The sequence below is a fragment of the Podarcis liolepis genome (assembly GCF_965112155.1).
Source record: "Podarcis liolepis genome assembly, chromosome: 1".
NCBI classification, from domain to species: Eukaryota; Metazoa; Chordata; class Lepidosauria; order Squamata; family Lacertidae; genus Podarcis; species Podarcis liolepis.
The window spans coordinates 62,171-199,760 of NC_139554.1; the positions used below are offsets into that span (position 1 = coordinate 62,171).

Below are 137,590 nucleotides of genomic sequence, written 5' to 3' on the forward strand. Positions count from 1 at the left end.
GGTTCTCAATTGCTTGTGTATGTTGTGCAACTTGTTCAGTCAGTTTTGTGATAGAGGATGTGGCTAGGTCAATTTTTGCCGTTTGGTCATCCACCTTCTTGTTTAAGATTGCAAATTGTTCCAGCATTTCTTTTAATAATGTATCCGATCCTCCTGCAGCCATATCCTCTGTTGCAGGCTGTTCAACTTCCTTTTCTTGTACTCCCAATACAGCTGGGACAGATGATCTGCGTGGCTGAGCAGTCAAAGTTGTTTGCACAAGTTGAGTTTGCCTTGCTTTCGTTTTTGCAGATCTTGTTTTCGGTGGGCCACTCATTCCACACCTGTCTATGAGTCAAGGTCAAGTTGTATATATCCCATGGGAAAGACAGTTCCCAAATGTAAATAACAAAGCAGCAGAGAGTCAAAATAAAGTTTGTTCCCAAGCACTTGTAAATCCAAAGATCCACTAGGGGGAGTATTATTACAGTTCAAAGAAGAAAGAAAGAAGTTTGTCCACCATTAAAGTCCCTGCAGTCCCAAACAATTTAACAATAGTCCTTCAAACTTTTTTAACTTACAGAGCACTTCCCAAGTTGCCACAAAGTCTCATCTAAAAGATGCCAGTTACAGTTCCTTAATTGTATCCTCCAATAACACTCAACTGTAGCAGTTTCTATTTTAGATACAGTTTCCGCAATGACAGCTCTCTTTTCTCCTGTCAGTCCGATATTTGGTGTCTTAAATTTGTAAAATCCATAGAGGGGAGGAGAGTCCCAATTAAAATCCGATACAATAATAAAAAAAAGAAACTTGCCTTTCCTCTTTTGTATGCCAGTTCCACCAATGCACAATCGTTCCAAATTTATAATCCTTTTACAGGAAGGTGTATTTGAATACCTTTTTCATTTCGTTATAAATCATCTCCCAGAATGTCTTAATCCTTGGGCATGTCCACCAAAGGTGAAAGAATGTACCTTCAGGCTCATTACATTTCCAACATTTATTATCGGGCAAATGGTAAATTTTTGCAAGCTTGACTGGTGTCATGTACCACCTATAAATCATTTTCATTAAATTTTCTCTTAGGGCATTACATGCCGTGAATTTCATACCTGTGGTCCATAACTGTTCCCAGTCAGCCATCATTATGTTATGTCCAACATCTTGTGCCCATTTAATCATAGCTGATTTCACCATTTCATCCTGAGTGTTCCATTTCAACAGCAAGTTATACATTCTTGACAGATTCTTGATTTTTGGCTCTAACAATTCTGTTTCCAATTTTGATTCTTCCACCTGGAAGCCAATTTTTTTGTCCAAGTTATATGCCTCCATTACCTGGTAATAATGAAGCCAATCTCACACTTTATTTTTCTATTTTTCAAAGCTCTGCAATTTTATACTGTCTCCATCTTGTTCCAGAATTTCCCAATATTTCGGCCATTTGGCCTCCATATTGAGTTTTTCCTGTGCCTTTGCTTCCATTGGTGACAACCATCTTGGGGTTTTCTTTTCTAACAAATCCTTATATCTTATCCAAACATTAAACAATGCTTTTCTGTCAGGGAACTGCCATCAGAGGCATGCGAGAAGGAGAGGGTCTCTGATTCTGCAGGAGAAGGTCCCAGCGCTAGGGGGAGACTCAGCTGGGAAAAAGGGGAAGAGAATGAGTGTAACACCAGGGATCCAGGAGAGGAACGGGACAGGGAGGTGCAGGGGCTCCAGGACTCTTCGTTGGAAGTTAGTGAGGAGAGCCCAAGCACCCCGCTGCCCACGCCCACCCTGCACAGGAGACTCCCGTGCAGTGAGAGGCGGAAACGATTGGGCGTCAAACAACTCTTATCTTGGCAACGCTTTAAAAAACGCCCACAGACAGATTCTACGAGTGACTAAGGGCAGCCACGCTGAGATGGACTGTGCAGTCCGGAGGGTTTAACCAGGCAATCTAATGCTCAAACAGAGCAGGATTACGCACGAGTAACTCCCAACCATTATATTTTCTAACAATATGATTTTTAAACGCTTTATGTGCTTTGACCTTATCGTACCACAAATATGCATGCCAGCCAAATGCATTATTAAAACAACTTCTTGAAACAATCCATCTTATCCAAAATTTGCAATGTTTGAAATAAAAACAACATCCTTGGCAATACATTCATTTTTATCACAGCAATTCGGCCTAACAATGATAACTTCAGGTTTGTCCATATTTCTAAATCCTTTTTCACATCAATCCAACATTTTTCATAGTTATCCTTAAATAAATTCACATTTTTGGCAGTCATGTTAACCCCTGAGTATTTCACTTTCTTAACCAATGTTAGTCCTGTCTCCTCCTGAAACTTCTCTCTCTCATTCACAGTTAAATTTTTCTCTAAAACCTTAGTTTTCATCTTGTTCAACTTAAAACCTGCTACCTGTCCGAATTCTTGGATCAGTTCCATTACCCTTTTAGTACTAGATTCTGGCTCCTGTAAAGTCAATACTAAGTCATTGTAAAGTCAATACTAAGTCATCAGCAAATGCTTTCAGTTTGTACTGTTTAGCTCCCACTTGTATACCTTTAACCTCTTTGTCCTTTCTAATCATATTTAACAACACCTCAAGGACCGATATAAAAAGCAATGGAGAAATTGGGCAACCTTGTTGTGTCCCTTTCTCAATCTTAAACTCTTCTGTCACTACATTGTTCACAATTAATTTTGCCTTTTGTTCTGAATAAATTGCATCTATACCGTTTTCAAAACCTTGACCTACCCCCATCCCCTGTAGATTCTTCTTCATAAAACTCCAAGAGATGTTGTCAAAGGCTTTCTCTGCATCCACAAATATCAAAACTGCCTTAGTATTGATATTCACTTGTAGTTTTTCTAGAATATTAAATATATTCCTCATATTGTCAGACAAGTGTCTGCCCGGGAGAAAGCCCGCTTGGTCTTTATGAATTTCTTCTACTAACACCTTTTTTAATCTTTTAGCCAAAATATCTGCAAAAATTTTGTAATCCACATTAAGCAACAATATGGGGCGGTAGTTCTTGAGCTGTGTCTTTTCAGTCTCTGTTTTCGGTATAAGTGTAATGTAAGCTTCCTTCCACGACTCCAGTGCCTTTCTCCCTTCCAATATTTCATTGCAGACTTCCTTCAATGGTTGTATTAACCATTCTTTCAAAGATCTGTAATATCTTGAAGTCAAACCATCTGGTCCTGGAGATTTACCTAATTGCATGTTCTGAATGGCCCCTTCCACCTCCTGATCCGTTATTTTGTAGTTCCACATTAGCTGTTTTTCCTGAGAGATTTTATGTAGTCCATTTATTTTCAAAAATCGATCAACGTCCGTTTCTTTCTGCTTCTCCTGTGTATAAAGTTGTTTAAAATACCTCTGAAAACACTTCCTGATCTCCACTGGGTTCTGTATATTCTTTCCTTCCACTTCCAAATTCGTAATAGTATTGAGTTTTTGTCTTTTTTTCATTTGCCAGGCCAACAATTTTCCACACTTATTTGCCGATTCAAATGTCTTTTGCCTCATCTGTTTAATCTTCCATTCTATTTCCTGATTCATCAGCTTCTTGTATTGTACCTGGTATAACTTTATCTCTTTCAAGATCTCCTGTGACTTTGGTTTTGCTCTCAGTTTCTTCTCTCCTTCCTTTATTTTCCTCAGGATTTTATCCTTTTTTCATTCTGAGTTCTCTTCTTAATTGCATTCTGTTGTATTAAGAATCCTCTCATAACCGCTTTGCTTGCGTCCCAAATCACTCTTTTTTCCACTGTAGTATTCATGTTTATCTCGAAACAGTCTCTTAGAGTTTTTTTGGGCCTTTTTGGTCACCTCTTCATTCCTGAACAAAGTATTGTTCATCCTCCATCTAAAGGAACCAATTGGCGTCAATTTCATTTCCATCTTCACGGCATTATGGTCAGAACAAGTTTTGGGGCAAATCTCCACTTTGCTGATCTTTGGAGCCAATCCCCTGGTTACCCAGATTTGGTCAATTCTTGTCCATGTCATTTTAGCCTCAGAGAAGAAAGTTCCCTCTCTTCCCAGAGGGTTCTTCATTCTCCAAATGTCAACTAAATCCATATTTTCAGTCATGTCGAAAAAGGTTTTTGGTAGTCTGCCATCTTTGGTGACTACCTGTCTCTGTGCCTTGTCCATATTTGTAGACACCACTCCATTCATGTCTCCCATCAAGATCATATTATAGTCCATGTAGTCCATCAGAGTCTCGTGTAGCTTCTTATAGAACTCCGATTTTCCTTCATTTGGTGCATAAATACCTACGATCAGAAATTTCTCTCCTTGTGATTGAATTTCAATTGCAACAAATCTTCCTTGGTCATCTTTGAATATGAATTTCGGTGATAGGCTCTCCTTTGCATAAAGGACCACTCCTCTTTTTTTAACTTTGATGAGATAAATTCTTGGCCCAGTCTTTTATTACTTAATATTTTCCTGTGTAGCCTTATCACATGTGTTTCTTGTAAACAAATCAAGTCCAAATGTTCTTTTTTCAATAAATGAAATACTCTCCGCCTTTTTTCTGGAGAGTTCAGTCCATTCACATTCCAGCTCGAAACCTGCAACGCCATCATGTAATTACTTTGATATTCCTCCAACTGCACCCAATGCTTGCTCTTCTTTTGTTGGTGGTGGTGGTGACACGTTCACTGGGAGATCCAGTCCAAAGGATAATGCTGATATATCCAATATTCCCCTGTTTGGTGATCTTCTATCTGATGCTCCTTGCTCTAGTCCTCTATCTGGTGATCTTCTATCCAATGCTCTTGGCTCTTTTCCAAGTTCCTTCTGCAGATCTTCTTCGTATTTATACAAAAACTTTACTTTCTCTTCTACTGATCTTATTTTTATTTTCCTTCCTTTGAAATTGAACGATAGACCTTGGGGAAACTCCCACCTAAAGATGATTTTATTCCTTCTCAGCAGGGCAACAATATCTCTGTAGTTAGGCCTAAGATCCAAAAGATGTTTCGAGACGTCTTTAAAAATTTCCACTCTTGACTGTTGTACTTCTAAGTTCTTCTGGTAGTGCCAGCTCAAGATTCTATCTCTCTCTTCTTTAGTTCGAAGGGTGATCAAGCAGTCTCTTATTCTATTCTTCTCTTTTTTCCCTCCTCTTCCAAGTCTGAAGGCCCTCACAATTCTAAACTCTTCTTGACCCAAGTCCAAGTCCCAAAGGTCAGCAAATTCCTGTGTGAGAAAGTCTGTCAAACTTTCCTTCTCCAATTCGGGTAGGGCTCTAATCCTCAGATTCATCTGTTTTTCTTTAAGTTCAATCATAGCAAGCGTCAACTTATGTTCATCAAGTTGCCTCTGTAGGGCTGGGACTCTCTCTCTCTCCAGTTGTGTTACTTTACATTCAGCAGCAATGGCTTTCTCGCTAGCTTTCCTCCGCAGTCTGCCGTATCAAAGTAGATTCCTGTATCAGTTTCTGGATGGTTTCTATATTGGTGTTCACCTTTTGTCCCAAGTTATTTATACTTTCTGTATTTAAGTCGATTTTAATAGTTGCAGCATCCACTTTCACATTTGTCGCATCCGCTTTCTTATTAAGCTGTTCCAATGAATCATTTATCTTATTTAATGCAACCGCTAAGGCCTCTTCTGTCGACATTCCTCTTGATTTTGATTGTACTGGTGCAGAAGCAGCAGAAGAAGAAGCAGGGAGGCCTGGTGTTGAGCCTCTCCTGGGTTGCTGCCAAGTTCTCCCAGACCTTAATGTTTTTTTCAGCAGTTAACTGGTCTGTTTTTTCCTTTCCATTTGCCATAACACTTAAAAGATTCAAGGTCAGTCCCAGAGTCTCAGAGTTTTTATCTTGCAGCTGGAAATTCCCCTAGCCCAGCTCTTGTAAAGTCACCAGTTCAAAGGCTTCCACTAGGGGGAAACAGTTTCTATTTATATTAGTCAGTAATGTCCTCTTTTAAACACAGTTCAAACAATCCAAAGTTAGTTTCAGTTTTCAGTTACTTTTACTCCTTTTTTAAAAGCAGCCGGAGACAGTATTTCTCTTGTTTAGCTAGCTGTCAATGAACGTTCTAAACAGTGTCAATGAACATTCCAAAAGACATCAGTCCTGCTAGCAGCCCGTTCCCAGGGTCAGAGCAGCGGTATTTTGGGGTAGAATAGCAATGATCAAGATGAACGTGCTACCCAAGTTACTATTTTTATTTCAGACGATCCCAATATTAAGAGGAGTTAAAATTTTTAAGGAGTGGCAGAGATCGATTTCAAGATATATCTGGCAGGGCAAAAAACCGAGAATTAAATATAAACTGTTAACGGATGCAAAAGAGAGGAGGATTTGCCCTGCCAGACTTGAAGTTGTATTATGAGGCATCATGTCTTTGCTGGGTAAGAGATTGGATAAAGCTCAAAAACACGAAATTATTGGACTTAGAGGGATTCGACAATAGGTTCGGGTGGCACGCTTATTTATGGCAGGAGGGTAAAAAAGGTCATCAATCTTTTGGAAATCATATATTCCGGAAATCGCTAATCGAAGTATGGATCAGATATAAAAATATATTAGAAAGGGGGGTACCACATTGGCTATCCCCTTTAGAGATGATGGGAATTAAGCAACTCAATATGAGAAGTAACTGGGTCACATATGGAGACCTGGTATTCAAAGAAGGGGACAAATGGACAGTTAAACCATATGAACAAGTGAAAGAACATGTACGGGACTGGTTGCACTATTGGCAGATAAGTAATATGTTTAAAAAGGAGGTGAAAGAAAAAGGGTATGAGGAAAAGGATTTGAAGTTCCAAACAGAAATTGTTAATAATGATCGTAAAACCATATCAAAAATGTATAAAATCCTACTAGAATGGCATACGAATGATGAGGAGGTGAAAGAGGTAATGATCCACTGGGCCAGAGATCTAGGGTACAGTATAGAGCTGGAAGAGTGGCAAAAGATATGGAATCAAAATCTGAAATTCACAGCATGCATAACACTAAAAGAAAATGCCATGAAGATGGTATATAGATGGTACTTAACACCGGTTAAATTGGCCAAAATGTATAAGATCTGTAATAAATGCTGGAGGTGTAGAGAGAAAGAGGGCACGTTTATGCCCCCAGAAGGGCTTCTGGGGAAAAATATATGATGAAGTAAGGAAAATGCTACAATTTAGCTTTGTTAAGAAACCAGAGACCTTTCTACTAGGGATAACCAGAAGGGAAATTAAAAGGAAGGATTTCAAACTTTTCCAATATGCAATAACTGCCGCGAGGACGCTGACAGCTCAAAGGTGGAAACAAGAACAAGTACCGACTCTGGACAAATGGAGAAATAAACTAATTGATTATGCGGAATTAGACAAACTAACGGGGAAAATTAGACTTCAAAGAGACCATAAGTTTTTGGAGGATTGGGGAAAATTTAGAGAGTATTTGAAAACTATATGTGAGGAGAATACAACGCTAGTGTGTTTTAAAGAGGCTTTGTGAAAAGTGAGGAATATCGCAAAAATGTAAATAAGGATATAAAGAAATTACTTAAAGGTGATACTATATATTAAGAAATGTGTAAATAGGAGAATTATTATGGATGACTGTCAGAGGAGTGGAGGGAGGTTCAACAAACTAAAATACGTGATGTGGAAAATGGAAAGATGGAAGTTTTTATAGAAAATGTAATAAAAAATATTTGCAAACAGAGCAGAGGTATTTTAGCTCTCTTCACTCTCTCCTGCAGGCATACTCAGTCCACAACTCCCCCCCTTCTCCTGCCTCCAAGGGGGGGCTTAATGTTCTTTACCGATGGAAATTTAGTCTTTTACAAAAGGCTTTCCAAGACTTCAGCTTGCAGCCTCATTGCTTCAGTCTATTTACAAAAGGGGAAGGTGGACTTCCTGTATTGAACCTCCCCGTTACAATACCAAATTAAACGTTTAAAAAATCCAATTCTCCCGCTTCAGCTTTACTCATGGGTAATTACTTTGAAGTCAAATTGTCCACAGGAAAAAGTCAGCGCTCTCCGGCAACAGCTATGCGGTTTCGCTCCGTGGAAGGAGCAGACGATTCGAAGCACCTCGCCACTCACCCCAAGTTGCTCCGGACCCCCGAAACCGGGTTTTCCCCCGAGTAGGGGAGGCGCAAAGGGTGCCCGCAGAATCCCACGTTCACAGAGCTGGGAGTACCTTTGGCTGCAGATAAAATGGAGGGCCAAGCTACAACTATGGTTTACCTAGGCATTGAGCTGGACACAGTCGCCCAAACCTCAAAACTTCCTAGTGAAAAAATGGTTGCGCTTAGGGACCTCATTCAGCAACTTCTCCCTCTAAGAAAAGTTACGCTCAGGCAGTCGTTGTTAGGCCATTTGAACTTTGCTTGCTGAGTGGTTTCCCCAGGCCGCCCATTTTGCAGCCGCCTCGCGAGGTTGTCAGCAGGCTTGTGGTCACCCCATCACAGGGTTCCCCTATCTAAAGAGGTAAAATCTGATCTGGAAGTCTGGCTGAAGTTCTTGGAAAGGTATAATGGTGAAGAAGCAACCGTTGGAACGCAAAGGCAAAGCGGCCAGTACCAAATGCAAAGGGGTAGCGACAAAGACGTGTCCTTTTAAGCCTCCCTCCTTTTGCTCCACCAAGCCCCCCACAAACGTTAAAGGTGCCCCACCACCCTGCAAATGCAGCTAGAAATAAGAACCCCCAGTCTAACCTGATCCGTCAGGCGAGCTGTGCGCTTCCGAGTAAAAGGACTAAACGGCGATGGGCTGGCGCTGAACGTGCAAACCGCGTTCCGCAAAGCTCCGCTGCAGAGAAGCCACCCAGAGAGAAGGGAACACTCGGTCGATGGGGTTTTCCAGCGCGGTTTCAGCCCTGCTGTTCCGGAGCTAGATGGCTCTGGCTGCCGAAGCGGCTGCCTGGAACACGGGTGGGCAATCCAATGGGAGGCACAACACCGATGCGCGGGTAAATCCAAGTGAAAATCGATCACCGAAGGAATTGAGATACACAGCCTAAAGAAAAGGTAAGAGACAAAACAACCTTAATACAAACCAAAGCAGGATGGCTGGCGAGGCGAAAAGAGGGCGAGCCCCAGCCACGCCGGCCCTAAATAGGGCAGGCTACACCCCCCAGCCACCCAACTGGCTGGCTGGGTTGACGACGCGGCCGGGATTCCCTCGGTCTCACGGGGGCTGGATGCAACCATTAAAAGAAGTCTGTAATGAGATTCTAGAGGGAAAAAAGGCACCTGAATCGTGGAAAGAAGCGTATATCTCACTCATACCAAAGACAGAGACTGAAAAGACTCAATTGAAGAACTACCGCCCAATATCATTACTCAATGTGGATTACAAAATTTTTGCAGACATTTTGGCAAAAAGATTTTAAAAAGTGTTGATGGAAAAGATTCATAAGAACCAAGCAGGCTTTCTCCCAAAAAGGCACCTAGCAGACAATGTAAGGAACATAATAGACATTTTGGAAAAGTTAGAGGTGGATATAAACTCTAAAGCAGTGTTGATTTTTGTGGACGCGGAGAAAGCCTTTGACAATATTTCTTGGAGTTTTATGAAAAAGAATCTTCATGGGATGGGGGTAGGCCAAGGTTTTGAGATGGTATGGGTGCAATATATTCTGAACAAAAAGCTAAGCTGATTGTAAATAATGTAATAACTGAGGAACTCAAGATAGAAAAAGGAACACGACAGGGGTGCCCAATTTCCCCATTGCTTTTTATCTCGGTTCTGGAGGTGTTGCTGAATATGATCAGAAATGACCAGCAGGTCAAAGGTGTACAGGTCGGAGCTAAACATTACAAGTTAAGAGCTTTTGCAGATGACTTAGTATTGACCCTGCAAGAGCCAAACACTAGTACGAAAAAGGTGTTAGAAATAATCCAACAGTTTGGCCAGGTAGCCGGATTTAAATTGAATAAACAAAAAACTAAAGTTTTAGGAAAAAATTTAACAGATATGGAGAAGGAGAAATTTCAAGAGGAGACAGGGCTGACGGTGGTTAAGAAGGTGAAATATCTAGGGGTTTATTTGACATCTAAAAATTTGAATTTGTATAAGGATAACTATGAAAAATGTTGGTCAGAAATTAAAAAAGATCTAGAAATATGGTCAAATTTGAAATTGTCAATGTTAGGCCGAATTGCAGTGATTAAGATGAATGTATTGCCTAGAATGTTATTTTTGTTTCAAACCTTGCAGATTCTTGACAAGATGGAATGTTTTAAGAGGTGGCAGAAAGATATCTCGAAATTTGTCTGGCAGGGCAAAAAGCCCAGAATTAAATTTAAAATACTGACAGATGCTAAAGAAAGAGGGGGATTCGCCCTGCCGGACTTAAAATTGTACTATGAAGCAGCAGCATTTTGCTGGCTGAAAGAGTGGATGCTCCTCGAGAACACAGACATATTGGATTTGGAAGGTTTTAATAATGCATTTGGTTGGCACGCATATTTATGGTATGACAAAATTAAGCTGCATAGGGCCTTTAAAAACCATATTGTCAGAAAAGCATTGTTTAATGTTTGGATAAGATATAAAGATCTGTTGGAAAACAAAACCCCTAGATGGGTGTCTCCTGTGGAGGCTAAGGCAGTGAAGAAACTCAATATGGAGGTCGGATGGCCAAAGTATTGGGAAATCTTGGAACAGGAGGGAGATAAACTGAAATTACAAAGTCATGAGAAAATGAAACATAAAGTACAAAATTGGTTTCAATATCATCAAATAATGGAGTTTTTAAAACAGGACAGGAAAATTGGCTTTCAGGTGGAAAAATCAAAATTAGAGACTGAATTGTTAGAACCCAATACTAAGAATTTATCAAGAATGTATAACTTGCTGCTGAAATGGAATACACAAGATGAAACAGTTAAATCGGCTATGATTAAGTGGGCACAGGACATTGGTCATAACATTATGTTTGCTGACTGGGAATGGTTGTGGAACACCGGTATTAAATTCACGGCATGTAATGCCTTAAAGGAAAACATTATGAAAATGATCTACAGGTGGTACATGACCCCAGTCAAGCTAGCAAAAATTTACCATTTGCCTGATAATAAGTGTTGGAAATGTAAAGAGACTGAAGGTACTTTCTATCACCTTTGGTGGACATGCCCGAAGATTAAGGCTTTCTGGGAAATGATTTATAATGAAATGAAAAAGGTACTTAAATGTACTTTCCCTAAAAAACCAGAGGCCTTCCTCTTGGGCATTGTCGGCCAATTGGTGCCAAGAAGGACAGAACTTTCTTTATGTATGCTACAACAGCAGCAAGAATACTCATCGCAAAGTATTGGAAGACACAAGACCTACCCACTCTGGAAGAATGGCAGATGAAAGTGATGGACAATATGACATTGGCTGAGATGACTGGCAGAATCCGTGATCAGGGAAAAGAGACGGCGGAAGAAGAATGGAGAAAATTTAAAAGCTATCTTAAGGACTACTATAAACTTGATGAATGCTAGAATGTCGAGGTTTTCAGGGGGAAAAAGGGATACAGTGATATAAGATCAGATTATAGAAAAGATTAAGATGACAGAGGTTGGAAAGGAATATTTAGAAGTTGCTAAAAAATTATGGACATTGGGATGCAGAAAGGGGGGGTATGGGGGAGTCCCGGAAAAGAGGTTTATGAAAAAATGTTAAGAAACTATACGTGTTTGTATGTCTTTTTAAGTGCTTGTTTTGTCTTTTAAAAATTCTGTAAAACCAATAAAAATTTTATAAAAAAAAAAAAGAATGGTTCTGGCTTTGGAACAAAATTCTGCCTAAAAGGCCCTTCCTGGGTTTTTTTTTATGATGTTAGCCGCTCTGAGCCCGGCCTCAGCCGGGGAGGGCAGGATACAAATAAAAAATTCTTATTTTTATTCAAAGGGAACACAAATTAAAACTAAATATGTCACACTAACTTTGGGGAGAAAAAGAAAACACACTCACTCTTTTTGAAGGTCACTGTGTACCAGCGTTGCTAAGGGCCGCCAAGCCCCTGGAGACATGAGGTCACAGCACTCTGGCAACATGATGGAATGATGATGTCAGTGGAAAGGAGACCTCTTGCTCATCTCTTTTTCTATTTACATTCTATTTGCTGATTTATGATCCGGCAAACCTTCACTGAAGATGAACTAAGAACTTCTTAATGGATTGAATATTTTTAAAACTAATTCTCCATTAGTAACATTCTAATGATAACAAATCAAATCAAATCTTGCCACATCATAATACAAACAATAAAGCCAATTATACATTCCAAACTAAAAATTTTGGGGAGGCCTTTCCATGTTCTGGCTGTCGGGATTTGTAAATATGCTACTTTTGAGCAAATAAAGGGACATTAGGACAGAAGAAACATGTGGGACTTGTTTTACTGCCCTTTCAACACGACCGCTGTGCAGCTTTGCTCATTGCTTTACGACCTGCAGAGGCTCGCAGGGGGAAGCGTGCTGGACGCCGAACAATAAAGCAATAAATCTACCTAACAAGCAGTATTCTGAGGGCATCTTCCATGGGCCATGGGCCATGGGCCTGATCCAGAAGCCTCGTCTTGTGTTCTTAATGTAGAACAGTAGCAGAGGAGGGGAATCAGGGTTTCCAGGTGAAGCTGACCTTCTGATCAGCAAGTCCTAGGCTCTGTGGTTTAACCCACAGCGCCACCCGCGTCCCTTTGTAGCAATATAGCAAGTGGGGAAATGAAGAAGGGAGAATCAACAAAAGATCCATGAAAATGTCAATAAATATCAAGCAATACTCATTGGTTAAAATCATGATGCCTGTTTAAGCAAACCAACAAAGCTTTCCAAAGATCTCTGAAGGAAGGGAGGGCTGCTCCTTGACAATATCCGCCCTCCCTTCCCCACAGGTGGGCAGGGTTTGTGGCACCGAGCGAGGCTCACCTGGGCGGGTGCCACCCACCTGCTTGAGCTGGCCTTTGACCCGCCCTCGGCCAGGGAGGACAATGGACGGCGGGCCTAAGGCCAAAAGAAGCTGACTCCTGGGCTCAAGCCTGTTTTGCTGTTCTTACGCAAAGCCTTATCTGCTTGTGGTGTTAGTCCCCAGGAATATTCCAGGCACTCGTTCAGTATCGGGGCTGCCACTTCAGCGGCAATACAGGGTTGGGACCCTGCACACATCAAAACACTGGGCTGCTGGCGCTCAACAGCCTACAAAAGTCACATTCGTCCCAGCTCCTCCTCCTTATCACTTGCAATTTAATTGTCTTACATGTTTGCCCACCATAGAATCATAGAGTTGGAATAGACCACAAGGGCCATCGAGTCCAACCCCCTGCCAAGCAGGAAACACCATCAGAGCTTTCCTGACATATGGTTGTCAAGCCTCTGCTTAAAGACCTCCAAAGAAGGAGACTCCACCACACTCCTGGGCAGCAAATTCCACTGTCAAACAGCTCTTACTGTCAGGAAGTTCTTCCTAATGTTTAGGTGGAATCTTCTTTCTTGTAGTTTGGATCCATTGCTCTGTGTATGCTTGTCTGGAGCAGCAGAAAACAACCTTTCTCCCTCCTCTATGTGACATCCTTTTATATATTTGAACATGGCTATCATATCACCCCTTAACCTCCTCTTCTCCAGGCTAAACATGCCCAGCTCCCTTAGCCGTTCCTCATAAGGCATCGTTTCCAGGCCTTTGACCATTTTGGTTGCCCTCCTCTGGACACGTTCCAGTTTGTCAGTGTCCTTCTTGAATTGTGGTGCCCAGAACTGGACACAGTACTCCAGGTGAGGTCTGACCAGAGCACAATACAGTGGCACTATTACTTCCCTTGATCTAGATGCTATACTCCTATTGATGCAGCCCAGAATTGCATTGGCTTTTTTAGCTGCCGCGTCACACTGTTGGCTCATGTCAAGTTTGTGGTCAACCAAGACTCCTAGATCCTTTTCACATGTACTGCTCTCAAGCCAGGTGTCACCCATCTTGTATTTGTGCCTCTCATTTTTTTTGCCCAAGTGCAATACTTTACATTTCTCCCTGTTAAAATTCATCTTGTTTGCTTTTGCCCAGTTCTCTAATCTGTCAAGGTCGTTTTGAAGTGTGATCCTGTCCTCTGGGGTGTTAGCCACCCCTCCCAGTTTGGTGTCATCTGCAAATTTGATCAGGATGCCCTTGAGTCCATCATCCAAGTCGTTGATAAAGATGTTGAATAAGACCGGGCCCAAGACAGAACCCTGTGGCACCCCACTAGTCACTCTTCTCCAGGATGAAGAGGAACCATTGATGAGCACCCTTTGGGTTCGGTCAGTCAGCCAGTTACAAATCCACTGAGTGGTAGCATAGTCAAGACCGCATTTTACCAGCTTCTTTACAAGAATATCATGGGGCACCTTGTCGAATGCCTTGCTGAAATCAAGGTAGGCTACATCCACTGCATTCCCTTCATCTACCAGGCTTGTAATTCTGTGAAAAAACGAGATCAGGTTAGTCTGACATGACTTATTTTTCAGAAATCCATGCTGACTGTTGGTGATCACAGCATTCCTTTCTAGGTGCTCACAGACTGTTTGCTTAATGATCTGCTCCAGAATCTTCCCTGGTATTGATGTCAGACTGAGAGGGCGGTAATTATTTGGGTCCTCTCTTTTCCCCTTTTTGAAAATAGGGACAACATTTGCCCTCCTCCAGTCTGCCGGGACTTCGCCTGTTCTCCAGGAATTCTCAAAGATGACTGCCAGTGGTTCTGAGGTCACATCTGCCAGTTCTTTTAATACTCTTGGATGCAGTTCGTCTGGCCCTGGAGACTTGACTAGCCAAGTATTCTTGTACTGTCTCCTTAGTTATTCTGGGCTGTGTTTCCTTTGCTGAATCATTTTCTCCAAATTCTTCAGGTCGGGCATTGTTTTCTTTATCGGAGAAGACTGAGGCAAAGAAGGCACTGAGGAGTTCAGCCCTTTCTGTGTCCCCTGTTTGCATTTCACCATCTCCTCTGAGTGACCCCACTGTTTCTTTGTTCTTCCTTTTGCTACGGACATACCCATAAAAGCCTTTTTTGTTGCTTTTAACCTCTCTAGCAAGCCTGAGTTCATTCTGTGCTTTAGCTTTTCTGACTTTGTGTCTACATGTGCTGGCTATTTGTTTGAATTCCTCTTTGGTGGTTTCCCCCTGTCAGGGAACTGACATCAGAGCAGAGGGGAGAGGCGAGGCTCCCAGATTCTGCAGGAGAGGGAACGAGTAAGGGAAGAGAGAGAACATCATCTGGGGAAGGAAGTCCAGGTGACACCAGGAAGAAGGGAGAGGGAGAGAGCATCTCAGAGTTGAGGCTCCGAGACTCTTCCAGTGAAGTCAGTGAGGAGGGTGGAGGACCACCACTCGGCACGCCCACTCTGCGCAGAAGGCTTCCGCGCAGAGAGGCGAGGCGGAGGTTGTCCGTTAAGGAATTCTTATGCTGGAGGAAATTTAGGAGACGCCCACTCACGGATTCTGCTAGCGACTGAGCAGCAGCGCCAAGGGCTGCTCAGTCAGGGGAAGACACAACCACCCCATAAGCAGTTTGGAACAGCTGGAGGTTTACACACAAGCAACCCCAATTCCCCTTGACACCCCCCTTTTCCATTTTTTGTACACATCCTTTTTAAATCTTAACTCAGTTAAAAGTTCTTTAGATAGCCACCCTGGCTTCTTTAAGCACCTTCCATGTTTCCGTCTCATTGGTATTGCCTGACATTGTGCTTTTACTATCTCCCTCTTAACAAACTCCCAGCCATCATGAACTCCCTTTCCTTTTAGTATTACTGTCCATGGGATCTCACCCAGCACTTCGCTAAGTTTTATGAAGTCGGCTTTCTTAAAGTCAAGAAATTGAGTCCTAGTATGCTTGGCTGCTCCTTTCCGCTGTATAGTAAACTTCAGAAGAGCATGATCACTCGCGCCTAATGATCCTTCCACTTCTACCCCACTAACCAGGTCATCAACATTGGTTAGGACCAGATCTAAAATGGCAGTTCCTCTTGTTGCTTCTCCCACTTTCTGGACAATGAAGTTGTCTGCAAGGCCAGTGAGGAATCTGTTTGACCTTATGCTCTTGGCTGAGTTTGACATCCAACAAATATCCGGGTAATTGAAGTCCCCCATTACTACTACCCTTCCTTTTGCATGCTTGGCCATCTGTTCCAGGAAGGCATCATCTATGTCCTCCGTTTGGCTTGGGGATCTATAGTAAACTCCCACAATGAGGTCTCTGTTATTCTTCTCTCCCTTTATTTTGACCCAAATGCTCTCACTTTGGCTTTGAGGTTCTAAATCTTGGATCTCTTCACAGGTATACACATCCCTGACATATAACGCCACTCTTCCTCCTTTCTTGTCTGGTCTGTTTCTCTGAAATAGATTGTATCCCTCCATTATTACATTCCAATTGTGGGACTTATCCCACCAGGTTTCAGTGATGCCTATTATGTCATATTTAGTTTGCTGTACCAAGAGCTCAAGCTCATCTTGCCATGTCGAATAATTGTTTTGATTGGAAATGATTATTTTAATGACAAGAAGTATTCAGGTTCAATAGTTCTCGGTGATTATGTCAAAAAGGGATCAGTTTGAAGCCATAAAACCTCGAAATCTTCCATAAAATGGTGCGGCAAAGCATAAAGTTGGGGGATCAAAACCCCTGGCTCACTCGAGTACACTGAAGGAGAACTATGAAGGGGTGAAGTATGTGCTGGAGAAAATTGGTTATGATCAGCATGATCAGCCTAGCTTCCTTCTGGGCTTGAGAATCTCCGCAGCCAGTTATTTCCTCCCAGCCTAACCTGCCTCGCACCATACAGTTGTGCTGCGCTTGCCTGTGCTTTTGCTGGTTTTGTAAACTGCTTTGAGGTTTTTTGTTCTACAATCAAGCAACACATACTTTTCAGGAAATAGTGAAATGGAAACATGGCCACCTGCCCAACCTGAGGAGGTGTATGCATATCAGGAAATCTCCAAAAACAGATTGGGTTTTCGTTGGAAAGGGACAACACCTGCTTCTGGTGCTCGTGAGCAACGGTGAGTGAGTGTCAGTTGCAATCAAAGTGTACTTCCTGCATTGCAGGGGGTGGGCTGGATGACCCTTGGGGATCTCTGAAGCCTACAATTCTCTAGAATCTGAGGCAAACTGACAGAGTGTTTAGCTTGGGTGTTGGTTCCAAATGAAGGCCTTTCTGTGGCAAATAGCCGAGATTGGCATAGATTTGGGCCTTTCCCTGAACCCATAAATTTGGGACTTGCTTCCAGAAAAATGTGCAGGACAGACCTGCAGCCATTCCATGTAAAGAGAAAAGACCAAAAAAAAAAGAGAGAGAGTCCTCTATGCTGACTTGCCCGTTTCAGGATAGTTTCACCTAGGTTCCAAAATGTCACATTGATCTCAACAAAATTCATTTCAAGTTAGTGTGCATATAACCATAGCCTTATATTATTGTTAAGTTTGCTTCAGATGATTCAATTGGTTTCACTTCTGCCCTGTGTGTTTGCCAAAGGACTGGCAGTGGACTTTTTTGCCTGTTCTTAAAGACCACAAAGACCACAGAGAGAGCGACCTGCGTAGGGGAAACTTCTGCACCAAATGCATCAGCGAACCCAATGCACCCAGGTATCTCTGCCCTGTGTGAGAAAGAGAGTGGTTGCCAGTCAGTGCAGAGCAGCCTTTCTCCACCTTGGGTCACTCAATGTTGTGGGAGTACAAGGCCCATCATCCCTGACCACTGGTCCTGCTAATGAGGTCCTGACCACTGGTGGCTTGGGCATGCTGCAGGCCCTGTGGGGAGTGCCTCCCAGCATTTTGTCACCCTCCTCAGTGGTGACGCCCAGGGTGGCACACACCCACCGCACCCCCTTCCTCTGCCCTTGCCTGCAGAGACAATGGAATGCATCCCTCCTGTCATAACCCTGTTTTTATCAAGGGGCAGAGTTAAGAGCTTTCAGCAGCACTAGCAACCTCCAAGGATCAGTTGGTCTTTGTTTCAGGCTGCTTTGGGCACCATTCAGTGCAGTGACATAGCGTATGAGCACACTCTACTAAACTTGCCATTTGTGGGCACTCTCAGTTGGCATCTCTGTGGTTGGCAATGATGGGAAAACAGAACTGAGATGTCTGTAAGAAGCTGGTGAGGTGGGCAAGGGGGCTTGGCCTAGCTCAGGCAAGGGACTGTTGGATGGCTTCCTTAAGGACAACTGATAGCCAGTTTTGACGAAGAGCAAAGAACTGAAGAGGTTGTGCCTCAACCTACCAGGCACTTTCTTGGCAGAAACAGTGACGTCACAGAGGGGTGTGTGAAATGGGTACCTTAGGGGGTATGGAAATCAGCAGCTCTGCAACTTACATCCGTTGGAGGGGTCGGGCCTCTGAGCACCCCAAGTGCCTCACTTCACAAACAAGCAGACTTCAGAGCCAGCTCTAGGTGGGTGCTGGTGTGGTAGGTTCTTTCATGGAGCTTTGACTGTGTTAGGCCATGGAAGGCCGTGGAAGGCTGGGATGCTAACGAAACTGCTCCATGGAGTAAATATTGTGAGAGTTTAGAAATCAAATCTAAAAATGCATATTCTTACTAGTAAGCAAGTGTGGAGATTAAAATCACAGAGCAGTATTGCTGTTAGATGGACTCAGATCAATGCAATTGGTAGAGAAGGCTCTGTGTTATTTCATTTCCCCTCCTCTCTTGGTAGGGAAGAAGGAAAAAAGTATTTTCTGTTCCTTCTCTCTCTCTCTCTCTCTCTCCAACCAGCCGATGGGAGAAGACTTGTATCTGCTTGCTCCAGCATCAGGCTCATGCCTGAGGCTGCTTTCACTGTAAATACAAGTATTTTACCTGCATTTATTTTTACTGCTGTTGTTGCTAAGGACAGGTGCTTGACTGTGAGTAAACTATATGTTTTAAGCATACTTTCCAGTCCAGTCGGTGGCCTGTTTCTATAATAAACGGGGTAACAGAAGGGAGAGGTGCGCCAGAATCTGAGTGAGGCAGCAAATCATACGATTCTGCTACCTTGACTCAGCCATGACCCCTCTGGTGGAGGGCACCCTAACCCGGTGCTCTAACCCTAACCCAATCCTAACCCTGCTCTAACCCTAAACCCCCTACCCTAACCCAACCCTTACCCTAACCTAACCTTTAACCTAACCTAACCCTTAACCCTAACTCCTACCCTCACCCTAAACCCTAACCCCCTATCCATAACTCTAACCCTGCCCCTAACCCTAATCTATACCTGTGCCAAAAATCAAATCCAGTGTGTTGCCTGCTTGACATGTGTTGCCAAAACAAACTGGGAGAGCCCTAGTGTAATGGCTTGGCTCTCCCACAGAAGCGAGACACCGGCAGTAATTATCTCAGGTTTATTGCTCAAACACATAAATCACTCCAGAGCTCCTTCACTCTGTGTCTGACTCCAAGTTTGCAGTTGCCGAGTCTAAACTCCGCCCTTCTTCTTCTTCCAACAGGGGGGGAAACCCTTTCGCTTCCGCTCTTTCCCCCTCCTCTCACTGACCTCTTCGCACCTTCGAGTTTTTGGGCTATCTATTCCCAGCCTCTCCCCTTCTGTCTCTGAGCTAAGGTTGGAATTTGGATCTTTGCTATCTGCTGCCTGCTCTCTGCTTTCTGAAGCTACGCCACTGGGCTGCCCCTCCTCCCTCTCACATTCCAGTGTCCTTATCTCTCTTTTCCTGCTTTGATTCCCAGCCTCTGTCAGCTCCTGAACGAAGTGAGGCCGTGGAAGACACCAAGTTCAGAGCCCATGAGCAAGGGGCAGTGTCAGCATGGGCGCTGAAGTCCCCCAAAACCAATAGGTTAGGGAACTCCAAGGCCCAGCCTGCCACCACCTCCAGCAGGCCTGACAGGGTGGCTGTCAGTGGTCTAGGTGGTTGATACACCCGCCAGCCAGCCAGGCTCTCCTTGGTGCCCCACACCAGGCCAACACATTCAATGCCGGAGATCTGTGGCTCTGGCAGAACCCTGAAAGAGCAATTCTCCTGGATTAACGACGACACCCCTCCCCCAACCCACAGTCCGCGATTGAACTACGCTCTATTCTGGTCTTGCTTTCAAATGTGAACTGTTGACAGTGCAAAGATATAATTGCAACTGTTCACTTTGCAAAGGAAACCATCATTTGTAGTTACCATCTTTTTCCATGTGTTAGTCAATGTTTTTTGCTTTAAAAAACTTACTCAAAAATTGAGGTTTGTCTTATACACGGATGGTGAACCCCAAATTAAGAAATCAAAATTTTAAACATCAAACATAACTTTGATATTTTCCTAAATATTCAAAACACTGGTGTCAGGGGTTCAGGAGCAGAGGCAAGGGCAAGGGAGGAAACAGAGAGCGAGGGGGAGGAGGCAGAAGAAAAGATGAGTGATGACGACGACCCGAGATCTCCGAGTCTTTCCAGTGAATCAGAAGATTCACAGAAAGGAGCACCAGTGGCCAGGGCAAGGGGGGAGCCTAGGGGGACACCCCAGGAAGAAAGGGCCAGAGGGGACTCAGAGGGGAGCAGTTGGAAATCGGGACCAGCGTCACCGACAGAGAGCAGGGGAGAGGAAGGGCGCCAGGTATCAAGTGCTGGCAGCTCACAACAGGAGGGAGGGCACGAGTCAGGAGTGGCCACACCTCCATCGGGGAGCGAAGAAACGGTTAAGCGGAAAGTGGAAGGTTGGGCGCGCGCGCCAAGTTCAAATGCACAGGAAGGTGGCGCAGTAAGTAGCCCGGAAAGGGAGCCAGGTCCTAAAGCCCGGCGCAAGGAGACAGGAGGGTCCGGGGGGTCAGCGTCAGAAGAATCCCGGAAGGAAGAGACCCCGGGGGGCAGAGGGACCCAGAGAAGAATGGTCAGGCGGAAAAGGTGGAGTAAGGCTAGGTTAGTAAGCTGGTGCACAGGGGGCGGAGACTCAGACGGAGCTTCGCCGGTCTAACCCTTAACACGTAGAGTTGCGCGCAGCAGCTTGAGAATGGAAACTGTAACTCAATAAAAGACTTTTACAAGTGACCGCTGGCTAGCGTGATCCTCTGTGAGCTAGGATCTGGAAGCAGCTCTGACAACTGGTATTTTTAGTATTGTATATTTAAACATCACCGGCAGTGAGCTTTTTTTAGGTGATTGCAAGCTCGCCTCCACCCCCTCCGTCTGCCACCACTGCGCCAAGCCCACTCGTGCCTGAACCTGAGCCCGAGCCATTATACCTTCTATTTATATATGACTGGGGGGGGGGCATTCATCCAGAAACAGTGAAAAGATTCCAGAACAGTCGTATATAAGTGGGATTGGCACTCTGAGCATGCGCAGCTTCAGCTGGAAGTGCTGATAAAAGCAGAACTTTTGTTTTTTCCTTTTGCAAACAACCGACCAAAAAATGCTGCCTACAAACTGTAGTGTCATGACTGCCTATAGACTGTGTCCACCTGCATCTCGCTGCTAAAAAGAGTGAGACTTAGTATGACGTTACAGCTCTTGCTATAATGATTGTAAATAGTGTTACCGTGAAGCATTTATGACCAGTCAAGCAATAAAACACGTGACTGAGTTTTACGGTGTCTGTGAATGTTTCTTCTCAAAGTGTAGCTTCAACTGCTGACGACTGCTTCCAGAAACTCAGCAGAAAGACTGAAAGCTGCTAACAAGGTGCCTACACATGAGTATACTCATGCAGCAAAAGTGTGATGGACTGTGACCTTTAATACTCCTTGGAGGAAAAGGTGGTATAAAAAGGCAATAAATGAATTTTAATAAGGACAAATGTAAGGTTCTGCACTAACACAGGAATAATCAGCTGAACATATATACAATGGGTAATACTTGGCTTGACACGAGTCAGCAGTGTGACGCTGCAGTCAAAAAGGCTAATGTCTGCATCAACTGAAGTATAGTGTCCAGTTCAAGGTCAGACTAGTCCTTGGACAGGCGACACCTGGAATACGGGGTCCAGTTATGTGTAGAGGAGGGTGGTTAAGATGATCAAGGGTCTGGAAAACAAGCCTTGTGAGGAATGGTTTAGGGAACTGGCTGTGTTTAGCCTCGAAAAGAGGAGGCTGAGATGGTGGAAATAGCTCAAGGAAGAGCTTTCTGGTGGTGGAAGCTGTTAAACAGTGAAATGAACTCCCTCAGAGGGCGGGGGGTGCTCCTTCATTGGAGGATTTTAAGCAGAGGCTGGATGGTCATGTCATGGATGCTTCAGCCGAGATTCTTACATTGCAGGAGGTTGAACTAGATTAACCTTGTTGTTGTTTAGTCGTTTAATCGTGTCCGACTCTTCGTGACCCCATGGAGAGCACGCCAGGCACTCCTGTCTTCCACTGCCTCCTGCAGTTTGGTCAGACTCATGTTTGTAGCTTCGAGAACACTGTCCAACCATCTCATCCTCTGTCGCCCCCTTCTTCTTGCGCCCTCAATCTTTCCCAACATCAGGGTCTTTTCCAGGGAGTCTTCTCTTCTTATGAGGTGGCCAAAGTCTTGGAGCCTCAGCTTCACGATCTGTCCTTCCAGTGAGCACTCAGGGCTGATTTCCTTCAGAATGGAGAGGTTTGATCTTGCAGTCCATGGGACTCTCAAGAGTCTCCTCCAGCACCATAATTCAAAAGCATCAATTCTTCGGCGATCAGCCTTCTTGATGGTCCAGCTCTCACTTCCATACATCACTACTGGGAAAACCATGGCTTTAACTATACGGACCTTTGCTGGCAAGGTGATGTCTCTGCTTTTTAAGATGCTGTCTAGGTTTGCCATCGCCTTTCTCCCAAGGAGCAGGCGTCTTTTAATTTCGTGACTACTGTCACCATCTGCAGTGATCATGGAGCCCAAGAAAGTAAAATCTCTCACTGCCTCCATTTCTTCCCCTTCTATTTGCCAGGAGGTGATGGGACCAGTGGCCATGATCTTTGTTTTTTTGATCTTGAGCTTCAGACCATATTTTGCGCTCTCCTCTTTCACCCTCATTAAAAGGTTTTTTAATTCCTCCTCACTCACTTCATGGATCACTGTCTTGCCGTGGCGAAGGGGCTTGAATAACTCGGAGAAGCTATGAGCTATGCCGTGCAGGGCCACCCAAGATGGACAGGTCATAGTGGAGAGTTTTGACCAAACGTGATCCACTCCAGTATGCCTGCCAGGAAAACTCCATGGACAAAGACAAGAGATTAACCTTAGGGTCCCTTCCAATGCTACAATTCTATGATTCTCCCCACGGTGAATTATTTAATGGGACATGAGCTTGGTGCTCTTACTGAAGTTCTTTCCACATTCCAAGCACTGATATGGTTTCTCCCCTGTATGAATTCTTCGATGGACCACGGGATTCCCCTTGGAATTGAAGTTGTTTCCACATCACAAGCATTTTAATGGTTTCACCCCTGTATGAATTCTTTCATGTGAAGTGAGACTTCCTTTCCAGGTGAATCTCTTTCCACATTCCAAGCACTGATATGGTTTCTCCCTGCTGTGAGTTTTTTGATGGGAAGTGCGATGGGAATTTCGACTGAATCTCTTTCCACATTCCAAACACTGATACGGTTTTTCCCCTGTATGAATTCTTTGATGGGAAGTGAGATTTTCCTTTTGGTTGAATCTCTTTCCACATTCCAAGCACTGATATGGTTTCTCCCCTGTATGAATTCTTTGATGGGAAGTGAGAGTCCCCTTGGAATTGAAGCTGTTTCCACATTCAACACACTGATATGGTTTCTCCCCAGTGTGAATTCTTTGATGGGCCGTGAGATGCGCCCTCTTACTGAAGCTCTTTCCACATTCCAAGCACTGATATGGTTTCTCCCCCGTATGAATTCTTTGATGGGAAATGAGATGAGTGTTCTGATTGAAGCTCTTTTCACATTCCAAACACTGATATGGTTTCTCCCCTGTATGAATTCTTTGATGGGAAGTGACACTTTCTTTCCGACTAAAGCTCTTTCCACATACCAAGCACTGATAGGGTTTCTCTCCGCTGTGAATTCTTTGATGGGAAGTGAGATTATCCTTCCGAATGAAGCTCTTTCCACATTCCAAGCACTGATATGGCTCTTCGCCTCTGTGAATTCTTCCATGTGATGTGAGATGGGAGTTCCGACTGAAGCTCTTTCCACATTCCAAACATTGATATGGTTTTTCCCCTGTATGAATTATTTGATGGGAAGTGAGACTTACTTTCCAGGCGAAGCTCTCGCCACATTCTAAGCACTGATATGGTTTCTTCCCAGTATGAATTCTTTGATGGGAAGTGAGACCTTCCTTCTGGGTGAATCTCTTTCCACATTCCAAACACTGATACGGTTTCTCCCCTGTATGAATTCTTTGATGGGAAGTAAGATTTACCTTCCAAGTGAAGCTCTTTCCACATTCTAAGCATTGATATGGTTTCTCCCCTGTATGAATTCTTTGGTGGGAAATGAGGCTTTCCTTGCAGGTGAAACTCTTTCCACATTCAAAGCACTGATAGGGATTCTCCCCACTGTGAGTTCTTTGATGGGAAGTGAGTGGGCCCTTCTGACTGAAGCTCTTTCCACATTCAATGCACTGATACGGTTTCTCACCACTGTGAGTTCTTTGATGGGAAGTGAGATGGAAGTTCCGACTAAAGCGCTTTCCACATTCCAAGCACTGATATGGTTTCTCCCCTGTATGAATTATTTGATGGGAAGTGAGACTTGCCTTCCAGGTGAAGCTCTTTCCACATTCCAAGCAATGATATGGTCTCTCCCCGCTGTGAGTTCTTTGATGGGAAATGAGATAGGAGCTTTGACTGAAGCTTTTTCCACATTCCAAGCACTGATATGATTTTTTCCTGCTATGAGTTTTTTGATGGGAAGTGAGACTCCTCTTGGAATTGAAGCTCTTTCCACATTTCAAGCACTGACAGAGTTTCTTCTCAATGGGATTTTTTTGATGGGAAGAGGAATAGAAGCTCTGACTGAAGCTTTCTCCACACACCATGTAGTTATATGGCTTCTCCACTGTGTGGATTTTGCAGTGGTCTCTCTTGTTCTTAATTTCCAATTCATCAGCACCTGTGACAATAAGAGAAATGGATTAGAGCCTTAGGAAGAAACTGAGCCCCAGATTATTGAACAATGATAATCAATGCTTGTGAGAGAGAAAAAAGAGAAGGGAGTTAGACAATTATTTATTTATTTATTCATTCATTTATTGATAATAATTAGTATTATTAATAATAATAATACCCTGCCCATCTAGTTGGGTTTCACCAGCCACCCTGGACAGCTTCCAACAAAATATTAAAATACAATAATCTGTCTAACATTAAAAGCTTTCCTAAACAGGGGTGCCTTCAGATGTCTTCTAAAAGTCTGGTACTTGTTTTTCTCTTTGACAACTGGTGGGAGGGCGTTCCACAGGGCAGGTGCCACTACCGAGAAGGCCCTCTGCCTGATTCTCTGTAACTTGGCTTCTCGCAGTGAAGGAACCGCCAGAAGGCCCTCTGCACTGGACCTCAGTGTCCAGGCAGAACGATGGGGGTGGAAACACTCCTTCAGGTATACTGGACCGAGGTTCTGATTTGAAAGAGAGGTAGAGCTGGATATTATATGCATACTGATGAACACCCAGGTCTTACTACAAGGTTCAGTGTCTTTGTATTAACTGACATATTTATAGGAACCTGAGGTCAATAAAGCCTGACTCTTTTCTGGGATGGATTTTGCTTTGCCCAATCATGGATTCTTCTCCATCTCCAATGTTAGTTTTCTCTTGAGTCAACCAAAAACCCTGACAGAAGCTGTTTCAACTTTCCTAACAGCTCTGAAGCCTAACTGGAGGGAGAATATGCACAGACAAAACAGTTGATAGTCCTCCATTGGGGAGTTAGAATCCTTGATGCTGTAGATGGTGCTGTTGAGCTCCATCCAATTACTGGAGGTTTGTCACAATACTCAATATCAAAGCAGAAATTATGAAGCAAGAGGGAGTCTTACTGAGAGAGTCCATGACCTCACGATTCTCCTCCATGACTTCCTTATGCAGAGCTCTCTGGTCAGGATCCAGCAACACCCATTCCTCATCTGTGAAATGAACAGCAACATCTTCAAAGCACACTGGACCCTAAAAGAAAAAGGTTGTCCTCTTAGACAGCATGAAGAATATAAACTGTACACTGCTCTGCTATTTTCTGCCTGTGAATTGCTGTGTTGTTTTAATTGGATGGGTTTGCTGCACATTTCAATTATGTGAGCTTGTTTTAACATTTTAATGGATTTTTTGTTGTCTATTTTAATGATGGGTATTAATTTTGTGTAATAGGGTGGAACTTCAAATCCTTCTCTCTGTGCAAGCATTCCAGCTTGCCAGATGGAAAGATCCCCACTCCACTCCCCAATGCGCTGTTCTTGGCGGCGGGGGGGGGGGGGCTCCCAATGCCCTAAAGCCAACTGCAAGGGGTGCATGGGGGCACAAGGAGTGGGAGGAAAGGGAGCTGAGCCCCATTGTGCAACTGATGTGGCTGGCTAGAGGACTCCTGGCCACTGCTTAGAAGCCTGTCTTAGCATTCAACAATAAATATATAAATAAAAGTGCAACAACATACCGTATTTTTCACTCCATAAGATGCACTTTTTTCCTCTTAAAAACTAAGGGGAAATGTCTGTGCGTCTTATGGAGCGAATGTGTGGTCCCTGGGGCTGGGGGCGGGGAACCCGGGCTTCCCCCACCAGCCCCCAAGCTCTGGGAGCGGAGGCAAGGCTGCGTGCAACCTTGCCGCCGCTCCCCGACCTGTTCTGGGGGCTGGGGTCGGGGGAAGCTCGGGCTTCCCCTGCCCCAGCCCCGTGGCTAAAAACAAAGCCAAGGCAGCACGCAACCTCTCCAGCCAGGAGAGGTTGCGCACGGCTAAAAACGAAGCCAAGACAGCGAACCCGGGCTTCACCTGACAGCTCCAGAAGCCTGTCCGCTGCTCTTTGGGGCTGGGGTGGGGAATAAGATTTTTTTTTCCCCTCCTAAAAACTAGGTGCGCCTTATGGTCCAGTGCACCCTATGGAGTGAAAAATACGGTAAATAATACTAGCAACACTCGGAAACCTAGTTAAGGAGAGGTGGCTGTTGATTATTCACAGCACACAAATCTTCTGGAATGGCATGTTCAGACTTTGTTAAGGGCAGTTTCACAGCAGCAGGAGGAGGGGGAGAGATTCATTTGGGCCCGGAGGCACCCAGGCAGCCCCACCCCTCAGCCTCTTTCCCCACAAGGCTTCTTCCTCCTACTTGATCTGGTTCCACAGCCGCTGCTTCCCCTCCAGCACCATGAAAAGATGGAGGAGCATGTCTTGATGGCATCATTTGGTCACCTGTAAGTAAGAAGGCAAGTAGGAAGACACAGGTGCATGCTTCTCTCAGAGGTCAAGCAGCACGACTCTAACTTCAGGTGGGCCTTACGTAAAGTCTTGCCTGCTGAGTGCATTTGGATGTTTGTACTCATTTCACATTTTCATGCTACAAAAATGGATCTCCACTCCTTGGGGTTCTTGGGACTCAGCTACACAGCCACAAATAAAAGGCTTTAAGTGTGTTTTCAGTGCAATATGCAATGTGACACTAAATGACGGTGGTGAGCCTTATGGAAAAGTCAATGTATTTTTTTAAAAGCATTTTCAGAACAGTTTTTATGTGTGTGTAGACTCCATGTTGGGCCCAAATGTCTTCCTCAAAAGAATTCAAAGAACCCATTATATTCGTTTCAAAATCAATAGCATGTGCCAAAATGTAGAAAGAACTCATCAGTCCTTACCCAACAGCCTCTCTCTGATTTCCCACAGAGTCCTCTCTGAGGAATCCAAGCCCTTGTCTGCAAACAGTTCCTTTCCCTGAAAGAGCAACAAGGATTTAAAACAGGGAAGTTGGAGAAGTACTGGAAAAGGAATGGCAGAGGCATTTCTTGGATGCTTTCCAAAAAAGGATGGGATTTAGGGATGCCCTCCCTCATGTTTGGAGCCCCTTAGGAGCATCCAGAGGAAAGTCTCTCTCACCTGCTGCTCCGCCTGCTTTCTCTCCTCTGCCTGACTCAGGAGAAAACCTTCAGCCAGGGCTACTGCCTGGGAACTGGTCTCTGCTCCACATTCCCTCACCCAGCACTCCATCTCTAGTGGAAGGACAGCCAGGAACTGCTCCATGATCACCAGGTCCAGCATCTGAACTTTTGTATGCCTTTCTGGCTTCAGCCACTGACCATCAAGACGGTAAAATTGGTTGCAAACTTCTCGGGGTCCTTCAGTCTCCAGGGAACAGAGCTGCCTGAACTGCTGGCTCTGCACCTCTGAGCAGAGGGTGTCCTCCTCACCCAGGACCTTCTGCAGCGAGTTTCCCCAGAAACTCCCACTGCTCCCAGTTTTGATAGCATGGCCTCTTCCTGCTTCAGGGTCAGCTGAGTCTTGCTCATCCATTTGTGCTCTCATGAAGCCTCGCAGAGATCCCTTTTTCTTCTGCCAAGTTCTGTCTGTCCCAATTAGAAGCACTAGCAAGTCCTACAAAACAAGCGCATTGTTCTGTTATAAAATTGGTATACTGTCAGGAGAAGAAAAATGTTCCCTGAGTAAGCGTGGATGAGTCTTACTAGGAACCAGGGTTGGACTGCACCACAGCAGACTCTGAGCTTTCTCTAAAAGAAAAAGGAAGACTTTAGCCCTCCTAGAAGTAATGTTGCCATACTAAATGTGCAGACAACTGAGGGCATTTCTGTGAGATGAATACCCCGCTTGTTCCTGCCTTTCAGTCAATGCATGAAGTCAGAACTGCGACTGACGAGTGAGTACCAAATGCATTGTGGACACTAGGCTGTGGTGGGGGTCCTAAACCTGGGGCCCTCAAAAGCTGCTCCCCGTCCTGTCCTCCCCCGCTAAACACACATTTCTTTCCTGTTTCTGTCTCATTTTCTAGCACTTGGAATCTCCAATGTTCTCAAAACATACTACTGGTGTGGGGTCTTCCCTTTTTTGTTCTGAGGGCCAGATACTTACCTGGCCAACCGCCTGAGGATGACGGGGGTAAGTTCAAAGCACGTGGGGGTGGAGCCAAGGGGCAGCGCTAAAAAGCAAGTAAAGAAAGACTCGTCTTATTTCTGAGATCGTAAGTTGTTTTAAACGGTTTTAATGTGGTTTTTAATGTTGTAATCTGCCCTGGGAACTGAAGGTGAAGGGTGGATTAATAATGATGATGATGATGATGATGATGATGATGATGGTGTGACAAAGCTTAACCCACACACAGCCATATATGCCTGGGGGTACTCCTGAATCCAGCAGGGTCACTTGAGGCTCAGGTGGCCTCAGGGACTAGCAGTGCCCATTTCCAGCTCTGGGCTAGTTTGCCATCTCTGTCCCTTTGGGACTGTGACGAGGTGTCCCTTGTAATCCATGCTCTGAATCAGATTGAATTACTGCAATGCCCTCTGTGTGAAACTGTCCTTGAAGAGAAGAAGAGGAGGAGGAGGAGGAGGAGGAGAAAGAAGAAGTTTGGACTTGATATCCCACCTTTCACTCCCCTTAAGGAGTCTCAAAGCGGCTAACATTCTCCTCTCCCTTCCTCCCCCACAACAAACACTCTGTGAGGTGAGTGGGGCTGAGAGACTTCAGAGAAGTGTGACTAGCCCAAGGTCATCCAGCAGCTGCGTGTGGAGGAGCGGAGACGCGAACCCAGTTCACCGGATTATGAATCCACCACTCTTAACCACTACACCACGCTGTAGGAGGACTTGGAAGATGGTCCAAAATGCAGTGACCAGATTATTGGCTAGCTGGTGGGCTCGCTCTCTTTATTAACTGTATTTATATCCCACCTTTTTCTCCAAAAAGCTCTACTTGGCTTACACCCCTCCTCATTTAATCCCCACAATGACCTGAGAACACATTTACTTGCTTTTTTAAAACTGCTGCATTGGTTGTGAGTTCATTTCTGAGCCCCATTCAAGGTGCTCACATTATCTGAAGAACCACCTCCTTCTCTAAAATACCCATTGGATGTTTTTGGATTGGGAGAGGTCTTGGTAGTCTCACCACGCTTAGAGTTTTGGAAGGGGGATGTCCCAAGAGAGGCATTCCTTGGTTGGGGAATTCCCTCCCACAGAGGCACATCTGGCACCTTCCGCTATTCACCAAAGCCTCTGACACCGCAGACATGTGTTTACAGGACCACCCTATTCCTGTGACTGTATTTTGTTGATTTTAAAAATTGCTGTATCCCGCCCTGGATAATAAATGGAGTAGTAGTAAAAATAATGATAACAATAACAACAAGAACAGCAGTAACACACATCCTCAAGAAAGTGGGGAACTTGCCTGCTGGAATTTGCAGAGGTTTTGTTGCCCCTTGAGGTTACAGAAGAAAACACACACATCATCAGTATTTGGCTCAATCTGGTTGATCTAAATTTAAATGTAAACATAAATCATCATCTTCACTTTGAGCCTCCCTCCCACAACTCATCAATAGACCAACATTTCCATTAAGAATCACAGATTTGTAGAGTTGGAAGGGACCATGAGGGCATCTAGCATTCTTCCATTTGCAACATGAAAGGGGGGGGGGGGAGTTAACCTAAGAGCAACCACAAGCTTGCCTCTCTGGGAGTTTGGCTATGCTATGTTGCTTCTGTTTAAACCAATTCAGGAACCAAGGAATCGAACCAAGGAATCCTACGTTAAACACTCATAATGAAACATGTATTGCAGATATTCCTGCAGATGTATTTTGCTATTTTTGTGATATACAAATGACATGAGAAGACTCAGTCTAATTATTGGTATCATTCATTACTTCTATTATCCTTGTTTATAAAGTTCAATAAAAAGTTATTCAAAGAAGAAAGGAAAAAGCACGCCCGGGCCACACCTGCAATGTACCTTCAAAGCAGAATCAGACCCCGTGAAAGAGCCATGGCTTCCAAAGAATCCTGGGGAACGGGGTTAGTGCGGAATGCTGGGAATTTCCATCCTCCTGCTGCAGATGTGTGGGACTGTTATATCGCATGCCCGCATTTACATGAGGGCGGAGAGCTGCCCGGCGAGGTTCCCCGTCCCACCCCCGGGGGCTAACCACCCGTCCTTCTTGCCAGCTCGGAGGCCCTTCCTCCTCCCGCGGGAGGGAGATCCAGACTTCACCGCAGGAAGAAGACGCGCTTCCTTTTCTTCCGACCGCCTTTACGGATTGCAGGGCTCAGGTGTTCATTTTTGGCACAGATATTTATGTCCAAATGCTTCTGCCTGGCTTCCCCGCCTGTGAATAATCAATCTGCTTTGTCTCTCGTCCTTTGCACGCCCGTTTCCCCCGGACCCAGAGCAGCGCCCGGACCCCGAGGAAGAGCCGCGATGCTCAGCTCCCTCCTGCCCTGGGGTCCCCGCGCACCTCGGCTGCGGCCCCGGGACCGGCTCCCCCTCCCCCGGGGGAAGAAAGACTCGCCCTCCGAGGCTCCCGGGAGGAGAGAGGCCCGAGCCGGAAGAGACCAGCGAGGGACCTGCGCCCGCCGTCCTCTCTAGGAATCCGGCGCCAGGCCTTTTCACCCTTCGCTTGGGCGGGCTCGGGATGCCTTCTTTTCCTGTCCTCTCTAGGAATCCGGCCTTTTCACCCTTCGCTTGGGCGGGCTCGGGATGCCTTCTTTTCCTGTCCTCTCTAGGAATCCGGCGCCAGGCCTTTTCGCCCTTGGCAAGCCTAGCGCGCCCAGCTCCGCCGCCCCCTGGCCCAGGAGGGAGTTCCGGCCTTGTTCTCTTTGGGGGTTGGGGGGCTGAGCGGTTCTTGTTTCTTTAAGACCCCGCCAGGGCTTTGCGGAGCTCGGGGTTTCCTGTAGCGGACAAGGAGGGTTCTCCGAGGGACCTTGCCTGTGGACTAGTTGGAGTGGCGGGAAGGAGAGAGAGAGAGAGAAGGAGTCCTTTCTTGGGGACTGCGCCGCCAGTGCTGCTGCCAACAGACAAGGAAGAGAGTCTCTGGGTCAGCCCCTCTCCAGCCCCCAGCCCCGCTCCTCAACTTCCTGCAATATCGGGGGGGACGGGACTCCCGGCCTGCCTTCGAGGGCTGTTGCAAGAAGGACGGGGTTTGTTCTTAAGGAGGCACTTCGGAATATACTTTGCAGAGGTCTGGCTTATCTCCCAATGTTCTGCCACCCCATCTTTCCTTGGCGTGGCTCTGGCGCTGCGCCACCCTCCCCCTATGAGATGGGTCTGGACTGGGTCTGCACCAAACTCCCTCTTATTTCCTGCTGAGAGCTCCTCTTTGAACACTTCTCTCCTAAGGGAGCGGTGAGGGGTGTGGTGGAATACAAAGGATTTATTGAAAAATAAACAAGGGTTTCAAGATAACTGTGTAAAAATGTTCATTTTTGTTACTTTATTACAGCAGGAGCAATGGGGAGTATAATGCTGTTCCTATAGTACTAATCTAACCAACCTGCTTCAGAACTGCCACTGCTCTCTCCCCTCTGTTAAGGAAAAAATCCAGGGTGAGAGACTACTCAACAGCCCAGTTGCCAGGGTGCAAGTCCCCCGCGGTTCTATGTGGTCAGTAAAAGAAAGAAGTTCCAGCCAAGTAATTTGGAGCAAAACAGTGATCAGTAGACCACATTCTTTATTGCTGCACAGCAGGTTCCCACACAGAGTAAGAACCCCAACATAGATTACACGCTCATTTAAGACCTTCCCCCACTTCCCATAAGACCTTTCCAGAAGCATCACTGATACATCACTGATACACCATCAACATGTCATAAAGAGGGAGAGGGATCTTGAGGTTACCCAAGTTCATCAACTTGCTCCGCTTATCAGATTTAGTCCCAGGCACCTTAAGTACCCGCCACCCAAAGAACAATAAAACTATGCCTATCCTTGTCCTCCAGCCTTCCCGATTGGGCTTTGGGAACACCCTGCCTCAGCAAACCCATCAGCTCTTCTACAGGAGAGGGGTGCTGTGTATGGGACTACATGCCTCAGGGATTATGGAGGCAGGGGAAGCCTGGATTCCCTTCTTCCAGAGGAGTCATTAGTCACTACAACCAAGGAAATGGTTGTGTATGTATGGTGCCCTGTGTCAATGGTCGTTGTCTGGCCTTAGAGGCTATGGTGGGGACTTGGAATTTGGGGGAAGTTGTTTAACTGCCCCCCTTCCTGGTTTTAACACCTCCAACTGTCTTACCCAAGAGGCTGCTGAGGCCACCTTGGCTGAGATTCCTGCAAGACCTGCTCCCTGCTTTAAAGGCCTTTTCCCACCTAGCCTGGGAGCCTTGGGCCCTGACTTCTGCTGCAAAAGCTGAAGCTGCTGAACAGAATCTTCGGCTTAGGAGGTTGTTTTTGTGAGTCGGGTCTGTTCCTGCTGGGTTTTTCTTCTTCTTCAGATCTTGTGATTTATGAGGAAATTGTTCAGTTTGGTTGTATATTTTGGTTGTGTATTTTTAAATTATTTATGTATTGCTTATGACTCTGGGAAGGGCTGGGCGATGGGCTCTGCGGGGTGGTGAATGCTTTCCTCTGTGTTTCAGTTCTCCAAAGGACCACAGACCCTGAGTGAGGCCTGGAACCCCTTGGACTCTTGCTGCAGCTCAGCAGAGTGGGGGTGGCACCCAACTTTTGTAACATTATCATCATCATTGATTAAATGTATGCTGCCCTATACCTGTAGACCTCAGGGTGCCTCATCATCACTCTCCTCCCCTCTGGTTGTACCACTTCTTGCAATCTGCTCCTCTGGTTCTCCTTCCTGCTCAGCATCTGTGCTAGGAGGTCTGACAGTAGGCGGTAGATCTGGAATGCTATACATCAATTCAGGGCTTGCATTTTCCCCCTCTGAATCATCAGATAAGTGTATCACAGGTCCTCTCTTGTCAGCTTTCCTGTGTTTGTCAAAATGAACCACTTGTCTTGTGCTGACTTTCCTTGTATTCAAGTCCATCACCCTTCATCCTTTGTTCCCTAGAGCATACCCAATCATCATAGTTTATTCTGCTCTGAAATCTACACTGTTGAGCCTGCTGGAAAGTGTAGTCTGCTCAGCAGGGCCACCCTTGGCAATGGGCAGAAGCACCGACTGCTTCTCCCAGGGGGCACTGTACTTGACTTTCCCTCCTTTTTTACTGTGTAGCAGGAGGACCCCCCCCCCATTACAACGTAATGCACAAGCACCGCACACACCTCCCACCTTCCCCGACCCCGGAGATGCCCCTTTAGAGGGGCATCCCTTAGAAAAGCCTTCCGTAAATAAGGAAGCGCTACTTTGACAGCTCTCCGTATTGGAACCCTTTTCGCTATATCAAACCCTCTTCACCCTATTCTTTGAATGGGTAGACCAATTCCTTGAACTCGAGGTCAATCGGCGGCCGCTTCAGCCAATCAGCGTTACTGAACAGCGCCCCTTGTGGCAGCTACGCAGGTACTGCAGGCTAATGCGCACCCTTCCCAATACTTTGACAGCTCTCAATACAAAGTTTCCGGGTTTAATTGACCATGACTAATCCAATCAAACCTTCATGGATCACTGCCTTGCCGTGGCGAAGGGGCTTGAATAACTCAGAGAAGCTATGAACTATGCCAAGCAGGGCACCCAAGATGGACAGGTCATAGTGGAGAGTTTGGACCAAATGTGAACCACCTGGAGGAGGAACTGGCAAGCCACTCCAGTATCCCTGCCAAGAAAACTCCATGGACAAAGACAACAGGCATATAAAAGTCATGACGCTGGAAGATGAGCCCCTCAGGTCGGAAGGCGTCCAACATGCTACTGAGGAAGAGTGGAGGACAAGTACAAGTAGATTCAGAGCTGATGAAGTGGCTGGGCCAAAGCCAAAAGGACGCTCAGTTGCGGATATGCCTGGAAGTGAAAGGAAAGTCCAATGCTGTAAAGAAAAATATTGCATAGGAACCTGGAATGTAAGAACCATGAACCTGGGTAAGATGGATGTGGTCAAAAATGAGATGGCAAGAATAAATATTGACATCCTGGGCATCAGTGAGCTAAAATGGACGGGAATGGGCGAATTCCGTTCGGATGACCATCATATCTATTACTGTGGGCAAGAATCCCAAAAAGGAAATGGAGTGGCCCTCATAGTCAACAAAAGAGTGGCGAAAGCTGTACTGGGATGCAATCTCAAAAATGATAGAATGATCTCGATACGAATCCAAGGCAGACCTTTTAACATCACAGTAATCCAAGTTTATGCACCAACTACTGGTGCTGAAGAAGCTGAAATAGAGCAATTCTATGAATACTTACAACACCTTATAGAAGTGACACCAAAGAAGGATGTTCTTCTCATTATAGGGGATTGGAATGCTAAAGTAGGGAATCAAGAGATAAAAGGAACAACTGGCAAGTTTGGCCTTGGAGATCAAAATGAAGCAGGGCAAAGGCTAATAGAGTTCTGTCAAGAGAACAAGCTGGTCATCACAAACACGCTTTTCCAACAACACAAGAGACGACTCTACACATGGACATCACCAGATGGGCAGCATCGAAATCAGATTGATTATATTCTCTGCGGCCAAAGATGGAGAAGCTCTATACAGTCAGCAAAACCAAGACCTGGAGCTGACTGTGGCTCAGATCATCAGCTTCTTATAGCAAAATTCAAGCTTAAACTGAAGAAAGTAGGAAAAACCACTGGGCCGGTAAGATACAATCTAAGTCAAATCCCTTATGAATACACAGTGGAAGTGAGGAACAGGTTTAAGGATTTAGATTTGGTGGACAGAGTGCCTGAAAAACTATGGATGGAGGCTCGCAACATTATACAGGAGGCAGTAACGAAAACCATCCCAATGAAAAGGAAATGCAAGAAAGCCAAGTGGCTGTCCAACGAGGCCTTACAAATAGCGGGGGAGAGAAGGCAAGCAAAATGTGAGGGAGATAGTGAAAGATACAGGAAATTGAATGCAGATTTCCAAAAAATAGCAAGGAGAGACAAGAAGGCCTTCTTAAACGAGCAATGCAAAGAAATAGAGGAAAACAACAGAATGGGAAGAACCAGAGATCTGTTCAAGAAAATTGGAGATATGAAAGGAACATTTCGTACAAAGATTACCATAATAAAGGACAAAAGTGGTAAGGACCTAACAGAAGCAGAAGACATCAAGAAGAGGTGGCAAGAATACACAGAGGAATTATACCAGAAAGATATGGATGTCTCGTACAGCCCAGGTAGTGTGGTTGCTGACCTTGAGCCAGACATCCTGGAGAGTGAAGTCAAATGGGCCTTAGAAAGCACTGCTAATAACAAGGCCAGTGAAAGTGATGGTATTCCAGCTGAACTATTTAAAATTTTAAAAGATGATGCTGTTAAGGTGCTACACTCAATATGCCAGCAAATTTGGAAAACTTAGCAGTGGCCAGAGGATTGGAGAAGATCAGTCTACTTCCCAATCCCAAAGAAGGGCAGTGCCAAAGAATGCTCCAACTACCGCACAATTGCACTCATTTCACACGCTAGCAAGGTTATGCTTAAAATTCTACAAGGAAGGCTCAAGCAGTATGTGGACCGAGAACTCCCAGAAGTGCAAGCTGAATTTCAAAGGGGCAGAGGAACCAGAGACCAAACTGCAAACATGCGCTGGATTATGGAGAAAGCTAGAGAGTTCCAGAAAGACATCTATTTCTGCTTCATTGACTTTGCAAAAGCCTTTGACTGTGTCGACCACAGCAAACTATGGCAAGTTCTTAAAGAAATGGGAGTGCCTGATCACCTCATCTATCTCCTGAGAAATCTCTATGTGCGACAATAAGCTACAGTTAGAACTGGATATGGAACAACTGATTGGTTCAAAATTGGGAAAGGAGTACAACAAGGCTGTATATTGTCTCCCTGCTTATTTAACTTATATGCAGAATTCATCATGCGAAAGGCTGGGCTGGATGAATCCCTAGCTGGAATTAAGATTGCCGGAAGAAATATCAACAACCTCAGATATGCAGATGACACAAGCTTGATGGCAGAAAGTGAGGAGGAATTAAATAACCTTTTATTGAGGGTGAAAGAGGAGAGCGCAAAATATGGTCTGAAGCTCAACATCAAAAAAACGAAGATCATGGCCACTGGGCCCATCACCTCCTGGCAAATAGAAGGGGAAGAAATGGAGGCAGTGAGAGATTTTACTTTCTTGGGCTCCATGATCACTGCAGATGGTGACAGCAGTCACGAAATTAAAAGACGCCTGCTCCTTGGGAGAAAGGCGATGGCAAACCTAGACAGCATCTTAAAAAGCAGAGACATCACCTTGCCAACAAAGGTCCGTATAGTAAAAGCTATGGTTTTCCCAGTAGTGATGTATGGAAGTGAGAGCTGGGTATGGAAGTGAGAGCTGGACCATAAAGAAGGCTGATCGCCAAAGAATTGATGCTTTTGAATTATGGTCTGGAGGAGACTCTTGAGAGTCCCATGAACTGCAAGAAGATCAAACCTCTCCATTCTTAAGGAAATCAGCCCTGAGTGCTCACTGGAAGGACAGATCGTGAAGCTGAGGCTCCAAGACTTTGGCCACCTCATGAGAAGAGAAGACTCCCTGGAAAAGACCCTGATGTTGGGAAAGATGGAGGGCACAAGGAGAAGGGGACGACAGAGGACGAGATGGTGGGACAGTGTTCTTGAAGCTACCAGCATGAGTTTGACCAAACTGGGGAAGACAGAAGTGCCTGGCGTGCTCTGGTCCAGGGGGTCACGAAGAGTCGGACATGACTAAACGACTAAAACAACAAAACAATCCAATCAAAATGTAGCAAGTTCTTCCGGAAGTGAACCTGTCTTTGAACTCCTTTTGACAGCTTTCGTTATAAATTCATTAAAAGTCAGCCGTACGTTGGATTTACACCGGACCACTTTTATTTCACTTTATACAACAAGGACTATCAAAGGGGGGTGGCTTGGCACTGGTCAGCCATAATCCCTTAAAAGAGAAGACACGTACTCTGCACCCCTACCCAGTTGGCATGGCAACCTTGATAGTCATCTTGATGGGCTCAGACACAAGACTATCAAGAACACAACGGGCTGCATGCACGAGTGGATTCAACACGGACTATGACAAAAGGACAGTGATCGGATTCCCCCTCAGGGGGCAGGAAACTGTGCCTACCCTTTTGTCTTCTGAAAATGACTCATGGGGAGGGGAAGAAGGGGCACCGGCCAGGTGTCATGATACTCAGGTTACCTGTGCAACCCCTCCCCTGACCCCTCCTGTTTTTAATGTAGTCATGATGTAGTTATGATGTATTTCTAGGGGTGTAACTTAGGGGATTAGAAGCTAATAAAAGTTGGGGTCTTCTTTTGTTCGGGGCTTCCATTTTGCTTCACCTTGTGGGCGGTGGGAGTCCTGTCGCGACAGTCTTCAATAAAGACCAGGCCTACAGGCTGCTGATTTGCTCCAAGTTACTCCGGTTGGTGTCTTTACTTTTATCCAAGGGAGCCCTTGGATTTTTCCGGTAACAACTGGGCTGAGACCCCCAAGAATCAGCAGAAGGGGGGGAGCTATCCCCCCTCCTTCCCCCGTGGGTGCAGGGGGCTGCATGCAACACTGCCCCTGGGAGCTGGTGGCTTCTTCATGGACATTTCCGCAGACTGCCCCCCCCCTCTGTGCAGGAGGTTGAGGGGTGGGGTAGGGTGAGGCGGATCCTGGGGTTGGCTGATGCTCCTCTCCTTCCCCCATGCCTGGCTCCCTCTGCCCCAGCCTCAGCTGCAACCAGATGGGGCCCTGGGACCAGTGGGGGGAAAGAGGTGATGTGGGGCGGCCAGGCAGGTGTCTCTGGGGGAGGGTGGAACATACATGTGGAAGAACCAAGGGGTACACAATTACTACGGTTTATTGAATCTGTTAGTTGCTTTAACTTGCTCAGCCCAAAGTGACCTGCCACCAGCTGCTTCCTGGAAGAGCAGCCGCCTGCAGAGGCCAAAGGGGAACACCCAGCCCCACACCCGCCTCTTCTCTCAGTGGCCCAGCAGAGGTTTTGTTGCCTTCCTGCAGTTTCCCCACATTGCAGCGTCAGTGTCTCAGCTCAGTCTTGGCAAATGTAAAACCTGTGCATAGAACAGCTTTTTGTGCCATGAGTTATAAACCTTAAATTTCCTTCATCCTTTCCACCCACCACCCGTTTTTCTCTTTGCCCTTTGTTGTAATATATTTACCAATCTCCAACAATTCACCCCCCTCCCGGCTTTCGAGAACCCTTCCAGAGGCAGGTTACAATAAAAACAGAACATGCCACTCAGCCATGGCTGTGGCAGCCGTGTGGGGGGCCACCTTCCCACCCTTCAGCGAGGGGCAACGCGGAGCCGGTAGGCTTTGGGGGCCATTGTCAGGAATGCTGGTGCTGGCGAGGCATCGAGGTCCTCAGGAGCCACAAGAGGGACCAGGTCAAAGTGTTGCAGGATGGATGTCAAGGTCACAAAGATGGTCATGTCCACCAGCTTCTTGCCAATACAGGCCCGCTGGCCTGCAAGCAGAAAGGGAGGTGAGCCCTGGCAGTGCCTTCCTGGCTGCATCCTTGGAACAGCAAAGCCACACCGGCTGGGATGGCAGGAAGAGGGACCAAATGAGATGCTAAATTGCCGGGGGGGGGGAGGCAGAGCAGCTCTTCCACGCTGTGGGCACAAAATCTACGGCTGTCTGTGACCCCCCCCCCACCTCCAAGCAGCCAGAGACTCCAGCCACGCATTGGAATTAGGATGAGGCGTAGGAGAACCTGTTTGGCTGCAAGATTCCTTTCAGCTGTAAAATGAGGATTCATCTATTTACCTACGGAAAGTGGGATGAAGAATTTGCTCTCCTTCAGGCCTCCGTTATCATCCAGGAAATGCCCAGGATCAAACTGCAGTGGGTTGGGGAATTCTCTGCTGTCGTGCAGCGAAGGCTTCAGAGCAGGGAAGACTGTGGTGCCCTGGTGGGGGGACAAAGAGAGGAGACCCTCCTGGGCTCAAGAGGTTCTTCTCCAAAAGAGAAGGAAGCAGAGGGTTCTGCCCTGCAGGTGCAATCGCAGACAAGGCCCTTGAGGTCTGGGGTCACCCCCTGCCTGGCTCAGGTGGGGCAGCCCTCAGTAACCTCCCCTGGGGACCAGGTGCCTGATGGAGAAATGGCTTACCGTACTCCCCCCCCCAGCCCTGGCCTCCCTTCTGGGTGCTCCTGTGCACCTCAGGAGTCTCAGGCTTGCACGGAGGGGACTACTTGGCAGGGTGGCCTTGATTCACGTGCAAAGTGCCGGCTGCACATTTCTGGTGCTGTGTGTTTGGAAAGCCCTTGAGTGTGTCCTGCCCAGCTTTCAAATCTGCTCCTCCACTATAACCAACACCCAGAAGGCTCCACAGTGTCTGCTGTGGATGAAAGGAAACTGCACACAGGTTTCTTTGTGGCCATTTTAGAGACCACCTGGGAGGCCAGAAACTGACCTTGGGGATGAAGTATTGCCTGAAGAGAGTGTCCTTTGTGGTTTCATGTGGCAGATTCAGTGGCACAAGCACCAGGGTTCGATGGATCTCATGGATCACAGCATCTGTGTAGGGCATCTTTCCCAGATCCGCCATGCAAGGACTTCGTGATGAGCCAATCACAGTATCAATTTCTTGATGAACTTTCTCTAAGGTAAAAATAGATGAGATGTAGTAAGAGTGAGATTTTTGTGAGTGTGATTTGATTATTATTATTTTTGCTTTGTTTTCTGTTCCTGCCCCTCTTCTCTGCCCCCTTCTTTTCCAAGCTCCTCAGTCTCCCAACTAGAAGCCCCCCACTTCTGTCAGGGTGCTGCCTACCTTTGACCTCTGGGTGCTTCATGAGAGTCAGGAGGGCGTAACTCAGGGTGAGGCTGGTGGATTCTGCTCCTCCAATGAAAAGGTCTAAGATGCTCCTCACCAAACCTTGAAGATCAAACACTGACCCACTGTTCTGCTTCTCCTGTAGGGAGGTTGGAAGAGACGACAGATGCACAAAGCACATTATTTGCCCAAAGTAACTCTGCCATTACAGAATTCCACCACAAACACCTCCCAAGGATCTGGGGCTGGGCCTGTCTGTCATGTCTGCAATGCAGAGATAAGTCCCAGTCCTGGAAAACTCTTCCTCTCATCCTGTGTGAGGGGAGAGGACTTCCCCAACCTGCCACCTTCCAGGATCCCTCTCCTCAGCACACCCACCCACCCACTACCCAAGCCACCCCCCACTCCCTCCTGACCTCCTGCGTAAAGCTGGGGGGAAGGGGGTGCAATGAGAAGCAGAACAAAGCCTTTTGTGCCCCCTCCCTCTGCCCCTGCTGCCATGGCCTAGCATAAGGTGGGAACAGGGGGTGCTTTGACCCTGGATGTGGGCTTCCAGAGCAAAAAATGTGCCCTGCTGCCCCCTTTCATACAGACACGTTTCCCTGCCACCTCCAGTCTGGAAACGTGGCAGAGAGGCTCTGCTGAGCACACAGCCAGGGGTGGCACAGTACCACATGCACCACATGGCGCATGGCACCTGCCCTCGGATGGCCGCCATAGTGAGACCCAGTGAGACAGCGGATCAGCTTCTGAGCAGGGTGGCCCAGGGATCACTGCAGACAGGACAGCCAAGGAGGCAGGTGACACGCCCCCACCTGCTCCATCTGGACGAGAAAGGCATCAATGAAGTCCTGAGGCTGGCTGGGCTTCGTTGTCTCCTGGTGTCTTCTCACCCGCCTTGAGATGAAACGCTTTAACTCCTCTGTATTTTTAAATATCTTCTTGTGAGATCCAGGGAAGTATTCCAGGATTGTCGGGAAAATATTGTACAGCTGTGAAGAGCAGGAGGTAAAACTCACCATGTGATTCCTGCCTTGCAGGGGGTTGGAGTAGATGCCCTTTGGGTCCCTTCCAACCTACAGTTCTGGGATTCTATAGTTGCCTGGCCATAGAAAGGAGCATTTCTTACCATTCAAATGGCATTTCCAGTCTGCCTGCCCTATGTTCAGCTTGACCTGAGTAGCCCAATAACTGCTCACATCAGGCAGCCTTTTCCAAAATCTTAAACTGGAAACCAGCCAGCCAACCTCCCCCCTCACCCTCCAGGGTAGTGCATAGCGTTTACACAGGAGATGGTGCTGCTCTGCCCACCCCACCCCCGCAACCTCTTCCTCCTCCTCTGGATGTTCATAGCTCAGCTCTCTGTTCTTGCAGGCTACCTTGCATGCTGCAGCCCAGGGGTGAGTTGGCAGGTGGGGGGCAGGCACTCTGACCCACTCCTTGGTCAGCCGGGGTCCAGCGTCTGAGCGGCTTAAGGGGAGCAAGCGGGTTGGAGCTGCTCCCCCCTGTTCAGCCCTTGGTTCACGAACTTGGGACCCGTCTCTGTGAAGGGGGAAAGCTGACCTCTCCAGCCCCACACCCACTGCTGGGGACCCGCCCTAGCCAGCCCCATCTGCTCCCCTCACCTGGTGGGCAAGGGGAATTGGAAGGGCCCGGCTGATGGGAGCAGGGGCTGCCTTTTCGGTGAGACGGTGCAGGCATTTTAGGGAGTTTTCCACAAAGGACCCCAACTGTGTGGCTGTGTGCACATTACCTGTTTTTTCTCAATTCTGATCGAAGCTGATTTAGGGGAGAAAGACATCAAAATGCAGCATTTCATAGGGTAGATACAGGATAGATCTGGATTGTGGCTTCCCCAGTCGGCAGTGGGGATGCCCTGGGTGCAGTCTGAAAGGGAGCGTGTCTTCTCTCTGTGCCTCTTGGCAGAGGGAGATGGGAGCGGCAGGAGCAGACACAGAGCAGAGTCAGGAAGTGCTGGCGGGGGGCACCATCACAGAAGGGCCCCCATGCTGCCTCAGGCATAGATTGCGTGATGGGTCACTTCTTGCCCCACAGGAAGAAAGGAACCTTGGCCATCTTCTGCCCTCCCTGCACATCCTATACAGAGCATCGCTCCCCCCCCCCCAGTGGCTGAATGGCTGGAACAGAATCCCCCCCCCCCCGCTTCCTGTGTGCTCACCTTTGTCATTGGGCTGGACTGGAGAAGGGCATTTTCTTGAACCAGGCGGATGAATCCCAGGAACTCCTCGTCTTCATAGTCAAAACGACTGCCAAAGGAAACTGAGCAGAGGATGTTGGCAGTTGCCTGGCTGAGGAAGCGAGATGGGTCGAAGGGCCTTCCTGCCAGGGCACAAACAGGGGCATCATTTCGAGGCCGTGGGGAGATCCCGGCTGCATCCGGTCAGGCTCCCCTCCAAGGCCAGGAAGGGTCAGGGCCCTTCTCCAGACCCAAGGGAGGACTAAGGATGGCTTCTGGCCATGTGGACTCTGCTCTGCTTCCACAGCCAGAGTTAGCAATGATTCTCAAACCCACAAGAGGGACTGTTTTTGCTCTCAGATCCTGCTTGGGGGTTTCCCATGGGGCAGTGGCGGACTTTGGGCTTTCACGACTATGCAACACTACAATCCAGCCCCCCCCCCCCGCTCTGTTCTACAGCCTTGTTTTGGTCCCCCTGCAGGGTGTCTCACGCTACCCTAAAACTGCCTCTGATGGGTATCTGCTTGGCCCCTGTGAGCACAGGAGTCTGGCCTAGATGGGCTCCCCTTGGCCTGATCCAGCAGGCCCTTGAGTTCTTCTGCCCACAAGGCCAGTCCTGATCCGGATCTATCCTGTGGAGCAAAAAATTAAAGAGCAGTCTGGCATCTTGAAGGTGGTTGGACTAGAAGACCTTTGGGTCCCTCCCAACTTCACAGTTCTATGATTCTATGAGCCACCAGCCATTTGCTACTTGGAATAAAAGAAGTCTGTTGAGGAGCCCGTAGCCCTGTGTGGTCTGGAGGTGAGGAAAAGAGGCCTCCTTACCATTTGTGTTTCTGAGTCTCTCCACCAGGAAACTCGCCTCCTCCTGGATCCTCTCCTCAAAGCTCCTTTTCCCCACCTCCAAGCTGCCCAAGGTGGCAACAGCAAACTGCCGCAGCTGCCTCCACGTCTCCCCGTTGCTGAAGCCAATTCCTGAGGACACGCAGAGAGGAAGGCAATGCATGAGGGGCAAAGGGGCCTTGTGGGGCCAGGATGCTTCCCCCCACCGCAGGGCTGCGCTGTCCCTCTGCCGTGAGCTGAGCAGCAGAGGGTGGAATTTGTCTGTCTGTCTCTCACACACCACAGGAGCCAAGGAAGCTCAATAGGGCAATTAGAGAGAAGGCGAATGGGGCATGTACAGGATTCGGCCTCATTGCATAGGGGAAAACAATCTGCCTTTCTGATGCCACAGACTTGGATCTGTATTTCTGCGGGAAAAGAGAGCAGGAACGGGGATGGGGAGGGTCACCCAAAACAGAGAACTACTTGGAACAAGGAGCTCCCCCAATACTTACTTACTTTTCCTCAGTTCCTGGCCTCTGGACCTTAACCAACCCCCCCCCCCCCATGAAGGGGAGCTGTGGACCTTAGTCTGTCAAATGCCCAGCAGAGACCTAAAGGGTGGCGCGGGGAGGGGGGCATTCCTGTGTTGCGTTCACTGCCTTGCATAAGCCACACCTTAGAAAGCAGCCCATAAATACTTTTGACAACCCCCTGTGGGCTCTGCCTAAGGGGCTGGAGGCTGGGCATGTGCTGGCGTGCAGCTCTTCCAGAAACCAACCTGTTCCATTGGCTGTTTTAGCCAGAATGGGGTTGCTTCCTCTGGCCCCAAAGGAGTCTCCCTGGGCCAGCAAGGCCTCCTGCGCCACTTCGTGCCCATAGAGCACCACGACCCGTTGAGAGCCCAGGTGGATGGTGAAGATGGGCCCGTACCTCTGGCTGAGCTGTGAGAAGAGAAGGGAGGGGGGCAGGCTTCCTTTGCGCAAGTCCAGGCTGACCTCTCGGGGGGCCCCTCAGGCTGCACCCCAAGAGCCCCGGCCCAGCCTCCACCGCCGAGGGGTGTGCCCTTCTGGGCTCCTCGCTGGGAGCAGTAGAAGAGGGCCACTTATTGTGGCAAAACAAGCTGATGGACTATGCTGAAATGGCAAAATTAACTGGGAAGTTCAGAAATCAAGAAGACCAGAACTTCACAAAAGAATGGGGAAAGTTCATAATTTATTTACGAGACCATTGTAAGCAGGTTAAAACATTAGGAGGATTTTAAACACATTTGTAAAGTAATGGAAAGTATGGATAATTTGGAAGGATAAAAATTTGGATAAGTATTGATATGCAGTTGTAAATATTATCATTAGGACCCATGGAAGGGATGTGGGGAAGTCAGGAAATTCAGAGTAATCTTGATAGTTGGATCTTGAATTGTTTTTTGTTGTATGTTTAAAATCAAATAAAAATATATTAAAAAAAGAAGAGGGCTGCTTATTTTGAGCCAGGGGCCTTCGGCGCACCTACCTGGGCAGAGTCTCCTTCGCTGGCGGTTTCTGCAGCCATTTGGTGCTGCTGCAAGGAGGAGCTCCTGGGTGGTGCCTCTGGGCAGCTGAGAAGGGCAGGGCTGCCCTTGTTGGGCCCCAGTGTGTCCTGCAGCCTCACCACCACGTGTGTCTCCTTGAGACAGGGCGGCAGAGGCATGCTGCAGGATGCGGTCCCCCCTTGCTCCAAAGCAGCCCTCCTGGGAACCCTCACATTGCAAAGTGCATCTCAGTCTGCAAACATCTGGGGCCTCCTGACTGTGAAGACCAAGAGGGTGAACTACTCAGGCCTCTTGCTGGGCAGGCCTGGGCTGGCACAGGTCCCATCTTGCCGTGGGGCTCCATGCCAGGCTAGCCTGCCAGCCCCCACCGGCCCGTACTGCATCCTGGCTTACCTTCTCCAAAGATCCGGGGAAGTCCTTGGTGTCCAGCTGCAGGATGTTCCCCACCCAGGGCAGGGGCTGGGGGCCTGGAGGGAGCCTCTGGCGGCCAGGCGCCTTCCTCCGGACTGAGAGGAAGAAGAGGCAAGCAGCGCATATCAGGAGAAATATGCCAGGGGCCCCCCAAGTCTCCATGACCAAAAACTGCACCTCACCAGATTGCAGGACGCAGGGAAGCTGTTTATTACAGTCCAAAATATGCAAAACTGCTCAGATGAAGGTGGGGCTGGATTGCTAGCCAATCGCCTTCTGTTGGTCTTCAAGATAACAACTGCAACCTTCTGTGCCCAAAGGTCACCGCTGGAGGTGTGTGGGAGGCCCTTGAAGGAAAGCCAAGGCAGATGCAGGCACACGCAGCCACCCACAGAGCCTCCAAAACGCAGGACTCTCCTGGCACGTCCGGATCCATGAGAAGGTTCCTGCAGGCTCACAGCAAGGGGGGCCCAGCGTGCAGCACCCCCCCAAAGGCCCACCAGGCACCTCCCTGGAACCCACAAGCCCCAGCCCCAGCTCCCTGCTTTGGGGTGTCCCTGCTTCTCTTTCACACTGCTGCAGCGTCTTTTCTGTCTCCTGCAGTCTGTCCCACTCTGAATTTTGGGTTGTTTTAAGGCGGCCAGGAATGAGACACAGCATATTTCATCATACAGCAAATCTGCTTTTCCTTCCAGAACAGCTGGCCATCTGCTTGCCCAGGGAGCCACAGCGACTGACCAACCAGAGGTGGTGGGAGGGGGAGGAGCTGCTTGCTCGCTGTCTGGGGGTGCAGGTCCAAGGGGATTCAATGCACTTCACGGGTTCAGGGCTTTTGCATTGTCCCCATGATGTCACCCTCATCCAAGTGACAACCTGAACTTTCCTCCCAATTAATTGGGGTTTCCCCAGTCTATGAATAATCTGATGCGGGTTGATAGTGGGGGATATCAACATAAAATCACATCCTACCCAAGTGTGGACACTGAAGCAGATAATTCCACATGATGTTCTTGAGAAGAGCCTGCTGGACCAGGCAAATGACCCTTTCTAGTCTAGTGGCCAAGCAGATGCCTGTGGAAAACCGTCAAGCAGGATTTGAGCACAAGAGCAATTCTCCCCTCCAGTAGTTTCCAGCAAATGGGATTCAGAAGTATTGCTGCTTCTGACCAGGAGGCAGAGCATAGACATCCTGGCTAGGAGCCATCCATGGCCTCTCGGCCATTCCTCCTCCTCCATGGATTTGTCTCGTTCTCTTTCAAAGCCATTCAAGCGGGTGGCCATCTCCGCCTCTTCTGGAAATGAGTTCCATAGTTTAACTCTGTCAGCTGACCTGCGTTCAAGATGGAGGTCTACTTCTATTCTGGACACTTCTGACAGACCTTCTTAATAAGCTCCAGCTTAATATCAAATAATGGAAAGGTATTCTGAATGGGCTCACTGAGCTTTGCATTGGAGGCCCCCAGAAAGTGGGTCCCTGAGAGACAGTGTGATTCACTTTAAACTTGTTTTTAGAGCCTTTGAAAATCTGCACAAACGTCAGTACAAGGATTCTGAATTGCAAGCTTAGCATCATTGTGTCTGCCCAGAGACCCAGGCAAAAATGTTCCTATGCAACCAGACCTTTGGCTGATTAGCAGTCAATGTGCTTTTAAATGTGTTTTTTGGACGGGAGCAGGAGAATTACTGTTTTGTTTTTGTTCTTGTTTCTATTATGTACTTTGAGGGTTTTACATTGTTAACTGTCTTGTGGTTTTCAGATGAAGGATGATATACAAATTTAATTAGGAGAAGACAGAGGAGTAATAGAGGTCAATATCACTTGTAACAATACCAGTCTTGTTTTTCTCTTTTGCTTTTGAAGCTGCAAAGCCAAAGTCTGCAACAGGTATAAACCCGGGGTGGGGTGGGGTGGGGTGTGGAGAACATTTTTCAGGTTTCTAAGATATGTCAAAGACTTATAGGTGAGCCATACTGAAAACAGGCGTCTCCTGCTGGAGTCTGAACTGCACTTAGCAGCCCCTTTCGTGATGGCAGCCCCTCATGGATGCGATAGCCCCTCAGCTGCCCTCTTCAGCCTCTGCTCTGAGGCGCTTATGGGGAAGAGGGTTCTGTGGCCTTCGTGCAGCGGCTGGATCCTGCCATGTCGCCCTTCTGGTTTCTCTGGCCTGGTATCAGTGCTGCAATCACGAGAGGAATCCAGAACTGCCCCCAGCTGCAACTGCAAGATCTGTCACTGTTAAGACAGACAAGGCAAGAGCTGGGGGGTGGGGCAGAGTCCTGTTTCCCAGCAGGGGCCATTTCCCACAATGCTTAGGGAAGCAGCAGCTGCAGCCTCTGGAAGGCAGGCCAGGTGAGCCCTAGAAGCCCAACCCCACGGGGGGACGGGGACGAAATCCTGACCAAGGGTGTGCCCTGCACGGTTGCCCTGGAGCCTGAGAGCAGGACTTCTAGTGGATCAGGCCCTGTTTAGAATGCTGACCTCCTGCTTTATCAGCCTGAGTGGCTCTCAAAGGCTCTTTTACGCAAGACAAGCACAGGAGCTGCTGCTTTGGACAAACACAGCGAAGTTGCCTTGCGGCAAAGGGCTCTGCTTCCCCCAGGAAAGCCCCTTGTGTGCCGAGTGCTTGGCTGGAGGGCACCTCAGAACCCCCCAAAGGAGACAAACTGTGCTCTGGTGCCAGAAGTGCAGGTAGATTATTTAAAAATAGGAACGATCCACAGGTGTATGGGTCGCATAAGAGCCAACTCCTAAGGGTCAAGGTACCTTCACCCCCCCATAAAATATTTGAGGGCATTGCATGGCGGGGCTTACCTGTGCCCCTCACTACTTTATTCACGTTGGCCCTCCTGGTGTGCTGGACAGTTGAATGAATACCTCTGCACATGTCCACAACAGACATCAGGTTTCCTAGGTTGGAGGAACACGTGCATGTTTTCCCCATCTTACTATTTTTTACTGCAATTTGGAGCAAATCTGCAATATTGGAAAACGTAAAAAAAGAAAGAAAAAGGGACAGGGAAGTTTAGTTTCCCCAACTGCCTTTAACCAGCTAATGAACCTTCCTGCCATTTTTCTTAGCATTTTGGCTCATCATTTGGTTTACATTTATTTTAGAGCATAGAGGCATTACATGCTTTTAGTGATACCTTATAGTTTTTATAAACTCTCAGTGTGCTTATTGCTTTTAAACATCACAGGCACTAAATAGCAGAAGAATCAATGAGCCCATACATGGATGCATCCAAGCAGGCAGGCAAAGAAGGGGTGGACAGAAAAAGAAAAAAGGAATGGTCCAATTGTAGAGCAAATCACTTGTTTACAGGTTGAAACCTATTTGTTAGCCAAATAAAGTGGACAAGAAGTTGAAAGAATAAGGCACTGAGGTACAGGAAAAGAATATTTAGCATTATAATTTGTCACCATGTTTTGCGTTGGGTTTTTCTACCCACTCCTGAAGCAGAGTAGCCAAGGAGAGAGAAAAATGGATTAATAGCAAGGACCGTTGAGCAAAGTGCATATTTGAAAAAGCAACAGAAGGTGGGGGTAGTGTTGGTAAGCTTTTGCTGCCTGGCGGAAGCCTATGTTAACGGAAAAATCTGAGGGCTCTCTTGGACAAAAACAAAGACACCAACCAGGATAACTTGGAGCAAAACAGCAGCCTGTAGGCTTGGCCTTTATTGAACTGTTGCAACAGGAGTAGATAGGTAGCCGTGTTGGTCTGCCATAGTCAAAATAAAAAAATTCCTTCCAGTAGCACCTTAAAGACCAACTAAGTTAGTTCTTGGTATGAGCTTTCGTGTGCATGCACACTTCTTCAGATACACTGAAACAGAAGTTGCCAGATCCTTCTATATAGTGAGAAGGTGGGGAGGGGTGTTACTCAGAAGGGTGGTGGGAATGGGAGATAGGCAGATAGCTGGGAGAGCCTGTTGACGGCAGATAGCTGGGAGAGCCTGTTGCAACAGGGTATTCCCTTCACTTGCAGGAGAGAGGAAAGACCCAGAACAATGGGCTGCAAGACCTTATAAAAACTTTTGAAATTCCCCTCCTCTAACTCAAGCCCACCCCCAGAAACATCATGCATACATTTCAGAAAGGAGGGGTTGACATCATGCATACGTTACAGAAAGGGTTGACATCATGCATACATTACAGAAAGGAGGGGTTGAGGGAGGAGTTGTGGTGGTAACCTGAGTGTCCTGTCACCCAGCTGGTTCCTCCTTTCCCCCTCCCCATGAGTACTTTCCAGGTGACAATGGGGAGTTTGCAGTTTCCTGCCCCCAGAGGGAAGATCTGATCATTGTCCTTTGTTTCAGCCTGTGGTGAATCCACTGTTCTTTGTGATTTTGATTGTCTTCTGTCTGGGATTATCAGGGTTGACATAGCAACTGGGCAGGGCTCCTGTGGATGTGCTGGGATGGTGAAGGGATTATGGCTGACCAGAAACCAAGCACCCCCCTTTGATAGTCCTTGTCACATGGAGTAAAAAATGGAACAGTGCAAATCCGATGTATGGTTGATTTTCTATGAATTTATAACAGAAATGTGGCGTATGTAGTGTGTGTGAAGTTTGTGCAAACAGAATGATTGGGGTGGGGGGGTTCCTGCTACACCTAACAACTCTGTTGTCAAAGGGAGCTTGCCTCCTTGCTTGAATCTAAAAGGGGGGGGGGGCAGAATTCTGCAGTTAACCTGAACAAACATAAGGGCAGTCGAAATATAAAAAAAATAAAAAGTCCAGTAGCACCAACTAAGTTTGTTCTGGGTATAAGCTTTTGTGTGCATGCACACTTCTTCAGATACACTGAAACAGAAGTCACCAGACCCGTCTATATAGTGGGAGGGTGGGGTGGGGTTTTTCTCAGAAGGGTAGTAGGAGATGGGCGATAGACTCAATGGGTATGGTAAACCTGTTGGCAACTGTTAACAACTGCAATTAGTCCTACAAGAAAAAGCAAGGGGTAGCATGCAGATGATTAGCACAGGCATAGGCAACCTCGGCCCTCCAGATGTTTTGGGACTACAACTGCCATCATCCCTGACCACTGGTCCTGTTAGCTAGGGATGATGGAAGTTGTAGTCCCAAAACATCTGGTGGGCTGAGGTTGCCTATCCCTGGATCAGCATATGTAATGAGACAGAAAAACTCCACCCCACCCTCTCACTATATAGAAGGGTCTGGTGACTTCTGTTTCAGTGTATCTGAAGAAGTATCTATACGAGCGTTGAAGTCTCCACACACAATAGTCAGGGCAGACGGGTAAGTAGATTCGAGAGGCTCTAAAAACGCCTCTAGCTCAGCCCATGTAGCCTTAACAACGGGTTTTTTTTGGCCTGGGGGAATATAGACATTGACCAGCAAGAGAATAGTTCTCTTGAAGCTAAGTAGAGCGGCTGTTGCTAAGGAATTGCAGCTGGGTAGGGCTGTTAGAGAGTGCGCTAGCTCCGTGGAAATGAAGCAAGCTAGGCCACCACTAGATCTGCCGCCCCTTTGAGATGGAGAGGCAGGCAGGTAGTGGCAGTTATACCCATTAAGAAATATAGGGTCATTCTGCCATGTCTCCTGAAAGAAGATGATGTCAAATTGCTTAAGGTAACACAAAAATTGTTGATTATTTTTCTTGGCGTGCCAACCCGCGATATTCCAAGACAGCACTTTTAGGCCCCGGGCCCTTCGGGGAGCTGGATCTATGTCACCACCATGTCCAGCAATTCTTTGGTGTCTAAAAAAACACACCCGTTGGTTCTTTTCGAGGCTGGCTGCTTGGAGAGAGTGTAGTGATCCTCTTTTCTTGGTGATTTGGGGCTAGATTTTGGAGTTGGGGGGGAAGCTAATTCATTCGGAGACAATTTAAGATAGCTGTGCCAGGAGCTTTGAGGTTTCACACCTTGCTTTGGTCTTACTTTATTGTACATCACAGGGGGCTCTGATTGTAATTCCACGTCTACACATTTGAAGGTGCCTCCCACTGTCTTCTTATCCACCAGACATTTGGGAGATATGGGCTGCACATAAGGGTCCTTCATTGTCTCACCTTGATCATCCTTTTTTTCTAGTCTGCTTCGAAGTAAATCAAATCTTTTCAGGATCTCAGTTTGAGCTGGAGAATGCAGTGACCAGAATCGCTTTATCAGCGAGAGTTCTTCCTCCCAAACGGAGTCCTCACTATCCCACATGAGAGGCCCGACGCCAGTTGGATGTGAGGCTTCCTTTTTTTCATTTGGTGCTGTTTGGTGGGGATGATCCTGCTGGAGCTTATGCTTTCTATTTCGATGGTTTTGGTGGTTGGTTTTTTCCCTTTTGTGAACTTCCACTCCTATGCTCTTGGGCCCTATCAGAGAGGTTGCAGGTGCTCTATTTTCAAATATTCTTAACAGGACTATTCTTTCTTTTTTGAATAGGTTTTTAGCTCTAAAAATGAAACTGGCCAGATTATGGTCTAAAAAAGTAATCAATGCTCGTACCGAGCAATCATCTTGATGTAGATACTCTATAGCGGCTATGTCAGTTGCTTTTACTACCCCCGGTAAAATGCCACTTATAATGGACAAAAAGTGGTCTATACGGTCCAACCCTGCATAAAATCTAGGCGGTTTAGGGTAATTAGCAAAGACAAGCTTTTGTGGGATTAGGACTAAACTCCATTCTCTTTTGGGACACAACATCTGTCGAACTTGGGAGGAGTGGTTCCCCTCAATAGTTTGGGTCGCCTGCTCACCTCTGTCTACTGATTCTGTGCTGGCCATGAGAGGACTCTGGGGCGATATGACTGCAGATGGATTAGTTCCTTTGTCCCAGCTCGGTGTTGATTCTTCAGAACTTGATTTAGATTCTTTTATGGGTGTATCTACTTTACGTGTCTCTTTGATGGCACTCGAGTTGGATTTGTTTGTTCCACTTGTGGAAAGGGATGGAAGAAGGTTAAAGAGCTTCTGCCAATATTTTTTACAGGTATGGTGAGTTGTCTTAAGCCGCCTTAGGTTTTTCATGTTTTTGCTTTTCTTCATCTTAGGCTCAGCTTTTTTCCTCCGGGGTTTGCTGGGGAGTGGTGGATCCGGCCTGGCTAGGGGATTTGTATTCTGGTCTGAAGCGCTCACATGTTGTTTGAAGTTATCCACTAGGGTCAGGAGCAGCCCGTTTGTTATCGCTAAAAATTTTTTGACGTTAAGGAGATCCTTAGAGATCTGGTATATCTGCTCCTGAAGATAATCACCCCACATTTCTATTCCACAGTCATTGGCTTTCAACCAATGGGTTGAAAGATTACCTCCAAGTTCCAGCGGTGACAAATGAGGATTGGCATCGGGTGTGTTGGCTGTGTTAGCCTTTGTAGCATTCTCTGCTATGGCAAGTTCTTGGGCCAGATTTGTTGGATGGTTTGTCCTCTTGTTGTTTGTTTGCAAGTCCTTTAGCTGTGTTGACCAATCCAACACTGTGAGTGGCAAAGGCATAGCTACATCTAGGATACTCTCATTCTGAGTTCTCTTGCTCGAGTCTTTTTGAGGAAAGTAGCTGGTAATTTTACTTTGTCTCCTTCGTCGTTCCATCGGCCTCTGTGGTGAATTAGGCAGAATTCCTTGGTCCTTGTAATTTTTCCTGGTGAGGACCATAGTGGGTATATGGGTATATATGGATGTATAGTAGGGGGTGCTTGCTTACCGGCGGCTTATCTTTTGTTCTAGGCTGGAGTAAACAGTAGCAGAGGTGCCGATTTATGGAAGTTTATGGAAGTTGCCTCCTGAACCTCTCCAACCTCTCCAACCTGTTTAGTTTCTCCAGCAATTTACATCGGGGCTTGTGAGGTATCAGTCATTTAAAATGTTAGAAAATATTACTGGTCTTAAGCTTCCATACTGTGCCTTGTTTCGTTTAAAATTCAACTAGGTCTTTCTCCCTCATTCAACAGTCTCACGACGTAACCAGTAAAGTAGCTAGGCAGTATAACGAAGCAGAAAAAAGAAAACAAAAGTCCCTTGTAATAATTATCGGGTTGAACTTGCCTTGTGTTTCTTGGGGTTATAGCAGCTTCAATTCCTTCCCTTTTTTTTTTTATAGATAAAAAGCTCGGCGTCCTTCCAAAGGAGTAGTTGGCCTCCCCCGTCTGCTAATTACCAGCTTCGTGAAGATAGGGCGGCTTGCTGAGCCTCCTTTGGATAAAAATAGGCCTTTGGCAGTTAATAAAAAAGAGTGATAATTTAAAACTGCTAAGCTCGGTTAAAAGAGAGGAGAAGAGAAAAGAAAAAAAAAAAAGCTTTAAAAGAGCTGATAAATACTAATAAATCTATATATCAACACGGAGCACAAAATAGAGCTACCACTAACGACGCCATCTTGGATCCCCTTGCATGCACACGAAAGCGCATACCCAGAACAGACTTAGTTGGTCTCTAAGGTGCTACTGGACAATTTATTGTGTTTTTTTAATATATTTTGACTGTGTCAGACCAACACGGCTAGCTACCTGAATCTAAAACCTAAGGGCATTCACTCAATCTTGTCTCTCTGAAATGCAAATTTGGCTTGTCTACAGAACCTTCTCCCTCCTTCCCTTAGCTCCACCTCCCAACAAAGGAAGGAGGAAACTGCATGGATGGACTAGTATTGGCATCCATTAGCCTTGCTAATTAGCAGCTAGGAAGAGCTCAGAAGAACATACATAATAAACTGTTCATCACTTTTCGTTGTCATTATTATATTTTTTAAGCTGTATTTTCAGAAATGCTCTGGGAAAGACTTACCTCTCATTTACCATTAAGACGTTTTTCTGCAGGAACACTCAACAGAGTCTTTGCCCTACAAGTAAGTTGCCCTCCTGAATCGTGAATATAAACTGTGAATGGGGTGTTAGGAGAGCGGCACAACACCCCAAAGCAGCATTTTGCTCTTATGGCAGTTTAAAAGGGTTCTTCTACCCTCCACCTTAAGAGGGTGCTGTGGAAGGCAAAGGTTAGCAGACCTTCCTTGAAGAATTTTCTCAAAAGAGACCATCTTCCTGAGGATGTTTCACCCCTCCCATTGCAAGAATCTGCTGACAAATGTTTCAGAAAGGAGGGGGCGGATTTTGCTCATTGCTTCTTCCGCTCCAGCCTGACTTCAAAGGGAGTCTGAGTGTTATCTGTATAACATATATAAGGCGACTGCTCAAGCAGCTGTAACACTCATGCAGCCCAGCGTCTCCGATTAGTCTTTAGTTAGTTTATGCAGTAGCTGTAGAGAATAAAAGAAGTTATACTTCAGAGCTGCCGTTTGTGTGGTTCATACTCTGCTGACTTTTGGAACTGAGTTTGGTGCTCACAGCTCTAGGTTGTGAGTCCACAGCACTCAGACCTGCTCCCTGCAGTGGAAGGTCTCTGGGAGAGCTTTTCCAGCTCGCTTGGCCCAGTCGGGGCTGAAGAGGCTGAGCCCAGTCGCTGGCACTGGCTCAAAGGCGAAGCTGACACTTCCCCCGAGTTCCGCTGGCTAGAGCCTGGTGCTGAGAATGCCAAGGTTGCAGGTTCCAACCCTGTATGGGACAGCTGCCTATGCTTGCACTGCAGGGGCTGGACTAGAGGATCCTCAGGGTCCCTAGCCAAAATGCTCCTCTCATTCTAGCTGGTGTCTCCATGGGTGGGAAGGTCAGTGGGCCCAGAGGGAGCCACAAGGCAACACCCTCCGACTGTCACATGACGGCTGGTATGAAATGACGGTCCTTTGGAGCAGCCATTGGCCACCCCTTCCCCTCCACACCCCTCCCTCTCTGACAGCCAGGAGCAGATGGGCTCAGCTCATGTATTTAAATATATAAAAACACCCTTTTATTTGAGGATTTTCTTATGACAAAACACTTTTTTTTACAGTACAACAATCCAACATACGTTCAAATTATATACACCCTCCTCAGAGCAATCCTTAGGAATCCGCCTTTGGCCGGCAGTTAATATTTCCCAGCAGAAGCAAGGAGCAGCATCTTCTGAGCTGAAGCAAAGCCATGAAGAGGGGAAGGGGAGTCTGTCCTGCCATGGCCTCTAATGCCCATCCTGCCTGGGTGCCCTGGAGGACCCTGTAGCAGAGAGAGACCCCTCTCTCCCTGAACCTCATAGGAGATGCTCGGTGTGGGGCGAGTCTGCCTCCGTTTCAGAGGAAACAGCTGCCTTCCTTTCCTCCACAGCACAATCTGGAGTTGTGCGCAGGACCCCCACTTAGACCCAGCAGCCACCTCTGCTCTGGAAGCCAGACAGGCCAATGGTAGCTGATCTGGAGTGGGGGGTGAGGGTCAGGTGGATGTGGCTGGCCTGTGTGGAGGACGTCTCTGTGGCCGTGGAAGAAGAGCCCTCGCAGGGAGGGAAAGGAGGCTCCTCACAGGAAGAGAGAGGGCAGGATCCAGCCGGTCTGTGCGGCCGCCTGCTCACTCCCGCCCTGGCCCTTAATCTTCCTGGACGAGGTCAAAGGGCTCAAAGGCCTGGCGGAAGTCTTGGGCTGCCGTGGCTTCTTCCTCCTGCCCCGCCTGGCAGCTCCTCCAGTCTGCCCGCCCAGGCATGGCCAGGATGGCTTCGCTGGCGAGGACCTCCCTGAGGGGAGAGAGAGAGGACACCCAGGAAAGCGTCAGCCCGGCCTGCTCTCTCCAAGCGCCCCCAACCCCACCAGGCCCACAGAGCAGCTGGCTTCCTGCCCCCTCCCCAAACCACTCTTCTGCTGGGGGAGGTTGAAGGGGCAGAGATACTGGAGGTTTCCAAGCAGAGGCTGGGTGGTTTCAGTTGAGATTCCCACGTTGCAGGCGACTGGGCTGGATGACAGCTGGGATCTCTTGCAACTCTACAATTCTAGGATTCTCTGACCGAGAGAATCCTGGGGCTCAGCAGCCACCCGGCAGCATGTGCAGAGCCCCTGTTATGGGGGGTGGGGGGGACAAATGACAAACCTTCCAAACTGGAGGGGAAAGCTCTTCCTAATACGGTGGAAGAGCTTCTCCCCATTATCGAGCTCCACATAGAAATAAGGCGTCCCTGGCTGGACTATCTGAAAGACAAAACCAAGGCCTCAGAACGAGACGCTGGGGCAGCATTTCCGCTGCTGGGACCCCAGGGCTCAGAGTGGACAGAGCACCAGAGCAGCCTCCTCCTTGCCTTGCCAGCCCCAGGCTGAGCGGAGGTGCTGGGCCCAGCCTTGGAAGAGCTTTCAGCAAGTTATTTGCTCAGTTTATCCTGCCCGTTGACCCAAAGGCAGCAAATATGCCAGGGGTAAGGTGGGACCCTGCCCACTTGCAGCCAACTTGCAGCTTCGGTTCTCAAACATTTTGGAAGTCAAATGGTCTTCCAGAACGGATTACATTCAAAAACTGAGGTACCAGTGTATTATTATTATTATTCATGGCTGCAGCAGGACCCAGAAAATCTGGAGACCCTTAAAGCAACCACAGAGTGATGGAGAGGCCAATACTCCCTCCCCCCTCCCCGCGGGTGGCTCTGTGGGCTGGCCCAGGACACAGGTGGTCTGGGCAGCTGCCCTAATGGCTACTGAAGAGGAGTCTTCACACAACCTAGGAAGGGGAAGCCAAAAGGACTCCCGTTCAGGATCTGTCAGCAGCAGATGCTGCGCCTGCATGACTCTCTGGCCTTCCTCTGATTACACCTGCCCCCCCCCAAGGGTCCTGCTATAGGCCTACTTCCCTCTGAGTGCCCCCCCCTCGGCTGATGGGGAGAGAAGCAGAAATGGCTCCAGGTTAGGTGAGCCACTTTGCAGTCAGTGACCATGGAGCAGGCGGCAAAGGAAGGACTAGTGACTGAGGTCCCCTGGATTAGCTGTGATTCCTGGACCAGATGACCCTTGAAGTCCCTTCCAACCCTGCAATTCCTGGACATCCAGGTGAATTTTGCATAAAAAGGTGGCTCCATGCAGCCACCAGCCGTCTCTGAGCATGGCCCACCCAAAGGGGTTGCTCCAAGAAGGGGGAGCTCCAGCCTCGCTCCGGATGAAATGGACCTCGTGGCCCCAGGAGACCCTGGTGTGCTCCTTCTACCTGCTTGAGAGCTGAGTGCTCTGGGATCTCCAGCAACTCGATCCGCTGCTCTTCTGCCTGGACGATGAAGGCCTCCTTGATGTCTTCCGTGGTGCAGCAGTTCAGGGGAACAGGAACCACCTGGGGGATGGGAATCACAGCACAGAGGAGTTGGCATGGTGCATCTCAGCCTAAGAGCAGAACTGCAAAGCAAGCTGAGAGTACCATCACAGGGGCCCACAGGGCGTCCCTCAGTACAGCTTGTCATCATGGCGAAAGGCAGAGAGCCTCTCCTGCAGGCTTAAACTTATGAAATTTGAGGAAAGAAGGAAAGGAAAGCTTTCCTGTAGCTGTAGGAGGTGAGCAGCAGCAGCAGCAGCCGGGGACTCTGCACCCTCCAGGAGCCCTCCGCTCTCTGGCCTCCTCCACACTCTCTGTGACAGGCAGACGCCGCTCAGACACTGTCTCTGGCCGGCTACGCAGAACTGCCACAACAGCTGCCCAGGCTCCGAGAGCCCATCAGCAACTGCAATCTGCTCCCCAGAAGGAAGGAAGGAAGGAGGGGCACCCCACTGCTCGCCGGTTCCTGAGGGACTAACCCAGAGGCCTCTCACCTGGAGCTGGAGGTGCTGACTGCGGTAGTTCCTCTCAAAGGCCACGAATCTCTTCCCTCTGGCCCTGAAGAACCTTTTCAGGGCGGACTTGTACTGCTCTACTTCTTCCACCACCTCTGATGCCAGCTCCACCATCGACTGACAGTGCCCAATGGGCAGGATGAGGACGTGGTCTGGAGTCAAGCCCCCTTTGGCCAGGGCCAGGTAGCACTGCAGCAGAACCAGGTGCAGAGGAACACAAAGGGTGAGCACCCCACCCCGCTAGCTCCGGCAGCGACACCAGCCGGGTCAAAGCTGAAGCAGCCCAGAGCCCCAAGGCGGCTCTCCCTGTGGCCATACTGAGGTTTCCCCGGATCAGCTGCTGCTTCCTTGCACACTGAGAGATACCAAAGAGCAGCTCAAGACCACGGGAAGTCCTTTAAGAGGGAACCAAGCCTCCCTGCCAGACTTCCCAGCAGCCTCCCCTCCAGGAGGCCAAGTCATGGCCAGCCTCGCTGCATCTCAGTCATGCTGCAGCAACTCCTGTCCTCAGCTGTGAGTCCATCTCAGACCCACACAATGCCCAGCAAGCTCCAAAAGGGACCAAGGCAGAAAGAAAGAGGGACTCACGTGCGTGCCGATGCTCACCACCAAATGCTTCTCGACTTCTGGGCTAGCAAGGCAAAACCAGCAGGCGGCCGTTGGCAGGGCTTAAAGAGGCAGGAGGAGGGGGGAGAGACACACACACTCACACATGTGTCGCAGGATGGCCAGCAGGAGGCAGCAAGAGCACTGTTTGGGCCAGGCAACTTGGTGGGCCAGGCCTCCAGAAAGACCCTCCTGCAGGCCAAGGCTGTGCTGGACTCGTGGGGGGGAAGCTGACATTCCCTTGCTTCTTGCCCCTGAGCCCCCAAGGCAGGGCCACTGCTTCTTCCCAAGCACAATGGGGATCTCAGGGGGAGCCCCACAGGCAGAGAACAGGCATGTGCTACGAGGGGGCTCAAGTTGACTCAGGCAAGGGAGCCCTCTCCCTTGAGGATCAAAAGCCCATCCAAGGTGGGAAGACTCTTTCACCAGCCAGCCACAGACAACTCCCTTCTCTCAGCACAGGACAGTAGCCTAACGGGAACCCTCTGGGCAGGGGGAACTTGGCAACCTAAGGCTGGACTACTGCAATGTGCTTCATTGGGGGGCTGCCCTAGGAAGTGGCTTGGAAGGCTGAATTTGTGCAGCTGCTTGACAGTTGACAGGTTGGAGGCAAGCAGATCCTATAACATGAATCCTGTTGCAGCTCCGCTTGGAAGTGATTGGGCACTTCCAAGCCTCACTCAAAGGGCTGGTTTTGACCCAGGAAGCTCTTTGCGAATTAGGGATTAACCCTAACGTTTTATCATGTGTCAGGGGTTCAGGAGCAGAGACGCAGAGAAGGGAGGAGACAGAGAGCGAGGAGGAGGAATACGAAGGAAGGATGAGTGGGGATGACGACCCGAGATCACCGAGCCTGTCTAGCGAGTCCGAGGATTCCCAGAAGGGAGCGCCAGCAGCCAGGGCAAGGGGGGAGAGCAGGGGGACACCCCAGGAAGAAGGGTCCAGAGAGGGATCAGAGAGCAGCAGTTGGAGATCGGGACCCACGTTCCCAGCCGGGAGCAGCGGGGAGAAAGGGGACCAGATATCGGGCTCCGGAGACTTTCAGAAGGAGGGAGGGCATGAGTCAGGAGTAGTCACGCCCACCTCGGGGAGCGATGAAACTATCAAGAGGAAAGTGGAGAGTTGGGCGCGCGCGCCAAGTTCAAATGTAGCGGAAGCTGGCGCAGTCAGCAGCCCAGAGAGTGAGCCGGGTCCCAAAGCCCGCCGCAAGGAGGCGGAAGGGTCAGGGGGGTCCGCGTCAGAAGAGAGTAGGAAGGGAGAGACCCAGGGGGGCAGAAGGACCCAGAGACGGAAGGAAAGGCGCAGGAGGTGGAGCAAGGCTAGGGTATTAAGCTGGTGCGCTAGAGGCGGAGACTCAGACGGGTCTTCGTCGTTCTGACCTAGAAGAAGTAGGGCTGCACATTGCAGTTTGGAAATGGAACCTGTAATCCAATAAAGACTCTTTGAAACTGAACGCTGGCTGACTTGGTCCTATGTGAGCTGGGACTGGGTGGCAGCCCTGACAGTAAGACCCGTCTCTTAAGCTTCTGACACCTGATACCTCGCAGCGGAGACAGCAGCAGCTGGAGGAGGGGATCGGTGTTTGGGAGCAAGCTCACGACAGTTGGCAAAGATGACGGAAGCAGAGAAAGTTTCAGCGCTGCAACAGGCAGTTACCCAATTGAATGCGGAGGTACTGGCATCCAAGAAAAGGGAGGAGGATGCGGCAGCCGCCTACCGGGATCTCCACGCCAGGTTTGAAGCATGGGTTAAGCACGGGCAGCCAGGACCCAGACCGGAGGGGGTCGGGTTGGCACGGAGAGCAGGAGGGCTTGTGGCTCACTTCGATGGGAATTTACAACAGTACCCCAATTTTCGAGCAGATGTAATGTGCGCACTGCAACTGCTGGCAAAAGACTTTAGAGATGAGGAAGAGAAAGTGGGGTTTATACTATCCCATTTGCATGGGGATGCTAAAGCGTGGCTACGCAATTTGTGGAGGGATAAAGATCCGGCGCTTCAGAGTGCAGATGCCTTTATCAAAGCGATGGATGCGTGTTTTTGGTCTACCATTGATGTGGATCTTGCCCGACGGGAGATTCATGGACTGAAACAAGGGAGGGCGAGCGTACGGCAGTACCACGCCCGCTTTTTTGCGCTTGTCAGTGCCTTGGAATGGGACCGGGATTCGCCCCCAGTCAGGGACCTGTTCTGGGAGGGTCTAAGCCCTGCTGTGAAGGATGAAATTGCGAGGGGGGAGAGGCCCCGAAGCACGCAAGAAGTGGTCCAAAGGGCGCTGACTGTGGGGGTGAGGCTGGAAGAACGTCCATGGTGCAGAGATGAAGGACGTGGAGGGCGCGAAGCAGCGAGAAGTTTCTCTTTCGTTCCAAGGGAAGCAGCGCGTGCGCAATCCACACCTCCGCCAGGAGGGGGGGTGGAACCTATGGAGGTGGGAGGCGCCAGGGCTCAGTCAGCTACCAGAGCCTCTGCACCGACGGCAGTCAAGACTAAACCTCCTAGAGGGACCCGGAAGTGTTACATATGCGACAGCTCTCAACACTTGGCGAAAGAGTGTCCCCAGAGGAGCTCCAAGCACACTGCAGCCTCCGCAACGGTGAAAGCGGCCACGCAATACAGCGAAACTCAGCAGGGAAACGACGATGTCTGGCTGGAGACAGAGGCACTGGGGCCCAGCCAGACGCATCAGTGAAGCAGTCCCCAGCGATATTGCAACCCACGGACCCCCTCCCACCCAAACCAGTGGTGCAGCTCACAGCGTCTCTCCAGCTACCAGATGGCGTCACTATCGAAGTGCCGCTTTCTGTGGATTCTGGAAGCAACGCAGACTTTATAGCACAGGATTTTGTGGAGCAGCACGCTATACCGCTACTGCCTGCCACTCTGCCCCTGCAAGTCGTCACAGTGGATGGCAGAGAGTTGCTAGGGGGGCAGGTGGTGAAGCAGACGCCACCAATGGTGATGCAACTTGGTAACCACAGGGAAGTCATCAGTTTTAATGTCACCCGACTGTCGGACACGCCCGTTGTGTTGGGCATGAGTTGGCTGGACAGGCACAGTCCAACGCTGGCTTGGTACCAGAGACAGCTGATCTTCGGCTCCTCTTACTGCGCAGAACACTGCATCCTGCCCAGGCAGGAGGGAGAGGAGGAGGACTCACAACTGCAGTTGGGAACGTTGCAAGCAGTCCCCCACAAATACGCGGACTTTCTGGAGGTCTTCTGCGAAAAAGAGGCAGACAAGCTACCACCGCACAGGCAATATGACTGCAAGATTGACCTCCTGCCAGGGGCGACGCTGCCGAAGGGGAAGCTATATTCCATGTCTGAGGACGAACTACAGGAACTCAAACAGTTCATAGATCACAATTTGCAGCGCGGTTTCATCCGGGAGTCCAGAGCAGTAGGGGGCAGTCCTGTTTTCTTAGTGAAGAAGAAGGACACGCCCTAAAAAAGATTGGTGGTGGATTACCGCCTCTTAAACAGGATGACCGAGCCCTCCGATTACCCCATGCCCAGGATTGACGACCTGCTGGCGACGGTGCGCAAGGGACGCGTGTTCACCAAGTTGGATCTGCGAGGAGCGTATAATCTCATTCGCATGAGGGAGGGCGATGAGTGGAAGACAGCCATGTTCACGCCTCTAGGCACCTACGAATACAGAGTGATGCCGTTTGGTTTGCAAAACGGTTCTCACTGTTTTCAAGCTTTCATGCATCACGTGTTGGCAGGACTCCTCTACAAGAAGTGCGTCTGTTTTCTGGATGACATCCTGATATTCTCTGACTCACAGCAGGCACACAACCAGGACGTTCGGGAGGTGCTGAAGAGGCTGCAGCAGCATAGACTGTACGCCAAACTGGAGAAGTGCCAGTTCGACACGACGGAGGTGGATTTCTTGGGTTACAAGCTGTCGGACAAGGGGCTAGCCATGGACAGCGCCAAGGTTCGTGCGGTGTTGGATTGGAAGAGCCCGCGCAACCGGAAGGAGGTCCAGAGGTTTGTCGGATTCGCCAACTTCTATCGCAAGTTTATCAAGGGGTTCGCGATGCAGACGGCGGCTATTACGGACACGCTGAGCTCCAAGAAAAAGAAATTCGTCTGGACGGAGCAGGCGGAGCGGTCCTTTCAGACACTCAAGCGTCTCTTCGCGTCGGAAGAGCAACTGCTGCATATCGACCCCAGCAGACCGCTGCGGGTAGAGACAGACGCGTCCGATAGAGCAGTGGGAGCGGTCCTGCTGCAGAGGGACCCACAGGGGGTCTGGCGGCCGGGGGCGTTCTACTCCAGAAAGCTCAGCAAGTCGGAGCAGAACTACACCATCTGGGATAGGGAGTTGCTTGCCATTCATGCAGCTTTCAAGGCGTGGAGGCACTTCCTGGTCGGCGCCAAGCACACGGTGCAGGTCTGCACGGACCACAAGAATCTGGAGCACTGGCGCACGGCTCGGTTCCTGAACCAGAGGCAGATACGTTGGGCGGAGTTCTTTGCTGATTTCGATTTCCGAATTGAGTACGTCCCGGGCGACACCAACATCATGGCGGATGCACTGTCCCGAAAACCGCAATACCTCGAAGAGGCGACTCCAGCGGCAGCCATGCACATCTTCGCGCCAACAGCGTGGGCGTGCGCTTCAGCCACAGTAGACCTGGATGCGGTGCGACGGGCGTTGCAGGACGACTCCTTCGCGCAGGCGAAGATGGCAGAGGTGCACAAGGGCACGGCGAAGGGCGACAAGTTCCAGATACGAGACGGCTTGCTCTTACGTAAAGGGGCCATCTACGTGCCGGGAGACGAACTTCGCGCCAGGGTACTGCAGCAGCTGCACGACGCACCCACGGCCGGGCACTTTGGCACAGAAAAAACGGTGGAATTGGTCGCAAGAGACTTTTGGTGGCCCAAACTGAGGGGGGAAGTCGCGGACTACGTCGCGAGGTGCGACACCTGCCAGAGGGCCAAGCCGGTGCACAAACCACCGGCGGGACTGCTGGAACCGCTGCAAACGCCGTTTGAACCGTGGGAGAGAGTGGCCCTGGACTTTGTCACGGATCTACCCAGCTCGAGAGGCAAGACAGCTGTACTAGTGGTGGTGGACTTGTTCACCAAGATGGCACACTTCATACCGTGTGCAAAGGTGGCCACGGCGGAACAGACGGCCAAACTGTTCATAGATCACGTGTTCAAAGTGCACGGGCTGCCGCGGTCTATACTGTCCGACCGCGGACGCCAGTTCATCTCGAATTTCTGGCAAAAGCTGATGGGCTTCCTGAACGTCAAGATCAATCTGACATCAGCAAGACACCCGCAGACCAACGGGCAAGCGGAGAGGGTCAATGCCATCATGCAGCAGTACCTGAGATGCTATGCCAATCAACAGCCTGCGACGTGGGTGGATTACCTGCCGCTCGCCGAATTCGCCTACAACAACACGAAGCACGTGTCCACAGGGGTGACGCCGTTCTTCGCCAACAATGGGAGGAATCCCAGAACCTTCCCGGGACTGGACAGGATGGGGGAAGGGGAACCGCAGACGGCGGACGCTTTCGCATCTGAGTTGCAAGAGGTCCACGATCAACTCAGACGGCAGCTGGAGCTAGCGAAGCACGCATACAAAGTACAAGCCGACAAGCACAGGCGAGTGGGCGAAGAGATCCGAGTGGGAGACTGGGTCTGGTTGGCAGCCCACGCGGTGCCGACCCGATCGTTAGCCAAGAGAAAGCTGGGGCACAAGCAACTCGGTCCATACCGAGTCGAAGCGCAGATCAACCCGGTGGCTTTCCGGCTGGTGCTACCGGAGGGTTCCAGGATGCATCCGGTGTTCCACAGGTCGGTGCTCACTCCCTACAGGGCACCGCACAGGTTCCAGGCACCAGGAACGGCACCGAGTCAGTCTCCGGAACGGACGGAGGCGGGAAGGTTGCCACAGCAGGACCCCATCAACGAAGTCACGGAGATTCTGGACTCCAGATGGGGGGAAGACGGAGTAGAATATCTACTAGCAAGGGAAGGCACCCGGGCCAGTGCTAATAGCTGGGTGCCGGACTACGCCTTGGAGGAACCCCTGCTAAAGGATGAGTTTCATGCCCTTTTCCCACACAGACCTATGCCAGCGGGCTTCTTCGACGACTGGTTGTTCACGCCCACGCTTTCCTCCAGCACTTTCCATGGTTTCGACTCGGACGGGGAACCAGCACCGCGCACACGTTCCCCAGAGGGGTCACCGGAGGGTTCGGCGTCCGAGAACTCGTATTGGTGGGATGATCGGCCAGAGGAGCAGTGGCGCCGGAAGTGGCAGGAGATACCAGGTCCGGCGACAGACGCAGAGACTGACATGGACATTTGCGGGGAGGATCTTGGTTTCGAGCACGGCGGCACCGAAATGGAGGCGGAGGAGATCACAGTTGCCGAAAGCGGGGAGGAAGACTCGGAGGTCTTCAGTTGGCGGCCAGCAACGGGGAGCGAACTGTATCCGACATTCACTCCCGTGATGACGGAGCACCCACCAACCACCCTTGAAAGCGGGGAGGGGGGAAGGGGGGGCTTCGAGGGGGGGATGGATGTCAGGGGTTCAGGAGCAGAGACGCAGAGAAGGGAGGAGACAGAGAGCGAGGGGGAGGAATACGAAGGAAGGATGAGTGGGGATGACGACCCGAGATCACCGAGCCTGTCTAGCGAGTCCGAGGATTCCCAGAAGGGAGCGCCAGCAGCCAGGGCAAGGGGGGAGAGCAGGGGGACACCCCAGGAAGAAGGGTCCAGAGAGGGATCAGAGAGCAGCAGTTGGAGATCGGGACCCACGTGCCCAGCCGGGAGCAGCGGGGAGAAAGGGGACCAGATATCGGGTTCCGGAGACTTTCAGAAGGAGGGAGGGCATGAGTCAGGAGTAGTCACGCCCACCTCGGGGAGCGATGAAACTATCAAGAGGAAAGTGGAGAGTTGGGCGCGCGCGCCAAGTTCAAATGTAGCGGAAGCTGGCGCAGTCAGCAGCCCAGAGAGTGAGCCGGGTCCCAAAGCCCGCCGCAAGGAGGCGGAAGGGTCAGGGGGGTCCGCGTCAGAAGAGAGTAGGAAGGGAGAGACCCAGGGGGGCAGAAGGACCCAGAGACGGAAGGAAAGGCGCAGGAGGTGGAGCAAGGCTAGGGTATTAAGCTGGTGCGCTAGAGGCGGAGACTCAGACGGGTCTTCGTCGTTCTGACCTAGAAGAAGTAGGGCTGCACATTGCAGTTTGGAAATGGAACCTGTAATCCAATAAAGACTCTTTGAAACTGAACGCTGGCTGACTTGGTCCTATGTGAGCTGGGGCTGGGTGGCAGCCCTGACATCATGTATTATTCTTATTCTTATTATCATCCTGTTGGTAGCCGCCCAGAGTGGCTGGACAATCCCAGCAGATGGGCAAGGTATAAATAAGAAATTATTATTATTATTAGGACCCTGTTATCTTCTGGAGCCCCTCTCCCACAAAAGAGACCTGCCAGATCCCCTGAGGGAGACTGGGAGGGTGGTGCAAGAGAAGGGCCTGTTTTGCTGTGGCTCCACATCTGCAGAGTCCTTTCCCCAGCAAGGTGGCCTGCTGCTGCCTCCACTGCGTGTGTGTGCTCTTTAATGGTGTAGTGCAATTACCTTTATGTTTTGTACTGTGTTGTAACAAGTGAGTAGCAAGTCTAGAGCCTCCCCCTTAAGTGGCTCTGTTCTCTGCCTGCCGCCCAGTCAGAGTCTCCATGGAAGACGTGCGGACACAGCCCCACAAAAGGCAAATCCAATTCCTGGCCTGAAGGGAGAAGTCCACCCTCTGCCAGCCCGTGGGGAGAGGTGTGGGCCTGGTACTCACGGGGCTTGCCGGGGGCACGCTTGGGCTGCTGCCCCTCCCCACCTTCTGGGCGGCGCTTCCTTCCTTTTGGCTTGCTGCTTAAGTCAAAGAAGAACTGGGGAGCCGGCTCCTCCTGCGGAGGAAAGGAGAAGGGCTGCTATCAAGCCACCATCTGGAGAGCAGGCTGGGGAAGGGCTGCTTCCATGTACCTTGAGGCCTGGCAATCCTTCCTCTAGAACCCTAGGAACAAAACTCTTTTCTGAAGGAGCTGCAAAGCGGGACTGGGGAGACCCAAAATAGTGAGCAGCAGGACGAGCAGACAGGGCACAGCCTGCTGGAAGTTTCTTTCGGAGGAAACTTGGGAGATGATCCAAATTCAACACTTGCGCAGTGCAGAGGGAGGATCAGTGGAACTCAGTGTTGTGCCAGGATGAAGGCTGTGTCTGAGCAAGCATCTCAGCTCCCCATGCGCTGTTTTTGGGGGTGCTGGGGGGGGAGTGGCAGTCCTGCTGCGCATGAAGTGAATTCTGGCCAGGATCTTCTGGATGCAGAAAAGGGAATGGCTCCTTCTACTGACCATTCCCTGGCTGCTGAAGCCACCAGCTCCGCAACCTCCCTCCCCCACGTGCCTATCACCCAGCCGGCCAGAAACGGCCAACCCTCCCGATCCCAAATGCTGAGCATCGCAAGTGGCTGGCGTGCCACTTGGCGGCTCCCCATAGTGGACACTTGGCTGGCCATAAGAGAGGAAGAGGATGTGGGACTGAATGGGTCCCCTTTGGCCTGATCCTGCTGCTGCGCTCTCCTTACATGTTCTTAAACATGCCAGATTTATATCCCACCTTCCTCTCAGGGCAGGAAACACACTAGTGATAAGCCAATTAAAGTTTGTGAAGACAATTCCAATGCAGAGGCAAATGGGGGGGGGCTCTGCTGGAATTGCACATGTGCAGCCCCCGCTCCCAGTACCTTTTCATCCGGCAGCAGGTGGGCACAGCTCTTGCCGCCCCCAGGCCTTCGATAGGGGTTCTCTGTCACATCTTGCGGCTGCTTGACCAGCTCTGCAGGCTCCATGGAGCTCATTGGGAGGATGCTGAAGGCGTAGAGATACTGGAGAAAGCGAACAGCAAAGAGAGTCAGGAGAAACACAAACAACTGACTTGTTTCCATCAATGAAACGGTGATTACTTTGACAATTCTCATCAGAGGAGACAGGAGGGTCCCTGGAACTCTCTGTACCTTCCTCTTGTCGGAATTGCCGACCCCGGCCAAGGCGATGAACCTGCTGACATGCTGGGCTGCCTCCTGGAGAACCGTGTGGTTCCTGCAGAAGAGAAGAGTGAGGCCACTTCCAGCAGGAATCAGAGAAACCAAAGAAGTGCCATGCACAGGTCAACATGGAATCTGGACAGAGTTCAGCTTCTTCCAGAGCAGCTCAGCAAGTCACACATTGAAAGCCTCCAGAGAAGGAGATTCCAAAAGTCCCACGCTGAAAGGTGTCCGGCTTCACAGCACCACTTTCCAGTTATGGGAGGGGCACGAGATGGGCTACAGGTGGAACCATCAATGCAGAACAAATTTGGAATTCTATAAAATCCCAAAATATCAGGGTAGCAAGCAGATTCCCCCTCTGCCTCTCCAAGAGGACTCAAGGCAAAGAAATTGCTTGGAGAATTTCAAGAGGCCACTTATGCACACCAATAGTTATCATATAAATAATAATAATAAACAATATTCCTCCCTGGCCTAATGCATGGGACTCATCAACACAGAGACACCAGCCAGTCAGCAAACTGCCATCCCAGGCTCTGCATACCTGTAGGGAAGCCTTTCGTAATAGACCTTTTGCAGGGCAGCAAAATGGTACCGTGGTTTCAGACTCGCAGCTAGTAAAGACACCAGGCCAGAGCCACATTTCTTACTGTCTATGTCACCCTGTTTAAAACACAAACACACATATTTTGTTTCACATTTCTGTGGATTTGTTAGCAGCCCAAAGAAAGAAAGTCCCCCTCTGCCCATGTTTGTGAACTGCAGAAGGAAAGGATTGTTTTCTTGGGGAAAGTAAACCTGCTTCCTGGAAAGCCTCTCCCTCCGGCACAGCCCCCTCCACATCTGGGCCAGGCTGCTGACAGGCTGTCTGGCTGCCATGGTGAACGGCTCACCTGTGGAGGTCTCTGAAGGGGGCCTCGTGTTGCACCCCCCTTCGTCTGATCTCAGGCTGGTGCCTGGTGGCTTCCCCATGGTGGCCCCAAGCCTGAGAAGGGTCTCCAGCCAGAAGCACATCTGGCCTTCTGGCTCTCAATTTAATGGAGACTTTCTTCTTCTCTCAGACTTTTGAAACAATGACAGCATTTGGTTTCCACTCCCCATTATAAATTTTTTGGAGATGATAACTGCTTACCACAGTTTTGGATATACTGTTATGCATTTCCTTTGTCCATTTTAGAAAGGGTTGGGCTATTTCCTGTTACTTTATTGTCACTGCAAAATTTATTTACTATGCCTGCATCCCACTCTTGCAGTCAGCATTTATGTTCTTCCAACGCTGAGCCACATTTATCTATTGCCATCCTCTGGGTTCAGTATTGCATCACCACATATTTTTGTTTCAGTTGACTTTGTGGTATTCCTTACTGTTCCTGCTTTTCCAAAGTGGTGTATAATTTCAAGCACAGATTTACAATCACCACCACCACCAATCCAGAATGTGGATTTCTATGGAACAGAACATACAAGCCCCTCCCACCCAAAACTGGATACTTACAGGGCTATTTCCAAAGATTTCTACTCCTTTTGGCCAAGAGGATGTCAGCAGGATGTCTACGCCTTTGAACTTAGAGGCAGACAGCAGGGAGGTTTTGAGATCAGTCACATCCTTGGTGCTGAAGCAGTGGGCTGGAGTTGGTTCCCCCCCTGTGGATTCAGTCCCACTGAGGTAGGCAATCTGCAGCCCAGAGGCTCCGCTGAAGACCCCTTTACGTCCTACATGCACAGCACAGAAGACAACGGTCAGGATGGAACCCTTTGACACACCAGCAACGTGCCTGAAGACTGAAGACAATTAATTCTACAGGGAGAACCAGAGAGATCGTAGTTGGGTGTATATGCTGGAATTCTGATTTGTTCAAGAGACAGGGAAGGAGCCTCTCTGCCTTGTGCTGGAAAGAACTTTTCCCTGGCCAGTAAAAATTCCCAGTCTTTTCCCAGCCCCTGGTAGAGCCTGGCAGATGCCTGCATTATGACCCATTCAATTCATGGGTCAGGTAGCTTGGCATGGAGTGGGGTGGGAGCTGAGTGAACAGGGGGAGAAACCTTGGGGAGCCCCACACCATCACCTTCTTGGGAGCATTGAGAGAGGTCAGAGGAGCACCACCCCTCTCCTCCAAACAAGAAGGCTGAAGGTCAAAAATCTTTGTTCTCCACCAAAGAAGGGGCAGGTGGCAGCCGTGCTCCCCAGACCCCAGCAAGGAAGGACCCAAGTGAGAATTCTCATTTGGCACAGTAACTTTCCATTTGGAAAAAGAAACAATTTCTGGTGGGGATCAGATAAAATCCACACCCTGCTAGTTTGAAGGAAATACAAAATATGGTTCCCACAGAGCCCTAAATTGGGGCCTCAAACCATGCCTGAGTCCCAAGAGCAGTCAGCTCCTCCTCCCCTCGTCAGCTTTTAGGTGCAAGCCTGAAACCTTTCTATTTGCCCGGGCTTTGGCGGTTCTTCACCTCTATTGTGGTGCTCATCTTGTAGTGGGCATGGGGAGGGATCGTCCTTTTTATTGGATTGTTGGACGAACAGTTTTAGGATTCTGTATGGTACATCATTTTAAATTTGGCTTTTAACTGATTTATCTCTCTGTATCTCTCTGTGGTCTAAACCGCAGAGCCTAGGGCTTGCCAATCAGAAGGTCGGCAGTTCGAATCCCCATGACAGGGTGAGCTCCCGTTGTTTGGTCCCAGCTCCTGCTCCCCTAGCAGTTTGAAAGCACGTCAAGTGCAAGTAGATAAATAGGTACTGCTCTGGCAGTGTTTCCGTGTGCTGCTCTGGTTTGCCAGAAGCGGCTTAGCCACATGACCCTGAAGCTGTCTGTGGACAAACGCTGGCTCCCTCGGCCTATAGAGCGAGATAAGCGTGGAACCCCAGAGTCATCCGTGACTGGACCTAACGGTCAAGGGTAACTTTACCTTTATTTTTTTAAGAAGCTACTCTCAGACATTTTCCTCCTTCCTTTTAATTAAATGTAGTAAACAATAAGCATAAAGTTACCCAGGTAAGTGATGTTCTCCGCTAGTTCGCATCCGCTGGCATCTGGAAAACATTGTGCTGTTTCATTGTTGTTGGCACCCAAGACGTATGTCTGTATAGGAGCTGAGGGAGACAAAGCCACCATGGCCTAAATGAGATGAACTTTGCAGGGCTGTTATTTCTCAGTGGTGGCACCTGCCCTGTGGAACGCCCTCCCACCAGATGTCAAAAAAATAAACAATCATCTGACGTTTAGAAGACATCTGAAGGCAGCCCTGTTTAGGGAAGTTTTTAATGACTGATGTTTTAATGTATTTTTAATCTTTTGTTAGAAGCTGCCCAGAGTGGCTGGGGAAATGCAGCCAGATGGATGGGGTATTAATTAATTAATTATTATTATTATTTCTTTCTCCACAGACAATTCATTTCAGAGAAAGTGCTGGCTTTTGAAAAAGATATGACTGGGCACTGTGGTGTAGGCTAGAAAGAGAGTGAGCTTCCCACATGGAAAGGGGTCCTTCACAGGGAGAACGATGCAGATGTGTGACCCCACAGTGAAAGTCTGAAGGGCTGCAGCCCAGACACAGATGGAAAACAGCCTGAGGTGAGGGAGAGGGGCTTGGAGTCAGGGTTTGAAACGCCCATTGTTCTGGGCGCATTTTGTGAAAGGCAATTTCATTAGCACGAGCAGCTTCTGAGCCCTAGGTGCAGGAGTGTGCCTGAGATTTCAGATTAAAACTACAGAGTGGAAGGAGAGGAGGACCCTTTTCTGGCCCCACTCCCAGCCCCACTCTGAAGCCTGGAGAAGGGACCCTCATCAGAATCTTAGGGGGGCGGGCAGGGGAAGCGTGGCTTTGTTTTTTGCAGTCTACAGATGAGGACTAGACCATGGGGAAAATGAGCCTCAGGCTTTAGCTGCAGTTCCTTCATTTTCAGCTTTGCATCAGCTCCTGCAGCCTCGCCCCACCTTTCTTGGCTCCTGTCCGGTAGGCCTCCCATTCTGGGTCGCGGGCCGAGCCAAAGAAGTTCCCCACGCACAGGAGGAGCTGCAAGAGAAGAGCAGGGGAGACGGTCAGCAGGAGGCGGCCCCGGGGGAGACTCGGCCGCGCCCGCCTCGGAGGAGCAGGCGAGGGGAAGGGGCGCCCTTACGTCGAAGGCGCCGCTCTTGCTCTGCGCCGCCTGGACGCGGCTGTACAGGGAGCCCAGGCGACCCTCCACGTCCCCGCAGACCAGCCTGGAGGGGGGAGAGAGAGAGAGAAGGCGCGTCAGGGGGGAGGAGGCGGCCTGGGCAGGGAGGGAGGGAGGGAGGCCGGCGGGGGGGGGGCTGCCCGGGACTCACACTCTCAGGGCGCCTCCGGGCGCCATCGCTCTCCCGCGCGCTTCCTCTTCCGGCGGAAGGGCACTTCCGGCGGGGGCGGGCGGGCGGGCGGTGCGTCGCCCAAAGTCCTCCGGGGCGGGAGGCGCTTCTGCGCAGGCGGCTGCCGAGAGCAGGAAGGAAGGCGGCGCCATGTCCTCCTCGGGCGGCGGCGGCGGCGGGAGCGGCGGAGGCCTGGCCGGGGAGGGGGAGGCCCGTGGCGGGCCCGGCCCGGCTCCTCCGCGCTCCCTCCCCGCCCGCCCGCCCCGCTGGGCCGGGGCCAGTCTGGCCGGGGCGGCGGCGGCGCTGCTCCTCCTGCTGGGCGCCTCCGTCCACAAGGTGCAGGAGGGCCACCTGGCCGTCTATTACAGGTGAGGCGGGGGAGACCCCAGCAGGGACCCCCCCGACCCGACCCGACCCCTCCGGCCTCTCCGCTCAGCCCCCCCCCTCTCTCTCTCCCCCAGGGGCGGGGCGCTGCTGGCCACCCTCAGCGGCCCGGGCTACCACCTCATGCTGCCCTTCGTCACCACGCCCAGAGCCGTCCAGGTCGGTATCTCCCCTCGGAAGCGGGCAGGGAAAGGGGCCTCGGCCGAGCCGGGCGGGAGCGGGCGGGCGGGACCTTCCCCGCTCCAGGTGCTGCTGCCGGGACCCTCCGCCCCCCCCCCAGGGCTGCTCAGTCGCTCTTCTCTTTCAGACAACGCTGCAAACGGACGAGGTGAAGAACGTGCCTTGCGGGACCAGGTGGGTCGCCGGAGGGTGGGCTGTGCCGGGAGGAGCGCCTTAGGCCGGGTGCGGTGGAGCCTGAGCGGCATTTCTGGGCTGGAAGCACCCAGCCCCCCGCCAGTGGCTCTGCTTCTTGGCTGCTCAGTGAGATGCGTGGCGCAGGATTCTGCCAGGAACCTCTTCCGGAACCAAAGGGCTCCAAGGCAGTTTGCTAAATGGAAGCTGCAAGCAGCCAACAGGCTCACCTTGGGAAAGATGCTCTCTTGTGGGGCTGCTGGCCTTTCTCTTGCCGGAAGGGGGGGGGGCTAGGCAGGTGTATGGCAGGTGCCCCAGTCTGGCTCTTGGCAGCTGCTGGACGCAGCCAGGCTACCTAGTTCTCTTTCAGTTGTAGCAGTGTGAAGGCAAAGAAGGGAGTCCTGTGTTGCTTCCTCTTCATTTTCTCTTGCATGTTGCTCCGTAGAGGTGTAGGTTAACTTTCAGTCTGGGCCAATAGCAGTGCAATAACCGTGGGACCTGCGTCTGTTCCAAGTCACTCAGCCCGCGGCTTCATTGCCACCCGCTCCGTGACACAGGCTGTGAGGAACCGCAAAGGCTGTTGCCGTCATTGGCTCTGGCGGGAGTTTGTGTTGTGGAGGGAAGTGCTGCTGGTGCAGCAGCCCAGCTGGGCGGTCTGTGCCACTTGCTCCTGTGCCCATTGTTGAGGGCCAAAGGTTATCTGGGTTCTCCTGGTTCTAACCCTGAGATGTGAGCAGGAAGCTGCCTCAGACCAGCCCCCTGCCCACCCCCGGCTCTCTTGCACTTAACCTCTGTGCACGCTGCCTCTGCCTCTCTCCCTCTTGGTGTAGAGAAAGGCTGCAGGAAACTGAGTTTGCCCCAAGGGGTGGCAATAGCTCATCTTCTTCCTTTTTTCCTTGCAGTGGAGGAGTCATGATCTACATTGATCGGATAGAGGTGGTGAACATGTTGGCTCCACATGCAGGTATGGCTCCTTTCCCTGTGCCTGAAAGCAAATCCTGGAGGGAGGAGAGAAGCAGAGCCCCTCGGAGACAGGGGCGGGTGGGCTCACCAGCAGCAAGAGCTGAGGGAGGGGGAGGGTTGGTGGGCATGGAAAGGGGCTTGCAGAGGGAAGTTGGAGGAGCTCATGTTGCTGAAAAGGAGGGTTTTCTGTTGACTGTTCCTGACTTTTGATGTTGGCTCAGTAAGGATTGCTAGGTTGATGGAAAACAGCCAGGGGTGGGTCCGGATTCTGATGCTCTTCAGTGTTGTTATTGGTGACTGGCATGAGCGAGATTTACACCCTCCGAAGGAACTGATTTTGGTCCAGCCGAAAAGGCTAAATTGCTTCTGAATCTGTCCGAGTCAAAGGCGTGTTTGTCTGTGTGGGGCAGGCTGAGCAGGCAGAGAGACTCTCCTTGGGCACCTGCAGGGGAGTCAGTGGGCAGCGCTGTTCTGGTGGGGGGAGTGGCTGGGGCGGCAGGAGGAGGGGGAAGAGAAGGGAACTGGGGTTCGGAAGGGCACCAGCTGGAAAAGGAGTGCAGGACAGGGCTTCTTGGGGATGGCAGAGGGTGAGCTCTGAGAAGAAGCTTCGCAGCTGGGCTTCTAGGAAAAAGCAGAGACTGACTCCCGCTGGGGCCTGGCTCTCACCACAGTCCCTGCGAGGCTTTGCAGGATGTTGGGAGCTGCTGCTCACTGGACTTGTAAAGGTGGACTTCTGTATAGAAGCCTTCAGTTGCAGTTGACATAGGAAGAAAAATATTATCAGTCTCCCGTAACATCACATTGTAATGTTTTCATTAGAGCTTCTCACTTTGGAACTGCTGAGTAAAAATTAGGACGTTTGCTCATTAGGCCACTGCCATCTTTTTGGGGCGGCAGTTGGACTTCCTTCTGAGTAAATATAGCTAGGATCCGGCTTCAGATGTGTGGACAATCTTTTGTACTTACAAGTCATATTCAGTTGTTAGATAGAAATTGTGATTAATTCAGAGAAATAGCTCCTATGTGTTCAAGAAACTCTGAGCACCAGCATCTTGAATTTGCCTGACAGGTGAGAGAGCACCAGTGGCATCAGAGTGACTTTCCGGTGACACTTCTGCTGTTCCTTTTCTTAGTATACGATGTTGTGAAGAACTACACTGCAGATTATGACAAGACCCTCATTTTCAACAAAGTCCATCATGAGCTCAACCAGTTCTGCAGTGCCCACACCCTCCAGGAGGTCTACATTGAGCTCTTTGGTAAGCAGGTGACGGGGGGGGGGGCTTGCTTTTGCTGGTACCGTTTCCCCAAAGCACATCCAGTGAATTGGAAGTGGAGCAAGGATGTTTACACAGTTCCATCCCTCCTCTTCTGGGATGGCATGGAAGAGGAAGCCCACAGAGATCTTGTGCCTCTTGCTCAGTCAGGACTTCGTCCTCCAGCTCTCACCTGATGATGATGATGATATTTTCTCATATATACATCACCCATCTGGTTGGGTTTCCCCAGTCACTCTGGGCAGCTTACAACATACCTAAAAAATAATAAAAAGATCATTCCTTAAAAACTCCCCTTAACAGTGCTGCCTTCAGATGTCTTCTATTTCATTGACTTCTGGTGGGAGGGTGTTCCACAGGGAGGGCGCCACTACCGAGAAGGCCCTCTGCCTGGTTCCCTGTAACTTCGCTTCTTGCAGTGAGGGAACAAGCAGAAGATCCTTGGAGGAGGACCTCAGTGTCCGTGCTGAGCAATGGGGGTGGAGGCGCTCCTTCGGGTATACTGGACCGAGGCCATTTAGGGCTTCAAAGGTCAGCACCAACACTTTGAATTGTGCTTGGAAACGTCCTGGGAGCCAATGTAGGTCTTTCAAGACTGGTGTTATGTGGTCTTGGAGGCCGCTCCCAGTCACCAGTCTAGCTGCCGCATTCTTTATTCATTGTAGTTTCCAAAGGTAGCCCCACGTAGAGTGCATTGCAGTAGTCCAAGCAGGAGATAACCAGAGCATGCACCACTGGTGAGACAGTCTGCGGGCAGGGAGGGTCTCAGCCTGCATACCAGATGGAGCTGGTAGACATCTGCCCTGGATACAGAATTGACCTGTGCCTCCATGGACAGCTGTGAGTCCCAAATGATTCCCAGGCTGCGCACCTGGTCCTTCAGGGGCACAGTTACCCCGTTTAAGACCAGGGAGTCGCCCACCCCCTGTCCTCCAAGAACAGTACTTCTGTCTTGTCGCGGTTCAACCATCCGCCAGCTGCCTCCAGACACTCACACAGGACCTTCACCGCCCTCACTCTTTCTGATTTGAAGGAGAGGTAGAGCTGGGTCTTCCTGGTCCTCCTGAGGTGCTGGATCAGGAGGAATGCAGGAGCCTCTTGTGTTGTTGGACCTGCTCCCATTTCAGAATCTGCCCTCCTGTTTCCTTAGATGTCTGGCAGGCAGGGTGAGAGGCTGCAAGACCAGGCTGGGATGGAGTGCTTGGGGAATTTGGGATTTCTGAAGGAGGAAGAATATTTTTAGGAGAGAGATGCAGCTGGCAGCTGGGCATTGTGTAGAGACACCCACAGAGTTTCAAGTATTCTGCTTCACATTAAGCACCACAGAATTACTCTTGGTAGCGAGAACAGTATTTATTATGGCATCCTGATATTTTGCCAGCTGTTCTTGGGCTTGTCTGGCAGATCCGTTTCTCTGCTTTTGGGAATCTTTGACTGGGTTGCCTGAGGGCCCCGTCCACAGCTGGGCAGTTGGCAGGGCAGCCTGGTGTCTTTGTTGACTCTTGCCTGTGGTTGGCACAGGGGGTGCATGTGGTTCAGTGGCGCAACATCTGCGGTGCATGCAGAATTCCTGTGGGTCAAGTCCTGGCAGTGTTTCCAGGTGAGACTGACATGAAGCCATTGTGGCTGGTCAGTGCAGGCAGCACAGAGGCAGCTGGAGAAAAGCTGGGACTCTTGTGTAGCCGACTCTCTTTGGCTGATGCTGCCTCTCATCTTTTCTCCCCCTAATCCTAGATCAAATAGATGAAAATCTGAAGTTGGCCCTGCAGCAGGATCTGAATGCCATGGCTCCAGGTCTCACCATCCAGGTAATGCCCCCCCTTCCCTTTTCCCTTTCCTGGATCTTGGTGGATTTAGGACTAGCCCACTTCTCTGCGTGGGGATGCAGGTTGAGGAGGGAGAGCTTCCCTCTGTCGAAAGTGGAAACTTGCCATATTGCTGGCTGGGGGGGTCCAGTCCAGCAGGACGGGCCCAGATGCAGGGGCCGCTTCCTTTCTTTGCAGCAGAGGAGCTTGCACTTGGGGGGCAGCTGCAGTCTTATGAGGTCTGCTGGCTTTTGTGTGTGTGCAGGCAGTGCGTGTGACGAAGCCCAAGATCCCAGAAGCCATCCGAAGAGATTTTGAACTTGTGTGAGTATTTGCTGAGAGCATCAGAGAAAGGTCAGGCCAAAGCACAGGGCCAGGGAGGGGCTCTAGGCTGGTTTTTCAGGATTCCCACGGGGGCCCACCAAACGTCTCTTCTGGGAAGCCCTGGCAGGCAGGCTGTCCACCAGTTTTCACCTCCCCTTGGGCTCCTCAGCCCCTGCTCTCCTGAGGCATCTCCTCCGTCTGGCAATGAAGGACAGCCTCCTCCTCCTCTGTGGATTTGTGCCCACCATTTTCTCAGAGGTCTCTCCCCATTCTGTGCAGCTGATGCAAAGGCCAGGGTGGGAGAAGCGCCTCTCAGGCGGCCTTGCTTGACATCTCCTTCTCAGGGCTTTCAGGCCTGGGCTGCCCTCCAGTTGCCAGGAGAATCAGAGCGGAGTGTCTCTGCTTGCCAGGCCCCTGCAAAGAGGAAAGGAGCAACCAAGGCTGTTGCTGGATTGCTCTGGGCCATGCCTGAGATTGCTCAGGTCTGGCCCTTCTATGGCGGAGGGGCAGGCATGTGAAGAGAGAGATGGTTATTCGGGGGGTTTGGGGCTTAGATTCTGGCATAGGGAGAAGTAGCTGGCCGTCAGTTGGACTGCTGTAAACTAGCAGAAGATGGCAGGAGTTGGAGACCACCGGTGGTGCCTGGAGGTATTGGGCAGAGCAGGCCGAGAGACGTGGCTGGAAGGCTGAAGGAAAAACATCTCGGGCAGCTCATTAACTCTTCAGGGCCGGTGACAATCTGAAGTGCAAATGTTTATCTTTTGGGTTTCCCCCCCAAACACGCCATGTATCTGAATGAGAAAACATTCTGTCTAGTGAAGGGAAGGGCCAAGATCCAGTGCTGGAAAAGGAAACACGTGAGTCCGGAGCAGGGCAAAAGCTGGAGGGGAATTAAAGGCCAAGCTTCTGCTTTGCGCAGCACCTTGGGATGCAAACAGCAGGGGGGGGGGTCAGCCACCCCCTTCCAGGGCAGGGGGGGGAGAGGGCGGCTGGGGCCCCACACCAGGGAGGAGCAGGGAAGGACCTTTCCTGTTTTGCCATTCAGGGAAGCAGAGAAGACGAAGCTCCTGATAGCGACCCAGAAGCAGAGAGTGGTGGAGAAGGAGGCTGAGACGGAGAGGAAAAGGGCCGTCATAGGTAACCAGACTCCCTTTGGGAGAGTCTCTCTCTTCCCCCCACCCCTGGTCCCTTATCTTCCCTTGGGACTGAAAATGGGGGGGGGGGAGGCATGTGTGGCACAAAGACCTTAGATTCTAGGCTTCTGGCTGGATCTAGACACATCCAAAAAGCATTTCAGGAAAATGCATTGCAAACCTCATGAAAAACGGAACTCCACAGTGCCATATTTGTTTCATACAATTTATATACCATGTGATTGTTAAAAAACCCTAAAGTGGTTTATGAAATGCATAAAATGCATAAAGCAGTTAAAGCAGTTAAAAACAGCTATTTAAAACAATTAGATAAGAATTGGAACAAGCAGCAAGCTAAAGATGGATAAAACATCTTACATTTTTGGGCAGGCTTGTCTTAAACAAAATATTCTTAGCAGGCGCCAAAAAGGCCACAGTGATGAAGGCACCTGCCTGGTGTCAATAGACAGGGAGTTCTGAAGTGTGGAGGCTGCTGCAGTAAAAGATCAATTTCTGGCAAATGCGGAACGAGAATCCTGTGGCAGCTGTGTAGCTTATTGCTTGACATGGCAAACAGTTGCTAGTGCCTGGTTGCAAAGACAGCCTGGAGCAAGAGACTCTGGAGAGAGGCCTGTGGCGACCACAACTTCACTTCTGGCAGAGGCCAGAGTGTCTTCTTTCCCCAGACCCAGCAGGGCCTTTCAGAGAAGCGGACGTGGCCTATGAGGTCCCAGTGACGGTGTGTCGCAAGCCAGGCCTGCAGGCCCTTTGGGGCTCTTGGTTGCCTGCTGCTAGAGCGCTGTTGCCACGGATTTCCTCTCGGGAGTCCTGGAGCGCTGGCTGTGGGGCTCTGGAGCATTGGTGCCCTTGGCTGCTGGTGCTGCTGGTGTTTGACTGACTGCTCTCTCCTCACAGAAGCAGAGAAGGCGGCTCAGGTGGCAAAGATTCATTGCCAGCAGAGGGTCATGGAGACTTTGATGGAGAAGCAAATTTCTGAGCTTGAAGGTAGCTGTGCAGCCCTTACCTCTACCTCCTCCCTGCCTGCAAAGCGGAAGCTGTGAGCCAAATAACCCCGCGTCTCTGGCTGTGCTACCCACAAGCATTTTGCCTGCAGCCAAGCAGAGCACTGGGACTTTGCCTGTCTTCTGGGGACCGAGAAGCCAAGTCTGGGTGCAGCCTGGGTGTCTGGCCATAGTTGAGCATTGATGCCTCATGGATGCCACTGGGGGTGGCCCAAGGCAGGGGCTCCTTTGCTCCAGAGTCACTTGTGTTCACTGGCTCAGATTGCTTGAGCCTGAAAAACAGATCTGCAGAGCCTGCACAAGCCATGTGCCTCATGGAGAGTGAGAAGGGGTGTGTGTGTGTGTGTGTGTGTGTGTGTGTGTCTTGTCCCCAAAGCCTTGTGTGCAAAGCATAATCCAGGTCCCCAAAGCCGAGGTGGGCAGGGAGGAGGCAGGCAGAAAAGGGGCTGCTTTCTGCTCTGGTGAATCCTCTGGACCGTGGGGTTGGGGCTGTTTATTATCTTCATCATGGGTGGAACCTGTGCTTGAGTGGGATGTTGCTTTGCTGTGGGTTTCCAAGGCCGTATCCCCATGGGTCACCCTGGTGACCCTCCTCTCTCCTGAGCTGCCTTCCTTGGTCCCTTCCCAGACACGGCTTTCTTGGCGCGAGAGAAGGCGAAGGCTGACGCCAACTTCTACATGGCCCAGAAAGCAGCTGCCTCGAACAAGGTGGGTGTTGACTCTTGGCTGCCCGTGTGTGTGCTGGGGAGAAGGGAAAGGATTTTGCCCCAGAAACGCAGAACTCCTGCTCATTTGGAAGGATGGCTGCACTGTGAGTATCCCGTGGATGCTCATGGCACAGAAATCCTTGCCTCATTCGTTCTTCTCCTCTCTCCCCCTGCCCTGCGCAGCTGAAACTGACACCTGCCTTCCTGGAGCTGATGAGGGACCAGGCCGTGGCCTCCAACAGCAAGCTCTACTTTGGCAGCAGCCTCCCCCCGAACCTCTTTCTGGGCTCTTATGCCTTTGAGCCGGCAGAGGCGAGGACTGCTAGAGACAGCCGTCTCCTCTCCAAAGCAGGGAAGCTGCGCCTCCAGCACGGGGCAGGCGGGGCCAGCTCCGCCACGGCAGCCGCCACTTGATGCCTCTGCTGCACCAGCCGTCGTGTCTGCTCCGTGGTCTGAAACTGCAACTCACTGACTGCCTCAGATCTGCCTTCTTCAGGGCAGCACAAACCGTCCTTGAAGTTGCGTGGTCCTCCACAGCCCAAGGGCCAGCTTTCATGGGAGTTTTATGGCTGCTGCACCTGCCCCACAGAGGAGGGGGGGGGAGGATGCTCTGGAGGACCTCAGCCGTTAAGTCCGTGGAGGGTAGACTCTACCGCAGACCTCCTGTGAGGACAACTTTGACACAGCAAAAGGGGGGGGGGGAATCTGATTTTACCACTGGTGCTTGCATGGTCATGGGTTTTGTTGGAAAGCTGCTCTTTAGCCTCCTTGCAGGGTTTCCTTGTGATGAAGGAGCATCTGTTGTCCTTTTGGAGAGTGTTCCTCACTCAAAAGCTTCCTCCAGGTAGTACTTTCAAGCAGATGGGCTTAGGGTGCAAGCTCCCTTGGGTGTGGGTGTGTTGTGCTGCTTTATCATTGCTTCTTTCTCTGTGTCCCCTGCGTGGGGGCATTGCCCCTCCGCGGAGCCCACCCCACAGCCTGGGACTGGATGCTCCTTGCAGAGTGTCTTCATTCTGGGGGCCAATGGCCAGGTGGAATGAACCGCGATGCCAGGGCGTGCGCAGATGTGGGGACACATTTGTTGGGTTGTAACTGTAAACTGGATTAAACTGGTGGGCAGACTTTGCTTCAGAACTTAAAAATGCATTTGTGGAAGGTAAACCTGCTGACTGGAAGTGTTTCCTGGCTTTTTTTGTATGGCTTTTATTTCAAAAGAGCGAGAGAGAGATATGCAAAATGCTGAACTTTGGATTAAGGGAAAATAAAGTTATTTTCATAATCTTTTCCTGTGGCCTCTGTATCTGTGCTGCATCTCCTCGATGGTTGCCTTCTAGCCTTTAACAAGCTGCTCTTCATCGCACACACACTGCATTTCGCCAGAGCAGATTAGTTTCTCTCCCCGCTCCCCCGCAGAAAACTAATGGGGGGGGGTTTGAAGAGCCAAGTTTCTCAGCTCCAAAAAAGGCAGGTTGCAGCAACATTGCCAATGCCGTATGAACAAGCAAGAAGCTTCCCTCCTTGCAGGTGTGTGTGTGTGTTGGGGTGTTACAAGGGAGCTTTCAATATATGGTGTGGGTGTCCTCTTTGGCAAGCAAGCCCACAACTAAGACAGTCTAATGGAAAGGACCCTCTTTCCCAGCAGAGCATGTAGACGCAGTGTGGGTGAACATCCACCCACCCACTGCCCCAAGGTTATGGGGTGGGGCCTTGCTGTGCCCCCTTCGGCTCCATCACCATCTCATAGGCCTCAACGCCTCCCTCCCGCCACCTGTGTCACATGACAGGACTTCAGGAACTGCTTACAGGTACTTTTTATGTCAAGTAAAATACACCAAATTGTTCAGCTGCGTTGTAAAAGTAGAAGCATCCAGAAACGCCACAATTCTTTATGGACAAGCAACGGCGGCTGCAGCGGGAGTGTGTTGCTGCAGCTCTAGGCTACCTACGCAATAAAAGTGCTAAGTTTACGTGGGGAGTTCTGGGTGCAGCCCCCGGGGAGAGGGAAGGGGGTCACTGGGTGGCCACCAGAGGCCTGGGGGGCCCCGCCTGCAGCACGGCCTTCTGGCTCCGCTCGGCAGACATGTGCTCCAGCCGCTCCGTGTAGAAGCCGTTGAAGTCCAATCTGGGGGCGGAGAGAGAGAGAGGGAGAGGAGGGTGGAAGCAGCACAGGAGCGTGACCAGGAAGTCCCTCTGCCAGAGCAGAAGAGCAGGGTCTGCAGAGTCCAGCCTCCTCCTTCCTGCCATGGCCAAGCAGGCGCCATTCCCTGCACAGCCGCCCTGATGCTGGGAGGAGGACAGAGCCGCCACACGAGCCCCAGGCTCCCTCCAGCTGCCCAAGAGATGCTGCTCCCTGCTCACCTGTAAATGATGTTGATCATGCTGTGCTCGCAGTCGTTGGTGCTGTAGATGCTCAGCTTGTCCAGCAGGTCCAGGAGGTGGGCTGAGAAATTGCTGTCAAACTTGTTGATTGTGGCCTCGAAGCCAGAGGTGGCCTGCATGGTATTGGCCTGCTCTGCTGACAGCTGTGGAGGTGGGGGGGGGGGGGGAGAGAGTTAAGGCTCACAAGGGAGAAGGGAGGGCAGGCAAGGAAGCGGCCCTGGCCTTGCTGCCATGGTTCATCCTGGGGCAGGATTTCCTGGAGAGCACAAGGGCTTGGGAAGGAGCCAGATAGTGCTCAGCACCACGAGAGAAGGGCTCTGCCCACACCTGAGGTGCTTTCCTGAGCGAAGGGCTGGGATCTGCAAATGAAGAGGCACCTCCACCCTCCCCTGAACCCCTACCTTGTTCGCCATTTGCTTCCGGGCGGATTCCTCTGTGCGCTCCTGCTCGGTGGGGGCCCCCCTCATGGTCCCGTGCTCCACCGTCCGGTGTCCCTGCTCATTGTCCAGCTTTATGCTGTTGGATAATCTCTGGTGGGTGGGACAAAGGCAGGCATGAGCCCAGAGCACGCTGGCGCACCCAGGGGGTGCCCCTTGCTCCCCGTGGCACAGAGGGACGCAAGAGGGAGCCCACCTGCATGCAGTTGGTGAACATGACGCAGACAGACATCATCTTGGAGAAGATCTTCAGCAGCTCTGGGTTGGTGAGCATGCAGTCCTTCAAGCAGTTGTCCAGGAAGCTGGTGTGGTGGCTCAAGACATCATCAATATTGGAAGCCTGCCCAGAGGAGACAGCAGCCCATCAGAAACAGCCATGGCCAGAAATAGTTCTCTGTTCTTTTGCTACAATCAACATGCAGAGCTAGCGATGACAAAGCCTTATTTTCAGGGGCTGAGGCAGGTGGCAAAGGGAGCTCCACCTCACTGTCACATTGGAGGAAAGGGAGCACTAGAAGCCAAAATGTAGCCAAGGGGGTTTCTGGGCCAGTGGCCTCCTGTGAGCAGCTACTTCAGGCTCTCTGGCACAGCAGAAAGCTCCTTACCAGCCAGAACCTTGCTTTCCCAGAAGAACCTGTCACCCTTCCAACTCACAATTGAAGCCCCTGTTTTAGCGGAAAAAGAAGAAAGCCCTTTGGGAACAGAGGCCCCACCCAGCCCCACCATTGGGGGCGAAAGGAGGACTCGGGGGGCCTGGTGTGGCCCACAGAGGCTCTGAGAGCCACTGGCCCAAAACTGACCGACTTCAGGTTCTTCTCCAGGATGTGCCAAGTTGGCTCCATCACTTCGAACATCATGTAGTACTGGATATTCTGCACAAAGTTGAGCATCCGTTGGCGGAGAGTGAAGGCGCCAGCAAACCTGGGAACGAGAGAGGGAGGAGCCTGGAGGGGTAGATGGGAGGAGAGCACCTGTGGGGCTGCAGGATGCTGCCCAGAAGCCCAGGAAGGAGCCCAAACCAGTGCCAGGCAGGAGGAGCCCTGCAATTGGGGGGGTGGAGGGGAGAGGAGAGGAAGGCAGCAAGGAGAAGAGGCACCCCCCCCCCCGCAGCCAGTTCTGACTACCAAGGTCTTTGCCCCTTGAGCGGCTTCTGAAGCCTCAGTGCCCCCTTCCAGAATCTGAAGGGGGAGCTCCCAGGGTCAGAGGACTTGCAGGGAGAGACCCTCTTGCTGCCAGGGGACCCAGCAGCCCAATGCCCTCCCATTGGCCTCATCCATCCAAGAGGGTGTTCATTCTGCAGAAAGCAGGAAGGCCCAGGAAGCGGCCACAGCTCAGTGGGCTGAGCACCCACGGCACATGTGGAGGGGCCAGGCTCCGCTCTAGGCCTCCGCCTTCAGAGACTCTGCTGGCGGCTGGGCCTGCTTGGCTCTGGGAAAGCTCACCATTTGGAGGAGTGCAGGGAGCACTGCTTGGCCGTCTTGCTGCTGATCCAGACGTTGCACAGCTGGCGCTCCACATGTTTGCAATAAAACATGTGCCGGAAGAGCATCTGGTAGCGCGTCAAGGCCTTCCTAGGAGACGGGGAGAGGCGTGGAGGAGCCGCTGCTTGGCCAGGGCCCAGAGGGGCCAAGGCAGGTTCCCTCAGGGCCAGGGGACAGCCAGCCCTCTTTCCTCCAGAGGCACCGAGGAGGCCTTCCCAGCACCTCCTTCCCCTCCAGAGTTATGATGCATTGACTGAGGCACATGCACGGAGGGAGGAGGATCAGGATCAGGCCAATGGCTGGCTGTGCTCTGCCCCCTCTGGATGGAAAGGATGAGCCCCCATCAGCTGAGCTGCTCTGCCTTACCTGTTGATGATCAGCGAGAGAGGCCACTTCACGATGTAGTCGAAGGAAAAGGCTTCCAGGCCGCTGAGCGAGAGCTCCGTGGGGTCTGCGTGGATGATGGCCTTCTCCTGCTTGGTTTCGATGGCCAGGACTCTCAGGAGCTGCGTGATGAGATCGTGGGGCATCAAGTCAACCTGGAAGGAGGGGAAAGGGCCGCGAGAGGAAGGAGGCCAGTCAGACACTCAAACTGCCAAACAGAGCATGTGGCCAGACTGTCAACAAACAAATGATAGCAAATATTTGAATTTTCATTCACTGACAGTCCGTGAGGCCAAAGTCAAACCCTGAACCAGCAGAAACGCTCCATAGTAGTCTTAAAAAACCTGGAATAATAATAATAATTTATTTATACCCCATCCATCTGGCTGGGTTTTCGCAGCCATTCTGGGCGGCTTTCAACAAAGTATTAAAACACATTGGTCCGTCAAACATTAAAAGCTTCCCTAAACAGGGCTGCCTTCATATGTCTTCTAAAAGTGGGGTAGATGTTTTTCTCTTTGACATCTGGTGGGAGGGTGGGTGCCACTACCGAGAAGACCCTCTGCCTGGTTCCCTGTAACTTGGCTTCTCACAGTGAGGGAACCACCAGAAGGCCCATAGTGCTGGACCTCAGTGTCTGGGCAGAACGATGGGGGTGGAGACGCTCCTTCAGGTATACAGGACCGAGGCCATTTAGGGGTTTAAAGGTCAGCACCAATACTTTGAATTGTGCTTGGAAATGTATTGGGAGCCAATGTAGGTCTTTCAAGACCGGTGTTATGTGGTCTCGGTGGCCGCTCCCAGTCACCAGTCTAGCTGCCACATTCTGGATTAGTTGTAGTTTCCGGGTCACCTTCAAAGGTAGCCCCACGTAGAGCGCATTGCAGTAGTCCAAGCGAGAGATAACCAGAGCATGCACCACTCTGGGGAGACAGTCCGCAAGCAGATAGGATTCCAGCCTGCATACCAGGTGGAGCTGGTAGACAGCCGCCCTGGACACAGAATTGGCCTGCGCCTCCATGGACAGCTGCGAGTCCAAAATGACTCCCAGACCGCGCACCTGGTCCTTCAAGGCACAGTTACCCTGTTCAGGACCGGGTAGTCCTCCGCACCTGCCCGCCCCCTGTCCCCCAAAAACAGTACTTCTGTCTTGTCAGGATTCAACCTCAATCTGTTAGCCGCCATCCATCCTCCAACCACCTCCAGGCACTGACACAGGACCTTCACCGCCTTCACTGGTTCTGATTTAAAGGAGAGGGAGAGCTGGGTGTCATCCGCTTACTGATGAACACTCAGCCCAAACCCCCTGATGATCTCTCCCAGCGGCTGCATGTAGATGTTAAAAAGCATGGGGGAGAGGACGGAACCCTGAGGCACCCCACAAGTGAGGGCCCAAGGGTCTGAACACTCATCCCCCCCCACCACTTTCTGAACACGGCCCAGGAGGAAGGAGCGAAACCACTGTATGACAGTGCCCCCAGCTCCCAGCCCCTCAAGACGGTCCAGAAGGATGTTATGGTCGATGGTATCAAACGCCGCTGAGAGATCCAGCAGAACTAGGAAACAGCTCTCACCTTTGTCCCTAGCCCGCCGGAGATCATCAACCAGTGCGACCAAGGCAGTTTCAGTCCCATGATGAGGCCTGAATCCCAATTCGAAGGGATCCAAGTGGTTCACATCCTCCAGGCGTGCCTGGAGTTGTTCAGCAACCACCCGCTCAATCACCTTGCCTAAGAATGGTAGATTTGAGACTGGGCGATAGTTGGCCATCGTTGCCGCATCTAAAGATGTTTTTTTAAGAAGCGGTTTAATGACTGCCTCTTTCAGCGGGTCTGGGAAGGCTCCCTCACAGAGGGAAGCATTCACCACCCCGCAGAGTCCATCGCCCAGCCCTTCCCGGCTAGCTTTTATAAGCCAGGATGGGCAAGGATCAAGGAGACAGGTGGTTGGTTTCACTTGTCCAAGCAGCCTGTCCACATCCTCAGAGGTAACAGATTGGAACTGATTCCATGCAACTTGACTAGACAGGATTCTAGCACTCCCCTGCCCTGACCCTGCTCCCACGGTGGAGTCTACCTCTTCCCGAATCTGAGCAACTTTATCTGCAAAAAGTCTTTTCTTTGGTTGGGTGGGCAAGGGCTCCACACCAAACGTCCCCCAGAGCCCTGCTAGACAAGCCAAAGCCACTCGCGGGGTTGCCCAGGCTCAATGGGGAGACACCGGCAGCAGCTCTGGGGCTCTGAGGCCTTGCCTTTGTGCCGGGCACCCTTTACCTTCAAGTCATCCTTGAAGGGGTCTGTGTTTGCTGTGCTCATCCGCAGGGCCAGCTCCAGCAGAGCCTCCAGCCGGGTGGGGACAATGTCGTCCACCGGCTTCTTCAGCTCCTCTTCGGTGAGGTCCATGAAATGGACGTAGAAGTCCCCCTGGTCCATGAGGAAGTAGTGCTTGATGGACCTGCTCACAGAAAGGGGTCACCAGTCAACTCACTGCGGCAGGAACAGAGGAGGCAGGAGGGACCCCTCACCCACCGCCTGCCTCCTCCCGCCCGGTAGAAACAGGAAGAAGCGGACCTGGCTTTTGGAATAAGAAGTGCTGCAAGTATCTTTATGCCATCTGCAATAAAGCAGCCCCTTGCAATTCAGCTGGGAGGCAGGAAATGGGAGGACTCTCTCTTGGAGGGGGGGTCCCACGGCCCCTGCCCCTCCACCCAGCTCCTCCTGCAGCCTCAGGGCAAGTCTATGAAAGTGCCTGCTCCCCGCCCCCTGCTGGGAAAGCACAAGCTCCTCCACACTTTTGCCCCTTCATTTCCCAAATCAGCAGCCCCTAAAACTGTCCCAGTTGGCATGGAGAAGGAAAGCAGCCTGCCAGAGACGCCACTTGGAAGGAAGCAAACCTTAAGTGGGCCACAAGTTCTTTTTCCTCCATGAGGAAATCGAGCAGCACTTTGCTGGCGTAGTTGTAGGCTTTCTCAATCTGCTCCACATATTCCCGCTCCTTCAGTGTGTAGATGACCTCTTTGGCCAGGGGGCAAGTGACATCACGGCCACACTCCCGAACGACATTCAAATACTTCCCTGCAGGACGGGAGGGACAAAGGGACATGAGGACGGGCTCAGCTCTTCACTAAACGCTGTTCAGACCTTGTACACAAACAAATGAGCACATTAACTCTCCCTTCCCTGCTGTCCCTCTCATCCTCCCAATGCGTGAAACTTAAGCACAGAACCTGACATTAGTCTCTGCTGAAACTCATTTAGTTAGTTTGGGCTGACTTCTCCAATCTGTTAAGGTATTTTTGCATCCTGATTCTGTCTTCTGCAGCATTAGCTACCCCTCCCAGTTTGGTATTCTCTACAAATTTGATGAGGATCCCCTCAATTGCATCATCTGTCATCTCCCTCCTTGACGGAAGGGCAATGGAAAGAAGCCAGATAAATACAACGATCGGCTTTTGGAGCTTGAGAAAAAATCTCACAGGATATCCTCCATATGACTCGCCCAGAGGCAGACGGGAAGAGCTGCAAAGGGAATCAGACCTCCCAGGTACTCCACAACCGCTCCCCTCCCCGCCCCGCCTGGGGGCTTCTCCATCCACTGCATGACCCTCCCTCCTCCCCTCCCGCTTTCCTGTCAAGCAGGAATTTGGCTCCTCACCTGTGCTGAGAATTTTGTCTGCAATCTTCTGGAGGAAGGAGGGGATCTGCTGCTGGACGATCGTGTACCTCTGGTCCCAGTACTTGTCATTATAGTCTTCTTGGATCTTCTCCTTCTGGAGCTCATGCTCTTCCACCATGAATTCACTGTGGAATTAAAAAGCGGTTAGGCCCATGGCAGGGAGGCGCAGAGCAGGAGGCTCCCCAGGGCTCTTCATCCAGGCAGTCCCAGGACACAGCGCCCTGCTTGGACTCCCAAACAGACCACAGAGGTTTCTCCAGCTCACATAGAATCATAGAATCATAGAGTTGGAAGAGACCACAAGGGCCATCGAGTCCAACCCTCTGCCACGCAGGAAACACCATCAGAGCACTCCTGACATATGGTTGTCAAGCCTCTTGGCTGTCATGCCAAGAGAAGGACCACAGGTTTTCTGCTGCTCCAGAGAAGCGGACACGGAGCAATGGATCCAAACTACAAGAAAGAAGATTCCACCTAAACATTAGGAAGAACTTCCTGACAGTAAGAGCTGTTCGACAGTGGAATTTGCTGCCAAGGAGTGTGGTGGAGTCTCCTACTTTGGAGGTCTTTAAGCAGAGGCTTGACAACCATATGTCAGGAGTGCTCTGATGGTGTTTCCTGCTTGGCAGGGGGTTGGACTCGATGGCCCTTGTGGTCTCTTCCAACTCTATGATTCTATGATTCTAGGTTCCTCCGCCCACCTGTAGGGATCATTGATGATGCCTCGGTAGATCCATTTCTCCAGGATTTCGAAGTAGGGGACGCTGGCAGCCTTGGTCAAGTAGAGGCAGAGCTCCTGGGCTTGGCTGTCTCCCGTGTAGTTGAACGTCTTATCGTGCAGCAGGCTGAGTGTTGACCCTCCAACACACTCCCCTTTGTCCACAGAAGTGGCTGGAACAAGAAGCAAAGGCCAAGAAGAGTCACGTCCCGCTGAAGCCAGGGTTGGTCAGGGCACAGGTGCCCATCAATGGCAGACACACCTGGATGTTACAGGAGCTCCCCCATCTGAAAAGGGGTCAGCAGGAGATGGCTGCTCTGGACCGTGGCCTGGGACAGGTGAGCACCCAGAGCGGAGGCAGGGTTTCCGCAAGGCTCAATGGGCCCTTGGGGTTGGTGAAGCGAAACCTGCCTCTCAGGGGCCACTTGTGGCCCCCAAAGGTGACCAAGAACCTCTGAAAAGAGGCTACTGGCAACCACTTCAGGAACAGAACCTCTGCCACTCCCTGGTTGTCCTCAAGTGCACTTATCACGCTTGAGGTGCTCCAGCCAATCCGCTGTGCTGAATCTGAATCATGTAGAACTGTTTATTCAAAGAATGCCCCCCCCACCCCACCCTATTCAGCTGATAGAAGCTTCTGCAAAATCAACAAATAGTGTACAGCTCACAGACTGCATACATACAGAAACAGAGAGCGAGCACGCCAGCATTATTCCTGCAGTCAGCAGGAGGGGCCAGGGGATTGGTATTAATAACCATATTATGAGTTGGAATTGTCATAATGAGGCTATTATCGGATTGTAATTGCAAACTTCTTCTTCTTCTTAATTGAATTTATATACCACCCTATACCTGGAGGTCTCAGGGCGGTTCACAGAAGAGATCAACCTTAAAAACTGTACTATATATACAGTAATCAAAATGAAGCCACCCCGACATCCCTCTGTGGCAACTTTATAAAAAAAATTACCAAAATAAGGAGGGGCCAGAGGATGCCCCCTTCTGCTCACCAGGGTGGGGGGGGGGGACTTGGAGGCTTCCACAGCATTTGGGGGGGTGTACAAAGGAAGCTCCCCTGCAGCTCCTCTTGTGGGAAGGAGGAGTGGCATTCCCAGGGGGCCCTGGTCCTCCCTCCAGGGGGCGGGGAGGCCCAGAGGGAGCCCCTTTGACTTTGCTGCCCCCAGGAAAAGGAATGACCCAATCACTGGCCTCACCTGAGACTGACTGTGGCACGAGGGAACCCCTTTCAGCGCTGGGCTGCTGGACCCCCTTGGAAGGACCCTCCCTGCAGCAACACCCCAGCAGTGGGCAGAGCCAGAGGCCCACCTGGACACACGGACCCAGCTCCTTCCACCGCCCCCCTTGATGAAGGAGAGCCGCCTCGGCCTCTCCTGGCACTGGGGCTCCAAGGTCCAAGCCTCCCTCCCTCCCTCCCTTGCCCCCTCCAGGGGAGCAGGAGGCAAGCAGACAGAGAAGGCGGCTGCCCAGAAAGACACCCTGCTCACTGCCCCCCCCCCCCGAGAGACCTTGCCCTGCACTCACCCAGGGAAGCCAGGATCTCCATGGTCCTCATGGTGGGCTGGATGTAGAACCAGAGCTTCTGCAGGGAGAGCAGGCCTTGGCGCTGCAGGTGCTCCAGCTGCGTCACCAGGGTCATGTATTCCTTGACCAGGGCCCTCATGGCGGCTGCCAGAGCGTGGTTCACCTGCCCGTACTCAAAGGAAGACTTCTCTTCCACAAACCTGTCAGGGCGCAGGACGGAGAGCTGCTGCTGGAAGCCAGCCCAGCACCTCTGGGCCCCACCAGAAACGTGGCCCACCAATGCCACCCCCCCCCGCCCCACCTGCCCGAGATGCAAGGAAGCCTCGTTCTTGTGCAGCTCAGCATTGAGAGGAAGCAGGGAGCTCCCTAGGTTCCCTGAGCTCCAGGGGCCTTTGGGGCTCTGAGCTGCTGCAGCCCCCAGGTGGGAGGAACCCCAGAGGCCCCCCACCCAGCCCTCAGCCGGAGGGATGGGACACAGGCTGTTGCTGCGTCCTCTTCGCCTCCCCCAGCTCCGTCCCTGATGAGGAACCCCAGGCTGCTACCTGGTGACGATGGAGTAGCTCGCTGCCACGGGGAGGATCCTGGTGACCAGCTCCTTGACTGACATATCCAGGTTGGGATCCACCAAGAAAGTGCGGCTCTCTCTGCCCACCAGTGGCTGCGCAGTGATGTACCGGCCATCCACCCCAATCAGGACGTAGAGCAAGTCCTCCACCACAGCAGATTCCTGGGCTGCCAGTGGCAAAGTCCCTGGCAGAGGAAAGCGGCACGTAATGCACCAGCGCCACTTGAACCAATGCATCTGAGGAACCCACCTGAGGGCCAAAAGGGCAGCTGGCCATTCTTAAAAAGAGCAGGGTCTCCCACCACCGGGAGAGGAGAGGGCATTTGACAGGTGGCTGCCTTGAAATGCTCTTTGACTTTATCCCTATTGATAATTTGTGTACCTGGACACGGTTTTGTGTGCTTATTTTTTTACGTCAAGCTGTTTGACACTGTTTTTACAGTGCCTGCTGGGCTCACGAATAAAACTCTACTCATATTCGTGTGTTTTCAATCTATGGTAAGCTGGCAGTTGTTGGCAGCTATGGGAGAGGGCTCTTGGGCTTGGATCCTGCCAATGGATTTCCCACTGGGGGCATCTGGTGGGCCCCTGTGAGGACAGGATGCTGGAATGGATAGGCCCCTTTGGCCTGATCCAGCCGTCCCACTCTTCTTCTGTTCTGGACCTTCCGCGTTGCACTGCCCAGACCCACGTTGGCAGAGCGTCACCAGCTGCCCATTAAGGGTCCCAGAGAAACATCCAGCAGGCAGGGGAGGCCCCAAGCTGCGAGACCCTCTGCTCCTCTCGTGCAAGACTCACCGATAGGCACCGTGGTGTCCAGGCTCAGGCTGGAGCTCATGAGGAAGTCCCCGATGAGGGCCGGCCTCTCATACACCCAGGCGGGAAAGGACGGGATGGGCTGCCCAGAGTTCTTCCTGTTCTGCTTGTCCCTGAGCGACTTCCGCACCAGCTCAAGAGACTGCCAAGGAAGAGAGCGAGTGACAGGCCAGCCCAGACACTGAACTATCAAGCAGCCACGGCAGCAGGGGTGTGGCAGCTGGGCTCCCACTCACTGCCAGTTTCTGCCCCCTTTGCTCCGGGGGCAAAAGAGGCTGGCACAGTATTTGCACCCAGGGAGGCCTCTCAGGACCCACCCCTAGTCCCCTTGGCAAAGCGGAGAGCAGCCCACCTGCCCGGAGCGTTGGACAAGGCAGAACTTCCTCTGAAGTAGGCACTACAGGGAGCCCAGCTAAGGGCCTCCTGCAGCTGCCCACTGAGGTCACTGGCTTCCCATCCCAGGCTTGCCGTGTGTGTGAGAGAGATCCCAAAGGCTTTGGCTGCAGCAGAACCTTCCCTTCCCAAATAACAAATCAGGGGACCCAAGAGAAGAGAGGGACCTGTGGGGCGCTGGAGCTGGTTGTGACGGTGCCCAGCTGCTTCCGTAGCTCCTCCAGCTCCTGGACGGTCATTTTGGCTGTTGTTGAGGGGATGGAGAAAGTGACGCTGCTGCTGGCTCCGCCACTGTTGGCCGCTGCACTGGCTGCTAGCTCTGCCCTTTCCTTGGCATTTTGCTGCAAGTACTGGAGGGTCTGCAAAAGCCCCGCAAAAAGCAGAACTCAGGAGCGGCAGCAAAGAGCCCAAGAGGCACAGCCCACAAGGAGAGTGGATCTCCCAGCTGCCTCCCCAGTCTTGATATAGGACAGCCGAGTTAAGAGCGTTTGCAGATGACCTAGTATTGACTTTGTAAGAGCCAAACACTAGTACGAAAAAGGTTCTAGAAATAATACAACAGTTTGGCCAGGTAGCTGGATTTAAGTTGAACAAGCAAAAAACTAAAGTCTTAGGGAAAAACTTAACAGATATGGAAAAGGAGAAATTTCAAGAGGAAACAGGTTTGACTGTGGTAAAGAAGGTGAAATATCTAGGGGTTTACTTAACATCTAAGAATGTGAACTTGTATAAGGACAACTATGAAAAATGTTGGTCAGAAATTAAAAAAGATCTAGAAATATGGTCAAATTTGAAACTGTCAATGTTAGGCCGAATTGCAGTAATTAAAATGAATGTATTGCCTAGAATGCTATTTTTGTTTCAGACCTTGCAGATTCTTGACAAGATGGAATGTTTTAAGAGGTGGCACAAAGACATTTCGAAATTTGTCTGGCAGGGCAAAAAGCCCCGAATTAAATTTAAGATACTGACAGATGCTAAAGAAAGAGGGGGTTTTGCCCTGCCGGACCTAAAACTGTACTATGAGGCAGCAGCTTTTTGCTGGCTGAAAGAATGGATGCTCCTCGAGAATACAGACATCTTGGATCTGGAAGGTTTTAACAATGCTTTTGGTTGGCATGCATATCTTTGGTATGATAAAGTTAACAGTGCCTTTAAAAATCATATTGTTAGAAAAGCATTGTTTAATGTTTGGATAAGATATAAAGATCTATTGGAAAACAAAACCCCTAGATGGGTGTCACCAGTGGAGGCTAAAGCAGTGAAGAAACTCAATATGGAGGTCGGATGGCCGAAGTATTGTGAAATTTTAGAACAAGATGGAGATAAGTTCAAACTACAAAGTCAGGAGAAATTGAAGCATAAAGTAGGAAATTGGTTCCAATATTGTCAAATAATGGAATTTTTTAAACAGGACAGGAAAATCGGTTTCCAGGTGGAAAAATCAAAATTAGAAACCGAACTGTTAGAACCCAATACTAAGAATTTATCTAGAATGTATAACTTGCTGTTGAAATGGAACACACAGGATGAAACAGTTAAATCGGCTATGATTAAGTGGGCTCAGGATGTTGGACATAACATTATGTCAGCTGACTGGGAATGGTTATGGAACACCGGTATAAAATTTACGGCATGTAATGCCTTAAAGGAAAACATTATGAAAATGGTATACAGGTGGTACATGACCCCAGTCAAGCTGGCAAAAATCTATCACTTGCCCGATAATAAATGTTGGAAGTGTAAAGAGACTGAAGGTACCTTCTATCACCTTTGGTGGACATGCCCGAAGATTAAGGCCTTCTGGGAAATGATCTATAATGAAATCAAAAAGGTACTTAAATGTACCTTCCTTAAAAAACCAGAGGCCTTTCTCTTGGGCATTGCCGGCCAATTGGTGACAAAGAAAGATAGAACCTTTTTTATGTATGCTACAACAGCAGCAAGAATACTCATCGCAAAGTATTGGAAGACACAAGATCTACCCACTGTGGAAGAATGGCAGATGAAAGTGATGGACTATATGACATTGGCCGAGATGACAGGCAGAATCCGTGACCAACGAAAAGAGACAGTGGAAGAAGAGTGGAAAAAATTTAAAAGCTACCTTAAGGACTACTATAAACTTAATGAATGTTAAAATGTTGTGGTTTTCAGAAACAAAAGGGTACAGGGATACAAGGTTAGACTATAAAAGAGGACCAAGATGATAAAGATTGGAAAGTAATAATTGGGAGTTGCTAGTTGTATTTTGGACATTGGGATGCAGAGAGGGGGGGTATGGGGAAGTCCAAGAAAAGAGGTTTATGAAAATATGTCTGAAATTATACGTGTATGTTTGTCATTTTTAGTGTTTGTTTGTTTTTCTTAAAGTGTTGTAAAATCAATAAAAATTTTATAAAAAAAAAAAAAAATGATATAGGACAGCCAAGGTGGGCAACCTGCAGCCCTCAGGGGGCCGAATTCAAATTCAGGCCTCAGGCCAGAGCAACCTGTCTCCTGTCAGTCTGCCGGGTGGGAAGGGAGAGAGGGGGGGGGGCTCTGGACCCTCCAACCACGGGCTGCAGGTCCCACCCACCCTCTGCTTCCTCTCTTGATGGGGAACCGGTGAGCCAGCGCTGGGCCGGGCTGAGGAATGGCTGGCTGGGGCTGCTTCTGGGGGGGGGGGGGGACACCCCGCCGAGGTCTGCCCCGTCTCTCTGTCCCCGCCCGCCCGCCCGCCTCTCCTCACCTCCTTGTCCTCGGTCAGCTTGGCCAGCAGCTGCACCAGCGAGTCCAGGTGCCGCGTGTTCTTCGACTTCAGCTCGTCGTACTTGGTCAGAAAGTCTTCCGGCGTCCGAGAAAACTCCGCGATCTTCACCTGCGGGGAGACACGGGGGGGGGGGTCAGCGCCCGGCGGGAGGAGTCCCGGGGGGGCCAGCCAGGGAGGGAGGGGGTCCGGCGGGGGGGGTCCTTCCCTCTCGCCCTCCCTGCCCCCCCCCGGGGCCTCGCTCGCTCGCTCGCCTTGGCTCCGAGGGCGGCGGCGGAGGTGGCGGCGGCGAGGAAGGCCCCGCCCTGGCTCCTCTGCAGCAGCTCCACGTAGCCCTCGGCGCCGCCTTCCCCGCAGGAGCCCCTCGCGCGGAGGAGCCGGAGCAGCTCGTTCACGTCGTGGTGGAGCCGGAACTCGCTCATGGCCGCCATGGACCGGGAGGCGTCTCCCCGGCAACGGGGCACCGGAAGCGGAAGCGGGAGAGAGAGACCCGCCTCTTCCGGCAGCGGGCGAGGAAAGCGGGAGGATGCGGGACGAGGAAGGCGAGCGAGGCGGGGGAGGCGGAGGGCCCTTCCGCTTCCGCCCGGCCAGGCTCCGCTTCCCCGCGCAGCACCCCTTCTTCGAGGCAGGCGGGCGGGCGGGCGGGGGGGGGGAGAGGGGAGCCCTGGGGGGCCCCCCGGAAGTGGCGTCATCCGGGTCTTTCTTTCTCCCTTCCTCTTAGGACGGCGACGTCCAGCGGCATCTCGGCCTCCAGGATGCGCAGCCCAGCGCCCCCCCCGGAGGGGCCTCCCGGTGAGCCCGGCGCCCCTTCTCCCCTCCCTCCCTCCCTCCCGGCGGGGCGGGCGGGTCTGGCTGGCCTTTGGGTGCCCCTTGCGACCCCCCCCCCCCGCTGTGTCTCCCGCAGGCCGCCCCCCGCCGCCGCCGCCGCCTTCTCGTGCCCGGCCGCGGGCTGCGCGCAGGTCTTCGACTCCCTGGCCGGCTGCGAGCACCACTACGGCCTCCTGCACCGCAGCGCCTGCTCGGCCTGCCAGCGCGCCTTCCCCTCGGCGCACCTGCTGCACCTGCACCTGCTGGAGTGGCACGACGCCCTCTTCGGGGTCCTGGCGGAGACGCGCAGCCTGGTGAGAGCCCCGGCGGCCCCCATCCTCCCGCCTGCTCCAGGGAGACCGTGGCACCAGGAGCCAGCTGCTGCTTCAGGATAAGAATTCTATTATTTGTATCTTGTCCGCCTGACTGTATTGCCCCAGCCACTCTGGGCGGCTTCCAACAAAATAGAAAAACGCAATAAGCCATCAGAGATTATTGTTAAAGAAACCCATCTCTGCTTGAGTGTTTGGGACCCCAAATGCTGACCAGCCCCCTCTTGCCCCCTTTTCTAGTACCAATGCCTGGTTGAGAGCTGTCCGGAGAAGTTCAAGAACAGCAAAGAGCGCAAGGAGCACTTGGTCCAAGTTCACTGCTACCCGCCGGACTTCCGCTTTGATAAACCCGTGAAGGCAAAGAGGTAAGTACTCAGGTGTGGGTAACGGGGGGGGGGGGAGGCAGACATGCTCACTGTACAGCAGACTGGCTTCGGACATGGAGCGGGTGGGGGGGGGGCAGACAAATCTTCTAGACAAATCTAGTACTGTTTGGCTTTCTTTGGAATCCTGCCCTTTTCGCCCAGGAGCCAAGGTAGGTGAGGCTGAGAGGAAGTGCCTGACCCCAAAGCCACTTGGTGAGCCTCATGGGTGGGGAGGGATTTAGATCCTCTTCTAAAAAGTTTTTGCCTGCCACTGTGACTGCTGCACCACCCAGGCTCCTGCCTGCATGTTGCAGGAAGAAAAGCAAGGCTGGGGGGAGAAGAAGCTGACAGGGGAGAAGAGCCTGGACTCACAGACAGCCTCCATGTGGTGAGGGAAACTGGGGTGGTGGCAGCAGCAGGGTCCTCATGCCTTTTCATAAAAAGTTTGCAAGGGTTTTGCTCTGGACTGTGTTTTTGCGCCAGCACAAAGGCAGCGAGATCTCCCTCCAGAGAGAGCGCCTTCCCGATGGATGTGTGGGAGGGAGAAGACTGCAGGGAGCCGGCAGCGGACGATGCCATGGAAGTCGGCCCCAGCGAGAGCACAGAGGAGAAGCCGCCCCAGCCCGGGGCAGAGGACGCGCCAGCCTTTCCGCCACCTGAGAGGCGGCTCTACAGCTCCAGGTCGGTGCCTCTCCTGGAGCGCTGTCCTCGTCTTAGCATCTGCTTGTTCTTTGTGTAGAGAACCATGTCAACGCTTGCTTCTTCTGTCAGCCACAAACTAAAAAGGGTCACAAAACCTCCCAGAGAAAATAGGTATCTCATCTTAAAATCCTGCCCCAAATTTTTTAGAATGGCTGGAAGCTGCATGAAAGGCATTGTGTGGGTGAAACTCGGGGCGATTTGGCACTACTAACTAATATTGCTGTTTATATTAAAATTATATCCCCTTTCCTCCTGAAGAAGCACAGGGTAGTAACATCTTGAAATGTGTAAGTCTGGCCTCTGGAATAAGTCAGGAAGAGCTGTTCTGCTTTTGGAATATTGTTTGCATGTATATATGTTTGCATAGCTTAGTTACTGAACTGGTGACGGAGTAATTTTTTTACAAATCAAATGACAACGCTGCATGCACTTGTGGTAACATGAGCTCAGTCTGGAGGTACCAGAAATGAGTTAAAATAAGGAACTACACCCGTTGTTGAGCCTGAGTGGCTGAGCAACAGGAAAGCGTAACAAGTTTCAATAGATTTCTGGGCCTTCTGTAGTCACACAAGTTATCTTAAACAGCAGCGCTCCCATATGGCATTTGAAAACCTGAGAGGCCTCAGCCAAGCCTCTGATCCACCCGGAGCCCTTTTTACTGCTGGCCATGAGGGCACTGAAAGCTCTCTTGCTGTTCCTTCTCTTCCAGTGTCCCTCACACTGTTTGCTTTGGACAAGGGGCAAAGCGCAGCTTCCAAGGCAGAAAAAAGAAGGCCTGAGGGAACAAAGAGGAACTTCAGGAAGTGGCGGAGTGAAGAAAGGCTTTTGCAAAGCCCAGGCGGCCTTTCCTCGGGCGGAGGAGCTGGTTTTGACCCTTCAGCAGAGGCTAAGTGGGCTCTGGTGCAGGGAGGTGCGCCTGACCTACCTGGCAGAGACAGTGAACTGGGTCCTTCTCCAACTGGGAGCTGCTCCTGCAGGCCAGGAGTCCCCAGGACCAGAGTTGCGTACAGAGGGTGAAAATTGTTTCTGTATTTTTGAAAATAAAATGCTTGGTGTTTACAGAATCCTGGATGTTGAAAAGAGCAGCTGGTGGATTAAGCCACAAGAGGCAAATGGAGGGTCATCTGTCTCTGAACAAAATGCACAAAATACACAATCTTCATCTAAAAATAATCTGTTCCTATGTTACAGATAGGTAGCTGTGTTGGTCTGCCATAGTCAAAATAAAAAAATTCCTTCCAGTAGCACCTTAAAGACCAACTAAGTTAGTTCATGGTATGAGCTTTCGTGTGCATGCACACTTCTTCAGATACACTGCTCTGTATGGTCTTTAAGGTGCTACTGGAATGAATTTTTTTATTGTTCCTATGTTGCAAGAGATGTCCTGTCGTCTCTCCATTAATCAAAAGGGCCAAAGTATTATCTTTCCAGTCAATATCAGTCTTTTGGCAGAAGTAAGGGCACAAAGAGTCCATCTAGATCAACTAGCTGCCAAGCCCCATATAATTGACATGACATTTAGGATAATGTTATCATCTGACAATTTTATTTTCCCCCAGATATAGTATTTATACATCCTAAGACTTTAATCCAAAAATTCATAAATGTCAGACATTGCTTAAACTTATGTTTCAAAGAAGAATTTTCCTAATTACATCTTCTGCAACGTGTTGTGAATAGTCCCTTTATGTACGAAAGTACCTGTCCAATTCTAAATATTATCTTTTGTTGCCCGAGATGTAGTTTATAATCTAACAACACATTTGCTATGGAAGCTAAGACATTATTACGTTTCTTAGTGGCTTTATACAAAGAAAATCTCAAAGCAGCTTAACAATACACTGTATAAAATAGAACTGGATAAAACCAGTTAAAAATTGGGGTGGAGGGAGACCCCTAACATATCTATGAAACATTTAAATCATCAGTATGTGCTGGTGGTTCTATACAAAAATGTATTGAGGTGGCCTGTCTTAAGAGGACTGTTTCCAAGAGACACCTAAAAAGCTGCAGGGAGTTCCACGGGCATCCTTCTCCTTCCCGTGGGGCCAACAGCGCTTTGTTGAGTTTCTCAACCAGGGAATCCCGCCCCCCCCCAGCGCAGCCAGGTGCAGTCGGCAGGGAGACCCCCTCATGGGGGGGGCTTATCTCGCCCCCGCTGGAGCCGGTGCTTCTTTTCTTGGGGCTCAGGGCAGCCCCCCCCCCCGCCACCCCGCCTGCGCCCCTGCACCTGCTCAGCCTGGACGGGCAGGGAGGGGTCCCTTGGCTGCAGCCCCCTTCCTCCTTCGCCCCGCAGCTCCCCCCGTTTCCATGGCGACGGGCTGGGGGTGGGGAGGGAGCCCGGCCGGGGGGGAGGAGGAGGCGGACGCCGCGCAGCAGCAGCGACTGGGACGGAGGCGCCGCCAGGTGAGGGGGGGGAGGAGAGGGGCGCCTCCCTGAAGCGCCAAGGGGCCCCGCATCCCCCAGAGAAGACCCGGTCTGGGCGGGGGGAGGGAGTGGGATGGGCAACCTCGCCCTCCCCCGGAGGCGACCCAGAGTTCTCCCCCCCGGCCGGATGGGCATCCGTCTGCCCCCCCAGGACCCCCCCCTCGCGGCCCTTCTTTGTCCCTCCTGATCCCTCTCGAGACGGAGGCTTCTGCAAGGAGGCGCCCTCGGCAGAAGGAGCAGGGGCCCCTCCAAGGCTGCTCCCCCCCGGCTTGCCCCTCTTTGGAAGCAAGGGGGACTGCACTGCGGGGGGGGGGGTGGACTAGATGCCCCGGGGTCCCCTCCCGACCCGGCCAGTCTTGGGTCCTGGAGGCACCCGCCCGTCCCCTCCGGCGGGGCTGCTCTGCCTTCGTCCTTCTCTGGCTTCCTGCCTGGGCGAGAACAGGAAAGGTGAGTCATGTTAGCCGAAGGTGGCTCCGTCCAGTCCCCGGTCCGCCCCCCCCCGGCCCTTCTCCGAGGAATCGGACCATCCCGCCCCCCCCCCCCGGCCAGAGGGTCCCCCGGCCGAGAGCAGGAGGCGGCGGGGGGCGGGCAGGCAGGTGAGGGCCCCCAGTCCGGAGCAGCAGCGCCTCCCCGCCGCTCTGGGCGCGCCAGGGGCGGAGGTGGTGCTGGGCACCGGGGGGGGGGGCGGCGGCAGGGAGGGAGGGAGGTCCAGGCTCTGCCCGGAGGAGGAGGAGGAGGAAACGGGAGCCTGGTCTCTCCGCTGCGCCAGGAGCTCCGGAGCGGCCGGCAGACGCGCCTTGGGGGCTCAGGACGCGGAGCAGAGATCGCAGCAGCAGCAGGTGGGTCTTGGCCGGGCTGAGCGCTGCCTGCCGGGGCTGGACTGCGCGGCGAAGGAGGCAGCGCTGGGGGCACCGAGGAGGGAAGAGTCAGGCCCCTCAGAACCTGGGTCGCTTGGGCTTCCGCCAGGTGGGCGGAGGATTTCTTTGGCTCTGCTGGCTGCAAGGGGCGCCCAAGGAAGCAGATGGCTCTTTTGCAGACCTGGGTGGCAAGGGCAGGTCTGCCAGCCACTTCGGAGTGGATCCTACTTGCCAGAGTTCAGCCAAACAGGTGGAGGGGCCTGAGGGCAAGATGCCTTTCATGGGTCTTTTTTTATATAACGTGGAACCTATAGTATTTATTTATTTGCAGAATTTGTTGAAATTTTCAAGTCAGTGCTGGGGGTTTTGTGCAAGAGAAGTCTAGAAAGTGTGTGGGGGGGTATCTCTCTGCTGTGACTTGGGGGGCAATTTGTATGAAAATAGCTTACATATATTTTTGCCGAGCCCCCCACTTTTCTTTCTGGTTGGTATTGCCTGCATTTGGGCCTTCAATATTTCTCCTTTTAGAAACTCCCATCCTTCTTGGACTCCCTTCTCTTTGACCATGGGATCACACCCAGTAGCTCCTTAAGCTATATGAAGTTGCCCTCCTTGAAGTCCAGAGTCTGTGTCCGACTCCCCTTTCGTTTCCCCTTTCCTCTGTATCCTGACACCCAGGAGAAGAGGATCACTTCCTCCCAAGTTTCAGAGTTTCCAAGTGCTTCCAGCTCCTCCCTATTAGTGAGGACCAGATCCAAGATAGATGATCCCCTTGTTGGTTCTTCCACCTTCTGGGAAATGAAATGGTCAGCAAGGCAAGGGAGGAATTTGTCAGACCTTACACGCTTGGACCAGAAGATGATGCCCAGGGTCCCTTTCAGCTCTACAATGGCACAGGGGGAAGGGACTTGGGAGGTATGAAAGCTGGTTTGAGGTTTTCCTTTTTTGTCCCTTGGCAGCTACTGGTAACTTCATTCTGTTAACCCTGCCCCCCCCCCCCCGGCACTGTGATTGGGAGACGGAAGGAGAGCCTGGCAAAGGTGCTCCCTGATTAGAGGCTGGTGCTGCCAGTCACCTCCTCCCCTCCTGCCCTGGCACATCCCTTACATGGCAAGCTTCATGAGACAGGCAGTGTGGGCCTGGCATGGAGGTGGTGGTGGGGGGTGCAATACTGCCTTATACTGAGTGGGACCCATTGCTGCATCTCGCTCAGTACCGTCTGCACTGACTGGCAGCAGTGGCTCTCCAGGATTTCAGGCAAGGAGTCTCTCCCCAGCCTTGCCTGGAGATGCCAATGACCTTCTGCATGCCAAGCAGCTGTTCTACCACAGACGCAGTTATGGAGAGCAGGGAGGAAAGTGCAGCCCCTCCCCCTGGCAAGTCAGCACAGCCTAAGGAATCCCCTGCCTTGCGCCTCTCCCGAGGGAGGCCTGTTCTGCAGCCAGGTGTTTTCACCTGTTTTAATGGCGGCTCCTGCTCTTTGCTGTTGTGGAGCAGCAGACTCCAAAGTGCTCAGGGGGCCAGAGGGGGATCTGGTTGGGGAGCAGGATGTTCCCAACAGAAGCCTGGATCCTGGAAGCTGAGGTGGGAGTGGGTGTCTTTATCACATTTGCATCGATTCTTGGCCAGAGCTGCAGGCCTTATTAGATCAGCGCAGTTAAGTGGATTAAGTCAATTGGCTTAGCCCCGTCCTCCTCCCTGCTGCAAAGGCCAGCTGTGTGCTGTGCAACAGAACAGGCCCCTAGGGTACCCATGTCCCTGGCAGAGGGGCAGGGAGATCCAGAGCCCAGCAACGCAGCTAGGGGACAACTCACCAGGCTCCTCAGAGGCATTGCAGGCTCTGCTTCTCCACCAGCAAATGGTGGTGCTGAGGTTTTGCCCATAAAGGTAAAGGACCCCTGGACAATTAAGTCCAGTCAAAGGCGACTACGGGGTTGTGGCGCTCATCTCGCTTTGAGGCTGAGGGAGCCGCTTTTTGTCCATAGACAGCTTTTCGGATCATGTGGCTAGCAGGACTAAACTACTTCTGGTGCAATTGGACACCATGACAGAAGCCAGAGCACACAGAACGCCATTTAGCTTCCCGTCACAGCGGTACCTATTGATCTACTTGCACTGGCATGCTTTCGAACTGCTAGGTTGGCAGGAGCTGGGAAAGGGCCACAGGAACTCATTCTTGTGGGGATTTGAACTGCCGACCTTCTGATCAGCAAGCCCAAGAGGCTCAGTGGTTTAGTCCTGGTTCTGCCCATAAGCACATCGAGGCTTCATCCTGCCCTATCTGTGGGTGGAGGCTCAGTAGAAGAGAGAAGCTGGAAGGCAGCCTGCAGGCGGTGGGGGGCGGTCAGACTTTGCATTTCCCTTTCCCAAGAGCAGAGGCTCTTGCTTCGATTGGGAACTCCCAGTGCAGAGAGGACATCATCATTGTTGGTTGTAGCCCAACGAAGGCATTTTTTGTGTTTTCCTGGGGCTTGTGTTTGTTTTAAAGGGGAGGATGTTTGCCGTCCTTTCTGCTGCTGTGCTGGGTCAAAGTGCAGAGAAGGACCTGAAGATGCAGGTGGGGAACAAGCATTTTGGGTGAGGGACTCCTGGGGGGAGTTTGGCCAGAGTGGCCTTCCCCAGCATGGTGCTTCATGCCTGCTCAGATGTTCTGAGCTCTCCAGGTCCCATCAGGTACCCCAAAGCATTGCTGTATGATGCCGAGGAGGATGGGAGTTGTAGTTCCCAGTTGCAGAAGGTGGAGGAGCCTCAGACTCTTGCCCCACAGCTTCGGCTTGGGCTCTCTGCCCCAGGGCCAAGTGGGGCCATGCCAGCTTCCTCTTCTCCCTGATCCTTATAGAGCCACGAAATGGTGAAGGAGAAACCCCAGGCAGCCTAGCCCAGCGTCTTAGTTGTCTGTGAAAAGTATTCATAGAGCACCTTTCGTGCAAAATTCCAGAGCGGTGTGCAGCAAGCTTTACAAAAGAGATAAAATATCACTTTAAAACAATGCAGACAGATAATTAAGAATCGCAACGGGCTCCACTGGAAGTCCAGCGAGATCTTGAGGGCCACCTTTGGCTCATAGAGTAACTGGTCCACCCTCTGGGCCTTCTTTGGCCACTGGAATCAACAGAAGATCTGGTGACGGGTGCAGCTTCTCCAAGCTGCTGCTGCCAAGTGGGACAAGGAGGGCTGCAGGTCTCCCCCCAATTCCAGTTCCCCCGAGATTTCCAGAGGCAGCCCCTGCCCTCCCTGGGTCTACCTGCTGACAACTGTGCTCCTCTTGTTTGGCAGCCCCAGCTCTGCTGAGCACAGCATGGAGGATTCTCCGGCCAGGAGCGCCAGTCCATCTGGCCTCACCTACGCCGTAGCTGCTTCACAGGTGGTGGGCCTGGCTGTGATCACCCTGACGGGGGCCTGGATCGGCCAATACCGGGGCGGCATTGCCTGGGATGGATCCAAGCTGCAGTTCAATGCCCACCCACTGTGCATGGTCATCGGGATGGTCTTCCTCCAAGGAGACGGTAAGGAAGCGGTGGGAGGGGGGCCTTTTGAGAACTGCCTTCCAAGGGAGAAAACTGGGAGCTGCTTATTTCAAACCTCTCCCCCTGCTGTAGCTGCATTCACAATTTTGGAGAGGGGGCAGAACAGGATGTGCCACCCCCCCCCCGGTCCCAAAGGAGGCAGAAGCACACCTTGCACTGCCCAGCCAAGGGTCCACAAACTGTGTCTGCGCACTGTCATTCAGCCACATGATTAAGGCAGGTGCTCCACTAGACTATCTTCCACTCTGTTCCTCAAATCCCAGACTTTTGAGAGACCCTCAAACCTTTTCAATTATTTGTTTTTTAAAAATATATTTATGAATTTACAAGTGTACAAAATACAGAACTGAAGAACGCTACTTGTGGGGTCTGAGCGGAGCAGTTCCTGGCCAGGGGAGCAAGAGCCAAGCCCCCTCTCAGCCAGCCCCACACCTCATTGCCCCTCTCCCCTCCCTCTTCTCCTCTTGCAGCCCTCCTGGTATATCGGGTCTTCCGGCACGAGAGCAAGCGCTCCACCAAAATTCTGCACGGGCTGATCCATGCCCTGGCGCTGGTCATTGCACTGGTTGGTGAGTCGGGGGGGGCAGCTGGAATAATCTGCCCTGTTTGCTTGAGCCTCAACCTCCTGCCTGCCTTCTCAGAAGCCCCTCTGAGAGGCACCAGGCTCAAGGGGGTGGTCAGAGTCTTCCCTGAGTCTCAGGGTCAACCCACAGCTCCTCTGAGTTCTCCAATAAGCTGGAGGAAGCGGGCATGTTTTGGGCCTCCTCTCCCATAAAAACATAAGGCTGGGGTGGACGAGGCCGTGGGTGGCTTACTGTGTTCCTCACATATGGAATGGAATACAGCTAGCAGGGCTCCCCCAGACAGACAGACAGACAGACAGTCTCCACCACCTGCCATTTCCACCCATATACTTCTTCCCAGGCAAGCTGGACCTGCCCATCTCCCCATCCCTCATGTTAAGTGGGGTCCCACTCTGGTGCAGTTTTGCCTGAGGTTTGGGATGGTGGGGAAAGGCAGGGGGTCACCTGAGGCCTCTCCCTCCCTCCAGGTCTGATAGCCGTGTTCCAATTCCACAAGAAGCAGAGCATCCCGGACATGTACAGCCTGCACAGCTGGTGCGGCATCCTGGCCTTTGGCTTCTACTTTGTGCAGGTGAGGCAAAAGCAGAGTGGGAGGAAGAAAGGGGGCTGGTGTCTGCCTGGCCTCCTTCCAAAGCAGGTCTGTGCCCCAGAGAGCAGAGAGGGAGAAATGCACGAGGGGCAGGAAATCAGAGGAAGAGAAAGGAAGAAACTCTGGCTTCTGATTCCCCTGCTGAAACTGCATCTGGTGCTGGGGCTCCCCAGATTCCTCAGCAACCTTGGAGGGGGGCTTGAGCTGTCCAGGGATCCGTCTGGACACAAGCGATTAGAGGAAGGACACCCTTGAGCCACATCCTTGCTGGACGCTGCAGCCTGACAGCTTCAGAGCTTCCAGCAGCCACCCACATCCTTCTCAGGGGGGCCTTTGATTCCAGGCGCTGGATGGGGATCTCTGGGAGGGCTCCATCTGCACTGCAGAAACAACACGGGGCTCTTGACACTGTCTGCCTGGGGAGCTGGGTCTTGGCTCCCAGGAGCCTCATCTTTTCCCAAAGCACAGCTGATCTGCATTGCTGGGAGCCCTTCCTGCGCCCCCTTCCTCCGGGGGGGGGGTCACTTGCAGTGGCACCTCATAAAATCTTAAGAGTTGGAAGGCACCCCCAGGGTCATCCAGTCCAACCCCCTGCAATGCAGGAATCTCAGCTCAAGCATCCATGACAGAGGGCCCTCCAGCCTCTGCTTAAAAACCTCCAAGGAAGGGGGCTGCCGCTCTGAATTGCCTTTGAGCCAGCCCTTGTGCCCCCCCTCAGTCGTGGCTTCATGGGATCAGAAGGAGGCCATGGGGTGGATTATTGGAAGGGAGACCTTTCGCCCCTCATCCTGGGGCACCACCCACCTCTCACCAGAACTTAAAGGCGGTGGCAGCAAGGGAGTTTACAGTGTTTGAGGGCTGGCTCCTCTTTGCCTCCTGATTGTTTAGTCAATTCTGGGGGTGGGATGGGCTCCCTGGGAGGTGGGCTGCTGTCTCCTGACTTTGGGGCACTGCCTCCCCTTCTTCCTCAGTGGCTGCTGGGCTGGAGCTTCTTCCTCTTCCCCGGAGCCTCCTTTTCGCTCCGCAGCAGATACAAACCGCAGCATGTCTTCTTTGGGGCTGCCCTCCTCATCCTTTCCGTCGCCACTGCCCTGCTGGGGATCCTGGAGGTGCTGCTCTTCAACATCAAGTGAGTGGCCCCCACTTTGTGGAAGTGTTTCTGTTTTAACTTACAACCTGATGGCTCTGTCTCTGCTCGGCTTCCTTCTGATAAATCCAGAATTCTGGGCTGCAAAGTGAGGGATGGAGCAGAAATGACTGCCTGGGAGGGGTGTTCGTAAACAGCTTTTTGCAGTTTACTTGGCTAATATATTCTCAAATCAACATCCTGCAAAATGGCAGCAGTGCTGGGCTTGGAACTGAGTGCCGCCCCCATTGCCTCCTCTGGCCTGGAAGGCAGAATGAGATTCTGAACGTGCCTGGTCAGCAGACGAGTTGCCCAAAGCCCTGAGCTGCCTTTTTCTTAAACGAATGAATGAATTAGAAATTGGGGGGTGGGGTGGGGTGGAGATAAAGTGCTTGTGCTAATATCAACCTTTCTGTTCTTGCTCAGGGAGACTTACAGCTCCTTTGCCCCAGAGGGAGTACTTGCCAACACCTTGGGCCTCCTGCTGGTGGCTTTTGGGGCCATTGTGGGCTACATCTTGACACGGGAGGAGTGGCAAAGGCCCCCCTTGGCTGAGGAGATGGCCCTGTCCATGGATTTCAAGACCCTCACAGAAGAGGGCAGCCCAACAAGCCCCCAATGACGGCTGCCATCGCCGCCTGCCTGTGTCTCCATGTGGTGTCTCTCGCTTGTCGTGCAACATGGTGGTTGCCACCTTTCCTGCTGGGCCATGTGTCAGCAAGCCCTCTCCAGAGGACTCTTTGCCATCCCTTTTCCTTCAGTGGCCATTGCAAGGGTCTCGTTCTGAGCAGGGGTCTCACAGGGGGTCGGTGCCTTGGTCACTCCTGTGAGCTGGGGTGTTGTGCCACATTCCCTGTGAAGAGGGGATTTAACAGGGACTTCCAGTTTCTCCTCTGGAAGCGGCTCCTCTCTTCCTCCTCTGTGTTCATTAATGGCAGCAGGACAAGGAGTCCCCTGGGGCCATTCCCAGAAGGGGGGCTGACAGCACTCACAAAAAGGGTTCAGGGGTGTTGGGAGGGCAGCTGCAGATTCTGTGCAGCTGGAGGCTGTGACTTCTTGCAGAGCTGCATCAGTAAAAAACAAAATTCTGAAGGCTTTAGACATACACACCTTCCTTCCATTAATTGTCCAAAAGATTTAAGCAAGGCTGAATATTTGTAGAGTTTCTCCTGTTTACACAGTGATTATCAGGCATAACAACTGGGAGGCTGAGGCAAGAATGTTGCTTGTGCAATTCTGTCTCCTCTTTCTCTACCAGCAGATATTTGATTGAAATGTTTGTTTTTTCCAACTCCAGAAAGCCCTAAAGTTGACAGTCTCTGACTTATCCTGTTTTCTGGGGTTTGGATGCAGGCATTTCCTCTGACGCAAACTGCTCTGGGAGATCTCTGTGGGACCTGGATCTTTAATCTCCCCTAATGGCTCAACTATATAAAAAAGATTATTCAATACTGTGATTTGCAAAATCTTTGTAAGAAAAAGGTGGGACATTACCCTATGGAAGCGTTTGAATTGAATGCATCAGGTGTAATAGTGGGGTTGTATAAGAATTACTTAGCTAAGGATGAGGACCACTATGAGCACTCAATAGGCACTATGACAATACTGATCTTAAGTGTGAAATTATTTATTTTCCTGGGGACTCCTTGCCTTAATACAAATACACTCTCTTGTGTACTGACCAGTATATATTGTGTTTGGTGGTTGAGATGAACTTCAATAAATATTTGCAGCAAGTTCTTGAATTGTTTGAAGTTGAATTGTCAGTGAAATCTCAGCAGGGCCCTTTAGGACTGGATCTCGGCTGCTGGTCAAGCTACACTCATGAAGCTACTTAATCCTGCTTAGCTCTTTCAAGAGTCGGTCCCAAATCAAGCCCAAAACTGTTCCACAAACCAGAGGCCCAGCCATTTCAGCATCTTTGTTGTGCTCTGCCAAGGGCAGCTGCTCTTTCTGGATTTGAAGGCAATAAAAATGCTTGGGGTGACGACCACACGTTACTCATACCCAGCAAGAATGAAGCACAACACAGCTGCGTAGCCAACCTGCAGAATGTATTATGTGTAATGCACAGTTCTAGCCTGCATACCGCATGTTAAAGCACAAAGACTAACAGGGTAATGCTCAGCACCACAGTTGGAGTGCCCTAGTGCCACCAGTGTGTCCAGCCCCAACTTATAGGATGCCAGGCAAAGCAAGAAGCCCGGTTCCTAGATTGGGCTTCTATATTAAGGCATGAAACAGCAGACTTAATAGCGAAGTATCTGGCTTCCAGGCAAGACCTTACTGCTTACGGCTCTTTAGTAGTTCAGAACCTTGGACAGCAATGGACGTGGCCCCTCGCAGTCAGCCTGCAGCATCTCCAGCAGCCCTGGGCCTTGCTTTGCTGCTGATTTGCGGAGTCTGAGCTGAGTTGAAGTCTTTCCCTTCCGTCTGGCTCCCTGACTCCTGCCCACACAGTGTCGCACTGTCAGGAAAGCGGAATGTTAGTTATACTGTGGTTACAAAGCACGAGGTACCATATTTACTTGAGTCTAATGTGCCATCGAATTTAATGCGCACCTCAATTTTCAGAACCTTGACACCAAAAAAAGTATTTGCTGGCAAATGTAAATGTGTCATCGAGTCTAATGCACACCTAAATATTCATAACGTGATTTGGCCAAAAAAGGTGTGCATTAGATCCGAGTAAATATGGTAATTAGGGCATATTCCATGTGGTGTGGTCATTGAGATTTGAACACAAAAGTCAGATAAACAGGTGTTATGTTGCTTTGTTAGGAGACATGGAAGAATGGAGTTAGTAAGGGATGTATAATGTAACAAGTGCTTTGGGTAAAGCCACATTTTCCCAATGCACATAGGGCTTCCCCATCATTCCCGTGTCTCTCATTGCCCTTTGTGGCTGAAGTTAATTGCACTGAATATGCTAGAACATGCTGACTACCAAACTGATGGGCCACTGTCCTTACCCAAAGGAAAACCAAAGACAGCAGGCTAGGGCACCCTATATTGTGAACTGCTTTGGGATCTTTGGGTGAAGGGCAGAAAACAAATTTAAAAACAAAACAATGTAAAGTAAAGCAAAATAAATAAAATAAAGGAGCCTCTTGTCCTGCCTGCTGGCTGCTCACAGCCATGTGACCTAAGCGTCAGCTGTCATGCAGGCTCTTTCTGGTGCTGTGGACGGTGCTCCATGAGTTTGTCTCCCACTCCTCTAGTACTTTCTTTAGGAAGGAGACCTCACTCTTTGTGGAAGCCAGCTCCATGTACGTATTTGCTCTGGAGCTGCTGCTGTAGGCTTTCCCCACCTGTTTCAGGTGGCCCTCTACCTTGCTGAAGGTAAGTGCTCTAGAGGAACCTGCAAGGATACAAGAAGGTAAGCAGGAGGCAGAAGAGCCACTGGACTATCGGAGTCAAACAACATGGGATGCACAGGTGCTCCATTCCTCTCCCACTACCTCCCTTCATCAATTCTCTTATTCTTTCTCTTTATTTTTCTTCCTTCCTTTCTTGGCTGAAACTTCTAGCGGAAGTTGAGCAGTGGGCAATGGTGGAGGGGGAAGTTTCTTAACAATTTTGCTTCCATTTTTTCTGCTACAAATCCACCCAAAGCTGCATCTCCTACTGACAGGAAAAAGATAATGAGTACAGTTAAATTGTCAATGCTTTAAAACCTGCTGAGTTGTGTGAATATATCATAGTGTGATCCATGACATCAGTCCAGAGGCTTAAGCAGTTGGGAATACATCACTGTATGATCTACAACATCAATTTAGCTTCTTAAGCAAGAAACCAGAAAATCTTAGCTTTCTTTTTTTAGAGTGTTAATAAAGTCCTTATGCTTTAAAAGAACACAATTGCTCTTACAAGTCTGATTCATGGGATACGGTAATTGTACAGATTTTCAATTTTTCTCCCCTTGAGTTCATAAATTCTGAGCTTAAACTTACAAACACATATTTCAATGCACTGAAATTGGGGGCAGGGTGAGGTAACAAACTTTGGTTCACATAGATAAAAGCTCAGATATCCTGAGTTTTACTACATTGTACTAAACTTTGATTTTGTGTACCAAAAATGAATGCATTCTCAGATGGCACTATTCATTCCACCAGCATTGTTACGCTTATGTGAAGTGGGATTTTGTAGTGCAACGCCTAGAAGGCCTGAATGCAGTAGTCTTAGGAATCCCCTTGGGGACTTTGAGAAGAAGATGCACTTTGTTTACTGCCAGGCTTGAGGCAGAAATGCTACACACTTCACCTGGGAGAAAGTCCCACTGAACTCAGTGAGACTGGCTCCTAGCAGAGATGCATGAGATGGTACTGTAAGTTCAGTGTCTATTCTTGCTTACATTTCGTTGATAAACTCAGATGCAACATGCCTATATTATTAGGCACTGAATTTGTATTCTCCGCTTGAATTCTGTGTGTCCCTATCACAGAAGCAGGGTATTTAAAAGAAATCTCATCCAGTGATTTTTTTAAACGTATGGATTCCCCCTGAATTAAGATGCCATTATTGGAGGACAAACTGGGAGGGGTGGCTAACACCCCAGAGGACAGGATCACACTTCAAAACGACCTTGACAGATTAGAGAACTGGGCCAAAACAAACAAGATGAATTTTAACAGGGAGAAATGTAAGGTATTGCACTTGGGCAAAAAAAAATGAGAGGCACAAATACAAGATGGGTGGCACCTGGCTTGAGAGCAGTACATGTGAAAAGGATCTAGGAGTCTTGGTTGACCACAAACTTGACATGAGCCAACAGTGTGACGCGGCAGCTAAAAAAGCCAATGCAATTCTGGGCTGCATCAATAGGAGTATAGCATCTGGATCAAGGGAAGTAATAGTGCCACTGTATTCTGCTCTGGTCAGACCTCACCTGGAGTACTGTGTCCAGTTCTGGGCACCACAATTCAAGAAGGACACTGACAAACTGGAACGTGTCCAGAGGAGGGCAACCAAAATGATCAAAGGCCTGGAAACGATGCCTTATGAGGAACGGCTAAGGGAGCTGGGCATGTTTAGCCTGGAGAAGAGGAGGTTAAGGGGTGATATGATAGCCATGTTCAAATATATGAAAGGATGTCACATAGAGGAGGGAGAAAGGTTGTTTTCTGCTGCTCCAGAGAAGCGGACACGGAGCAATGGATCCAAACTACAAGAAAGAAGATTCCACCTAAACATTAGGAAGACCTTCCTGACAGTAAGAGCTGTTGGACAGTGGAATTTGCTGCCAAGGAGTGTGGTGGAGTCTCCTGCTTTGGAGGTCTTTAAGCAGAGGCTTGACAACCATATGTCAGGAGTGCTCTGATGGTGTTTCCTGCTTGGCAGGGGGTTGGACTCGATGGCCCTTGTGGTCTCTTCCAACTCTAGGATTCTATGATTCTATTCACGGAGTGCTCCTCTGATGTGCACTGAAAGCCAGAGCCCCGGCACCCAGAAGGATCTCTGGCCGCAATCCAGACGGGACCATGGCCTTTGCTTCCTCAGAAGGACTGGAATTGCCAGAAAGGCCCAAGCAGGGCAGGCAGCTGGTGAAGGGCCCAATTCCCCAGGCCACGTTGGTTGCCAAGACGCGCGAGCCGGCTGTGAGCCAAGGAAGCCTCGCCTGCCCGACACACGGGGGGACGGAGCCACTGCAAACGCCTTACAAGCCCTTCCTATGAGACAGGAATGAACCTCCAGAAGAAAGGATTGACTTCTGCCTAGATATTGCTTATTTATGTAGCCAAAGCCATTACAAAGCAATGAAACCAAGAAGGATTTCCCTGAGCATCCCCGCAAACTTCTCATGGAGAAATGCGAAGGGCGCCGCAGGGCAAGCGAGCGGAGGGCCCAAGGGGCCAATCCCAGGCCAAGGAGGCGCCTTCGGGCCCTTGGCTCCCCGGGAGGCGGGCGCTCTTCCGAGGCGTCTGACTGGGCAGGCAGCGGGCGCGAGGCGGGGCCACATGTGGACAGGCAGGCGGAGCAGCCAACGCCGAGACCGGAAAGGCGGGCGCGGAGGGGAGGGGAGCCCAGAAGCGGCTCCCGCGCGGCCGCGCCCGCAGTTTCCCGCCCTTTTCTGCGTTTCGCCTGAGGCGGCGCCGGAAAGGGCGGGAAGGAGGCGGCGGCGAGGAGGAGGAGCGCCAGGGGGTCCCTCGCCCCCTCGGAGAGCGGAGCTGGCGGCTGCGCCCTGGGCCCAGGCTCCCTCCTCCGAGGTCTCCCACAGAGGTCGAGGCGGGCCCGGGCCCCGAGGAAGCAAGGCTGCGGCCCCGCCGGGGAGCTCGGCTAAGCAAGCGCGGGGAGGCGGGGAGAGGAAGGCCGCGCTCCCCGCTCGCCGACCCCAGCGGCCCTGGACAGGCTCCCGCGGAAGCCCGGGAAAGAAGGGAAGAGAAGCCTGCAGGAGCTTTGGGCTGCCCCGGGACTCCTGGCGCGGCCTCTCCAGCCCAGAGTCGGGCGCAGCAGCGGCATCAGACGGTGCCGTTTGGAGAGCTGCCCTGCGGGTCGGGCCCGCTCCGGAACCCAGAAAGCGGCGGCCTCTCTTGGCGGCCTCTCCTGCCTCGCCCCGCCTGACTACCTTTCGGGCGCAAAATCTCCTCTGTGGAGAGATAATGTCATGTTTTCCCCGTCAAGAGCAGAGATTTCGAAATAATCTCCAGTATGAAAGTGCTTCTGTCGTTTGAGGAGGATTAGGCTGAAATAGAAACCATGGAGATGAGGAATTCTATCTCTCGCCATCAAATGAAAGCGTTTCTGCCTTTTGTGAAATGCCGGCCTTCATAGGTTGTGACAACTTTAGGCTTTGGTGAAATCCTCTTAGGAAGAATGTTCGGGGGCTTCTTTGTTCTCCAGCCTGTAATCATGGAGCTCAGAACAAAGGGGACATCTCTCGCCTTTGTGGAAGCACTAATGGCGCCTCCTGCAAGTGGGGAAGAGTTTCAGCTTTTGCATAGTCATAGCCGTTTCTCAATGGATGCAGCATGCAACTCTGGATAACCTGAATTAAGAAAGAACAAGGATTGCAGGGGGGAAAGATCCCAAAGTTTCAGGCAGTGTGATACCAAGGTTTTGTGACAAAATATTTGTGAAGTCAGGAGTCCTGCAAGGGGCATCCAGGCATCTAGTGCTTACTCTTGAAGTGACCCACCTGCTGCAAATTTCATACAATACTCCAATGAAACATCAGGAACAACTCCTGGGTAAGATCCCATGGTCAGAAATACTCAGAGAGAAGGGAGTCCAAGACTGATGGGATTTCCTTAAGATGAAATTTTGAAGGTCCAAATGCAGACATTTCCAACAAGAAAGAAAAGCGGGAGGCATCTAAGGAAACCAGTGTTGCTGCACAAGGAGCTTACAGATGAACTGAGAGTTAAGAAGGGAATGTATAAGAAATAGAAGAATGGAGAAATCACAAAGGAGGAGTATACACAAGTAGCCAATAGATGTAGGGTGAATGTCAGGTGGGCTAAAGCTCAGTATGAGCTCAGGCTTGCAAGAGAGGTTAAAAATAATAATAATAAAGGTTTATTCAGCTATGCTCGGAGGAGGAGGAAGAACAAGCAAGTGGTAGGTCATTTGCATGGAGAAGACAGAGCAATGCTCTTGGGTGACAGAGAGAAGGCGGAACTGCTTAACATATACTTTTTCTCTGTCTTCACACAAAAGGAACGCAATGACCAACCTAGTGACACAAGAAATGATGCAAAAAATGAGTTGTAGCTCATGAAAGGAGGTAGTAAGGGGACATTTAGCTACTTTAAATGAATTCAGATTTCCAGGGCCTAATGAGCTGCATCCAAGGGTACTAAAGGAGCTTGCGGGTGTAATCTCAGCCTTTGTGATCTTTGAGAATTCTTGGCGATTAGGTGAGGAGGTGGTCAAATGTCCCCATTTTCAAAAAGAGAAAAAGAAGACCCAGGTAACTACTGACTGGTGAGCATAACATCAATACCAGAAAAGGTCCTAGAACAGATAATTCAACAGTCAATCTATGAGCACTTAGAAAAGGATGCTGTGATTACTAAGACCCAGCATGGGTTTCTCAAAAATATCTCACGCCAGACCAATCTCAATTCTTTTTTTGATGGACTTACAGGCTTGCTGGATCAGGGCAATGCTGTGGTCATAGTGTATCTTGATTTCAGTAAGGCTTTTGATGAAGTCCCTCATGATGTCCTTCAGAGGAAGCTGGTAAAATGTGGGCTGGATGAGATAACAGTTAAGTGGATTTGTAGCTGGTTGACTTACTGAACCCAAAGAATACTCGTTAATGGTTCCTCATCATGCTGGAAAAAAGTGAAAAGTGGGGTGCTTCAGGGTTCTGTCCTGGGCCCATTGTCTTTATAAATGACTTGGATGAAGGAATTGAGGGGATGCTCACCCAGTGACACCAGACCAGGAAGGATAGCTAATGCTACAGAAGACAGAATTGGGATTCAAGATGACTTTAACAGATTGGAGAAGACTGGGCCAAAACTAACAAAATGCATTTCAATACTACTACTACTACTAATAATAATTTATACCATGCCCATCTGGCTGGGTTTCCCTAGCCACTCTGGGCGGCTTCCAACAAAATATTAAAATATGATAGCTTCCCTAAACAGGGCTGCCGTCAGATGTCTTCTAAAATTCTGGTAGTTGTTTTTCTCTTTGACATCTGGTGGGAGGGTGTTCTACAGGGCAGTGCCGCTACCGAGAAGGCCCTCTGCCTGGTTCCCTATAACTTGGCTTCACGCAGTGAGGGAACCGCCAGAAGACCCTCGGCGCTGGACCTCAGTGTCTGAGCAGAACGATGGAGGTGGAGATGTTCCTTCAGGTATACTGGACCGAGGCCGTTTAAGGCTTTAAAGGTCAGCACCAACACTTTGAATTGTGCACAGAAACGTACAGTAGGTCTTTCAAGACCAGTGTTATGTGGTCTTGGCGGCCACTCCCAGTCATCAGTCTAGCTGCTGCATTCTGGATTAGTTGTAGTTTCTGGGTCACCTTCAAAGGTAGCCCCACATAGAGCACATAGCAGTAGTCCAAGCGAGAGATAACTAGAGCATGCACCACTCTGGCGAGACAGTCTGCGGGCAGGTAGGGTCTCAGCCTGTGTACCAGATGGAGCTGATAAACAGCTGCCCTGGACACATAATTGACCTGCGCCTCCATGGACAGCTGTGACTCCAAAATGACTTCCAAGCCATGCAGCTGGTCCTTCAGGGTCACAGTTACCCCATTCAGGACCAGGGAGTCCTCCACACCTGCCCACCTCCTGTCTCCTGAAAACAGTACTTCTGTCTTGTCAGGATTCAACCTCAATCTGTTAGCTGCCATCCATCCTCCAACCACCTCCAGATACTCACTCAGGACCTTCACCGCCTTCACTGGTTCTGATTTGAAAGAGAGTTAGAGCTGGGTATCATCCGGATATTGATGAACACCCAGCTCAAGCCCCCTGATGATCTCTCCCAGTGGCTGCATGTAGATGTTGAAAAGCATGGGGGGGGGAGGACAGAACCTTGAGGCTCCCCAAAAGTGAGAGCCCAGGGGTCTGAACACTCACCCCCCCCCCACTCTCTGAACATGGCCCAGGAGGAAGGAGCGGAACCACTGTATAACAGTGCCCCCAGCTCCTAGGGGGACAAATGGAAGCTTCTACACTTAGACAGGAAGAACCAGGTGCACAAATATAAGATGAGGGACACCTAGTTGCCAGTAGTACATGTGAAAATGATCTAGGGTGTCACAGAGTGAGCTGTCAGAAAAGCACACTGCTTAAAGTTGGAGTTAACTCTTTATTGTAAAGACACAATCTTCACAGATTTTGCTGAGTGTCCAATCTAATTGCAGAGACTGAAACTCGTAGCTTTCCCACAGCCATCAAAGTCCTCTCCTCTCCGGTGCTTCCCCCAAGCAATCTGAGACTGTGTCTGCATGCAGCCTGCCTTCCTCCTCCCATTTCAACCCTTTTTTGGTTCTGGGAGATGGGAGGAGAGCTTGTTGCAGCAGGAGGGGGAGATCCCCTTGACTCTTCACCTGTGTACATCAATGGCTGATCATTACATGGTCCATGACAGTGTGATCCATCCATGCCCCCCTTGAAGTTGCTCTGATTGACCAAAGCCAAGAGACTTGAGTCCATGAATGGACTGGAGGTGACCATCCTAATGAAGCTCGAACTCCCAAGATCCCAGACTGCTGCCAAAGCACTTGGTCTACAGCACTCAACTGCCCGTGCTTGGCACTTGCGACTGAAATTATTAGAGGCACTTTGCCCAGTGAGTCCCAGGTAGCAAACGGCACATGGTCTCAGTTGCTTGGCAAAGGCTCTGTGTCCAACAGTCCCTCGTGATGAAGTGTAGGCCTGGTTACTGAGAAGGAGCCATTTCATGTTTCGGAAAGTGTCAGTGTGACGCTTCTTGGTCTGCACGTTAATCATGGCCCCCTGGCCCAGATTTATGCACACCACGAGTGCCTCCCTTTATTCCATAATAAATCTTGCAACTTCTGCTCCTGCTTTGGCCATACTAAAGAGAGGTTTTAATAGCAATTGTGAGTTCCAGGAATGAAACTCCCAGCATGCCATTATCCTCAGTCTTGATTACCTCAAAACACCTTGAACATCTCAGCACTGATAAATTGGGCACCTTGATTTCCCTAATTCAATGATAATAGAACCATTTTTTAAAAATGCAGCTCCTGAATTTTGAAACATTCTTTGTTCTAACAATTCGTTCTCATGAATTATTTTGCTTCATTAATTTCATACATAAATTACATTTGAATCATTCTGTTGCTGAGTAAAACACTCGAGATTAAATGTATCGTGCACATGAGCTGCTGATGCTGTACATGGACACATTAATCAACCCTCCCATTTTCTCCTATTTGGTCATGCATCACATATTGATCACATTCTTATTTCAGCCACTCAAATGACTTCAGGACTGTGCCTTGGAAGCCAAAGGGGGTGGGGTGGGGGCTGAAGGCAGGGCTGGGCAACCCCATCACAACATGAGCCTGTGACGTGGCCCATGACCAATACTCCAGCCACCCCATCGCACCAGTCCTCAGCAGTGTTATTGGTATAAGGCAGGTGAATTGTGGCTGGTGAAGAGCACTTGGCAGACCCCTCAGTGTGGCAGGTGAGAAGGCCAGCTGGATTCCTGAGCTGGTGAGCCTCCCAACTTAGTGTCCTGGTCACTGATGGACTCTGGGATTGTGGCACTCCAGATGCAATTCATCAGGCCCAGAGAAAGATTGGTTTTCATTCCGAATGCCTAGGAGTATTCCTTCCCAACCACAGGCTGCCCTTGGTGGACCTACCTCTTTCTTGGTTCTCCTCTTCCTCTAAACATAGTCCCAACGCCCCGTCCTCCCCTCTAGGTGCCAGCTGGTGGCAGCAGAGCCTACCAGAAAGTGCTCCCAACTGAGACGAGTGCTGCCTCATGAAGGGAGCATGCCTCTGGGACACCTGGACGTGTTTTATAAGGATGAAGAATGGGCTACTTGTGCCCCTCGTGACAAGGAGGGCCCTTTTGATTACACATTGTCAACTGCAAGCCTCTCTGAAACGTGTCTGCCAAGGTTGCCGTTAGTCAACGGCCGTTGTGGCTAAGCCCTTCCTCCAGGATGTAAAGAATTAGCCACACGTTAGCGGACTTATTGAATCCTTTCTGAGTCATTAAACTGTCATCTGCACATCATGTCTTTTGGGTTCACTTGCCAGCAACACTGAAGGAAAGGTTCACTCAGGAGTAACCTCTGCTGGTGTGCCGACAGACCCCTTCAAATGCTCCCCTCCGTCACTGGCTGTGGCATTGTCCAGAACCACCATAGCACAGCTTCTGTCCTGTACAAATGTGCGGAGTCCCAATCCTCCTCCCCTGCTGGCACTGCTCTGTGGGAATGTCTGACTGCTCCACAGGCCTGCCTGTTGCCCATGGTGAATCAGCACCACTTTTGCCAGGAGCAGTAAGCCGTTCCATGGGAACTCCAGGCTGGGCCCCAAGATCCGATCACCCCCAAAAGACATTCCCTACTTGCACAGGCACTCGTGTCGCTGTTATTGGAGGGGCAGGAAACAAAACTTTTGGTTTGCTTATTGAGACACCCCCAATCTCACACACAAAGTGAACAAAAGCACCACATAAAAACTTTGGAAGAGCCTGCTGGAGTCCAGCATCCTTTCCTCAGTGGCCAGCCAGATGCCTCATAGGCAGCAAGAAGAACATGAGTACAAGAGCACGTCCTCCTCCTCCTGTGGATCCTAGCAGCTGGTCTTTGGCAGCATTGCTGTCTCCCCATGGCTATTGGCCTTTGATAGCCCTCCTCGCCTCTGTGAATTTGTCCAGTCCACTTTTAAAGCCACCCAAATTGATGGCCATCACGGCCTCCTGAGGCAGAGAGTTCCATAATTGCTCTCTAAAAAGAGAGGCCCTTTCCCTTTGAACTAGGGTGCCTTGTAAATCTGGATGGACTGACGGATGGGAGACAATGGGGGCCCAGACTTGCTTGGAGGGAGAAGATGAGTCAAGAAGTCAGGGCAGAATTCCCTCTTCAGCCCCAGGAGGTCCTAGTTACAGGAACAGTGGAGCAAACAGAGCCACGTCTCAGCCCTTGGCGGGGTGGGGGGAGGGCTTTGCTTCAGGGTTGCAGTTATTAATTACTGGCATTTATTATTCTTGTCAGCCTCTTAATGCCCATTAGATTTTTCAATAGAAGCACTGCAATAAAAGTACAGTTCTTTGGATGGTTTATGATGCATGTTAATGAGGACACACAAAGGCCTTCTCAGTTATGCACTTTCTCTTCTGGAAGACAGATGTTCCTGGGAAAGGTGGTGGCTGCAGTTGCACAGGATGTCTGGCCAAAGCCAAGTTGCCATGTTTTCAAGTAAGTAGTCTTGCAAGGAGTGATGCTTCTGAGTGAAAGGACATCAGAGTCAGCTGGTGAGAGTTGGCCAGGGTCCCTGTTGGGACAGCCACGTGTGTATCCCCTTCCTCCTGAAAAAGAAGCAGTAAGAGGACGGGGACCTGCATAAAATTTGCCTATGCTGACTTCAAGGCATAGATACAGATTTAGAAATATTTATTATGCTTTGTAGAAACTCTCTGGTGGGAAAGGGCATGACATCACACTGTAATGGTGCTGTAGAGTTCAGTCCTTCAGCAACGTGATTTCCCATTATGAGCTTTACAATGCGTTTTCCTGAAACGTTTTTGGAATGTGTCTAGATCCAGCCCAGGTGAGCTTTGTGAGTGCCTGCTCAGTCTGTAGCCCAGACGCTGCTCATGGTTGACAGGCAACTTCATGGCCCCGACTGCTCTTCCTCCTTCGAGTTCTCGTATTTGAGCTGGACTCAGGCTAGATATGATGCTAATTGGCTACAGGCCTGGGTATAAAGAAATGTTCTCGCCTGGCACTTAAAGATATGCAATGAAGGTGCCAGATGAGCCTCCCAGGGGGGGAGGGAGGGAGAAAAGGCTCGTTTTTGTGTTGCTGCCCTCTGGACCTCTGGACCGTCTCCAGAGGCAGCCCCACATATGATGCATTGCAGTACTCTAACCTAGAGGTTAAATAACAGTAATTTGGTTCCCATAGTGTACAGGGTGAGGCCATTCAGCAGAGAATCCTGCTGACTTGCAGAAGGACTTAACTCCTAAATGATACCAGTTTTGAATAGCTCCAGATTCATTCAAACCACAGGACTATGACTCTTTTCCAAACTGCCTGGCAGAGATTCCTTCCCCCTCCCCTAGAAAGCATTTCCTGCAAGGTCTTGCTCTGCTTCTTGACCATCTGCACCCAGGGGTGCCTTTCACATGATTTATGCATTGCCATATAGCTTTCAGCACTCTGCACCCGGAGTGCTGCTGGGCTTGCCTTCTTCATTGGCTCTGCTGTCTCGTGAGAGTCATCGCTGGCTGGCTTTTCTTTTCCACCTATCAGTTATCCAGATGCGCTGTAATGTTGAGTAGGGCATGCCCTCCTGCTCTTTGACCAGAGGGCTACATCATGCTTTGGGGGCTGGGAGTAGCAGTGGTGCCCTGTTCAGGCAAAGACCAGGCAGTGCTCATGACAACGGTAAGGACACCTTATTAGTATTATTACAGTTATGTGTTGTTTTGCAGCCAGAAAGACCCTTGAAGCAGCAGGCAACAATAACGAGATGAGCATCAATAAAAATAAGCGTCAGGAAACAATAAGCAAGAAAACCAGCTTCTCAAGGGCCGCAAATCACTCGAGATTGAAAGTCGGTCTGAGCAAGTCTGTTTTTGCCATTTTCCTAAGAATGAGAAGAGAAGGGGATTGGCGGGATTTCTGACAGATGCAGGTCCAGGGTCCGGGGAACAACCAAGAAGGCATCACATACCCCACCCAATACTCTCTGCATACTCACCTGCCTTATTTTACAAGGTCATGGATGTGGAGCAGAGACTCTGTGGGCAGGCACAGGCATAGCAAGAGCAAGCTGTTTTTTAGATATCCTGGATCAAAAAGGTGACGTTCACCTTTAAATCGGGCTCAGGGAGGAACAGGAAGCCAGAACAGAGCCATTTAGAGGATCCCCAATTGAGTTAATCCATGGCTGTCCAACTGGGCTGGATTCAGCCCCCAGTGATGCTATGGGATTTTAGTCAAGGTGGGATTAAAAGGTTTCCTGATTTGTGAGGATCTCTCTTCCTCAAAAAAAATAAAAAAAAATGATAATATTTCACTGGAATTGAATAGGGGACTCAGCAAGCATGGAGGTGATTGGAGTGGATGGTCCTCAGGGTCCCTGAGGGATGATGCTGAGATGCTAGCAGTGGGCTTTCAGTGCCCCTCAACCTTCCTAGCAACACCTATGTAGCACCAAAGAGTCAGCAGACAGGAGAGTGGCTTTGTAGCACTCTAAGGCCCCCTCTCTTGCACTGACTTGGGGGCAGAGGGCTCCGTGGCTCACAGCACTTCTGAGGGGATGCTTTTGCCCCCAGAGTCCTCTTGCGCTTTCATGCACTGCAGAAAAAGGAAACGGCACCCCACATTTGACCCCACTTACTAATGAATGCTGTTTCCTCAACAGGGAAGTCCAAAATCATGTTGGTGGGATTTGAGTATCTTATTTACAGAAAATATTGATAGATTACCTTTCTTCAGCTCAAGGCAGTTCCCATAAATTTCAGTAAAATATAATGCTAAAAGGAAAACCAACATAAGAGGAGTCTGCTGGATCAGGCCGGTGGCCCATCTGCACAGCATCCTGTTCCATTATGGCAAACCCCCAAACAGGGCCTGAGTGCAATAGTTCTCTCCCCTCCTGTGGTTTCCAGCAACTGGCATTCAGAAGCATGGCTGCCTCTCACTGTGGAGACAGAGTCCAGCCACCGACAGCCCTCTCTTCCTCCATGGATTCATCTGATCCTCTTTTAAAGCCACCCAAGTTGGTGGCATCACTGCCTCCTGGGTGAGCAAGTCCCATAGTTTAGCTCTGCTGGATGAAGAGGGACTTTCCTTCGTCTGCCCTGAATCGTCCAGCGTTCGGCTTCATGGGATGTCCACAGGTTCTGGAGTTAGGAGAGAGGGAAGAGAACTTTTCTGCGTCCATTTTCTCCATGCCAGCCATCATTTTATAAACTTCTGTCACGTTGCCTCTTCCTTGCCTTTTCTTTAAAAAAAAAAAAAAGTCTGCCGCAAAGCCGCCAATTCAGCAGCCGAAGGCAGAGTGGATCAGAGGAGCAGCAGCCCCATCAAAGGTGCCCTGACAATGTTTCCCTTCTTCTGAATGGGATAATTACTTTGTTTGCATGTTAAAGTCTTGTTATTCTAATAGCTTCCTAATGCAATTAGCAAGTTTATACTGCATTATGCAAATCTATATATATAGAGGGGAAAAGCAAGTGATGTGAAATCAGCTTCCCTACCATCATGGTGTCATGCTTAATCTGGAATGATTTGGGAGTGAGCTCCACACTTCCTGTTTTTGGCAGGGAGAAATTGCACCTGAGGCTTTGCTAAGCAGAAGGAGCACATTTGACCAAAAAGGGTGATGGATTTTGAGGTGTTGCCAAATAGGCTGGCTGGCTTTTCTTTCTTCTATCATTCACCTCACAAACAGCCTCTATTCATCATCATACATATATTCCCCAGATTTCAACAAAGAGCTTGTTGTCTGTTAACTATCCAGCTGCAGCTGGTGGTTTTTCAGAAATTCAGTGGAAATGACTAGAGTTGGGTCTGCGGTTGTGTGAACGCTTCAGAACTGGCTGACAGCCCATCACCAGGAGTTAAAGGCTGGGCCCCTCAGAGCTCTCCTGTGTCTCTGGCCACCCAGATGGACTATTACCATCAGAAGCACAGTCCTGCACAGACAGGAACGGGAAATGGCCTGACCTTGGCCCCATGTTCCACAGCATAAGTCAATAGGCACTGACAGGGAGCCCCACTGGCAAAGAGGGGCTCAGGAGCTCACTTTAGCCTCCCATTGGAGCCCCATCTGGACTTGCCCCATGCTGGGTGGGCATGGTTGTGGGGAATGGCCTTGTGGGTCAACATAGGACCCATGTTGCACCTCATGAGACCTGCAGGCCAGGCATTCCCCATCTCTGATCTAGCAACACTATGGACCAGGAAAATCATAGAATCATAGAACTGTAGAGTTGGAAGGGACCCAGAGGGTCATCTAGTCCTGCCCCCTGCAATGCTGGAATCACAGCTAAAGCTCTTAAAAACCTCCAAGGAAGGAGGGTTCATAATCTCCCAAGGGAGACCTGTTCACTTGGACAGCTCTTGGCATCAGAAAGTTCTTCCTGATGCTGAGTCAGAATCTCCTTTCTTGTAACTTGAAGTCATTGGGCTGAGTTCTGCCCTCCAGAGCAGAATCCAAGGAAATGTTACTGAAGGTAAACCAAGAGATCACCACGTTGTAGGCTTTGAGAGTTTTTTAGGGGGTGACCTTCGGCTCCCTTCTGTGTGGTGGTTCTACAGTAAGACTGAGGTCTATACAAAAGGACGACTGGTCTTGCCTACACATCTCTTTGGTGAGGCAGGTGTGTTGCCATGGCAACATGGCACTGGGCTAAGTGTCCAGCCATTTCCCCAGAGTCTTCAGAACTGTTCTGAATGGGGCGCAGCCTGCCTTCCCCTCTCCCAGCAAAGCAATTCTGCTACTTAAGAGACACTGTGTGAAAAGAATTGGTGGGTCACTTTGGAGCCTTTTAGGTTGTGGGTGAACATATCAGACGACACAGCGATTCTTCAAACAGCTCTTGTTTATTCACAGGCCAGGACAGAACTGAACTGAAGGGCTCAGTCAGCCTGCTTATATAGAGCTCCACTACCACGTTACTGTAACAACTTTCTAAAACTATCCAATCACTGAACGTCACTTTCGATCCTTCATTTGCATAACTATCTACAGTATCCATCCAATCATTGAACGTCACTTTCAATCCTTCATTTGCATAACTATCTATAGTATCCCCCTGCTGGCCCAGGGTGAGAACTTCAGTACATAACAGAGCCAGTCTGGGACAGAGTCAGAGACCTGGAATTGGAGACTCTGAAGAGCTAACTTGGGAACAACAGCTAACTGCTTTCCTAGAAATAAGTGGGGGCTTGTTGGTCCCTAGGAGGCCAAGTTGCTGACCTAGATGGGGCCTCTTTGGCCTGTTTGCATGGATTTGGGACTATCTGTTGGAGTGTTTAAATTGCACTTCCACAGATGTTCAACCTATGTGTAAAAGGTCACAAGGGAACCAGACCCAGATCTTCAAATATCTGAAGGGCCGTCCCATGGAAGATGGAGCCAGCTTGTGTTCTGCTGCTCCAAAGGGGAGGGACCTGAACCTATGGATTCAAATGACAAGAAAGGAGGTTCTGCCTCAACATCAGGGAGAATTTTTCGATGGCAAGAGGTGTTCAGCAGTGAAACTCCCTTGGAAGGTGGTGGATTCTCCTTCCTTGGAGGTTTTGAAGTAGAGATCGTATGGGCATCTGTCTTGGATCATTTAGCTGTGATTCCTGCATTGCAGGGGATTGGACTGGATGACCCTTTGGCGTCTACAATTGGGGTCTCTGACCTGCCCCTGAAATTCCCCATCACCCGGAGAACTGGGACACATCTATCACAGCAACAAGTAAGGAAACAGTAGCAGCCAAGACCTGAATTTGCCCAGCAGGATTCAAAACAGAGCCTGCCTGCTGTGAGTGGATTCAGGGTAAAGCCCTTTTCTCCACATCCTGGCTAGGACCAGCAGGGGGTCAGCCTATGGTAGCCCTTAGGATGGGGCCAAAGTGGCATGCAGGGGCCCTGCCCTCTCTTTGCCCCCAAGCAAGGGGCCTTTCCAACCCACCACCCCCATCATAAGGCCTGATCCAGGTCTTATGTTCTTATGTTGTATGCTGTGTCTGTTTCTTGATTCCTCATAGCAGATCGGCGAGGCAAGCACGCTGGGTTCTTTCTCCTATATATATATATCCCCTGCACCCAGCATCCCAGGGTGCACAGCCAGTTGGGGTCACATCCTGCACTTCCCCAGTTGCTGGGGAGGAGCAGCCATGGGTGGCTTGCAACCCCCCCTTCCAGGGGCACCTGCCTTCAGTCCTGAACTTGCCTGAGTCCTTGCAGGGGAATCAGAGAATCATATGGAGCACAGGCCGGGAGCCACACTCAGGTCACCTGCCTCCTTGGGAGACACCCAGCACCCTCCAGGTTAGGCTGGTTTTTAGTGCTGGGCGCTGATAGCCGAAATCTTTCCCTTCCCATTTTGCTGCTGAAGGAGACAAAGGCCAGCCAGCAGAGGGCGCTGCTGCACCACGGATACTGAGGACATGGCCGTGGTTTGGGGACACGCTGCCATAATCAGTGTGAGCTCTTTGCCTGGCTTCAAATGACTGCTGAGCTGCACCGAGTTAATAATTTTGTACCTTTCTCAGGTTGAGAAGAGACAGAAATGAGAGAAGCTGCCTGACTGCGAGGCTCTCCTGCCCCCCCCTGCAGTCTTTATGCCTTTTAAACATCTTGTTTCCCTCCCTGGCAGCGTGTGCGTTGCCTGTGGTTGGTGGGGTGCTCACTAGCCCCTCCTGTGGCCCCCCTGAAAGGTCCCCTCATCCCCCCACAGTTGAGCTCATCCATCTGCCTCAGGAGACAATGGGAGAGTGAGCCTTTGGGGGTGAAAGTTGCCAAGTCTGCTGTGTCTCTGACTTGGGAAGGTCATGTTTTGTTGCCTCTGGGGCAAATGAAGGCGTCCCGTGTTGCTGCTTCCGATGCACAAGGGCTTTTCTTTGCACTCCTCCCAGTGCTCATTCCTCCTCTGGTCACTGCTGTGAATGTACTGACTACCTGTCTGTCTCCAGGCGCTGCGGTCATCTGCAAGGGATTTCCACATGGCGGGGTTGATGCTACCAGCCTTCACGTCACATTTGCAGGAATCCCAGCTAAAGCATCCCTGACAAGTTGCCATCCAACCTCTGCTTAAAAACCTTCCGTGAAGGAAAGTCTGGATCTGCTTGAATAACGGTTATGTGGAGGTTGGGATGTCTCTAGTCCTTATTCAGGCGTGACTCTGATTTGTTTGTAGAGCAATGGATGAGCCAAGAAGCCTCCCTCCTGGTTTGCTTGGGGGGGTGGGGGGGGGCGGGGCGGGTGCAGCTACCCACCTGCGCAGCTATCCCAGAAGCCAGAACAGCAAGAGGGACTGCTGCTTTCACTGCGCAGCGATCCCTCTTGCTCTTCTGGCTTCTGAGATTCAGAATATTTTTTTCCTTGTTTTCCTGCTCCAAAAATTAGGTGCGTCTTGTGGTCTGGTGCCTCTTATAGAGTGAAAAATACGGCAGGTAAAGTTACCTGGACCTCCAAGAGTGGTTTCCTTTCCCCAAAGACTGCGCCTCCCTCCCAGCCAGGCGGGAGTCAGGTGACCCTGGAGGCGTAGCATTTGTCCTGAGGAAAGTGGCAAGCTTGGATGGGGGGAGCCTGGTCTGGACAACCTTTTGGTTGCAGGTGATTCCTCAGGAGGCTTGAGGATACCTGTTGGCTGCACAGGCTCCCCAAGTCTCCTTCTCCTGCTGCCTCCCCCCTCCCTTCCCTGCTGCCATTAATTTAGGAAAGTTTTTAATGTTGGAAGTTTTATTGTGTTTTTATATTTTGCTGGAAGCTGCCCAGAATGCCTGGGGCAACCTAGTCAGATGGATGGCATTTATTATTATTATTATTATTATTATTAGATTTGGGAGTTGAGCCAACAGTCACAAGGCCTCTGGAGATGTTTCCCTGACCTTGAACTGACCGGGCTATAAGTGGCCCGGCAGCCATTTGACCATTTCTTTGGTGTGAAAGTGCTCTTCTGTGGACTGGGCCACTTTCTGTCTATTTGGGGAGAGCCCCGTAAATGTTTACAGCAGAGAGGAAATGGGAGCAGTTGGGCTTCAGGAGGAGGAAGAGTGTGTGTATGCTTTTGCCCTCGGCCTCTTTCCAAAGGGGCGTGGACCCTGGTCAGGCTCTGCAGCCCTGAAATCTCCTGCTCCGTGGGGAGTTGGGGGCATGTGCAGTGTGATCCTCAGCATGTCTACTTGGAAGTAAGATGAAGTGTGCACAGGACTGCAGTGTGCAAAAGCTACAGAGGCCAATGGAGGAAGCCTTTTGACTGCAAAAGGGTTGATCATTCTGCCAAGGAGCAGGAGCTGAGCATTTGCACAGGGGGGTGGGAGGTCATAAATCTCTCCTATACTGTACTAAGGTTTGGTTTCGTCTCTGAAATGGTTGTTCCTTCTCCCTGAATCTCCATAAGATTTGCCATTATACGATGAGTGAGCTTCTAATTGCTCTTGAGAAAGGCTCATAATGCCCCAAAAGCACCTGAGATTTTTATAAGAGTGGAAAAATATATTTTAATGATGTAAACGATTTTAAGATGATGGGATAAAAGTAGAGTTACCCGATTTTTTTCAATGAATCCGCAGACACTTTTCAACTTCAATGGATTTTGTATGGGGACTGATTTGTAAATCCGGGGACTCTCCCCGGGAAACGGGAACATCTGATAACCTTAGGATAAAGAGCACAGAGTGATTAAGGCTAACAATGGTGTGTGGCTGGCTCTTAGTTCAGTGCCCGGCCCTTGTTCCCTCTGGGTGGATGGGGCTGTTCCCCCACAATGCCTTGCTCCATGTGCCTGGCTGGCAGAAGTGTGGTGCTCACTAGGTCATGGCAGCAAATCTCACAGTGGCAAGGAGTTCCCTGGTTCACCAGTGACCTAACCCTCATGCAGATAGCAGCACAGCCTCATTCTCTCTCTCTGCCACCCCAACCTCTCCCTGCTTTGATCCTTGTCTCTTGTGATGCTTAGGTAGGAAGGGAAAGGTATAAATTCAATTAAAAAATAAATTGTTTTCTCCTGCTGTGGAGGGCAGGACTCGAATCAATGGCTTCATGTTATAAGAAAGGAGATTCCAACTAAACATTAGGAAAAACTTTCTGACAGTAAGAGCTGTGGAACCGTCTCCCTCGGGAGGCTGTGGACTCTCCTTCCTTGGAGGTTTCTAAACAGAGCTTGGGTGGCCGTCTGTGAGGGATTCCTCACCTGTGATTCCTGCATTGCAGAGGTCGGACTAGATGGCTGTCAGGATCCCTTCCAACTCTATTATTCCACCTGCAGAGGTCTTCTAGGATCTCAATTCTTTCTAGGAAGCCAAAGAAGTCATTGGAAGGAGGGAGATGAGCGGAAGAGGCTTTCCATCGACACCCCGTTATGAACCACAGTGGGGCACTGAGCAGCCTCCCTTGGGGCAATTCTCCCACTGTCTGCCTCCCACTGAACCCTCCTTTGCTGCAGAGGCCCCGTGACTTGCTCCAAGATGGGCTTTGGGCCACGACAGGTGCTGGGATCCAGCAGGCACTGGCCATCTTGGCCTGGTGGGCAGGTGGCTCCTCAGCCCTCCCTATTCCCCTTGTGGCTCAGAATGTGAGACAAGCCCTGCTGGATCAGGCCAGGGACCCATCTTGTCCGGCATCGTCTTCTCACCCTGGCCAGCCAGATGCCCATTTTGGGAACTCACAAGCAGCATTCGAGCACAAGAGCGGCCCTCTTCCCTCCTGCAGATTCCAGCAACCGGACTCTGAAGCACGGCTGCCTCCAACTGCGAAGGCAGAGGAGAGCCACTCTGGCCAGGAGCCATGGAGAGCCCTCTCCTCTGTGAATGTGTCCAGTCCTCTTTTAAAGCTGACCAGGTTGGTGGCCATCACTGCCTCTTGTGGAAGTGAGTTCCATAGTTTAACTGTGCGCTGCATAAAGTAGATGTAAAGAAGAAGCCTAACCCCTCAACTCAGAGGTTTCCTGACCCCTCCGTAGGGGCTAGAAGGACTTTTCCTCTGGCAGGAGAGAAGGTGTTGCTCCTCCTTGCAGGGGCTCCTAGTTCTGTGAAGCCTTTTGCTTTGCAAGGACCTGTCTGCCGCTTGCTTGTGCAGCGCTTCCTGGGGAGGGTGAGCAAGGAGACTCAGCCCTCTTTAGCCTGAGCCCCAGGGACTCCCCTCCACAAGAGAGAGGAACACCCTGGAGCTTCCCTTGCCCCACTTAGGAGAAAGCCCCCCCCTGTGTTTCCCGCTGTCTTTGGGGTGCCACAGAGAGCAGGCAGGGTCTCTTCGGAGCTGCTTTACCCAACGTCTGGTTCCCATGGCAACTGCTGCCTCGAAAGAAGAGAGGCCCTGCCATGTTTTGCCGGGGCTGCTGACAGAATGGGCTGGGGGGCTTCAGGCCTGGCATTTTTAGCTCCTCTTCCCCCTCTAAGTTGCTCAGAGCTCCTCCTTAGGCACTGGACACCCCAGAGCACCTAGCCTGTGGGAAGGCAAAATGGCCCAGTGGGAAGACGCCAAGTGGAGCTGTGAGGGGATGGCTTCTTCACTTCAATCCCAACATTTAATGATCCAAGGTAGACTCTCTCTGACTGTGGAAGCTCTGAGCAAGAGCTGGAAGAGGCAAAGCAGAGAAAATCTTCCTGGTGCCAAAGGCACAATAATACCTGCTTCACAAACAATCCCTCTCTGCAAATCTCTGGGAAGGTGGTGGACTCTCCTTCACTGGAGGTTTATAAACCTGTCAGAGCATTCCACCTCTGCAATTCTATGATTCTATGAATATGTGAAAAGTATTGCAAGGAGGAGGTCACACAGAGAAAGTAGCACCCGGGGGGGGGGGAGAGAGAGAGAGAGAGACCCTTCCTCGTGGCAAAAGAACATAAGCAAAGCCTGCTGGATCAGACCCATGGCCTATGCATCACACCATCCAGTTCTCATAGTGATCAACCAGATGCCCATTATGGGAAACCTGCAAGCAGGATCTGAGCACAAGAGGCCTCTTCCCTCCTGCAATTTCTAGGGACATTGCTGCCTCTGACCAGTGGAGGCAGAGCATAGCCACTGTGGCCAGTAGCCCCCGACAGCCCTCTCCTCCATGAAGAGAGCTGCCATCCAGTGTTTTCCCCACCTGTTTTGGCTGAGGTGGCCTTCCTGCCCTTCCGATGTGGGGCAGGCTGAGGCGGCTTGGCAGAAGGCGAAGAAGGCTGCTCCAGAGTGAGTTCCTGTCATCTCTCCTCCACCCCTTGCACTGAGAGGTGCCTTCTGCTTCCGCTGTGGCCACGGCCGGCAGTGATGAAAACGTACTTGGTACTTGGACCATCACAAGAGGGGGAGGCCTGGCAGCCCCCCTATCAGTAGCCACGGAGACCTCCTCCTCTTCCTCTCCCGGCCCCTGGCTCTCCAGCCCAGCTGCTCCTTCCCACAAATGAGGGGAATGGATTAATCCTCTGAGCCAGCCTGGCATTGTGAGGGCAGCAGCCAGTAGAAGGGGTGCCAGCCTCTCTCTTTCTCCCCACAACTAGCCAGCTGCCACCCCTGGCAAGTAAAGAGGGAAGGAGGAGGAAGAGGAGGTGCCCTGCTCAGAGATCTCTGAGCAGGGCAGCAAATCTCAACAAAACAGGTTTATAGCAAAACAGAAGATGAGGGCAGGAGGTGGCATGACATCCAAATATATTTAATAGAATCACAGAACTGAGGAGTCGGAAGGAACCCCAAGGGTCATCTAGTCCAAAGCCCCGGGAGAGAGGCAACTCAGGGCCAAGGCAGCTGCTGTGCCCACCAACCCCGTCGGCCACGAAGGCGGCCCCTGCAGGACTCAGGGGGAGGCCAAAGGATCTCCTGCAAGTTCACATCTCTCTCTCTCTCTCTCTCTCTCTCTCTCTCTCTCTCTCTCTCTCTCCCCATGGGCTTAGCCAGGATTTATTTTAGGGGGCAGGACACCCTCCTGTCAACAGTGTGTTAAAAAGAACAGAAAAATAGTAATGGGCTTACTTGAAATGTCCACTTCAAAACAATTGGTGTGTCCTAGGTAGGCTGACTCGGCTGGAGTTAGAACAAGCCAATTTCATGTAAACAGGCACTCAAAAATGACCAGGGGAAAAAATCCCAGTTTCCCCATCCGTTTGCAAGCTGTACAGAAGCATGATTTTGGTTGTTGCTTCTTGCTTTTCTGGGGCAAGTGGCTTTCCTGATGCCAAAGAGCTGCCTGTGCTGGGGATGCTGCTTCCGAAGGGTGATCAGCCTGTCTCTGGATTTGCCAGTTGCCTCCATCAGCAGCCGGGTCCGTGCCTGGTGATGCTCTCTCTCAAGCACTGCTGAATTCAGTCATGTAGAGAATTTTGGGGAAATGCAGAATCCATTCATTCCAATATTTCCACCCAGCCTCTTCCAGGGCAGCTGAAGTAAAGCAAGCAAAACATAAAATCAATTCTTTAGAAAACACTTTCTGATGCCTTCTCTTCCTCTGGGGAGAGGCTGAAGCTTAGTCGATTTGTAGAGTTGGAAGGGACCCTGAAGGTCCTCTAGGGCACTCTAATCCTGCTTGTGGGTTTCCCATGGGGGCCTCTGGCTCAGCACTGTGGGAACAGGATGCTGGACCAGTTGGTCCACTGGCCTGATCCAGCTGAGGCCCCTCTTGCATTCTTAGCTCTGGAGAAAACTATCTCTGTGTTCTCCAGAGAGGCAAATGGGTGGGGAGTCTCCCTCCCTGCCTTCATCCAGTTGCTCTTGGTGGTCTCTGGGTCTCTTCTGTCTGCAAAGCTGGAGCCCCCAGGAGAGAGCAGGATTGCTTTGCCTCCTGCAGATCTAAGCAGATGACCCAGAGGCTTCTGAAGCCTGTAGGAGTCCCTTGTCGGGTGCCCAATAGCCTGGAAAATTATGGGAGGCAGTTAATTACCTGCAGTCCATGCAAGGAGGTTGTGCCTCATCATTGGTGTGTTTTGCTGCACAACATTATGCCCCCCTACAAAGCTGCCAGACTCTTCTTTTTGCTCCTGCTCTTCGCCTTCACCTTCCTGGGAGGTGTCACTTTCTCTTGCACCCCCTTCCTCCCTCCCTCCCCTGATTGGTTTCTATCCCCTGTGCTCCACTGAAATTGCCTTCAGGAAAATAACTGAGGGTCTCTTAACTATAAGGTCTGAAGGCTTCCCTCCAGTCCTCACCCACCTGGACTTTTCCAACACTTTGAATACCATTGGACACTTTCTCCTGACGCAAGGCTATCAGAAGACCACAGCTGCCCAATCAGGCCAAAGCCCCATCTCCACCTTGTTCCCACATAGCCAAGCAGGAAACCCCAAAATAGGACCCAAGTGCCACAGCCCTCTTCTCTGCACTCTTGTGCTACCCAGCGTCTGTTTGCTAAGAGCCTGATTAGGGGAGCTTTAAACTAAATCCTGAGGTGGAGGGAGACAATATTACAGATGGCAGGCGGAACACTTGATACTGGGGAGAATAGCTTCATGGATGCACAGGAAACAAGTGATGCTCCAGAAACCTGCTAAAGGGCTGGAAACTACAAGTAGGAATCAGCTGAAGGGCATGACTCATGGTTTCAGTTGTCTCTACACAAATGCACAGAGTATGGGAAACAAGCAAGACAAATTGGAGCTCTTAATACAGGGTGGCAAATATGACCTAATAGGCATTACGGAAACCTGGTGGTATGAGACTTGTGTCTGGAATGTAGAAATTGAGGGGTATAATCTGTTCAAAGGGAATAGACTAAACAGGGAAGATTATATGTAATGGTTGTGTACACTTGTGAAGAGATCCATGACCTGGAGCATGGAATGCAGATTGAGAGCATACTGTATGTGTAAAAACTGTAGGTGACCTTACTGTGTGTGTCTGCCATAGACCTCCAAGCCAGACTAAAGACTTCATAGAACAGGTTACAGAAGATTCAAAAAGGAGAAATATAGCAGTCATGGGAGACTTCAACTTCTCTGATATCTGTTGGAAGTCAAACTCTGCCAAGAATGCTTACTAAGGTCCAACAAATTCCTCCATTGCCTCACTGACCATTTCTTTTCCCAGAAGGTAGAAGAAGCAACAAGGGGATCATCTATTTTGGACTTTGTCCTCACCAATAGGAAAGAACTAACCGACAGAGTGGAAGTTACAGGTAGGTAGCCATGTTGGTCTGCCGTAGTCGAAACAAAATAAAAAAATTCCTTCCATGTAGCACCTTAGAGACCAAGTTTGTTATTGGTGGAAGTACTGGGAATCTGGGCTCATCACCTCCTGGCAAATAGAAGGGGAAGAAATGGAGGCAGTGAGAGATTTTACTTTCTTGGGCTCCATGATCACTGCAGATGGTGACAGCAGTCACGAAATTAAAAGACGCCTGCTTCTTGGGAGAAAGGTGATGGCAAACCTCCTAGACAGCATCTTAAAAAGTAGAGACATCACCTTGCCAACAAAGGTCCGTATAGTTAAAGCCATGGTTTTCCCAGTAGTGATGTATGGAAGTGAGAGCTGGACCATAAAGAAGGCTGATCGCCGAAGAATTGATGCTTTTGAATTATGGTGCTGGAGGAGACTCTGGAGAGTCCCATGGACTGCAAGAAGATCCAACCCATCCATTCTGAAGGAAATCAGCCCTGAGTGCTCACTGGAAGGACAGATCCTGAAGCTGAAGCTCCAAGACTTTGGCCTCCTCATGAGAAGAGAAGACTCCCTGGAAAAGCCCCTGATGTTGGGAAAGATGGAGGGCGCAAGGAGAAGGGGACGACAGAGGACGAGATGGTGGAACAGTGTTCTCGAAGCTACAAACATGAGTCTGACCAAACTGCGGGAGGCAGTGGAAGACAGGAGTGCCTGGCGTGCTCTGGTCCATGGGATCACGAAGAGTTGGACATGACTAAATGACTAAACAACAACACTGGGAATCTTGGGAGGAAGTGATCATGTCCTCTTGGGTTTCATGATAGAGAGGCATGAGAAAGCTGAGAATGGTTGGACATGCACTCTGGACTTTAAGAAGATGCTGTTGGGAGACAGAGGGAAGGTGGAACTGTTCAACACCAACTTTGCCTCTGTATTCCCCGGAAAGGAAAACAATGCTCAGGTGTGCCTAGATGAGCCCCCCCACACCCCACAGCTCTTTGAAGACTTCTGCACTTAGATGTTGGATGATGGGAAGGCCAGGTGGGCTAAGACTGCCCCCCAAACCCCCCAGCGCAAAGGCTAGGTCTGGGCCTAGCACATGGTGGTGGTGGGTGCTAATGCCCCCCACCTTGTTCCTTCCAAAGAGGGATCGACTGCCAGATGTTTGCATTATGACTAGGAGGCGTCAAGCCATTAGCACAACACGTTCCACTCTCCTCAGGAACATTGATGCTGCTATCCTGCTCTGCCTCCAATGCATTAATTTTCCTGCTGCCAAATGATGGATTTCGTATATTACCGTGTGCAGTGTGCTGTCATTATAACCCTCCTGAAGGTGATCTGCCATTTCATTTCTAATCCAAACCCCCTCACATCAAGGCCAAGAGCGGCTGTTGAGCAGGGGCGCAATGGGACGTGCTGCCCTGCCCTGCCATTGCTGCTGCAGCCACTGCTGGAGAAGCGGTTCCAGCATCAGGACCCACTTCGGGTGAGAACTTGGGCAGTCAGCAAAATTGCCAAGATCGCACCTGAAATTGGTGCTGACTCTGGCGCCGCTTCTCTGCCAGTGGCGGAGGTTGTGGGGCACCCACAGGGGTTTCTGCCTTGGGGACTTCTGTTGCCTGAGGCGGCAGCATCACCCTGTCTAATGGCTGGGCCGGCCCCGTTACTGAGAAACTTCCCCTTCTGCATTTTTCACTTGGCAAGTGCAGACGGGTGGCTGAGTTTGGGGCTGCATTCTGCTCCCCACACCTTCCCCTCTCAGCTGGAGGTGGGAGGGGGCAGCTAGCCAAGCAGGATGGGACCAGGAGAAAGTCCACATGGAGCAAGAAATGAACAGGCCTTTTGAGGGAAGCCGCTGGCTCTCCTGGTGCCTCTGACAGATCACAGCTGACCCCACTCCTTTTTTTTTTTATAAAATTTTTATTGGTTTTACAACGTTTTAAAAAGACAAACAAACAATGAAAATGACAAACAAACACGCATAGTTTCGTACATATTTTCTTATAAACCTCTTTTCTTGGACTTCCCCATACCCCCCCTCTCTGCATCCCAATGTCCATACTTCAACTAGCAACTCCCAATTATTGCTTTCAAGTCTCTGTCAACTTAGTTCTTTTCTATCTTCTAACCATATATCCCTGTACCCCCTTGTTTCTGACAACCACGACATTTTTAACATTCATTAAGTTTATAATAGTCCTTCAGATAACTTTTAAATTTTCTCCAGTCTTCTTCCACCGTCTCTTTTCGTTGGTCACGGATTCTGCCTGTCATCTCGGCCAATGTCATATAGTCCATCACTTTCATCTGCCATTCTTCCAGAGTGGGTAAATCTTGTGTCTTCCAATACTTTGCGATGAGTATTCTTGCCGCTGTTGTAGCATACATAAAAAAAGTTCTATCCTTCTTTGTCACCAATTGGCCGACAATGCCCAGAAGAAAGGCCTCTGGCTTTTTGGGAAAGGTACATTTAAGTACCTTTTTCATTTCATTATAGATCATTTCCCAGAAGGCCTTAATCTTCGGGCAAGTCCACCAAAGGTGATAAAAGGTACCTTCAGTCTCTTTACACTTCCAACATTTATTATCAGGCAAATGATAGATTTTTGCCAGCTTGACTGGGGTCATGTACCACCTGTATACCATTTTCATAATGTTTTCCTGGGCTACAACAGAGCAGGAGGATGGACCACGTGGCAAGGCCTGGCTCTGGGGTAGCGGTTGCCCATCCTGTAGGAGAGCCAGGGTGGGATGCTGAGGAGGGAGCAGATGTGGGCACCAGGGCCAGCCAGGGGCATGGAGAAAGAAGGGGCCACACTGGCGCCAGGAGTGCCAAGGCTGTTGGGGGCAGGAGCGAGGGTGGAGATGTGGCTGGGCTAGGCACCCACGCTGTGTGGGGCAGCCCAGAGCCCCCCCTTCCGCCATGAGGCCCTTGGTGGCAGCCCCCCTTGGGGACCCTCTACCCCCCCCCACCCTCAGCATCGAAGCACATCGACATGACAGACTACCCCATTCCCCTCTGGCTTAATAGCATCCCATCAAAATGCATCTTCCAACCTTAAAGAAAACTTCTTCTGTGTGAAAGATTTGTTTTGCTTCATTTCCTTTGCAATTTCATTAATGTTTAATAAAAATAGATTATGAAAAATGTTTGGAATGGTAATCTTCCCGAAATGATTATGTCTGTGGAGGTGGATCAGGTGCTCAAGGTAAAGGGAACGGATCTTCGCTGCCGTCTGTGGGAGTTGGGGGGGGGGTGTAATTTATTTCCCGAGGGTTTGCTGATTTATTGATTGGCAATGGAAGCTCAGCTTAGAAGTATTTACTCAAATCTAATGCTCACTGTTTTTGGCCAGATTATGTTGCAAAAATTAAGGTGCACATTAGATTTGATGGCACATTTACATTCGCCAGCAAATACTTTTTTGGGTTTCAAGGTTCTGAAAATTGAGGTGCACATTAGATTCGACGGCGCCTGAGATTCGAGTAAATGCGGTAATTCTCCAGATGTTGAGTGGCCAGTGAAGGAAGTGGCTCCTTCCTCTGGAACAAGGGAGATCTTTGGAGATTTCCAGAGAGGGGGCCTGAGACCCCCGAGGAGGTGGGAGCTGCTGCTCATTTGGCGCTCTTCTCCCCAGGTGGAGGCAGCCACGCTTCTGAGCGCCAGTGGCTGGAAACCCCCCAAGGGAAGAGCTGCTCTTGGGCTCAGATTCTGGTTCCCCACAAGTGTCTCCTTGGCCACCGAGAGAAAGTGGTGCTGGACTAGATGGGTTTAGCCACACCTCTGTTTGCCCTGCACTTTACTGCTGAATTGGAGCAAGTGTCAGTTGGATTTTCTCTGGATTGACTTATTGCTCTGATTTCTTGCTTAAGAGTGGGGAAAGTGGTGAGGCAAAAGAAAAGAGCTTGGCTCCTGCTTTCTAGGTACAGCGCAAGTTTGTATGAGCCCTGAATCAGATCAAGCGTCAACCAGGTTTTCTGTGGATTGACATTTGTTCTGATTAAGCAGTAAACAGTGTGTTTTACTGGGGAAAAGGCCGGACAAAAGAAAAGCCTCTTGGACCCTAGAAATCAGGGGAGAAAGGGATGTGTGGTGAAGCCCTATGGCCTCCCTTGATCTGTGAATGCAGCTGTCCAGTCTAGCCTTTGAATGTTTCTTCCCTGCTGTCCCTCCTCTGCAATTTTGTGATGAGGATCCCCCCTCCCCCAGCCTGGCCAATCCTCTTTCCCCCCTTAAATAAGGAATATTTTGCCCAGACAGTGGAGGCAGGAAAAGGCCTCAAATACCTGCTCAGTTTGGACAGATTAACTTTATAAAGTTCAGTTCTGTGTTATGACCAGTAGAGGCAGGGATCAATACTCAATGATCAGAAGGAGCCAACGTTTTGTATTTGGGTTTTTCCTCTGCTGGTGAGGTTAATGCCCCCAGAAAGATTAAATATGAAGTGCTTTCTTCACCCTCAGCAATGATCTACAGTTTATTAACTTCTACTG

The 137,590-nt window shown here is 50.6% G+C and overlaps 7 protein-coding genes across 24 annotated transcripts; 3 read left to right on the forward strand and 4 right to left on the reverse strand.

Moving 5' to 3' along the window:
* Window positions 1-21,674: 21,674 nt before the first annotated feature.
* LOC310712159 (uncharacterized protein) lies at window positions 21,675-37,095 on the reverse strand. 10 transcript variants are annotated; one of them, XM_083514949.1, is made up of 9 exons: window positions 36,831-37,094; window positions 30,801-32,759; window positions 30,237-30,266; window positions 28,920-28,986; window positions 27,933-28,427; window positions 27,695-27,770; window positions 27,172-27,254; window positions 25,893-26,019; window positions 21,675-24,968 (listed from the first exon to the last, which is right to left on the reverse strand). In XM_083514949.1, the coding sequence occupies exons 5-9, from the start codon at window positions 28,356-28,358 to the stop codon at window positions 23,293-23,295; spliced, it is 2,388 nt and encodes a 795-aa protein (XP_083371075.1). In that variant the 5' UTR covers window positions 28,359-28,427; window positions 28,920-28,986; window positions 30,237-30,266; window positions 30,801-32,759; window positions 36,831-37,094; the 3' UTR covers window positions 21,675-23,292. The 10 variants fall into 10 exon arrangements, 9 of the variants coding, with proteins under 9 accessions (XP_083371075.1, XP_083371072.1, XP_083371074.1 ...); XM_083514946.1 differs by having other exon boundaries at window positions 30,237-30,323; XM_083514948.1 differs by having other exon boundaries at window positions 30,237-30,323; window positions 30,790-32,759.
* A 1,614-nt stretch (window positions 37,096-38,709) lies between these two features.
* Window positions 38,710-55,165, reverse strand: LOC310712393 (cytochrome P450 2H1-like). Of its 4 annotated transcripts, none has more exons than XM_083515405.1 (11): window positions 54,371-55,165; window positions 48,443-48,604; window positions 45,613-47,104; window positions 44,470-44,632; window positions 43,692-43,841; window positions 42,849-43,009; window positions 41,485-41,661; window positions 40,667-40,808; window positions 40,307-40,494; window positions 39,660-39,801; window positions 38,710-39,357 (listed from the first exon to the last, which is right to left on the reverse strand). In XM_083515405.1, exons 3-11 carry the CDS (start codon window positions 45,790-45,792, stop codon window positions 39,176-39,178), a joined length of 1,485 nt encoding a protein of 494 aa, XP_083371531.1. In that variant the 5' UTR covers window positions 45,793-47,104; window positions 48,443-48,604; window positions 54,371-55,165; the 3' UTR covers window positions 38,710-39,175. The 4 variants fall into 4 exon arrangements, with proteins under 4 accessions (XP_083371531.1, XP_083371530.1, XP_083371529.1 ...); XM_083515404.1 differs by lacking the exon at window positions 54,371-55,165 and adding an exon at window positions 50,245-50,834 and having other exon boundaries at window positions 45,613-46,960; window positions 48,443-49,209; XM_083515403.1 differs by lacking the exon at window positions 54,371-55,165 and adding an exon at window positions 50,245-50,834 and having other exon boundaries at window positions 48,443-49,209.
* Window positions 55,166-55,403: 238 nt separating this feature from the next.
* CWF19L1 (CWF19 like cell cycle control factor 1) lies at window positions 55,404-72,334 on the reverse strand. 3 transcript variants are annotated; one of them, XM_083515236.1, is made up of 14 exons: window positions 72,233-72,334; window positions 72,043-72,127; window positions 71,861-71,939; window positions 70,915-71,016; window positions 69,415-69,632; window positions 68,464-68,582; window positions 67,887-67,971; window positions 67,617-67,757; window positions 66,669-66,780; window positions 58,830-58,909; window positions 58,221-58,430; window positions 57,628-57,747; window positions 56,530-56,627; window positions 55,404-56,179 (listed from the first exon to the last, which is right to left on the reverse strand). In XM_083515236.1, exons 1-14 carry the CDS (start codon window positions 72,256-72,258, stop codon window positions 56,035-56,037), a joined length of 1,620 nt encoding a protein of 539 aa, XP_083371362.1. In that variant the 5' UTR covers window positions 72,259-72,334; the 3' UTR covers window positions 55,404-56,034. The 3 variants fall into 3 exon arrangements, with proteins under 3 accessions (XP_083371362.1, XP_083371363.1, XP_083371361.1); XM_083515237.1 differs by having other exon boundaries at window positions 58,848-58,909; window positions 72,233-72,290; XM_083515235.1 differs by having other exon boundaries at window positions 67,617-67,971; window positions 72,233-72,290.
* Window positions 72,335-72,392: 58 nt separating this feature from the next.
* LOC310712589 (erlin-1-like) lies at window positions 72,393-81,500 on the forward strand. The gene is made up of 11 exons (XM_083515789.1): window positions 72,393-72,618; window positions 72,712-72,793; window positions 72,942-72,988; window positions 73,888-73,949; window positions 75,082-75,207; window positions 76,960-77,033; window positions 77,296-77,354; window positions 78,400-78,491; window positions 79,403-79,492; window positions 80,138-80,217; window positions 80,400-81,500. Exons 1-11 carry the CDS (start codon window positions 72,401-72,403, stop codon window positions 80,628-80,630), a joined length of 1,161 nt encoding a protein of 386 aa, XP_083371915.1. The 5' UTR covers window positions 72,393-72,400; the 3' UTR covers window positions 80,631-81,500.
* A 512-nt stretch (window positions 81,501-82,012) lies between these two features.
* Window positions 82,013-95,786, reverse strand: TUBGCP2 (tubulin gamma complex component 2; the record flags this gene model as incomplete). Its single annotated transcript, XM_083514724.1, has 17 exons — window positions 82,013-82,338; window positions 82,575-82,738; window positions 82,997-83,125; window positions 83,229-83,372; window positions 83,833-83,953; window positions 84,475-84,603; window positions 84,880-85,052; window positions 87,171-87,351; window positions 87,791-87,971; window positions 88,552-88,697; window positions 89,274-89,463; window positions 90,833-91,032; window positions 91,375-91,582; window positions 92,196-92,355; window positions 92,774-92,965; window positions 95,338-95,466; window positions 95,610-95,786. The coding sequence occupies 17 exons, from the start codon at window positions 95,784-95,786 to the stop codon at window positions 82,227-82,229; spliced, it is 2,736 nt and encodes a 911-aa protein (XP_083370850.1). The 3' UTR covers window positions 82,013-82,226.
* A 59-nt stretch (window positions 95,787-95,845) lies between these two features.
* On the forward strand, window positions 95,846-98,625 carry ZNF511 (zinc finger protein 511). Its single transcript, XM_083516368.1, has 6 exons — window positions 95,846-95,980; window positions 96,077-96,147; window positions 96,260-96,476; window positions 96,735-96,859; window positions 97,343-97,540; window positions 98,271-98,625. Exons 1-6 carry the CDS (start codon window positions 95,882-95,884, stop codon window positions 98,338-98,340), a joined length of 780 nt encoding a protein of 259 aa, XP_083372494.1. The 5' UTR covers window positions 95,846-95,881; the 3' UTR covers window positions 98,341-98,625.
* A 1,288-nt stretch (window positions 98,626-99,913) lies between these two features.
* CYB561 (cytochrome b561) lies at window positions 99,914-108,407 on the forward strand. 4 transcript variants are annotated; one of them, XM_083516018.1, is made up of 6 exons: window positions 99,914-99,967; window positions 104,122-104,351; window positions 104,843-104,941; window positions 105,424-105,527; window positions 106,517-106,674; window positions 107,098-108,407. In XM_083516018.1, exons 2-6 carry the CDS (start codon window positions 104,144-104,146, stop codon window positions 107,291-107,293), a joined length of 765 nt encoding a protein of 254 aa, XP_083372144.1. In that variant the 5' UTR covers window positions 99,914-99,967; window positions 104,122-104,143; the 3' UTR covers window positions 107,294-108,407. The 4 variants fall into 4 exon arrangements, with proteins under 4 accessions (XP_083372144.1, XP_083372143.1, XP_083372141.1 ...); XM_083516017.1 differs by lacking the exon at window positions 99,914-99,967 and adding an exon at window positions 100,338-100,435; XM_083516015.1 differs by lacking the exon at window positions 99,914-99,967 and adding an exon at window positions 100,688-100,827.
* The last annotated feature ends 29,183 nt before the right edge of the window (window positions 108,408-137,590 follow it).

Excerpts from the sequence above, each read along its gene's own strand:
- LOC310712159 (XM_083514954.1), bottom strand. The coding sequence starts at position 28,358 with ATGAGAGCACAAATGGATGAGCAAGACTCAGCTGACCCTGAAGCAGGA. Across the intron at positions 27,771-27,932 it reads GAAAGCAGGCGGAGCAGCAG|GGAAAGGAACTGTTTGCAGA; the intron begins GTGAGAGAGACT and ends TTGCTCTTTCAG. Across the intron at positions 27,255-27,694 it reads AATCAGAGAGAGGCTGTTGG|GTGACCAAATGATGCCATCA; the intron begins GTAAGGACTGAT and ends TCTTACTTACAG.
- LOC310712393 (XM_083515405.1), bottom strand. The coding sequence starts at position 45,792 with ATGGAGACTTGGGGGGCCCCTGGCATATTTCTCCTGATATGCGCTGCT. Across the intron at positions 41,662-42,848 it reads AGTCCAGCCCAATGACAAAG|CTGTACAATATTTTCCCGAC; the intron begins GTGAGCACACAG and ends TGCTCTTCACAG. Across the intron at positions 40,809-41,484 it reads TTCTCGTCCAGATGGAGCAG|GAGAAGCAGAACAGTGGGTC; the intron begins GTGGGGGCGTGT and ends ACCTCCCTACAG.
- CWF19L1 (XM_083515235.1), bottom strand. The coding sequence starts at position 72,258 with ATGGCGCCCGGAGGCGCCCTGAGAGT. Across the intron at positions 68,583-69,414 it reads AAATCTTTGGAAATAGCCCT|GGTGACATAGACAGTAAGAA; the intron begins GTAAGTATCCAG and ends TGTTTTAAACAG. Across the intron at positions 67,972-68,463 it reads TACGAAAGGCTTCCCTACAG|GAACCACACGGTTCTCCAGG; the intron begins GTATGCAGAGCC and ends TCTCTTCTGCAG.
- LOC310712589 (XM_083515789.1), top strand. The coding sequence starts at position 72,401 with ATGTCCTCCTCGGGCGGCGGCGGCGGCGGGAGCGGCGGAGGCCTGGCC. Across the intron at positions 72,619-72,711 it reads CACCTGGCCGTCTATTACAG|GGGCGGGGCGCTGCTGGCCA; the intron begins GTGAGGCGGGGG and ends TCTCTCCCCCAG. Across the intron at positions 75,208-76,959 it reads GGTCTACATTGAGCTCTTTG|ATCAAATAGATGAAAATCTG; the intron begins GTAAGCAGGTGA and ends CCCTAATCCTAG.
- ZNF511 (XM_083516368.1), top strand. The coding sequence starts at position 95,882 with ATGCGGGACGAGGAAGGCGAGCGAGGCGGGGGAGGCGGAGGGCCCTTC. Across the intron at positions 95,981-96,076 it reads CGCAGCACCCCTTCTTCGAG|GACGGCGACGTCCAGCGGCA; the intron begins GCAGGCGGGCGG and ends CCTTCCTCTTAG. Across the intron at positions 96,148-96,259 it reads CCCCCCGGAGGGGCCTCCCG|GCCGCCCCCCGCCGCCGCCG; the intron begins GTGAGCCCGGCG and ends TGTCTCCCGCAG.
- CYB561 (XM_083516018.1), top strand. The coding sequence starts at position 104,144 with ATGGAGGATTCTCCGGCCAGGAGCGCCAGTCCATCTGGCCTCACCTAC. Across the intron at positions 104,942-105,423 it reads GCTGGTCATTGCACTGGTTG|GTCTGATAGCCGTGTTCCAA; the intron begins GTGAGTCGGGGG and ends CCCTCCCTCCAG. Across the intron at positions 105,528-106,516 it reads TTGGCTTCTACTTTGTGCAG|TGGCTGCTGGGCTGGAGCTT; the intron begins GTGAGGCAAAAG and ends CTTCTTCCTCAG.